This window comes from Sciurus vulgaris (genome assembly GCF_902686455.1).
Source record: "Sciurus vulgaris genome assembly, chromosome: 2".
Lineage (NCBI taxonomy): Eukaryota > Metazoa > Chordata > Mammalia > Rodentia > Sciuridae > Sciurus > Sciurus vulgaris.
Genome location: NC_136462.1, coordinates 137,747,719 through 137,891,897, shown reverse-complemented (window position 1 = coordinate 137,891,897; position 144,179 = coordinate 137,747,719).

The window sequence follows — 144,179 nt, the reverse complement described above, 5'->3', positions numbered from 1 at the left end:
TTATTTATGACCCTATCTTTGCATCTGATGAGCTTATAGTTTCAAGAATCGAGACCCAAAATATAAAATAGTCACATTAGTATGATTATCTAGTCCATTTAGAAAGATCCCATACTTTCAAAAATATTGACATTGTTTCCCAACTTTAACTTTCATTTTTCTTGCTGATAGTCCAATTTCTTTCTTCATATTTTTTTGGGTATGATTAAAGTCATTTCCTATTTTTTTAATTAGGAATCTTTGGCTGTGATATGTTGTCTTTCATTAATTTTCTCAATTGTGTCTTCTGGGGCCTTTACTAAAGATTCCCATTGCCAGATGTCCCCTGGAGATTCTCATGTGCATAATCCAAACAGGTTTTGTTTATTAAGAGATGTTCCAGATAGATCTTATGATTTGGCAAATTCAGGGTAAGCAATACTTCTAGAACATGGGTAGATATCTATAGAACCTGAAGTCTCATTGGGGTGAGGGTGTATGCTTTCCTCACTTAGCCAGAATGATGATATTATTTTGAAGTGTCATCACTGTTAAAATTCTGGATCCTTGTTAGAAAAATGCTCAAACACCTCCTGAATGTGATATTTTAATCTCTAATTTGTAGTGTTTACTATGCTTTGTGGCCCTTGTGATTACAAATCATTTTCCCTATACTTGACAAAGGAGGCATGCCACACTAAAGTGCCTCCACCTGCAGACATGGGTTGCCTTTTATACAGGGTTGAGTTCCACCATTTGGAAATAGTTTGCAAAAATGTCTCAATTCTCTGGGGGAGCTAGCCTGTATACCTTGTGTTTTCTCAGCTTCTCAAGGTTTACACTTCATCTCTGTGTCAATCAACTTGGAATCAAGAAAAAAAGTGGGAATAACAGTTCTACTAATCCATGCAATTTTTGAACATTGCAGTTTTGTTTCCACTTGAGATCACCAGCAGACTAGTCCTAGTGTAGAATTTTATGACATACTATGTAATATTGTGTCATTCCCAGAATCTGATTGCCTTGACTTCACAGCAAGCAATAATAACTAATTTTGGCTAAAGCTGATAAAGATAGTGTTAGGAATGGCATGAATCACCATCCTCAAATCCACCCTAGGTAAAATGTTTGCTTCCTACAGCTTATGCCTATCAAAATGGGAGATAGACAAGTGTCAAACAGTTTCCAGGTTTAATTTGTTTAAAACAGGAGTAGAAACGTCACATATTCTGCCCAGGTTATTTGTTTACTTGTTTATTTGTTCATTCTTTAGTTGAAGAATGGGCATCGGAAGGAAAGAGAAGGAGAAGATCTCCAAATTTCCCAGATGTGCATGCTCGTAATGGAGATGACTATCCCATGTTGTATTCAGCACATTTATTTATTTAGCATTGATTAATCATCAGAGTCATGAAATATGAGTAATTATTTGTGAACTGTGATTTGTGAGAAAACCTTCATACTTTGTGGAAGCAAAGAAAAAAAGAGGGCAGTAATAGGAGGAGATAGGGAATACTAGTTTTATAGAAAAAATAAGTTGATTTAAATTTAGTTTGAATGCAATCTTTGCCATCTCCCCCAAAGCACTACCTTTAAAACCCTTAGTTGTGTGAATTAGACCCAACAGGCAATCCTGAGGCCCTGGACATGTCCTTTAGAAGCAAATTTCTTGAATTTGTGACACAAAAACAAAAGCAGATATCTCTGATAAGTCAAAGTTTAATAATTATAGCACAAATGCATTAATAATTTGTAACACCATTCTAATGAATTAAAATTTGAATATACTATAATGACAATAAAGTATTATTGTTCATAATAATAAGTGGAATAGCTAAAGCTCAACAGAAAAATACCATTCAAGGGTAGATCATGTCATCAGGATCATCTTATGTGTTTTCTATGCACATTCTGTTAGTTAGAATCCTTTTTTTTTTTTTTTGGTAAAGATTGGAAAAGTCAACGCTAAATGATATGAACTTAGATGTCCCTCTCCCAACCACCTTAAAAATATTGAGGAAGGAGAGTGAACTTTGGTTCAGAGCACAGAAAGCATTGCCAGGACTGATTTGTCCCCAATCTGTCATCTGCTTCCTGAGGAGTGACTGTCATCACCTGCCTCCGTGAAACCAAATAGGAAAAGAACTTCCCATCTCCAGAATGGCTTCAGAGGGTCAGTATGTTCATATCTAACTAGAGCTGGAGAAGGCATTCACTGGGAGTGGGAAGGTGAAAAATGGATATGAATTTGGCTTCGTGGGTAAGACCCATCTTCTCTACCTGAACCTTCCCTATGGGTGAGAGTGCTCAAGAAGACCAAGAGCCACAAATGCTGTAGTTAATTATTTTTATTTTTTAAATTCTAGCTGTCACATCGAATTGCTCATTGGTAGAAGACATTTCCTTCTACTTTTAGCCAAAACTGGTATTCTCCTTGTTCTGGGGATAATCATAATAAACAGATAATGATGATGAGTAAGCAATTATTTCTGTAGTATTTTTCAGCCTGTTAAGGCAGGAAAGTTTTTCAAACATTGAGGGTTTAAGAACTCTGAAATAGACATCTCATGCATTCATTTTTTGAAGCCAATATGGAGATGAAATTGCCTAGCCAGATCTGTGATGGAAGTTGAAACGTGCTAACGTAGTGAATATGCAAGTACATTTGTACTGTTCAAGTGTCATAAAAATGTATGAGATCACTTTGAGTGACACTCAGAGTACATTTACTAATCATAAAGATAAAGAATTTTTTAACATAATAGGTAGCCACTTTTTAAATGTGAACCACTGAGATTCATAATTTCTACAGAATTCTATCAAAATTCTTCACAAATCACACAAAAATATTTCCACTGGGAATCTTGGCTGCTGCTTATCTTTCTGGGTTTATGATAAAGAAGTTAATCAGGCTGTACGTTGATGTTGCCTGTCTGTGGCACAGCACAATCTGGTGTGGTGGGGAGAATGCCAGGATAGGAGTCCGAAGCCAGAGCTCCCTCATGAACGGGACTGTTAGGAAACATCTCTGCAGAATGAGAAAGCGGCACCGCAGGGGTGCTTACATCATTTGCTTTTGGGGGGGGGGGTCTATTTTTGTACACAGTTTGCCAAATTTAGGCAAGACTGGAAAAAAGTTTACAAGAACAAAGAGACACATGGAATACATCCATCCTTGACTGGTAGTAGAGACCTCACTTCAGTAAAGAGAGTCTTAAGTTTGGAACATGAAAATGATATAAAAATCATAATTATTAAGTGTTTGGGAATTTACATGTTTTTTTCCCTAAATACATCAAAATAGTCTGCTCTAGAAGCAAACTTGCACTTAGATAATTACATCAAATGAAAAATCTAAGGCAAGTAAAAATCACACCATTGAATGATCAATTACATGAATTATTTTGTCAGGTATAACCTATAATAACTTTCTTAATCAAATTATTTTCAGTCAAGTTAGTGAATTTAATTCAGCATTTAGGTTTCTTGTTATGCTCTTTCTAATCAAGTATCTTTGGCCTGGAATCAATAGATGATTCTTCATAAACACCAATTAAATATTAAACTTTGAGGGAAAGTGTGATTACAACATCCCTAATCCCTATATAATTCCAAGAACAGAGTGCTAACACATTTTTAAATGCTTTCCACTCTGGTTATCACCATTGTTTTTAATATCTTTGTTCTTATTTAACATTTGTCAGCTCTCATTGTTTGCTATACACCTTTCTCAGTGCCTCATCTCAGTATGCTATTGTTCACAATAGCATCCGAGTAGTAGATGCTATTACAAGTCTCCTTCCATGGTTTAGAAAACTAAGTATTAGGTGGTTTACAGAACATTGCCCCATGGAACCACAGAACAATAAATGACTTCAAGAGGAGTGAAAGCCAGTATGGATCAACATCAGACTTGAGTTTGTATTTCTACATATTTTCAAAGTTAAAATGAAACAAAATTCCTTAAGTGCCACCATATGGCAGGAATTTCAAGTTCAATATCATTTATAGGAATATATATGATATATATATAGTCAAATGTGTGGAAAAATGTATAAATTAAGTTGTGGAAAATGCAAGTGCAAAATAATTTATATTTCACCAAATATTACAAATACTATTTTCACTTTTATAAGTGCCCTTAGTCTTCATTAATGTGCGATTATATGGTTCATACTATTTTATATATTTTGGTTTCTACTTAGTGCCACACCATGAGCAATTATTGTGGCAACATGATTATTAAAATTATCATTTTTGAAAGATGAAAATAATTTTATTTAACAATATGTGGAACCATTCATTTATTGCTGGACATTGGACAACAGCTACAGGTTCAATATAACACAAAGTTTTTTAATTAAGTTTGTTCTCACAAGTTTATGTGTTAAAAACCCTACACATTATTTTGTTCCATAATCTTAAATTATTTCAGAAAGAATGAGTAACAAAATCACTTCAAAACCTATCACAATAAACCTAAGACATCATCACCAAATTCATCATTGAAATTTTTCCTCACTGTTTCCTTCTAAATTTTTACTTTTTTGTCTTACATAAAGAATTTTGGTCCATTTTTAGTTAATTTTTCTCTGTGGTATTATTTTCTTTACAAGTGGGTAGCCATTTCCTCTATGATCTTTTGTTCAAAGTACCAAACTTTCCTCACTGAGTGGTCTTGGTACCTTTGTCAAAAATTGTTTTTTCATATATGAGATGGCTTATTTCTGGACTTTCTATTGTATTCAGTTGGTCCATATATCTGTACTTATACCAGTACCATACTGTTTTGAATTTGTAACTTTGTGGTAAATTTTGGAAATAAGATATTTGACTCCTCCAGCTTTGGTCTTCTTCAAGATGGTTCTGGGTCTCCAAAATCTCTTGGATTGCCACATGAATTTTAGAATGATTGTTTCTATTTGTGAAAAAAAAGAAAAGAAAAGAAAAAGAAAAAGAATGGTTACTGTGATTTTCATGGCATTACAATGAATCTGTACATAAATTTCAGGAGTATTGACATATTGTCATATTAAACTTTCTAATCCATTTCATGAAACGTACACCCATTTATTTAAGTTTTTTACTTCACCAAAGTTTTGTAGGTGTCAGAATACAAATCATTCACATTTTTGGTTAATTTTTAAGAAATTTATTCTTTTTGATGCTTTTGTAAGTAAAAATATTTTGTAATTTTCTTTTCATATCATTTATAGTTAATGTGTAGCAATAAATCTGATGTTTATGTATTGCCTTTGCATTCACTTTGTACTATATTGCTAAGTTAATTTATTAGTTCTGACAGAATTTTGGTGGAATCTTCATGACTATTTGCACATAAGATTATATCAGCTCTATTTATAGATGAATTAATTTTCTTTTTCAAATATGAATGGTTTTTTTTTTCTTTTTCTTGCCTAATTGCCCTAACTGAAACTCCAATACTGTGTTCAATAGAGGTGGTGAAGGTAAGCGTCTATTCCTTGTTCTCATCCTTAGAGGAAAAGCCTTTAATATTTTTCCATTGATTAAGATGACCTCTGTGAGATTTTCATATATAGTGCTGATTATGTTGAACTTGTTTCCTTCTGTTTCTAGTTGTTTTGAGTGTCTTTGTTTTGAAAGCATTTTGAATTTTGTCAAGTGATATTTTTTTCTGCATAAGTTCAGATGATCATGTGGGATTTTTTCCCCCTTTGTTCTGTTAATGTTGTATATTACATTGATCTATTTTCATATGTTGAACTACCCTTGCACTTTAAGTCAAGGCACACAATTATTTTAATATGCTGTACAATTTGGTTTGCTAGAATTTTGTTGAGGATTTTGGCATCTATTTTATAAGGGATAATAGCCTGTACATTTCCCTATAGTTTCTGTCTGGCTTTGATTTTAGGGTAATTTTGGACTTATACAATAAGTTCAAAAGTACTCCTTTCTGTTTACAACCCCCCAAATTAAGAAGAATGTGTGTCTGTTATTCTTTAAATGTTTGATAGAATTCATCAATGAAGACACAAGTCCCAGGACTTTACTTTTTCAAATTTTTGTTCCCGATTCAATCTCCTTTTTTTTTTTTTGAGATTTTTAATATATTTGTGATGTATTCTTTATGGGTATCCAGAAATTTGTGCATTTTCATATAAGGCAAATTGTTGGCCTACACTTGTTAATAGTACTCTGTTATGATCCATTTTAAATTTCATAGAATTGTCCCAAATTTTATTTCTGCTTTTATTAATTTGAGTCTTTTTTTCTTAGTCCTTCTAGATAAAGAGTGTTTTGTTCATCTCTTTCAAAGAACTACCTTTGGGTTTTGTTTATTTTCTCAATTGTTTTTCTATTTACTTTGATTATGTCTAATCTTTATTTCATTTTTTCTGCTTGGTTTGTGCTTAGTTTGTTCTTTTTCCTTAATTCTTTAAATTGTAAAATTACTGTATTAGTTTAAGGCTTTCTTGTGCTTTATTGTCAGTATTCATAAATACAATGTCCTACTAGGCTGTTTCTGATATATATGACACATTTTGGTTCATTGTGTTTTCATTTTCATTCATTTGCATATGTTTTATAATTTTCCTGTGATTTCTTCTTGGATTCATTGGTTGTTCAAGACTTTTGTCCAATTTTCACAAATACCTGAAACTTTCAATTTTATTTCTGTTATTGGTTCTTAACTTCATGTCATTGTACTTGGAGAAAACAGTTTGAGTGATATTTGTTTTTTAAATCTGTTGAGAATTAACTTGAGGCATAATATGATGTCTAACCTGGAGAATGAATTATGTGCACTTGAGAAGTATATTATCTATAGTTTTGTTGAGAAGGTTCTTTATATATTTATATCTAATTTGCTTACTGGATTATTTAAAACCACTATTTCAATACTTCTTTCTGGATATACTATTCATTATTTAAAGCAGGGTATTAAAGTTTCCAAATATTATTGCAGAGCTACCTATTTCTCCCCTCAATTTCACCAAATTTTATTCAAGGATCTTTATGATCTGTCACTACCTACATAAATATTTATAATTATTATAACTTTTTTCTGTATTGAACACATTAATATATACCTTCCTTCTTGGTCTTTTGTAATTTTTTTTTAATTAAACTCTGTTTTAACAGACATTAGTACAGTAGTTCTCCTATAACCATGTTTATTCTTTCTACAGTTTCAGTTTTCAGAGGTCAAATATGGTCCTAAAATATTAGGTGAAAATTTTCATAAATAAGCAATTTCTTTTTTAAAATTATTTTATTTGTTCTTATTAGTAGTATGTGACAGTAGAATGCATTTTGGTAGATCATACATAAATGGAACATAATTTCTCATTTTTCTGATTATACATATTGCAGGATCACATCAGTCAAGCAGTCATACATGTACCTTAGGCAATAATGTCTGTTTCACTCTACTATCCTCCCTACTCCCATACCCCTTCCCCTCCTTTCCTCTCCCCTCTACCTCATATAAGTAACACTATTCTTCCCTTTCTCCCACCTTATTGTGAATTAGCATCCACATATCAGAGAAAATATTCAGCCTTTGGTTTTTTGGGGTTTGGTTTATTTCACTTAGCATGATATTCTCCAAATCCATTCATTTACCAGCAAATGCCAGAATTTCTTTCTTATTTAAAGGTGGGTTATATTTCATATATATATTCACACACACACCACATTTTCTTTATCCATTCTTCTGTTGAAGGGCATCTAGGTTGGTTCCATAAGTTTAGTTATTGAGCTGCTATAAACATTGATGTGGCTGCATCACTGTAGTATGATGATTTTAAGTCCTTTGTGTATAAACTGAATAGTGGGATAACTGGGTCAAATGGTAGGTCCATTCCACGTTTTCTGAGGAATCTCCATACTGTTTTCCATAATAGTTTGAATCCATCCCATTTATTGATTCTTGATTTAACTTCTTGCACTTTAGGGGTCTTGTTAAGGAAGTCAGTTTCTAGGCTGACATGGTAAAGATGTGAGCCTACTTTTTCTTCTAGTAGTTGCAGAACTGAATTTTGCCTAAGACCTTAATTGCTTTCTGTGAAATAAGATATTACCTGGTCTCTGCTTAATTTCTCTTTCATTCCTTCAGAGTTAGTTAACTTTTCATCACTGTCACCAAAATACTTGACAAGAACATCTTGGTTTCAGAAGTTCAGTCCATGGTTGACCAACTCCATGCTCTGGGCTCAAGATGAGGCAGAGTATCATGGCAGAAGGGTACTGGGGAGCAAAACTTTAGGAAAAGTGGGGAGCCCACTTTAGGGAGCTAAGTATCAGAGGAAGATCAAGGAGTCAGGGGAAAAATATAATCCCCAAGCATATGCCCCCAATGACCTGCTTCTTCCAGTCACACCACACCTGCTTACAGTTACCAACCAATAGTCCAAATTATTAATCTGTCAAATGGATATTTACACTAATATGTTGTATTTAACATAATCTAATTATTTCACCTCTGAACATTTCTGCATTGGGGATTTTGTTTCCAACCTTTAACTTTTATTTGGACACTACTTATGCAATCTTTAATACCTTCTCATTAGAACAAAATAAATCAAGTATCAGGTAATTTAGAAACGGGCTATCTTATCAAACAAAAAGTTGACTCTGAATCTAGTCTACCAGTGTTCTGGAGATTAAAAAATATGATACCATACCTAAAGAGAATCAGATAGTGATTAAATAAATAAGTATAATAAGTATGATGCACAAGGTGGTATGTTGACTATGTCTGAACGGAGATTGGTGATGCCATTGTAGATGTTACAAGAAAGGAGAAAAAGAAGAAAGGATATCATGAGTGAATTTCTTTTTACTATTTCTTTTTTGCTATGCTGTTAAAAAAACTGAATCATCCCTGTTTTTTTGCTTATATCTCTTCTTTTTCTTCAGATGAAGAATAGAGGCTTAGAGAGATTCAGCAATCTTCCAGTGACACAGAATTAGTAAGTGACAAAAATGAGGTGTGGATTCTGAACACATTGGTTGAGACAGTCTTAGAGAATCTTTCAAGATCTCAGTGTGCAAGTCCCTTACTGAGCACTAAGAATTACAGCTTGATGTGTTGAGGCAATTGCCTGACCCCTGCTTATACCTTCCCTTATCTTTCCTTCTATTTTCATGACATCCTTTTCTCTTTTCTTCTTTTTTTTTTCTTCTTTTCCACTCTAGTTTCCACATATTATTGAAATCCTATGACACTTATTTTTGAGTCTGGCTTATTTCACCTAAAACAATTGTTTCAAATCCATCCATTTTCCTATAAATGTCATAATTCTGTTATTCTTTATGAATGAATAAAACACCATTGCATGTATGTGTATATATATTCTTTATTCATTCATCTGGTGATAGATCCTAGGGTGATTTTATAACTTGGTTATTGTGAATTATGATGCAATAAACTTGGGTATGTCTATATGCTAGTCAGTTTTTTGTTGCTGTGACCAAAATATCTGACATGAACAACTTAGGAGGAAAAGGAAGGCTCATGCTTTAGATTTTTCAGTCTGTGGTTGATTGTCTCCATTGCTCTGGTCTGGAGTTGAGGCCGAACATCAAAATGGAAGGGCATAGCAGAGGATAACTTACCAGCTTATGACAGCCAGGAAGAGAGAAAGAAAGAGAGAAAGAGGCCACAAGGGCATGTACCCAGTGAACCTACTTTCCCCAATAGTGCCCCATCAGTCTACTGTTTTCTCCTCCACCCAGTAGTCCATTCAAGTTATTAATCTATAAAATGAATGAATCCAGTGATGAGGTCAGAACCTCACAATACCACCACATCTTAAAAGCCTCACCTCTGGACAATGTTTCAGTGCACCAAACCTCCAACATAGGAGTTTTGGGGGCTCATTCCAGATGCAAACCATAATAGAATGTATCTCAGAGTGGAGTTTGTAGCAAGCTTCATACTAGGTAGGATACAAATGTGACCTTTTTCTCAGATTAAGGACCCATCTCCATGTTCACAAATACACATACATAAAAGTAGCAGTACCTGTATGATTACATGAATGGTATGAATCTACATGATGCACAACCATAGAAATGAAAAGAGGCACCCCATTTGCGTACAATGAATCAAAATGCAGTCTGAAAACATAAAAAAAGTAACAGTATATACTATTACATTGAATAAATAGCATTGAGCAAGTTTGTCTTTTGTTTTGCTTTGTTTTGTTTTGGCCAATATGTAGATTCAGAGAAGTGAGATTGTTAGGTCAAATGTAAATGCATGTGCAATTTTGTTAGATGCTGCCCATATCTCTTTATACAAACTGATCATTTTTACATTGGAGTTTGCAAGCAAAAATTTACCCACAGCTTCTCCATGAGAAAACGTGGTAAGTTAAGAAAATTGTTAATATTATGGGTAAAAAAAATCTAAATTTAGATTTAATATTCACTTCATCTGAGCATATTTTGATATGGTTAAGGGAAATTTGCATTGCTTATTCTGTGAACTTTTCATTATTATTATTATTACTAGCCCATTTTTAGGGGTAATTAGCCAATTATTTCTCCATTTTATAAGCTATTTTAGTGAAATAAATTCTCTCTCTGGGATGTAAATTATAAACTTTCCTTGTTTCTTATAGATCTCTTTGCTTGTGGGATTGTCTACAGTGTGCATGTGTGTAGTGATCAGATTATCAGTCCTTTTCCTCATTACTTCTAGATGTATAGTCATAACTTTGATAACTTCTGCCTCTTCCAGGTCATAAAGGAATTCACCCATGTTTTCCTTTAGTACTTTGTTCACATAGTATTTACCCTGGCATAGATTTGGAGGAATTGATCTATCCCAAAAGGATTTATAGATGTCCCAAGACATTTTGAGATGAAGGCCCTCTTTTCTGTACCTAATTTTAATGCCACATTTTATTGTGCAGTAAATTTCTATACACAATTAAGTTTCTGTCTTAATTTTCTATTCTTCTTTTTTACTTCGGTAGTTTTATTAGTGGAGCATTTCCAGTTGCCTTAATTATGACTTAATCTTATAATATGTTTTGATATAGGAGAAGGCTTGCTTCACTTCCATTTTCTTCTTTTTGTTTTTCTACTCTTTAGCATGAATTTTACAAATATATCATTAAAATAAAGCTATGATTTTTAAATCTCAAAATATTGGAAGAAATGGACATTCTTATGAATATACTATCAAAAGTAGGTGTTCAAATGTGCTTTCACCTCTTTCAATTTTTTTTTTTTTTTTTGAGATTTTCCTAATATAGGCTTTGGACATAAAAAAAATATTTTAAATGTAAGAATCAAATTTAAAACTTTTCTAATGGATAATAACTTTGTTTATGATTGTATAAAACTATAAAAACCTTGACAACTGTCAGAGACAGTCTCTTCATACACACACACACACACACACACAAAACACTATCTGCAATTTTAGGTTGTGAATGCAGTCTCATAATTTTCTTTCCTTTCCTTTGTGAATTCATGGCTCTTCAAACATTATTGCAATACAATTTAATGAACCCACTATGTGTAATCTTCTTAGATGTATAATGACTTGGTAAATTATTTGTTGAACATCCTAAAGTGTCTCCCTGTTTTGTAGCCAATTTCCAGGCTGTAAATCAATCAGCTCATACAATCAAACTTAGTTTTAAACTTGATTTAACCTAAAAGAGTCTGGGAAACACCTTAAAAACACACCATCTAATAAGTTTTAATGTAAAAAATGCATTGGTTTTTATGTTAGCATCATTAATTATCTTTCTTAACAATAGTAAATTGGTTAGAGAGTCATAGATCTTCATTTATAAGACAAAGTGGTACAACAATATGATATGAAATAGCATGATTTATTGAACTTGGGAAATTCAGTAAAAGGCTGAATGGCTTTCAAATCCAGTAAGAACTGTCTCTTTGATTATCACATTTGATCTAGTGGGAACTGTCATTGTTTCCTGCCAAGTATATATGTAATATAACTTCTGAAAAACCTCCATGACTTCCTGTCCATCACAAGTTTTGTGAATCATTTATTCCCACTCTTTTCTTGAAAATGTGTGTGAACAGAGATATTTCCCAATATTTCTCGACTGGCTGTCTTGTGAAACAAAATAGAGAAAGACTTAAACTTCACAATTGCCAATAATGAGCAATCATTACTCAAATTACTCTAAGCACTGATTAGGTTTAAAGTAATGAAGAAACAACCATAATCAATCATCATCAACCCAAAGGAAGTCAATCTGTGTGAAGAGACCCTAGGAATTAGCAGAGGGCTCCACCTACAGGGTTTCAGGGGCAGATGAATGATAGGCCAGCTTCAGGCCCTGCCCTGTGCTGAGTTAGGCTCTTCTTTAGATGAACCACCCCAAGTGACAGCCCAGAACTCTAGAAAGGGAAACTGAATTCAAAGACTGCTTTCAAAGGGGGCTGTCTCTAAACAAGCTGTTTTAACAGAAACTCCTCAAGAATTGTGTTGTCACATTTGACAACACAATCGTATAATATTGTTTTTATGTATGAGTTAAAATATATTTAATTAAAATAAAACAAGCATCAAGAGAAGCATTGCTTCACATCATAACAGATTAGATAAGAAGTTGATAAAACTACATATGACTTAGGGTGACCAATTGCCTTAGTTTGCCGCCAGATTGGGGACTTCTAAGACACAGAATTCTCTGCTATAAAATAGGTCAGTTCTAGGTGAACCAGGTTTAAGTCGTTATCCTACAATATGATCAGCTTCCAAAAAAGCTGATATTTTAAATTCTATCTATGTTAGGTTTAATAGCCAGTTATGGTGACTAGCAAACTCTTAGAAAATACCATTTGTCTACTTTTTACTACAGAAAAGATTACCTTTCCAAATGAGAACAAATTTTCTTCTTAAGTACCTGTGCAAGATTTGTTTTCACCAATTACTTAGGAAAATGGTTGAGCGAAGAAATTCTTCCTTGCCACATGTATTTTAGTTTTGCCTCATTTGTCAGCTTATTGGGATTCTGCATGATTGAAAAACAATTATGATGACACTTCCAATGTAAGAATGAGTCTCTTTATCAGGTTTCCCAAATTGCTGCTTTAAAAGGAAATTAAATTTACTAAATGCACTTAGAACTTATGTTCATACACACACACACCCATATGAGTATATAATTGGGGATAATTATATATTATATAATTATATATTATAATTTTGAATGCAATATCTGTATGTCTATTACCTATTTAACATAGGTATCTCTAGGTCTATTCAAATAAAACTAGCAGCAGTCTTTTCAACAATATTTTACTAAGCAAATATTATTTAAAAAAGAAATCAACTGATCACTCAAGTTAAACATGAGAGTATATGCATGTGACTGTGCTTATGAATATACTATCAAAATTACGTGTTCAAATGTTATGGTTTGATATATAGTGTATAAAGAAAAATAAAATGTACGATATTTTCCTAGTTTTCTGTAATACTAGGTTTGTTAGACAAGTGATAGAAAGCCTGGGAGTTTTCTATTATGATCATACATACACACACATACACACACCCATCTTTTCAAAAAGGTGAATTTCATCTTACAATATTCTTGAAAACATTTACAAAAGTTCAAGGCTAATGGTGTGGTAATTGAACTGCAGTTTCATGGATTGCTTCTTAGAATTAGGTTTTCAGAGACAATGATAGACCAAGTCTTTTTTTTTTTTTCCTGTGAAAAGTCTCTACATTATCCTTATTTTAAAAGTACATGGACCATCTTTGACAACTATAATAAATGATTTCCATGTAAACCCAGGGACAGAACTAAATAGACACTGCCTTGGGATAGCAACACAAGGGAACTGCAGAAGTTCCCTATCCAGGATGTGGTCAAGATATGGTGCTGTAAATATGGTATATCTAAATTATCATGTGTGTTACTGAAGGTTATCAGGCTACTAAAATGAATCATCAGAGAAGAGATAAATTGTCTTTTGGCAAAAATAAGAAATATCAAGAATGGGAAGGAAAATATTACATGGGATTTGTGTATATGGAATAAAAACTTACTTTATAATAAAAACTGACAAATTCATGAAATAGGTATTTTACTGAACTGTGCTGTCAAAGTGCCACTGTTAAAACTCAGTGAAAAGTTTGTATGAAAGATGTTACAAATATTTATAGGCTCAATTTTCAGTTCCAACAATCGGCTAATTTTTTTTTTTTTTTTTTTGTGCCAACAGTCTGACTAAAAGAATGCTGGAATTCTTTGTGGTAATTTTGTTAACCTTGAGTTTTATAGTATTTCATTAGTAGAACCATTCCTATCCATTTTTTTCTCTTTAATTAGGTAGATTTAGTCTTTTTAATTTTTTTAGTTGTAGATGGACACAATACTTTTATTTTATATATGTATGTATGTATGTATGTACTATGTGGTACTGAGGAGTGAACTCAGTGCCTCACGCATGCTAGCAAGCACTCTCCCACTGAGCCACAACCCCAGACCTAGATCTAGTCTTGAATTAATAATAGTCAGATTCTAGTCATTCATTTTAAGATGTTTACCACAAAAAGAATTGTTTAAAACTTCACATCTGTGCAGTGAATCAAACTCAGTCATGCTGCTAACATTGTGGGTAATAACACTTTTTCCCATATATAAACTAAATTACATTTCAAATTTAAGTTTTTAACTCAGTTTTAATAAAAGCAAATAACACTAAATTCCACAAGGATTGCATATCTGTTCTCAGGCTACCAAAAAGACAACACAGTTCAGTAAAAGACTTATTTCATGAATTTACTAATTTATTCCATATTGATTGCCTAAATTGATTGAATCTTAATCTTTGAATAACAGGGAATAACACCAGCAAGGAAAAACTGAAGCCATATTTAATGCAAAATTATAGTTAACATGATAATAACACTAAGTAATAATAACACTATGACAATGACACTGATTGAATGTTTATTAGTTACTGGTCACTTATCCTAGTGCTTTGAATGTATAATTTCATTCACTCTTCAACAAGACCATTTGAAGATTATTATTGTTCTCTGCTTCGTAAGTATCGATAAGAATATCCCAGTCGAGGTAAAAAGTCATTTCAAATGCAAACAGTAAAAAATTCTCTTAAAGGTTACCTGGATCTGAATTGTTGAGCAGTAGCATCCCAGATTGGTCCACTTCTCTCATATTTGAGTACCACTGATGAGTCAGATAGAGCTTTGAGCCCAAGGACCATCCTCTATGATATCACTTGACACTGGTAATCAGACCTATGTCTCTGTTTAAAGTGCAGACTGGAAATTTTGATGGCATAGGGATGTTTTTGTCATGGCAGCAGTCACAAAGGGTTTATTTACCCCAATACTGATAGCTAATTAAATGTTTGGAATTGAGAACATGACAGCACAGAGGCAGATCCACTGAACAGAAATAAGAAGACTGTAAGTTGAATCTAGTTTTTGTTTTTCCTCAAATGCAATCAAAACTTACTTAGTCACATATTTTGATAATATTTTAAGTTATTTCATCTAAATTTGGCTGCAGTTTCATTGTGTTTTTTAAAAAGTCTTTGAGCTGGATGAATAGTACAAAACAAATAGGAAAAAATAATAATTCCAAGAACACAGCAATACTGTTAAGGATTTCACTTCTCTAGCACAGGCCCCATAGGGCCAAACTGCATAAATTTAAATCCTTCACTCTGATTATTTTTTCTATCCTACTTTTAATGTTTTATAGGACCCAATGTGCTATATTAGTAACACGGACTTTAGTAGCACTTAGACCTGACATATAACTTTATGTCTATGTTAATTGCACCCATGTATGATACAATAAATACAATTTAACTGACAATATTGAGGGTTAACCTTTAAATCTCAATGCCTCTCCAAAAGGAGAAGAAAAATAATTCACCTTCATTAGCAATCATAAAACATAAAGTCATCTACCATAAATAGTTTAAATGTAAATTTTACATTTTAAAATGTTCTTTTCAAAAATAAACTCAAGGTTCACTTATGTGTAGAAATCTTGTACAAATGAGTTTTACTATCCCATCATAGAATAAATGGTCAACAATGTAAAAAGACTATGCACAAAAATGGTTGAGAAAAACAAAGTTTCTTATTATTAATGAAGGAAATAAATATAAACTAGAATAATAAAAAGACAATAGATACTTATTGCATGTTCATTTTTTATAACAGCACATATTTAAAGATAATATTTGATGCCAATGAGTCCAGTTATTAAAATGTCATAAATGCACATATTCTCTCATCCACTAAATCTGTTCTAAGGATTAACACTCTTGGAAAGAAATATAAATGAGAATAAAATTTGTCACAAAGATGCTCATTGTGTAATTATATTAATAATGAGAAACTGGAAGCAAGTAAACTGATAGTTGTCGATAGTATTATTGCAAGTTAATATAATAATAGCATTCATTTCTTTATTGTTAGTCATCTGGAAATGTGTCAACTAGTTTACTTACATAAATCAAAAATCCTAAAATCCCTATGAAGTAGACATAATAATTTAGCCTATTTTATAGATGAAGAAATAAAGGTTCAGATAAAATATGCAACTTTCTCAAAGCACCCAGCAAAATAAGTGGCTGGTTCAAGATTCCAACCAGACCCATGTCACTCCAGAGCCTGTGTTCTTATCAATACACTGTGCTGCCTCACATTTATTGGAGCAGTATCTTTAATTAAAGGTATACTTATAAAGGTCTTCTCATGACCCAAGGAGAACATAATGGGACAGAGATATATAAAATAGTGCAAACTATAGATCGAATACATATTAAATTCAAGGCACTTTTAAACTGCTTACAGAATAATGCACAATGAACTCAACTATTTAGAAACATCTGAAAGGAGATATGAAATTATATAAGTAATGATTGTTTTTCTGTGCATCAAAAATGATGGTAGTTTTTATATTCTTCCTTATTCTCTTTGTATATTTTCCAAGCTTATTCACAATGATAAAATAGCTATGTGGAATCCCCTAAAAGCATCATAACCATGATGCTGTTCCATGGTGGGTGGGGAAGCCAAGGATTGAGGAATGGTCCTGAAACTCAATTATGTACCAAGTTTATTTATTGTTTGGTTGTTCAATGCCAGAGTATGCTGGTTTTGGGCAACTAGTAACAAGTTCAACTCCACCAAAGTGGGTACTAATTTTCCCAAGGTGCCTGCTGATCCATAGCAATTTCACAGCAGCTCCCCAGGATTTAACACCTTTAAATAGAGAATTTGTCAGTGTGGATTCCTCTCCCATATTGTCCCCTTGGCATGTTCACTTGAGAGAGACATGAGATTGTGTTACAACCCGCCAACGCCTTTTCACAACAACCTCCCAGAAAACAAGCAATTAGAGGAATACCAAGAATTCCAAAACAGTGAAAATTAATAAATACACACACATATACCCAATTCATTGACCTTTTAATAATTAAAAAAATACACTGATTTGTATATTTTTCTATAATCAGCATAACAACCAGTCATTCTTGGATTTCTTTAATTTGTTGACTCTCTTAAAATGCAATATTATTATTTGTTGTTTCTCTATCAAGAATCCAGAGTCCTTGTGATGGTAGAAAAGGCTCTGCTTACCCCTCCCTCAGGCCGGTCACCCTACCTCTCAAAGTCCATGTCCTTGCCCCATGCTCTGCCTTACTCACCCCTCTCAAGCTACACAGCTTCCACCAAGTTGGTCCAGCACATCAAGTCTGCCCCCACGGAAAATTTACCTCTGCCTGTTCCCATTGTCCATCTTGCTCTTTTCCCAGTTTCTAATTTCTGCAACTTCTTCAAACTTCCATGAGGTCTAGCCTAACAACTAAGTTCTTTAAATTTGCCACCCTCCTCCACCTACCTGACTCCTGATACTCTTAAAATATTGTTTTTCTCTTTTTGTTTCAAGAAAGAACACATTACTACCTTGTAGCACTATATAGTTTACTGATTTATCTTCCTGTTGATCATCTCTCTCCCACAGTTAAAAGGTATACTCCTAGGGAGCACTCTTTCTTCCATCTCTATTGTTTACTGGTGTTTACACAGTATGCATCAGCATCTAAATTATCCATGCATACCAGAACAACTCCTCCGTTGTAATAGGTATTCAATATACACTGGTTGTGTAGGTAGATGTTTGCACTGGCTAATACGTAAATGTGTTACTGGAATTAATCCAGATGGCCATATCATTTCACACTCAGTACTGGCTCATTCCATTCACTTCAAATTTATAGTTCTAACATGCACTGGCGATTTTTGGAGAAAATAAATAATGTCAACATCCCTAATCCTGTGCAACAGTATGTATTAGTCATGAAATATCAGCAGCCATTGAATTTTAGTGTGTCCCTCTTATATAAATTTCACATGAGATTGGAAATTTGGGGGACTTATTATCAGCTTCAGTTTCTTACCTTAACCTAAAGCACAGTCTTTACTTAATATCTTACCCTTCTTCATGCTTCTGATTCTCTAAGCCTCTGGTCCATTTTAGTAAAATCATATTCTTAGTAAAGGAACTTCTTCATCCACCTGCCCATTGTCAATTAATGATGCCTCATTAGACAAATGGCTTGGAACGTTGATGAGGTCTTCCTGAACACAAAGGCCAGCCTGATCAATGGTCTTCCTACCTGTGGCTCTTGAGTGAACAGTCAAAGGTTAGCCCCCTTCTTGGGGGCCTTCATCGTGTCAGCAAAAATTAGCAAGAAGGTGGCCAAGTTGTCAATAGAGTACAGAGACAATTAGTTAATGATTAGGGAGCCAGCAGGTAGGGAATTGATAACAAAATGAGCCATCTTGGGTACATTTGCATGCATTTAGAAAATCTATAACACAGCAAAATGTAGACAACCACGGAGAGAAAAGTGATGTGCTCTGAAATCAAATTAAACAAGGGAACTTACTGGTGGGCACAAATTTGCCCAACTTAGTACAATATCATAGCTATGTCAAAAAACAATGCAGTAGCACTCATTAAATAGATTAATTATAAATACCAAATATGCTGCTTGCTTTGCCCTCACATAAGGCTTTTTCTCTTAGTTGGGATTCATTTATTTATTGGCTCATTCATTCAACATACAGTTATTGAGCACCCACTATGGGCTACCTACTGTTTTTAGCATCAGGGAAAACAGTGTCAAATGAGAGAGGCTTGGTACCAATCTCACTCTAAAAGATAGGAAATTCTAGGGAGGAAGTGTGGTTTCTACAAAGAAGGAAATGATTAAACTAATTACAAATTGTGACAAATGCATTGAAAATACCATGAGTATACTAGAGGTGGGGAATGGGAGAGGCCCTTCAAATAGTTAGGAGGGGAGATTAAAAAATCAAAAAGCAAAGCGAACACTTTGTTTTTCTCTTTAGAACATGCCAGTTCTTGGATGTCCCTCTCCAGGTAATGTGGCATTTCTAACACAACGGAAGTTGATGAGAATTTAATGTTGGAAGTGTCAAAAGTGGGGAAGTTTGGATTTATCCTGCTTTGTTTAAAATTCTGCTGTGGCTTTAGCCTAAGGGTGTATCTGCAGTCACTGAAAATGACGGGGGTGTCTGAGGTCATTTTTCTGACAGTTTGCAAATCACCTGAACTTGCTGTTATCATTTAAGTGGCAGCAGTGGGGAATAGTGCACACTCAAAGTCACACCTCATGAATGACAAGCAGATTCTCAAATGTGAGATAGGGTTGCTCCAAAAGGAGCTGCCATAGCCCTTAATGTCACTTTGGAGAAAATGCTTCTATCCTAGATAGAACATTGGGTAAACAGGAAATTCAAGATGCAATGTCACAAGGGCAAAGAATCCTAGGGCTAAAAGACTCCTGGAAATGACCATCTTGAGACCATCTACTCTGTCATCATCTCACAGCCAACCTCCTTGAGGAAGGACTGGGCTGAAGACCCAGAGCTTCTAACTCCAGGTCTGCTCAGGTCCAAGCCAGAGAGTTGAAGGTTGAGTATTGTATAACCGTAGATGAAATTACAAAGTTTCTAGCTAAACCTTTGGTGTGTGTATATGCAAAAACTGATTCAATTCAAAACGTTGAAGACCTGTTACACCCATAGAACCAATGTGTAATTTCATTTCAAACCAACATTGTTCCTCTAACTCACATACCCAACCCCATGAGAAAAATATATTTCCTGACAAATTTATTTTTACTTCCCAACAGGCCCATTTTTGTACAATTAAGTTGATTATCCAGCCAATTCTCTTCCATTTGAAAGCAGAAAACTGATTTAGTTGGTGATTTTCATCTGTTAATTGGATACTTAATGCAATGACAAATCTTATTTTTTTCTTTTTTTCATTTTTCTTTTTATTTTCATTTAGTAGAAATATGTGAAAATGTGATGTAATTATTTCATTAAATCTCAAGGCATTTTTCTAAAAATAACATCTTTTATGATTTTGCAAAGCTGATGTCTGTAGACATGAATTTAAAATAATTTCCTTTTGCTGTTTTCCAAATTTCTGTTAAGTGTATTAATATGGATTCAAATAAAGTCATTTATGACTTGGATTATTAAAAACTATGTACAGGTTGAGTATTTCTTTACTCAGATGCTTGGGATCATCAGTGTTTTGGATTTCATGTTCTTGGATTTTGGAATATTTGCGTAGATATAATAATGTTTCTTGGGTATGAAACCCAAGCCTAAACTCAAAATTCAGTTGTTTCATATATACCTCACACACATAGCTTGAAGTTGATCTTACACAATATTTAAATAACTGTATGCATAGAAAGAAGATTCTTGGTGTGCACTGTAGCATCATGTTGGTGCTTAAAAATTTCAGATTTTTGATCAATTCATATTTCACGTGTCCAGATTAGATATGCTAAACCTGTAATTCCATTTTGCACTTTTTCTATATAATTCCAAATCAACTGATCCAGTCAATCTTTCACTCACATTAGTCCATTGAATCAAATGTGAATTGATTTTATAGAGATACAACTAAAATCTTTGAAATAACCACTTTATATAATTCCATTGAAATGCTTAACTACACTCAGACACTGTAGGAGGAAGGTAAGAGGGAGGTATCTTATAGATTGAAAGTGTTCCATCTTATATGTTCTTCATTTTTTCTGTAATAATTAAAAAAAATTTAAAAACACAACCTATTTCTAATTGGCACATGACTAACTGGATAAAGAATGCATTTCCTGATTTTCTTTGAAGCTATATTCCTAAGATTTTCCAGAAACACAGCACCTCTAGAAAATACACAGATATATGTATGTGTGTACACACACAAATACACACACATGCACACATATAAAAGAAAAAGGGAGAGGGAAAGGGATATATAGCACGTGGGGAGAGATGCTATATGGAATTGACTCAAACAATTATGAAGATTGAGATGTTCCATGATCTGTCATCTGCAAGCAGGAGACCCAGGAAAACTGGTAAGCTGCAATCTGAGTCCAAATGCCTTAGCTCCCAGGAGAATAGAGAGTATAAGTTCTAGTACAGTAAAGAAAGCCTGAGAACTGGATAGCCTATGGTGTAAGTCCCACTCTGAGGGCAGGAGAAGGTCCACATCCAGCTCATGCAGCCACACAGAAAGACTGATTGATCTTTTCCTTCAACTTTTTTCTTTCAGGCCCTCAGTGATTGTATGCCCACTCACGTGGGAACGGGGCATCAGCCTTTCTCAGTCTGCCAATTCAAATACAACTTCTTCCTGAAACTCCAAAAATAATGTTTAACCAAGTATCTGGGCACCATATAAACTAGAAAAGTTAGTGCATAAAATTAACCTTCACATCATCTCTCTTCTAAGTGTTTTAGTCAGCTTTTTTGTCACTGTGACCAAAAGACCTGACAAGAACATTGTAGAGAAGGAAAGTCTTATTTGTCTCACATATTCAGAGATCTCAGTCCATAAATAGCTGATGCCACAGCTGTGGTCCCAAAGTGAGGAAAAACATCACAGCTGAGGACATCTGTTCACCAGGAACAAGAAATAAACTCCAAATGTATGCCTCCAATGACCTACCTCCTCCAGCCGTGTCCTAACTGCCTATAGTCACCATGGAATTAATCCTTATCAGTGGATTCAGTAATGGATTAGGTTACACCTCTCAAACCTAATCATTTCATCTCTGAATATTATTGAATTGTGTCACACATAAGCTTTAGGGGAACCTCTCAAACCATATCCAAACCATAACATTAGGTGTTATAAAATGAGATCCAAGTGGAAACACTGAATCCAGATTCTAAGGAGTGTCCTTGAAATGAAGGGATTCAGTCACTACCCCTACTTTTCCCCTGATCTAAAACTATGAGAGAGAGAACTAGAGTACTCCTTTGGGCCACAAGTGGATAACGACAGAACCACTGTGGTAACTCTGGATTGCCTACATTTTCAGAAGAGAAAAATAAATTTCTGTTTGGATTAGCTATTGTTATTTGCGGTTTTCCTTCAATTATAGTTTAATTTAATCTAAACCGTTTTATGAATGAAAAAGTATGTCAACAGATGATATGTATTATGCATTTAGTTTGCTTTTGATTATTGGAATTAATCACAGCAAATGATATGCTAGCTATTGTGAGTGTCATCTAGAAAGGTTAAATGTCTTTCCTAAATTCATGTAACAATGATACAACAAAGTTTAGTTTTAACCACCACGTTAACTGACTCCAAACTCAGCTGTATTGAATAGCACTGTCTCAGATACTGCATTAGAAGTTAGTTATTACCAAGGAGTACGAAATCATTTGCCAGTGCCCCGTATCACTTTAGAGTAGACTGTACCCTCATCAGAAGACTGGAGTAAAAGCCTTGTCCTACAAAGTACATTTATCTCTTGATGGATTTCTCTTTATCATTTCTCATTTATCTCTTGATGGAGTCAGAACAATATTACACTACAGTCAAAATACAGAGCATGTTAATTTAAAAATACTAAATTCTTTATCAAGAAATGGACATGGTTATTCTTTTGGAGGGCAAATCTTACATGATATTTAGTAGTTTTTTTCCTCTTCTGTGAGAATTTTATGCACAGATTTGCCATTATTTACTACATCAATGTGACTGACTTCTGCTTGTTCAATCATTGCCTTTACCTCATTAGCTTAGAAAAGTTCTTTAATCTCAGATCTTTGGAATATTTCACATATTTTCTTTCACAGGGAGAAGTTTGCCATAATTTATTTTAGATTCTTACATTCTTTCAGACCTTTAAAATACTTCCTTTCCATTCCAGCAGTCACTGCTGAATAGTGCAGCACTATTAGCATACTATAATAAGAAGCTTAGATTTCATTGGGATATAAGAGAACACCAGGACTTCCAAAACAAGCTTCAGAAGACAGAGCTATAAACCACACAGGATATGCAGGTTATCTTCTGATCCCCTTGCCTTTCCACTGATGTTCAGATAGTGGGTTTTATATGCTATGGTTCTTTGACACGCAAGCATCCAATTATTTTCAATTTAGATGCAGCAGTCAGCACCTTTGATTTTCAACCTTGAGCATGGATTTCTTGAGTTTCAAAAGAAATAATGTTGAAAAGAATAAGGAGAGGTTTGCAGATGTTTGACCCCTTTTCTTCATGCTCCACATATCACAGAAGCTTAAATTCTGACCAGGAAGAAAGTTTGCCACAGAAGAACTGTAAAGGTGAGACAGGCAATGATGCCACTCTTAATTCCCTTCTCTCCTCAATTTTCACACACATCCATCATCAAACACAGAGGTTTCATTTCATACATGAATTTTTAGTTTCCATTTGCTCAACAATACTGCAATCTTAGTCCAGAAAAGTTAATGATAAAAGTTTTCAACCGTGACCTGCTGTTATAGTTTGAATGTGTGGTGTTCCCCAAAAGCTCAGGTATGAGACAATGCAAGAAAGCTCAGAGGAGAAATAATTGGGTTGTGAGAGTCTTAACCTAGTCAGTGAATTAATCCCTAATGGGATTAACTGAGTGGTAACTGGAGACAGGTTGGGTCATGGCTGGAGGAAGTGATTAATTAGGGGTGTGGCTATGGGGTATATATTTTGTATCTGGAGAGGGGAGTCTCTGCTTCCTGATCATGATATGAACTGCTTCCCTCTGGAACACTCTTCCACCATGATATCCTGCCTCACCTTGAGCCCTGAGAAATGGAGCCAGCCACTTATGGATGGAGACATATGCCCCTAAATAAACTTTTCCTCCTCTAATATTGTTCTTGTTGGTCTTGTAATTGCAGCAGCAAAAATGCTGACTAAAACACCTGTCATCCAGTTAGCTGGTATTAAATAGTTGGTATTGGTTTGACTTAGTCTTTCATATCTGACCAGTCAACTTCTGTTTATCACTTGGCTGAACAAGCTGATAAGTTCAGTTTTGCAGAGTATGGTGTGAAAAAACATTCAATTCTTAGTAAGTGAACTTATTCAAGTAATAGTTCAGATTTTATGGAAACTTGTATTTTAATGGTCCAATTAGCCAAAATCATAATATTTTCACATAAGTACCTTGTGTAATGTGGAGCTATATCTTATGAGTCTTCCCCAAGGAGCACTGCAAAGTTCAAGTATGCTTAAGGGAGAGATTTAGGAGTCCTGTACAGAATTGTGTGTTACCATCTCAAAAATGCTCTTTGATTTAGAACTGGCAGTTCAAGTGTGATTATAAATTGTAGAGTAAATCATGATGGGAAAGGGGAATAAATATTACACCTGAGATTCTGCAAGACACTCTCTAGACACTAGAAAGCTTTAAATCAGCTAGTCTTGCTTATTTCCTGTTCACCATAGAATGTTGGTCAAAATCACAAGACTTTGATGAAGAATTTCTAAATATTTGATGGCAGCATCTGTATGGCTATGCATAAAAACTATTTGTTGTATTTGTATAAATTATTGGGTAAGTATATAAATCTATCACTCTTTCAATAAAAAATCAATTTTAATAAGTTCAAGCTGTTATGGTTTGGATATGAAGTAGAAGTCTGGGCATGGTTGGAGGAGGTGGATCACTGGGGGGTATTCCCTGAAAGCATGCATTTTCTCCATTTCCCCGCAACCTCATTTCTTGATCCCACCATGGATTGAGGCTTTCCTCTTCTGGGCCCTTCCTTCATAATATTCTGCCTCACCTTAGGCCCATAGAAAAGGAGTCAGTCATCTATGGACTGAGACCTCTGAAACTATGAATCCCAAATAAACCTTTCCTGTTGAGTAGTTTGGTTACAGGGATGAAAAATCTCACTAAAACAAAAGTAGTTAGGATTATTTAGATAAACCATTTTCCAAGCCTTTGAAGTATTAAAAATGTAAATTAATATTTCCATTCCTTGATAATGGAAGACTATAATGTGTAAAAGAAGATGTCTAAATTAAGTCAGGAAACAGAGGTGGCTGAATGTTCCCATATGGAATGATTCCATAAGAGTATATTTATTGTTATTTTCTGTTGGCAAGTTGGTAACTACAACTAGTTTGAAGTTGGCTAATGGAAGTTCATGTAAGCAAACTTATGCAAAATCTATATTTCTATTGCCATAATATGTACCTATTAGGCAAGGGCAACAGTGGTGAGGAGAAAACCTCACTTAAATATGCAGAATAAGCTCTTTATTTATTAAAAACTTGTCTGAAGTGGGTGATTTTTCATGAGAATTTGCAAGGAATGCAAATATCTTCACATATGATACACCTTCCCCCAAGACCTCACTTCCCTTGTTTCCTTTTTACCTGTTTCTAATCATTTCCTTTTAACTCACTGACCATACCATCAAATTCTTAGCTACTTGCAATGAATCACTATGGATCTGTGTCTCTGTTCATTTATCCTTGGAGAGAAATATGAACAAAGAGGTGTACTGCTCAGATCTGCCAACTTCAAAAATATTCCTTTAAAATTGACCGTAGGGTTTCTCCTGAATAAGGTGACAGTGATATCGTCATTAATTTTTTCAGCTGGTTTCAATATTTCATGTAAAACTACTTGTATTCAGATCTAAATATTTTTCTTCCTTAGTCACAAGTTTCCCATTATGCTATAAATGAAGTAAAGAGAGAAAATGTGTGTATCAGAAGTGGAAGCACTTGAGATAATACTTAAGTTGATTCCCACACATATATAGCACTTCTGTTTAATGATGGAGAGCTCCTGTGTGTGGCCAATTCTATGACTGTGTGGCTTAGACAACACTCAGATTAAAACACTCATATTAATTATGTTGTGATTCATATTTAAGTGTTGTTGTGTTGTGTTGTTGTTGTTGTAGTTTTCCTCTTAAAGTCCAGTAGTACCCAAGAACTGCTTCACAAAAGGAGAGTAAACATAAATCTATATGCAATATGGTAGAGATGGCAAAGTTTTGCTGCAATAGCTGAATGAACTGCATTTCACAGTGAATTGTGTACGTTCACCAACAAAAGGTTGTCAAAGCCTTTATACAACATCTTTTCTGGCAGTGATCCTTCAAAGCTACACTGGATCTGCTATGTGAGATGACCCAAGACATAGAACATCCTTTGTGGCAATCTGAATTTGTTATAGAACTATTTCTTCCTCTGAGCTCCACTCAAAACTGGTTGTCTGGGGCTGAGGAGATTGCTCAGTCAGTAGAGTGCTTGCCTTGTAAGCACAAGGCCCTGGGTTCGATCCCCAGCACCTCCCCACGCCCCCCCCCACGCCCAAAAAAACTGGTTGTCTTATGAGTTACCTGGCAAATGAGTTGGATAAGCATTAAAAAATGAGAAACTCCAAAGAAACTCACTGGGCATTTTTCTTCTTTCTTAATGGTAAGAGAACTCAAATGTAGAGATTTGAGAACATTAAACCTTTAGAAAGATGACCAAAGAAACATGAGTAAATTTTTGTGTTATTTATTATTCATCCTCAGGTATACTTATACCTTCCTAAGGTTTCTAGGTAAACTGCATTTTCCTACTCACGAGGTCCTATGAGCAAAATGTTAGTGTGGTGGGGTAGTATAAGACCCTATGCAAAAGAGAAATGATCAAGGTTCCTGTGGATAGGCTCAAAGGTCAGCAAATTATTGTTCATGAAATAAATCTGGTCTGTGGCATGTTTTCATATGACTCGTAAGCTAAAAATTGTTTTTATGTTTTTAAATATTGTTAAAGAATAAAAATTAAAATATGGAGAAGAAACTGCATGAGGTCTACAAATTTAAATATTTACTATCAGATTATTCAATTGCTGAATAATAGTAGAGAGATCTGGATAATTAAAATAGGACAATGTGCAAGTATTGTTGATCATGCCAGATAGAAGAAAACTGTTTTAGGTAGTCTCTAGTAACAGGTCTGGAGAAAAGAAAATTCTCACAAATCAGTAACCTCATATTAGTTACTAAACAATACACTGATTTTCTTCAGTAAAGGAAGAATAGCTGAAATTTTTATTACCACTAGATTAAGTTTATGATAGTCTTGATTTTCTAAAATCATTTCTTTTATATAAACAAAATAGGACAGTTGATAGGGAACATGGTAGGATTCACATTTACACTATTCAAATCCTTGATGTAACACTAAATCCCTGAGATTTCTCTATAAGTGTAATAGAACTCAGAGATCACCATTTTGGTTAATAGAAGTCATGCCAGGGACTTCTATAATAATCCTCACTCCAAAACTCATTGAAATAATATAAAATCTTTCTATCTGTCTGTCTATTCATTTTGGAAGAGGAAAAAAAATATAACCACAGACCAAGTTAAAAGACCCACTTGGCCCATTGTAAAATCAACCAGAATGAAAACTTCATTAATCAATTGCCTGGTCCCTGTAGGTCCCACCTATGATTGGTAGACGACAGTGGTGCAGGGGACCCAGTACTGTTGTCCATCCAGTAATCCCTGTACAATCTAGATAATTCCCCTTTTCCAGTGTACAGTTACCCTGTCCAATGGCTTGTGGTCCCTTGTGGGATGACAAGGAAGATGATTATCATATAAACCACAGTTCAAGGTTCACTCCTCATGGAGATTGGACAGCTAAAGGACAGTGGTTGAGGAACAATGACCCTCTAAATGTGATGATTTCATATTGTTGATTAACATAAAGCTTTGCTGACTATAGGAACATGGAAGAATTTCAAAAACTCCTCATCAGTTACATTTATACAGTCAATTATCCAAAACCAAAGATCTCAGAAGTTCATTCTGATTACTGCTCTGACTCTTGTTACACATACTTCACTCTTGTTGCTGGTCTTTCATTGCCCGCAATGTGGCCTCTGCCACTCAAGGAACACATCTTCAGGGGTCCATTTTCCTAACAACATTTCCCACCTATACTCCTGACCTTAACATAGTAGCTTCCTCAGATTCTTCAGGGATGGCAATGTTCTCAGCAATTTCTCTCTCAATATGTTAAAAAATTGATGAAGTGTAGCCTTTGGACCTTTCCAGGAGAGTGAAGAAGCCTTACATAAATATACACTAAGCATCTCTGTCAATCTAAGCCTTCAAGAACCTTTCTCTTGAATATATTAAAGGTTCTGGACTTATAGCTTCATTAGGTGAAGGCCACTGTTTAGTGCAGCCTTCAGTCCACCAATTCTGCCGCCTGGTGGTATCGCTCTCTACCTCTTGTACTACCACACTGAATCCAGACTCTCTATTTAGTACATATCTTTAATAAATTTTTCTTGACTCAATATTATATCTCTCCCAATCTGATTCAACTTCTTTGTGCACAAATATCCTAAACTATTTCCAGATTTCTGTCAATATAAACTGGCAACATTTATATTGCCAATTTATTATTTACCAGTATATTGTTGGTTTGCATGGTTTATAGTCCTAGGCTCTCTGCAATTGTATTATTGTTTTAGATATAGCAGTGAGAAATGGTAGGGACAAATTCTGAACAGAATTAGTAGAACCCTGAAGACAATTGAGCTAAGGCTGTTATAGATTATTCAGGAAGAGGACAAATTTATCTTCTTGGACAGAGAAAGAATAGCTACCTAAATTGGCAAAAGAGGCTGAGCAGAATTTAAAATTCAAGGGCTTCAACATCATTGTAATTTCTCCGTATGTTCCATCCTAATTTTACGAATTCCCCTTCTTTCAGTAAATGCATTAATTTTTAAACTGGGACCCCTAAAAGTAGTGAATTCAAGTTAAATTGTTTTTCAGCCCACTTCAGGATTAGCTTTGGCATTTGCTTTCCAGAAATATTAAACTTGTGGTTATAGGAAAATAAAGTTTATTTTAGGGTGGTCAGAAAAGCTTTTTGGTTGCTTTTCTAGATCTTAAAATAAGAATTTAAAGCATTGAACTTATTTTCTTTATTCAGGTTATTTTTTGAGATCAATAAACTTAAAAGTGCCTTAAACTCTTTATTTTCATGAAAATATTCTTAATCAAACACTTGCCCAAAGCATCGCCTTCTATGTACTCTTTACACCACATGACTAGTGATAATCTAATGGTTTGCCTCTGCACACTATGAACTTCCAGGGTCCCATTTATCAGTGATTTTGAGGTCTTTAGTGGCCTTCTATCTAGTCAGATCAGATATCTATTCCATCTTCCAGGTTCTGTTCTCATGGAACCACTTCTAGGAACTCTAACTGTACTAGTCAGGGTTCACTAAGGAAGTGAATGTTAGGGGAATGGGGATTATAAGAACTAGACCTTACACTTTTTTGACAAATAAAAACAAGAAGATCTAAAAGATAGTCAAAGATCAGGAGGTCCAATCAATATATTTGAAGTTCTGGTACAAGTGAAAAATGGAGCTTGAAGAGAAATCTGAGATGCAAAGCATGCCCAGTACCCAGCTTGAACCACAAGGGAAAAAAGGGAAACCGTTGTCTCTGTGCATCTATTGCTTCTGTAGGCCTGCAGTTCTAACATCAGCAGGCTGCTTTTAAGCAGCAAAACCAGAAGCCAAATGTGCTGAATATGAAGGGGAAAATAGAAATTGAAGCTGGTACAAGTACTCACAAACAGCAGGTCCCCTTCAGTTCTTCATCACTGTGTCTGATTATGACATTATGCAAATAGTGCTCATTGCTTCACTTCTGCTTCTGAAGCTCTGCAGGCTCCTTTTTGGGCCAATTCTAGTTCAGGACCATCGTGGCGTGAATGTGGTTCTCACCTTAACCAAACAGATGATTGGAGGTTCAATAGAAGGAGTGTAAAAGAACAGATCTCATCTGTAGTCCTACAAGTTTCTAGTCATATGATCTTAAGAAACATATTTTATTATTTTGTTGTCCTTTACTTTCCTCTTCTGTTCATTAGAACAGTGAAATTGGAGAATATCATGCTAAGTGAGATAAGCCAATCTCAAAAAGCCAAAGGACGAATGATATCGCTAATAAGTGGAGGATGACACATAATGGGGGGAGGGAAGGGTTAGTATTAGGGTTAGAGTTAGGGTTAGGGAGGGGGGCAAGTATGGAGGAAGGAAGGACTGTATAGAGGGAAAAGAGGGGTGGGGGGTGGGGGGAAGGGAAAAAATAACAGAATGAATCAAACAACATTACCCTATGTAAATTTATGATTACACAAATGGTATGCCTTTACGCCATGTACAAACAGAGAAACAACATGTATCCCATTTGTTTACAATAAAAAAAATAAATAAATAAAAATAAATAAAAATTAAAAAAAAGAACAGTGTGACACTTCTGTTTAAAATTTGTAAAGAAGAATCAAGAGTTTTTTGAAAAGAAGAGGCAAACTATGAGAACGTAATATTTTCTTCTTTATTAATCGCCTTTTATGAAGTTCTGACTATGAAAGATCCACCCATACTACCTCATTACTAAGTGCTATTTCATAATCATAGGTTGCATGATATATAGAAAATCAAAAGGAAAATAAATAAGCTTTGAAGCTAAATCTTGGTGTGAATATTGCCTCAAACATACTAGTCATATAACCTTGAGCAAGTGTATAAATCTCTCTAAGCCTTACTTTGTCCAAAATGTAAAAGCAGATAATAACACCAGTCCCTTAATATTATTTTGGGGATTTGAAATGGCATACTGGATATTTACCCATAATTGCTACTTAATAAATATTTATTATGATTTTTGTTATTATTATAATTCAGCTTGAAGAATGACAAGTGCAAGAATAAATTTCACCCCTGAGACATTTACCTGAGCACTTAGAAAATAATTGCTCTTGTTTGTGTGTCTTTGTGTCAGGCACTACCCTCAGAGGATTTTTGACTTATTTACCCACTGTTGTTCTGTTTTACATTTCTAGTGCCTAGTACAAGCTGTGGCTCCTACTACATCTTCACTAACAAGACTCCTTAGCGTCTTGGCACACATGAATGAGCTGTACTCCAGAATAAACCCATGTAAGAGCACAAATTTGAATGTTTGGAAAATCTATATTTTCCTCTTTAGAATGTAAGCTATGGAATATCTTCTCTATGAGACTTAGAAGTGAAGAAAAATGGTCAAAAATGTACAAGCCCATGTTTTTATTCTAAGTTCTGCAAAAAAATATATTGTTTTTAAAAGTCAAAGATATTAGTGTATCAGTGCCAAATACCCTGGTTCTGTAACTGAAAAATTGTCCTAAAGAAATATATTGTATAGATTAAAAAGTCTTTTATTTAAGGAATATTCAGTCAGATAGCTTCATACATAACTGACTGAGTTTCTCTTAAAAACATATGGATTATGAAATAGGAGTAAGTTAAAAAGACACTGTGGAAATGATCTTTTTTTATTAGAATGAGCTCCTGGGATGAGAATATACCAAAAATATTATAGTTAAGAAACACTTTTCAAAAATATGATACATCCCTCAAATTGCTGCCTCCCTAGTGATACCTTTTGCCCCAAATACCTCTGATTGAGAGTGCAAAATGAGGTTCTACTTATGGGCTGCACCATACCATTGATTAGATTACTGTTAGTAGTGTGTTTTACTTTTTTAAATTATTTATTTATTTTTTATTTGTACAGACTGCATTTGGATTCATTGTACACAAATGGGGCACATCATTTTGTTTCTATGGTTGTACATGATGTAGATTCATACCATTCATGTAATCATACATGTACATAAGGTAATGATGTCTGTCTCATTCCACCATTTTTCATACCCACCTCCTTCTCATTTCCTTCTACATAATCTAAAGTTTCTCCATTCTTCTCTCACTCCCCACCCACTCCCACTCCCATTATATATTGTACTTTTAAGGAAACTTTCTAACATTAAAGTACTTTATAAGGACACCCTTTTTAAGTTGCTGTTCATTTGCTGTCATGTTAATTATATTGTCCTATGTGTTCTTTAAAAGTTTAAACAAATAAAAATATTTCATCTTCAGCACAGCACCTTCTGGAATAAAGGATTTATGCTTTCTAAGAGAAGGAACCCACACTGTGAATTTTGAAGTTCCTTTTAGGAATAAAAGTACTGATATTTGAATAACAATTATATTTTATTCCCATATTCCATTAAAACACTTTCACATTTATATTCATAAGTACATTTAAATGTTCAACAATATTTTAGGGACAGTTTTCTTTCCTATATTTGGTGTCAGATAATGTCAGAATACAGAATGGATAAATAGAATTATAAGAACATTTTATTTCCTAAAATTCCTATTAGTGAGTGAAAAGGCAAAAGACCATATCTAAGAATCTTATGATTCTAAGAGTGCTTGGAACCCTTGCTAGAATTCCATTGTTAAACCATTCAAGTCTTAGCTCACAACTAAATCCATTGTCCTCCTTGACATTAAAGTCAGAAACCAAAGATTTTAGCAAATGAACAATGTGCATGTGAAGCGGAAGTTGGCCCTTCTTCATCCCACTTCATGGTCCTCCCTGCGCTCTGTTAGCATCCATTGCTATTAGTAGAGTTCTGGAAACTAATTTAAAAGTTTGTTTCTCCAACAGTCAAAGGTGTACTTCCTTTCACTTGTTAAATTAAATGTTTTGACCTGGAGACAACAAACAGGTTAAGTTGTTGACTTAAAAAAATTGGTCATGATTTTTCTTTCTATTAGGAATATTATGAGTTGTTGAAATTCCATGTAATAGATGTAAAAGTCAACAAAAAAAAGGGCCTTAACTAGCAAAGACTCTGTTTTCTGCCAAAGCAAACACTATCCCTAATGCAGCATTGAAAGGTGTTCTTATCAGACTGAGGCCAGACAGATATAAAATCCAATTACAGAAGGAATATATTCTAGAGAAAAGAAATTGCAACACCAGTGAGTCATGGCCTCATGAGCTGGAAGCAAAATGACAGTGTAACTCACAGTTCTTGGTACACCACACTCCAAACTGGTTTTAGCATGACTGACCCACATGTAGGGAATAGCCACTATACCTCACTGGAGGAAACCTTGGTCTGCTTAAATTTTAGTACATCTGAAAACAAAATTCAGCTCTACCTTGTCTTTCACCCAGGCTGTTAGTTCTCCATAATGCCCAGAAAGCTTGTTAAAAATAAAAATAAATTCTTGTCATCTGTCTGCTTATAACCCTCCAACAGTTTCCAATTATGCTCAGAACACATTTCAGACTTTGCCATGGCTTAGCATTCTTGGCTTCATATGATCTACAGCACTCGGCATGCTACACTTTTGCTCACTGGCCTTCTTTCTGGTCTGCAACAAACCAAGCTTTTTCTCACTTCATGGGCTATGCACTGAATATACCTTCTTCCAAAAATAATCTCTCAACTTCTCCCCACCTCCTTATTTCTTCTTGTAGTTTTTCTTCAGGTTAAATATCAACTCCCCAAAGTGAACTTCTATAACCAGACTATCAAAACTATCACTAACTCTATTTGAATTTATAATTTTCCTCATAGCTATTTTCACTCTTTGAAATTATTTTACTTAGGGACTTTTATATATATATTTGTTTACTGTTTTCCAATGCTACACATAAGTTCTAGGAGAAGAGAGAACATATCCGTTTGATTTATGAATTAACTCCCTTCAGAATGGTTTCGAGTCCTAGGAACTAAGTTGTGATAAACAATGAAATGACAGGATGTATTATTATTTTTAAGTTGAAAGAAAGAATTGGCAGTACCCCAAAACCCTGATGGTATTGGATAGACCCATACCTCCTTCCTCAATGTGGGAAATTCATTGTGGACACTGATTAGGAAGAATCTATTATTCCTTCTACCTATGCTTATTTCATTCATTAAAAACAGAGAACTCCCACATCACCCATCAAAACCAAAGGAATTCACTAAAAGAATGAACATTAGTGTCCATATCTCTCCAGCATCCCAGATTCTTTCCCTAAGCCTTTGGAATATGCAATCCAACATTAACAAAATTAATCTGATCTACACATAAGCGACTGTTTCTTGCACTTTACTATTCTTATCTAAACCTGCTTGCCCCCTGAGAACACTTTTTTTCTATTAGCCTTTTTACATGATGGCTGAATTCACTCGTGCACCATTCTTATATGACTATAGAAGAATGAGTACACTCAGTGCTTAGCTGGCTATCACTTTCCTAACTCCACTCCTATCAACATTGTTGGTAATGCCAATGTCAACATTCCAATCAATTTCAACAACACCTTGGCCTCTTTGTTTTGAGCAGCTCACTTCTAAAGGTCTTGTTTCACATCTTCCGTCACAGTCTCCCACTTAGGTGGTGATCCACTAGACCTCGTCATTGCCAACAATTAATACAACCTCTATCATCTCCATCCCATGACTCTGATTCTTCCATCTCATTTCCTCTAACCCAGAGAATCTTACTACAGTTATCAGTCTCACTACCTTCCACCATTCACCACACCTCATTTCTCATCTCCTTGTTCGGTCAATCTAGATTCGATCTTCTAATACAGAGATTCCCAAAATGTGATTTTCTGACTGGTAGCTTTACAGTCACCCATGACCTTATTATAAATGAAAATTCATGGGCTCCATCACCACCTGTTGATTCAGAATTGCTATAAGTGGAGCCAGAAAGCTATATTTTGATAAAATTACCAAGAACTTCTTAGGCACTTTGAAATTTGAGGATCACTGTTCTTATGTAATCACTTCCACATGTACCCTTCATTCTATTGCTCCCCTTTTCTTATCATATTCACTAGGAAAACCCCAACCACACTAAATACAACTCTGTAATCACTCCAGAGTCCACATGTGAATGGTGGCACAAGGTGAAGGAATCTCAAACCATGATGAATAGTCACACTTGGTATTTGTGATGTTTGGTGGACTCTTGGTCCCTGTTTCTGTCATCTCCCCATGACTATTACCCCTGTTCCCTTTTTTTCCAAAAACATTCAATACACTCTCCCAACTTCACTTCCAACTGATAATCTTGTATCCTGTATCAGTGAGAAAATGGAAGTGATCAAAAGAGTGCATTCATTTACCACATATTCACATACATAACTCAAATATTCTACCTTCCTTCCTTCGATGAGTGAAGCATCCCTCCATTTTCTTCTGGATCCCATCCCCTTTGAAGATTCAGTTAAATAGCATGAGTCTACTTATTTTCCTCTCTCTGCAGCAGTATCCACTATTCATATTTCCCAAATAATCCCCATTACAATAGATATACTTTGTTGTATATTTCATCATAACACTGTTTTTATTGTTCCCATATCTTTCTCTAGACATTGTCTAGAGCATGGGTGGAAAATTTCATCTCTAAAGGACAACTAGTAAAATAATGACTTTGCTATTCCATTTGGTTTCTGCAACTACTGCTCAAGTCTGTTTTAAGAGCACAAAAGAAGTATACCCAACACAGAAACCAGTGTATCTAGTTGTCTTCTGATAAAACTTTAAATGTTAAAATAGATTATAGATTTCCAATCCCTGTTTTGAGCAAAACTTTGTAAACCTGCTTCCAGTCACTACATTTCATTTCATAGGCACTCAGCTTCTCTTGATTCCACTCAGGTTTCCATCTCCAAAACTCTGGAGAAACATTAGTTCGGGGAGCAATAATCTCCATGCAACTGCTCAGTTTTAATTTCTCACTTTAATTATTCCAACAGCATTATTTATGATAGCTTTTCACCACATCTACAGATGGCTTACCATTAACTTCCAGCTATCTTCCTGTGCACTGGCTGCTCTGTTTCCTTTGCCAAATCTTTGTCATCTCCCCATTGTCTAAATGTCCAGAGACCAATCTTGATACTTTTCTTTCTCAGACTTCCCTTCTATCAAACATCATTTATTCTCTTAGTTAATTAAAGTTGACTTCTACCTTGATATTACAATATCTACACTCTCAGAATCTATACAGAATACAACTGCTCCTCATTGTCTCCACTACTACTTTGCAAACCAAGATCCTTCTGATTCCTTGTTTGGATTATTGCACTCACTTCACAAATAATCTGCCTTCTAAAACCTTTCCCTGCCTCCATGGCTCATTAGCAGTACAGCATCCTTGTGATCCTATTAAAACATCGTAATGTCATTCATTTCACTTGTCTTCTTGATACCTTCAAATGTCCCTCCCTTCAAATAGAAGAAAAGTCAAACTCTCTATAGTATCCTCCAGATTCTAGATGGCTTGACCCATCTCTGTTTTCTGAACTCATCTCTGGTCTTCAGCCCCTTCCTCTACTCACTGTCTTAAACAAGATTCTTTGCCTTTCCTTAAACATATGACGTTCACCTTTGCCTCAGGTATTTTGAACTCTCCTCCCAGTAGCTTCCCAGCTCATTTTCTCACTTTCTTCCAGTTTCTGCCCAAGGAAATATTAGTGAAGACATCCATGACCATCCTGCAAAGACACCAAAAACCACTCCATTCCCTACCTCCTCAGTTCTGCTGACCTTTCTTGCTATGTGTACTTGCTTTTTTATTTGTAAGGATCACTCTCTGATATATTTAACAATTTATTTTTTTCCAGGGGTGGGGGCGGTAACCAGGGATTGAACACAGGGACATTCAGCCACTGAGCCACATCCCCAGCCCTTTTTTTCCCCTTTTTTTATTTAGAGACAGGATCTCACTGAGTTGCTTAGCACCTCCCATTTGCTGAGGCTGGCTTTAAACTCATGATCTTCCTGCCTCAGCCTCTCCAAGTCACTGGGATTACAGGTGTGCACCACTGTACCTGGCTTAAGGATCTATTATTTTTTTATTTACTTTTCCCAACTAATATAAAAGCCGTAAGACTTAGTCTCCTCCTCCCATTGCATTGAAGTCTTCTCAGCATCCAGACTTGAATTCTTCTTCCTTCACTATAATATATAATATCATTCAAAATCTTCCCTTTGTAGTATATCTGCTCTATAATTCTGGATTGTCTGTCCTTATATGAACTTATTGCAAAGATTTATAGACATGCTACCCTTCTTTAGCCCACCCTAGCCATGTGTCTCTTTGGTTTGAGAAACTGTGATGCTCCACTGCTAACAGTGCCTCTCCAACCTTTTCTAGTGAAGAACTTGCTTTAATCCAAATTTATTCCAGATTGATAATTTTAAAGACATACTTAAAAATAAGTGAATAAAATTGTGAGTTCTTTTAAAAAAGTAAGTGAATAAACAAATACCTACCAAATCAATCTCAATTTTGTTAGATTTTACAGACATAACTCATACTTCAGTTGATAAAATTAGGATAAAATAATAGAGAAATAGAAGGGAATTTCAATAACTACTCTTCTGTCATTGACAGTGTTAAATGTAGGTAATATATACAGAAAATCTTTATTGTACTCATGAACTTACATAATTCTGTAATGAAAAATAAACAAAATGAAGGAAATAACAAATCTTCTCATTGAATGCCTATAAGTAGACTTTGAAACAAGACTGGTGAGTGTCAATATTTAAATTTTGAGGATGAGAAATGTGCTTTCTTTTTTCTTATTAACTCACATAATCTAAATTACATTGCTGTCACATTTATGCTCTTCCAACTGTAGGAGATAATACAGACAATTTAGATAAATCCAAATTATTTTTAAGTGCTATTTTAACAGTACATAAAAAAGAACACAATCTAACAGTAAATTCCTGGAACTGGAAGAAGAGATTTTAAATCTAACTCAAAAAATATTTCTTTCTTTCATTTGAAATGAAGCAAATAATGCTGTACTCTAAAAATTCCTTTTTAATTCTTTGCAGTAGTAAGTTCTAACAATTTATCCTGTAATTTCATAAATAAATTTAAATTATCTTTTAATGAGAAAGATGAATTCTGGATCCATGAATTTCCAAATTGTCATTCAACTTTTGACAGAAAGTAAAATTTTTAAAACTTTCCAACAGCTTGTAAGTTATGCTGTCATGACCTTTCATAGATGGGAAATATCAAGATCATCAACTTTTCATTAAAAATCATTGTTAAATTATGGAACATGTTAAAACAATCCATAGAAACTCTGTTCTTACAAGCTCCTAATGTTTGCTCTTGCCCTTCAATCTTACCTTTCATTTGCATGGAAATATTATGATTAATTTAAAATACCAGAGATATGAGAGAAACAAGTGGATCTGGTTGTCCAATTAGCATCTTCAAAAAAGTTAAGTTCAAACTGGTTATAATTTTTCCAGAAACCCTAAGAATTCATTTTATAGTTCGAACTTTTGCAACCAGTCTTTTCTCTTCATTCATAACTATAATACCTCAGTATACAATGCAGATTTTCATGATCAGTTTCCATTGTATCCCATAATAATTAAAATGCTTTTAAATTTGATGCACAAGCCTTTTTGTAATTCACAATTTTTACTGTATCACCAAGTCACTGTTTAGTTCAGCTAATATTTTCTTTAGAGCAAAATCTCCTTTTTTAAAATATTTTTTTAGTCGTGGATGGGCACAATACCCTTTATTTTTTTTTTACTTATTTATTTTTATGTGGTACTGAGGATCAAACCCAGTAACTCACACATGCCAAGCAAACACTCTACCACTGAACCACAACCCCAACCTGCAAAACCTTCTTTAATGAAGGAAAGAATACATTGATTTATTTTCAGATGCAAAGTCCTTAATTCAGGTGTTTTCCTTACATTGCATTTGTATCATCAAGCAAATATACTCCTACATAAAATGAGCACAAAACCCCACTTGCCAAGGCACATTACAGACCTGGATGTTGAGACAACGTGAACTTAGGATAAGTCTTCATGGACGGTTACTTGTAATAATTATACTTATTTCATCATAGACTGAGGACCAGGAGTCCAATCTGCATACACAGTTAGGGAAACACTGTCCTAAAAGCCAATTTCATATCTCTTCTTTTTCTTCCCAACACCTTTTTGTTCCTCCTTTTTCACTCTCAGAAGATCACCATGCTTGTGTTTCATTAGGAATATTTACAAGGTCAGAAGAGAATTTTAGTCTTCCGTTATTTTGTGTACAAATATCTGCCCCTCCACACTGCTCTTTCACCACCAGGCCATCCCCTTGGCCAGCTCTTGCACTTGCAGACTAGATGCCAACCCTTCGTTGTCTATTCAAGGACGTCCTTTCGGCAGTTCTACCCTCTGTCACACAACAGTGTTTTGCCCTCTGTTGGAATTTTGCCATCATATACAAGCTGCTATTTTTCTTATTCTCATACACATACAACCTGGTCTTCACTTCTTCCTCCTCTTCCTCCAGTTTCATTTCTTTGGTTCTCTTAAAAATAAGAGCCCTTGAAAGAATTGCCTATATGCATTGATTTCAATTAATTTCTATTCACTTTCTTTTAAAACTTTTCCTACCAGGTCTTCAGTCCCATTTCTCCAGAAGGACCATCCTCAACTGCAGAGACATGTTTGGGTAGCCCTAGAATGGCAGCTGGCGTTGAGCCAAGAGGTGGCGCATAATTAGTGTTAACACGGTGTGATCTACTTTTGCCTGATTAGTTGATGTCTCCTCTGCCCTAGTGGTCAACAGAAGTTCCTCATTCTTTCTGGATTGGTACTATGGTGCATGCACCAATCATGCTACTTAATCCTAAGCTGATTGGCTGCCTTAGGTATATAAGACACACACCTGTAGAAAGCACCTCAGATAAGCAGCACCTCTGATAGATCGCAGAAGGTGGAGATCGCAGAACGCGGGACTAAGCAGACAACTCTAGATTGCAGAATGAAGGTTGCAGGTCATAGGACGCACCACTAAGAAGCACCTCTGATAGAAAGCACCTCTGATAGCATGCACCTCTAGCACACACCTTTAGCATGCAGGATGCAGGACGCACCTCTAAGAAGAAGCAGCAGAACTCTAAGAAGTAGCACCTCTAAAATTAAGCAAAGTCTTTTCTTCCTCTAAGCAAAGTCTCTCTTCCTCTAAGCAAAGTCTCTTTCCCTCCCAAAGCTTCTTTTCCTCTAAAACTAAAAGTAAGCAAAGCCTCTCTTCCTCTATAAACTAGAGAACAAGTAAACAAGCAAGGAAGTAGCCCACATAAAGATAATAGAAGTAGTTCAGTTCCAGTCCACCTCGGATAAATTACCTCCAATTGTTGCTGCAGGCGGCAACACTCAACAACATCCTCAATGACTTGCTCTTTACTGGATCCCATAGTCAATTCTCATACTTCATCTTATTTCAGGCAGTTTATTATCCTTTTTCTTAAACTCTTCCTTGTTTATTTCATTGCCTTGTTTGTTTTGTTCAGTTTCAAGGATTGAAATGCTCCCTAGATAACAATGAATTGTCCTTTGGCATTGCTAGGACACAAGAAAATGTGAAGCTCCTTGGATTTTAACAATTTTTGCACAGTATGATTCAATCCAGTGCTGTATTATGCCAGTAAACATTTTTAACTTAAGTTTTAAAATTACACAATTCTTTTACTTATGGTCATTGTACCTGTTGAATATACATGGTAATCTGAGCCACTTCTTCATGCTCCCTAGAATTATGAAAGTTAACTTTCATACAGAACATATCATCACCCAATAGGGCCAGACACCTTTAATGTAATCACCTAGATGCTTGATAAACATATTCAAAAATTAATTTTCCTAATGTTTTATTTCTTAACATTTTAAGATTCTCAAACACTTTTTAATTTTTCTTCCAAAACTACACATAAATGTGTATTTGTATAATCATATTTCTTGAATTATCTCTCTGACTATAATACATATATATGTTAAAAAAATCCTCATTTTCATATACTGCCTTGCACATAGTGAGCACTTGGTAAATATTTATTGGGTGATGGAATGGTAAATAAATTGGTTGTATCAGTACATGACAGTGGACTATTTTCTGTGGCTTTTGTTGATAGAGATAGTTCATTTGCCTATTGGAGACTAACAGACAAAGGCCACTTCAGGCTTGATTTACAAAAAGCATACTTACAAATTTGAGAAAATTACATAACCAGGAAAGACCTTAGAATCATTCTGCCATCATGAAAATAATAACAGTAATGGTGATGCCATAAACTGCTCACTTCAAGAAAGTGTGTGCTCTAGGCCCAGCAAGGATTCTGAGCTTTTTCATTCAACTAATTCATTTGACTCTCACAAGCATCCTATGAAATACATAATATTACTGAATTATCCTCCTTAAGTTACAAAAGGGAAAAATGCTTGCTAACTTGTGCAAAGTCACCCAACTTGGATATCGCAGAGTTACACATTGAACCTAAACAGTCTAACCACACTGTGTGAAATCATAGGCTTTACATAAAATAATCCTGGAAAAGTTATTACTTTGCGAGGCTGGTTCATACTTCATTTTAGATACATGGACTGCCAGAAACTTCCAAATTAATAATATCTATTTAATTACTCCTTAAGAGTAACTGCTGTTTGAAACGGTTCTTTGGCACTGTTACCACCAAAGGAAGTGTGGGTCCGTGGAACTCCAGGCAACCAGGAGTCCCACTGAAATCAGCGGTATTAAGCCATACTGAGAAAGACTCCAATGCCTTAAATTCATAGGCTACAGCAATTTTATCGACACTCCCTCCAAATGTTATTTGAAAATTCTGCAAACTCATGTTCTCACAATACCACCAATCTCCATTAATAAAATATCAAAAATGTATTATGTTCATTTTTTATGTTCTTAAGTATCATCTATAAATCTACCCAAATTACTAGGCAGCATTTCAAAATTTAGTAACTTCTTGCAAAAAAAATGTAATAATAAAAATAAACAAAGAAACAAGTCACAGGAGGAAAAACAATGAATTTGAATGGCTGATGGTTTAAAAATGTTTCCACATATCCTGCATAATAAAATGTACACTGAAGCTGGGTGCAGTGGTGCATGTCTGTAATCCCAGAGGCTTGGAAGGCTGAGACAGGAGGATCAAGAGTTCAAAGCCAGTCTTAGCAAAAACCAAGTGCTAAGCAACTCAGTGAAACCCTGTCTAAATAAAATACAAAATAGGGCTGGGGATGTGACTCAGTGGCTGACTGTCCCTTCTTGGTACCCAAAAACTGAATACGATGATAAATTAAAATAAAATATACACTGAAGTATGCAAAAGGCCAATGCTATTGAACATAATCAAAGAATTAATCAACTTCATAAAAACAAAATCAGTTGACTCATGAGTGATCTACATACAAATATAGGCAGAATCATTACATTCAAATGTTAGAAATACTTTTATTACAAATTTTTATTTTCTTTTTCCCCTTATTTCTCTCTCCCCGCCACCTGCCTCCTAACGAATTCTCTCAATCACTGACCAGAGGATCACTGGTGATCCTCCTGCCTCAGCCTCTTGACTGCTGGGATTATAGGCATGCACCACTGCACCCAGCAAGAAGATACAAACTTATAAACATGTTTCTTTATTTCCTGTATTAACATTAAACTAGTGACCATCTTTTTTTTTGAGTTTGAAAATGTTAAGGTGAGATCCTTTAACCATGCTAAATGACATCATTGATGATCATGTTTCCAGAAATCAAGAGTTGGTTGGTGAATAAAACAGAATATAGACACACACACACATATGTGTATGTGCACGTATGTGTGTCCTAAATAAATGTTTACTTCACTAAAAACTGGAGGTCATGGAAGTCTTACTTGACATTTCAAACACAAGTTTAGTTTCATGCCCAGTGATTTCCTATCTATATCAAATGAAAATCAATTTCCAAAAAGTACTTGAAGCAATTTAATAGAAATAATCAAAGAATTTTTCAGAGGTGTGCAAACATTAATTTGGATTCTTTATTAGCAATGATATTGTTAGGTACGTAGATTTTAATAAATATTTCTTAAAGATTTTTTAGATACAGGTTCTTACTGCTATTCCTGAAATGCTTGAACTTATCCAGCTACGGATAGTAGAGACCTTGTGATATGCACATACAATCAAACACAGCTCGTTCCACATTTGCAATTTGAACCAATTGAATGGAAAACAAAGTTTTTCTTTACTGAACACATACGTGTTTTTATCTTCTCATTATTCTGTAAATAATATTGCATAATAACTATTTACCTAGCATTCACAATGTATTAGTTACCATGGGCCACCTAGAAATGATTTTTAAAATATATAGGGTAATATGTGAAGGTTCTATACAAATACACTACCATTTCACATAAGGAACTTGAGCATTCATAGATTCTCTATGAGGGATTCCTAGAACCAATTCCCTACTGACACCAAAGGATGAATATCTGTACTTCGGGCTGGAGAGAACGATGAGCTAGGAGTAAGGACCCTTCCTTCCAGACCACACAGCTGTCCCCTGGCTGTGGACCCAGGGACTGGCCTTTCTCTTCCTAGTGTTGATGTGTCAGTGCGCATCCTTCCCCTCCAAGGCAGGTGGGAGACCCCCAACTTGTACAGTTTAAGAAGATGATTTAGAGCTGCAGCTACTCTCTGACTTTTTTTTTTTTTGACCCCCCCGCTGAGGAGTCTTTCATGTTTAACTCATCATTGCTAGGAGGGACAACCCTGGTGGAGTTGCTTTTGTACATTGGGGGACCGGTACTCAAATTAATGAGAGGTGCGACAGGACATCTTTACCATTGAGAAACAATGCAGGTGTGGACGCCTGCATGGTTACATTTAAGGGAGCATATCAGAGCGCAAATTGGGTCATCTCAGGAAATATAAAAGCATTATTCCTCTGAGATTTGAAAGAAAAAAATGTAATTACTTCTTCCACCAAGCATGATTCTTTTCAATACCCTTCATTTTTGTCCCCTGGAAATGAAAAGAGGTTTACATTAAAAAGGCATTTCCTCTGACTCTGTGTCCTTGAGCTGCACAAATGTAAACCATTCCCTCCCTCCTTCTTTTGAAGGAAGAGGGGGCTTCAATCTTTCCTCCTGAACACGGTCCATTTAAATAAGGAGATGGAGTCCCATCTTTTCGATCAGCCCCATTGTTTGACTTGTCAGTAATAACACTTGAGCTGAAATTGTACAGGCGTCCCGCTAATTTAGTAATTATTGACATGGTGCTGAGCAGGAAATGATAGCAAACAGAAGGAACTGTTAAGGAGAAATGAAATAAAAGATGTTCATATCATTGTTGAATAATGGTTGAGATCATTTTGTGCTTTAAGTAGGCCCAAGACACCTTTTTCCATTTTCCCGACACATTTATAATTTATGCTTTGTAATAGTTCCAAATATTTTTAGGACACTGGACTTTGTTTGAGAATCTTGCCAAACTGAATGAGAAGCACGAAGCACACACAGAGATGAGTGGGCGATGTGACCCGCTGCAGCTTCCCAGTTAAGTGACAGTCCCTTTCTAGCCTGCTGCTTCTCCTCATGCCTTTTCTCCCTTTTCCTTTTTAAATTTGCATTTCTATTTATTGTCATCTGAGCTTTAACTAAGATCTCTGTTGCTAGGATAGGCCCTGAAATCCGTGCAGTTACATGTGTAGATGGTCTTTTCATTTATTTATTTATTTTTAAATCTGGAAGCTTTGCTTAGTTGTAAGAACTTCTCTGATGTTGTAAATGTAGCTTTGCATGACTCATTTAAAGAAAGTTGCATATGTGTGTACTAATATAGCTGTGTTGGGGAGGAGGGCTGGTGTGTGTGTATTAATGTGCATGTGCAATGATAGACTGGTCATAAAAATGTTGAAGCAGGAATATACAAATTTAGAAATCTTTTACTGGAAAAAATATAAGTACTGATTCTGTGAAAATGCAGTGTATCTGTTATAATTCTGATACTAGAGAATAAGAAAAAACACTTTTTGTATGGGGTCCCTATGTCATATGGCATTTACCATTTTGTAATGATTATGTATTGAAACATGATTTGTAAATGTTAGCAGACAAATAATTAACAAAACAAATGTGTTAAAACAAAACTGTTGTATTACATTTTCTTAATGTATCCTGTAATCAAATTGCCACAATTTAAAAAGGAATTGGAAATTGTCCTCATAAAACACAACAATATTAGCTTTTAAAATGCTTCACCAAGAAAGTCTATTCAAAAATATGCAAGAAAAATAGGTATAGTGTAGAAGATTGAAAAGAAATAAACCTTAATGTCTTGGAGGGCTGAGTTGGGGAAGGTTATGATGAAAATGACAATAGTAATGTTCATTATCACTAAGAGAGCAATTAGATGTGTTGATCACTCTATGTGCCAGGTGCCCTCTGTAGCACTTCGCATGGAGAAAATTATTTATCCTAAGAAAACATATTATTCATATCTTCCCAAGGTGTAAACTTGAGCTCAGATAGGAGCTACACAATATTGCTCCAGGTCATAATTATGGTCTTTCTCATTTGGGGCTCCCTACCTTGTGTGTGTGTGTGCATATGGGGCAGGTGCTGGGGACGGAACCCACAACTTTATGCATTCCAGGCAAGTACTGAACTACACCCCAGCATGCTCTTGCTTCCATCTGTCCCTACTAAGTACAGAAGTTTCTCAGCTCAATTTGTGCTCTAGTTGTGGTTAGAACACTCTTAATAGTACAGGGTACTCTATTAAGATCTCCAAAATCCAGTTGGTTAGTGCCACTCAAACTAGCCCATTTCTACTTTTCTCCAAGACGTGTATTACATAGTGTAGAAAAGCTGAATAAAAATTGTTAGATGTCATTGCATGCATATCCACCTACATATTTTTTAATGTCATCCTATAGATAAATGCAGTTTTTTATCATTTTCTTACTGTATGTGGTTGAATCTCAAGATATGTGATTTTTACCTGCAAGTATACTGAAACTGATGAACAGAGGAGCCAAAATATATGCCAATCTCAAATTATTACTGACTTATGAAATAAACAAAGTGGCTTAAGAAGTCAAAATACTGACTGTCGATAATAGCAAGTGAAATTCCTTCCAGCAGTGCCCAGGTCAACATCCTACTGGGCTTAGTAATCTGTGGGTTCCAAACTACTCATATTAGGGAAAATTTATCACAGTTCTTGTATTTTGGTACAGGTTACTCAGTGGAAGTCTGAAAATTATAAACAATTTGAGGGCAAATAAAAACTGATTTGAAATTATATCAGGAACTCAAGGATTGAAAAGAAGAAGGATATTTATTAAGTCATCCATTTGAAATACATTCTCTTATTTGGTGGTGCTCAATATCCATGCAATTTCTTGTTAAAAAAGAAAAGAGGCTTTGATATTCCTGTAATCATTGAAGATGTATCTGATCTCTGTGTCCACTTTTATGTTTTAAGAGCTCTTTCTATCCATCTGTTCTCTTAGTTGTGAGGCAAAATTTACTAAAATAACATCTTAATAGTTGATTTCAACCAGTTATAACTCTGTTTCAATGTGAATTTCATAGCATTTTGTACAGATTGCACAGAACATGTCTGTGGACATTAGTCACACACAAATAATTACAAAGAGATATCCTATTTTATGTCACACATCTTTGTTCCTCCTGCACATGTAGTGTACTTAGCTCTCAAAGAACACTCCCTCCCTGGGAACTTGAAGGATAAAAGCCACAGTGAACTAATGAGCCAATAAAATAACACGTTCTTTTGGAAGATCAAATTGAACAGTTATTAGAAACAGGAAAGTATTTGAAAATGATAGCAGTAATGGTCAATTGATGATTTTGGCACATGCAAGTTTAACTGAGAATCCAAAAAGAATAGAAGCATTTTTGTAACATTGCAATAACAGCTCTGACTTCACACCTTTAGAACTCTGAAAGACTGGTCTATGCTGGAATATTAGAACAAGAGTGGAAAGCAGTTTTCCACTATTTCTGCTGCATCTCTACCCAGGAGCCATTCCTGGGGTCCTTATCCTCTGCTATCTGAGGCCCAGAAGCTATGACTAACCCACACCAGGTATGGACAAGCAACAGTAGCTGATCTGTCAGCTGGTCAGAAGCATACCACCTGCCAAGTCCAGAATAAGACTCTAATCTTGTCAATTATATTTGTGGGAGTGAGAAATAGGTATGCTGGAACAATAATGGCAAGTGGCAGAAAGAGGAACTGTGCTATGAATTTCAGGATTATGTGCATTAGCCCATTTTGAACAGGATGCAATAACTAACTGATGAAAGCTTTTAGTGCTTCAAGCACAAGAGAAATTTACTTTCACTCACATAACAGACTATGTTAGATGATGCTAGTCAATGGGGGTGTTTTCCTTTAGCTGTGATTCAGAGCTCCAGAGCTTTGCCTTTGTAGCTCTCCTGTCCCCTGTGTACTTTGGTTTTTGTGACTAGACCATCCTCTAGAGAAAGAGCATACATGAGGGACATGTGCTTCTTAAAAGTGTGAATTTTGTTGCTTCTCTTTAGATTCTGTTATTAGACCAAACGTTGTGACCACCCTTAGCTGAAAAGGATTCTGGGAAATTGGTAAAGATGTATATGTTGAAGATGAGGGAAGGGGTTTTGGTGACCTACTACAGACATGAGCTGAAAGTCATGTGCTGGCCAAAGTTAAAAGCAGAAATAAAGGGATGGTTGGGTTGTTCAGGTGAGAAGAAAACAGAAACAAAAGTTTCAAGAGAGAGAAACTCTGAAACTGCCTTGATTTCATTCCCTCCACTGTTCATTTCCTGACATCCTAACAATAATCCTGGTATGACCTCACTATATACCACCCCTTGATTGAGTTATCTTGAATAGGTCTCCATTGCACTTTTGTAAGTCTACTAATGAAATCTGCACTATCCCTGAACATCCAAAGCAGAATTTCAAAATTCAGACTGGAATGCTATTGAAACATGAATTCTTTCCTGGTCCCCTCAGCAGAATGCAGTGAAATGGAAGGGTAGTTTCCGACTTATGTTTATTTCTCCTTAATGTCAATTATTTTTTTCCTTGAAATTAGGATTTCCCAACAACCACCTCATTTAAAATCTCTGAAAGCTACCAAAATGTTCGCAGCTTACTCTATCGACTTACTGGCCTATGCAGTAGTACTATCTCATAAGCATGAGCCTAATTTAACTAAAAAGAGCAAAGGAAAAGCTGATTGCTGAAGCACTTCCCTCTTTCCCTCATGCTGGAGGGGAACATTTCCACTCAAAGAACAGCCTTATTGCATCTCTCTCAGACAATGTGAGCAGCATAGAGGACTCAATCACACTTTCCCTTGAGGCTGGCAACAATTAAAAACTAGCTGCCATAAGACAGTATTTACAGATCTTTACAACAAATACAAATTGGCCCTTTTCATTGAGATAGGCAAGGCAGGCCACACAAACCCTGGACTCAAAGATAACTGTCCCCCTCAGTGTCTAATATCCTTTAAATGAGCTAGGCTGGTAAAGGAGTAATGCTTTCAATGCCATTTAAGTCGCTTTCACTCTCCACAGCTTTTAATTTTTCCTTCAAGGTACCTCCAATCAGATAGGCCTCTTGATCTGTTTGGTAGATGGTGGGGCATACACAGTGTTTGCAAAGAGAGATCATAATTTAAGGAAAGAGCCTCACAGGAATGAAACACCCTATAATCCCATTTGACACACTCCTTAGGCTCCCCCTCTTTGTGGAACCTCTTCCCTTCACCTTTCCCAGCATTGCATCAGATATTTAGAAATGTTTTAATGCCGATTTATTTTCTTTTTTCTACATCTATTTTCTAACCAATCTGATATTTCAAGGCAACAAATAGGAAATGACTGTTATTGAACTGGGAACAAAAGATACAGTGGAGAAGCATATTAAAATGTTCAGAAAATCCTAAACTGAAATCTGTTTACTAAACCACCAGCTGTCACTTCCTCTCCTGTCTGCCACACACTACCTATCTGGAACTGTGGCCCAGCATTTATTGTCCTGTGTGGTATGTCTGCTCTGATGTTTTCAAAAGTCCCATCTAAACATACTGTATGATTAAGTTAAATATTCTCCCATTTAAATCAATTTTAAAATGGACAGTTCCAAGGAGTGGCATGAACCCAATCTACACAATAATAAGTCCAATAATCAATTTAAATGTTCAAATTTGCAATTTAATTGACTACAAAAGGAATCTTATGTGGAACTGAAAATGCTGCCTTGAGCGCTTACTGTTCAGCCATGAATTTAAAATACTTAGAATTCAGGATTTGGGGTTACAAATTCTATTCTAAATTGTAAGGAGCTATTTCTGGCATGTAGAATTCTTCCTTAATGCTATGTTAAAGTTGAGATTTTTCAGGAGGAAAATATCTTTGTAGAAAACATGACTGAGCCCATATCTTCACAACCCCACATGCCCACTCCTGCCTCCACTTCAGTGTTAGGGACATCCGATACCCTTTCCGGCATGCCCAGGACAGGAGCCAAGGATTAAATGGATCATGGAGATCAGACTCTCTTTTCTCCCCTGACTCACTGCCTGGAAATCAATGTACTTTGTAAATTCCTGAGCCTGTCTCTGAGGGTTAGGAGTAGGAGTGAGGGCTGCTGATGACCAAGTCATACTCAGAGTGGATGTATAGGTCTCCTTCTCCAAAGTGCCAGCCTTGTTCCTTCCACTACCACTTGGCTCTGTCTATCTGCATGTGAATCCTATTAAAATCCTGTTTTCTTAACAAGCAGAGTTTCAGCATAGAGAATAAGATATCTGACCTTTGGAACCCTTGAACCCTTCCTGCTAGATAGATTCACCAAATCAATTACCAGCAAACAGGCCTATATTGGCAAAGTAGAGAAACGTGCAAACTTCATGCAGCATTAATCAAACCTGGAACGTTATTTTTAAGGTGTCACGAAATCTACATTGACTGGCTGGTCCTTTTAATCTTAATTTTGAACAGTTGCTACTCCAATTAAATTCTACCACCTAGCATTTTCAAACAGCTCCTGGTTGTTTCCACAAACTCCGTTAATGGACAGCTGTTTCTGACAGCTCCCCTGATTTGCCAGTGCTGTGTCGGCTGCCAGAGCAGGAGGCCCCGTTCTGTATTCTGCTGCTGGCACCGGGGGATATGCAAATGAACACATGAATCAGTTGTCACCACCACAGACACCGTGCAGGGAGACGATCAGAATGTGTGGAGAGCGTAGTTGGCTGCAAGTGAGGGGAGAAGAGGGGGGAACGAAGCTTCAATTTCTTGAAGTGAGTTTTCTTTTCTTTTCTCTTCCTTTTTTCAAGTGTCTCCAGTTTATTTTCACTTTGCGGCATTCATTAGATTTCAGTTCAGGAAAGTGCAATCTGTTCCCCACCAATCACCAACAGAAACCCCAAAGTTTGGGACTGACAGAAGTCTCTCAGATAAACACTGTTAGAGCTTGTGTAGCACAATCAGAATATTATATACACTTCCATTTTTCAAATATTTTCTCTTCCAAGAGTGGGAGCAGGGGATAAAACAAGATTTTTATTTTTCATAAGGATATGCTCAAGAAAATTTTGCTTAGGTTCCCAGGCCTGGTTGTTAAGTATTCTGAATTATTTACAATAAATAATCCTGAGTTGCTCCACCAGCCACTTCAAATGCTCATACACATGGTATGAAGAAGTCAAATAAGAATGGGGTGAGGGCAGCTGTCCTGTCCTTGAGACTTGCTTGATACACTGAGTATTGAAAAAGTGTTTTTGCCATTGCTTTATTGAGGATCCAGTCAAGGAAACAGTAACACGATGAGTGACATAGAGTATGCTATCATTATAGAGATTGAATCTCCTATACATTTAGTGTCTGGCGGTGAGGCTGGAGTTACTGTGGGTCAACAGGACCATTGGTTGAGAAGAAAAGAAATAGAGAGATCAAGGACAAGTTGAAATCCACAAAGAAACCACTGGAACCCATGAGGATACATGGGACCCCATAAGCATGATTCTGGCCTGTTTCTACCACTCTCTGACTGTAAACTTGATGGCATAGGTGATCTGCAGAAGGGGCTGACACCCTTGGCCACATTCCCATATGTGAATATGGCCTAAGTCTTAAAGAGATTGGAGGAAAGGAGACAGTGGGAGCTGGAAGAGTGGGGGCCCTGCTGCTTCCCACACCATGGAAGAGAGCTAGCAGGTCACTGACAATATGAGTGCAGGCCAGAGACAAGATGCCCCACTCCAAATTCCTGAGCATAATGACTGCTGACTCACTTCATCCTCCCAATCCCGCATAAATTTTTCTGCAGCAAAATCTAAGTCAAGCCGTAAGAGGAAGGTAATTCCAGGAATTGTTATTTCCAGCTCTGCTGGATTGACCCGAAATAAGCACCACAGCTTTATTTCCATTTCCACTCTGTGTTGAGAAGCCATTTTTATATATTTTTCCATGGATTCTATACATCAATGTTAGTAACAGACACATTGCTTGGAGGATGGGGAAAAAGGCAGAAGAGTCAGAGTTAGTGAAGGAGACAAGTAGTTAAATCCTGGAAGGATCTGGAGTGAATGACAGTTAGAAAATGTGCCACAGCCAGATGCACACCAGCAGTGGTACACACCTGTAATCCCAACGGCTTGGGTGGCTGAGACAGGAGAATGACTAGTTCAAAGCCAGCCTCAGCAACTCAATGAGGCCTGAAGCAACTCAGTAAGACCGTGTCTCTAAATAAAATACAGAAAAGGGCTGATGATGTGACTTAGTGATTAAGCACCCCTGGGTTCAATCCAGGTACAAAACAAAACAAAACAAAAAAAGCACCACATTCAGGAACCATGAAACAAATCAATGTTACATACTAATTTTATTCAAATAATCTTAAAAATTCTATGTCAGAATTTCTATGACTTCTATGGAGAAGTCAGTCCAGGACCAGCTTCAGCACAGGTACAAAGAATGAGAAAGATAAATGTTATGATCTCAATTACACCTGGCCCAAAGATTTTATCAAGGACTCTATTTGTCTTCAATCTAAAAATAAAATGAAGACTATCTTCACTCTCATGCTTATAGCAGCTTATTCAAAATAGCCAAAATATAGAATTCATATAAGTGTCCATCAGCACATGAATGGATAAAGGAAAGGCAGTGTATAGACACAATGAAATAGTCTTCCTTTAAAAAGAGTAAAATCTTGTCATGTGTGACAACATGGATGAATCTGGAAGACACTTTGTGAAGTGACACAAGCCAGACACAGCAAATATCACACAATCTCACATATTTGTGGAATCCAAAAGTTGACCTCATTGAAACAGTATGAGAATAGAATAGTCATTACTAAGGATTGGAGGAAGGGAAGAATGAGATGTCAGTCAAAGATAGATAATTAAAGCTAGATAGGAGGAATAAATTTCAAGATATCTCATGTGCCAAGGTGACCACACTCAATGACAATGTATTGTATTCTTGAAAAATGTAAAAAGCAGATGCTCTGGGCTCTTACCACATGAATGATAACCATGTGAGGTGATTGATGGTTAGTCATGTGTGACCATTCCATAGTGTATATACTTCCAAACATCTTATTGTATGCAATAAAAGCTTATAATGTTATCTGTCAATTTTAAATAAATAAACAGAATATAGAAATTAATTCATATGCCCTTTCTAATTTGATTTCACATTGGTATGCCTTGGTTGATTTAAAGATACAAAAGTTTAAGAATGTTTTGATGTGGACAAAAACAGACATAATTTAACAATAGAGCAATAGTTAGAATAAATTCTGCCTTTATCAGTTAACTCAAAACATTTGTAGGTCTTAAATTGTTTTTATAATCAGAAAGATGACAAAAGTCTCCCATGTAAAATAAGTTTAGAGTTAATAGCAGTTAATTTAAACTTATTATTTAGGATTAAAACACTCAAATTTTAAAATTATTTAATTGTACAATGGAATGAGGTCATTGAACCTTATGGATTTCTGGAAAAACACTTACACAGAGATCACATAAATATACACATACATGGAAACATACTGCCATAGCCTGAATCATAAATATACCCAAAGAATCATGTGTTAAAGGCTTAACCCCCAGCTCATGGTGCTATTGGGAGGAGGTGGAGCCTTCAGAAGATGGGGTTTAGTGGAAGGAAGTTAGGTTATTGGGGTTGTACCCTCAAAGGGGATACTGGGACTCTAATCCCTTCCTTTATTTTGTTTTGTTTCCTGCTGCCATGAAGTGAACAGCATCCTCTGCCATGTGCTCCTGCCAAAATTTACTGACTTGCCACAGGTTTCAAAGTAACAGGACTAAGCCAAAGTAAAGTTTTTCTCTTATTAAGTTGGTTATCTCAGGTAGTTTGTTATACTATAAGAAGGCAGACTAATGCATATATATGTACGTATGTATATCTGTGTATATATGTATATATATACACATACATATATACGTATGTATACATATATATATAGAGAGAGAGAGAGAGAAACTATAGCAAACAATTTCATTTTGCTAAAGCCAGTAATCCTCCACTTTCACTTCCAATAGTTTATGGCTTCTTAATTGTACCTACTTATTTACAGATACCTCTTCATACTTGTACACACACACACACACACACACACACACACACAAAACACATACATATATGTGCATGAATTAATTCTTTATATTGTATTAATTCTCCTGTAATTATATTTAATACCTTCCCATATCAATAATAAGAGAAATAGTTCAGTTTTTATATTGCACTCCACTTTGTCTCTTTACTATAATCCATTTGGCTATTCCTTTATTGATGAGCATGCAGGTTATTTTTCTATTCTTTTGAAAAAAATACAAAACTGGAGGTGTAATTCAGGGGTAGAACATTTGCTTTGCTTTGCACACGTAAGGTCCTGAATTTGATCCCCAACACCCCACACACATACACATACACACACATAAAAATGAAAAAAAACCAATATTATCTTCTGTCAAGTGTGGTATTACATGCCTGTAATGTCAGCAACTAAGTCTGAGGCAGGAAGATCTCAAGTTCAGGGCCAGCTGAAGCAACTTAGCAAGATCATATCCAAAATAATAATAAAAAGGACTGTGATGTAACCCAGTGATAAAACATACCTGGGTTCCATCCTCAGACCTGCAGAAAATATGTACATTATCTCCTAAAAACTGGTGCTATATCTTCTTTCTACTTTGGTCTCATAACTTATGCAATGGATCCAGAGTATGACAAAGAAACTATGACCTTTCTCTCACCTGATGACCAAGGAGAACATGAAGTTGCACACTTCTCTCATGCCACAAATGTTTGTTTGATATGTTTCTTTCTCACGTGGAGCAAGAAGATATAGCAAATGTGAGGGCTTGCCTTCTTAGTTCTGACTCATCCAAGCCCACTGCACCTACCAAAGGAAGTCAAAGATTTCCTTCTTCATCGCTATAGGTCATTGTCAAAACAGATTTCCCAGGTTCAAAAATATTTTAGAGATTTGGTTCATAATAGAGTTTTCAGAAACAGCTAATTAGGTACATGGTTTGATGTGGTTAATTAGTATAATTCTACAATGAAGAATGCTTAGCTACCCCTAGGTTTTTAAGAAATGCTATTCTATATTTCTCATGTCTAAATTCTTGGCAGGAACACTCCTTGTGCTAATGCTCCTGGCCTGACTACTCCATTCCTGAGAAACACCTAACAGGGCAAGGTGAAAGCAGACATTTTGCAGCGTCTATCAATCTGTTTCTTCTCTGAATAGATTGTGCAGGTCACTCTGTCTTTGATCAATCAGCAATCAATGCTAGTGGCGATATCATTTGTTCTTAATCAGCAAGTCTCCCTTCAGCTTTAGCAACTTATTGTGTCCTGATCAGGCCCCTCCAAAGGGGCTAGAGGAGCCAGAACTTTTGAATCCACAGGTTGTTTAGAATCATACAGCCCATCTGTTCTGCCTGGGATACTAGATAATGCATGTCAAGTGCATTCTGTTATTGAGGGCCACAACTCCTGAGAAATTTGCTTCTTATTGGAACCCATGAACTCTACAATATAAACACATGGGAGCCATGCAAATACTGCCTATGTACTCTTATAAAAACAAGCATATCAAGTCAGAAAAATGCAACTTTGATTCAAGTGATATTCTCCTTAGCCTGATATTGCTTTATCATTACCCCCTGTAATTCTGCAATGACAACCTGCATCAAGTCAATGTTGATATTTGTGTGCTGCTCTGAATTGTAAGCTACTTGTTTATCATGTATATCCTAGACAATGACGAAGGAAGGGAAGGGAGAGAAGAAAGAGAAGTGAAAAAAGGAAGGATGATTACTTTTGAGGCAGTATGCTTTGGCAAGTTAGAATTTGGATAAAATAAAAACCATGATCATATATGCATGTACATATGAATGTACCACCCCACCAACGTGCAAGCTACAAACATTATTCAGCCTGTGTCAAATGCAATGGTTTACCCAGGCATGGTATAGGCATGACTTCACATAGACTTGAGTCAGGGGACTAAATAATTTGTGGTATTTAAACATACTGGTATTTCATCAACCTGCTTGGTGTTCGTTAGAAGGGAGTTAATGAGCACCGACTGTTCTTTGGCAAGAAGCTTCAATTTCTCCAACTCAAGAGGTCATTTCCTTCACCAATCCAGTGCCTGCATCCATTAGGTTCTCAGTAAGAATCAGCGGAAATTATTAGGTCAAGAGAGTCTCAGCATTACTTTTATGTACCATATACTTTCTGCTGCTATTCTCAATAATCCATGACACTAATAATAAAAAGTAAAAGACTAGAAGCGTTAAACATGTATATCATGTTCACATTTTGAAGGAAGATATAAGTGGATGAGAAGTGACTCGATGGCAGCACAGACAATTAGGAGCGGGTAACCCTGGATGAGAAGAGACAGTCATGAGGACAAGTACTCTGTGTCATCATTGTCTGAATTTAATGACACTTCATTATTCTAGTTTATTCTTCTTAGACTTAATTGCTTTAATTAATCCTATAGCTTTTAATGTATTTCTTTTAATTTCCTTTAAATATTAACATGAGAAAAGACTCAAGAATAACTTTATCTTTCTACATCCATCTATCACAGAATATGATATATATAAGTTGCTTCATATTTTGAGATTATTTTTGAATAAACCTTATTGGTTAATTTTTATGAGTTGGCATTTGCAGAGCATTGTGAGAAAACAATCCCAATGATAATATCCAGTTATTCACATGGTTAAGCTGAAGTACATGTTGCACATTGCTTTAACATTGTAAATTTGTTTTACGTTATAAATTACTTTGATATAAGCACACCTGTATTTCCTGATGTTTTGGAAGGACATGTTAGATAATGTAGCACTTCATGATATTCAAACGATATGTACAACACATGCATGCCATTAGGGGAGTGGGGCAGACTTATGCATGCTTTATTCCACTCCAATGTAACATGTGATGTTGTTTTTACTTTCTTCAAAGAGAATATGGAAAAAAAACCTAAGAACTTGCTAAATGACAGGTGTAAAGAAAACTTTTGTATTTTCCATATCTTGAGTGGCAAAGATTCAGAGAAATGCTGTGGACAGATTCTGTTCTTCTTTGTAAGATATAGAACAAAGCACAGCAAAAGGCTGCAGTCTCATTGCTGGTCTGTGAGTACCTTTAAACTACAAATAAACACTTGAACCAGCAAACATTTTGAGGGAAACAGAGACTGAAGAGAAAGACAGACCTAATTTAAGCAGTAGTGCCATCTCTTTTTTTAAATTTTTATTTGGTTCTTAATTTTTTACAGACTGCATTTCGACTCATTGTACCCAAATGGGGTACATAATTTCATTTCTATGGTTGTACACAATGCAGATTCATACATCTCTTAATACCTCCAAAATTTAGATAGTTGATTAAATCTTCAAGAACTTATTTTTACACCATAAAAACAAGCAAGTTCATAATTTCCCGCTGGAATTTTAGGAAGACTAAATGAAACCATATTTTATAGGAACAAATTAGTGGCACAATCATCAGGGATATTCTATCATAAATGATGCCTTTTCTCTTTATTTTTTTAAATTTATTTTTATTGTAAACAAATGGGATACATGTCTTTTCTGTTTGTACATGTAACAGCATACCATTTGCGTAATCATACATTTACATAGGGTAATGATGTTTGATTCATTCTGTTATTTTTTCCTTCCCCCCACCTCTCCCACCCCTCTTTTCCCTCTATACAGTCCCTACTTCCTCCATTCTTGCCCCCCTGCCACTCCCCATTATGTGTCATCATCCGCTTATCAGTGAGATCATTCGTCTTTTGGATTTTTGAGATTGGCTTATCTCACTTAGAATGATATTCTCCACTTTCATCCATTTGCCTGCAAATGCCATAATTTTATTATTCTTTATAGCTGAGTAATATTCCATTGTATATATATACCATAGTTTCTTTATCCATTCATCAATTGAAGGACATCTAGGTTGGTACCACAGTCTGGCTACTGTGAATTGAGCAGCTATGAACATTGATGTGACTGTATCTCTGTAGTATGCTGATTTTAAGTCCTTTGGGTATAGGCCAAAGAGTAGGCTAGCTGGGTCAAATTGTGGGTCCATTCCAAGTTTTCTAAGAAATCTCCACACTGCTTTCCAGAGTGGCTGAACTAATTTGCAGCCCAATCAGCAATGTATGAGTGTACCTTTTTCCCCACATCCTCTCCAACACCTATTGTTGCTTGTCTTCTTGATAATTGACATTCTAATTGGGGTGAGATGGAATCTTAGTGTAGTTTTGATTTGCATTTCTCTTATTACTAAAGATGGTGAACATTTTTTCATATATCTGTTGATTGCTTGTAGATCTTCTTCTGTGAAGCATCTGATCATATCCTTAGCCCATTTGTTGATTGGGTTATTTGTATTCTTGGTGTAGAATTTTTTGAGTTCTTTATAGATTCTGGAAATTAGTGCTCTATGTGAAGTATGAGTGGCAAAGATATTCTCCCACTCTGTAGACTCTCTCTTCACATTGCTGATAGTTTCCCTTGCTGAGAGAAAGCTTTTTAGTTTGAGTCTATCCCAGTTATTCATTCTTGCTTTTATTTCTTGTGCTATGAGAGTCCTGTTAAGGAAGTCTGATCCTAAGCTAACAAGTTGAAGATTTGGACCTACTTTTTCTTCTATAAGATGCAGGGTCTCTGGTCTGATTTCAAGGTCCTTGATCCATTGTGAGTTGATTTTTGTGCACGGTGAGAGACAGGGGTTTAGTTTCATTCTGTTGCATATGGATTTCCAGTTTTCCCAGCACCATTTGTTGAACAGGCTGTCTTTTCTCCATTGCATATTTTTGGCCCCTTTGTCTAGTATTAGAAAATTGTATTTATTTGGGTTTGTGTCCATGTCCTCTATTCTGTAGCATTGATCTACCTGTCTATTTTGGTGCCAATACCATGCTGTTTTTGTTACTATTGCTGTGTAGTATAGTCGAAGTTCTGGTATTGCGATACCCTTTATTTTATTCTTCCTGCTAAGGATTGCTTTAGCTATTCTGGGTTTCTTATTCTTCCAGATGAAATTCACAATTGCTTGCTCTATTTCTGTAAGGTACGTCATTGATATTTTAATTGGAATTGCATTGAATCTGTATAGCACTTTTGGTAGTATGGCCATTTTGACAATATTAATTCTGCCTATCCAAGAACATGAGAGGTCTTTCCATCTTCTAAGGTCTTCCTCAATTTCTTTCTTCAATGTTTTGTAGTTTTCATTGTAGAGAATTTTTACCTCTTTGGTTAGATTGATTACCAAGTTTTTTTTTTTTTTTTTTGAGGCTATTGCAAATGGAGTTGTTTTCCTCATTTCCCTTTCAGCTGTCTCGTTGCTTGCATATAAAAATGCTTTAGATTTATGTGTGTTGACTTTATAGCCTGCTATTTTGCTGAATTCATTGATGAGGTCTAGAAGTTTTCTGGAGGAGGTTTTTGGATCCTCTAAATATAGAATCATGTCATCAGCAAATAGTGACAACTTAAGTTCTTCTTTTCCTATTCATATCCATTTAATTTCTTTGGTCTGCCTAATTGCTCTGGCTAGCATTTCGAGGACAATGTAGAATAGAAGTGGTGAAAGAGGACATCCCTGTCTTGTTCCCATTTTTAAAGGGAATGGTTTCAGTTTTTCTCCATTAAGAATGATGTTGGCCATGGGCTTAGCATAAATAGCCTTTACAATGTTCAGGTATGTTCCTACTATCCCTATTTTTTCTAGTGTTTTGAGCATGAAGGGGTGTTGTATTTTGTTGAATGCTTTTTCTGCATCAATTGAAATAACCATATGATTCTTATCCTTAAGTCTATTGACATGATGGATTACGTTTATTGATTTATGGATGTTAAACCATCCTTGCATTCCAGGGATGAACCCCACTTGATAGTGGTGCACAATTGTCTTAATATGTTTTTGGATACCGTTTGCCAATATTTTGTTAAGGATCTTTGCATCTATATTCATCAAGGATATTGGTCAAAAATTTTCTTTCCTTGATGTGTCTTTGCCTGGTTTGGGTATGAGGGTGATATTAGCTTCATAGAATGAGTTCGGTAGGGTACCTTCCTTTTCTATTTCCTGGAATACTTTGGAATGAGTTCTCCTTTGAAGGTCTTGTAGAACTCGGCTGAGAATCCATCTGGTCCTGGGGTTTTCTTGGATGGTAGATTTTTAATGGCTTCTTCTATTTCATTGCTTGATATTGATCTGTTTAAATTGTGTATCTCCTCCAGTTCAGTTTGGGAGGAGCATATGTCTCTAGAAATTTGTCAATGTCTTCCGTAGTATCTATTTTGTTGGAATACAGATTTTCAAAGTAGCTTCTCATTATGTTATGTATCTCAGTGGTGTCTGTCATGATATTTCCTTTTTCATCATGAATTTTAGTAATTTGAGTCTTCTCTCTCCTTCTCTTTGTTAGTGTGGCTAAAGTTTGTCTAATTTGTTTACTTTCTCAAAGAACCAACTTTTTGTTTTGTCAATTTTTTGAATAGTTTCTTTTGTTTCAATTTCATTGATTTCAGCTCTGATTTTAATTATTTCCTGTCTTCTACTACTTTTGCTGTTATTCTGTTCTTCTTTTTCTAGGGCTTTGAGCTGTAATGTTAGGTCATTTATTTGTTGACTTTTCATTCTTTTCTGGAATGAGCTCCATGCAATGAATTTTCCCCTTAGTACCACTTTCATAGTGTCCCAGAGATTTTGATATGTTGTATCATCATTCTCATTGACCTCTAAGAATTTTTTTTATCTCCTCCATGATGTTTTTTGTTATCCATGTTTATTCAATAGCATATTATTTAGTCTCCAGGTGTTGGAGTAATTCCTCTTTTTTATTTTGTCATTGATTTCTACTCTCAGTCCATTATGATCTGATAGAACATAAGGCAGTATCTCTATTTTTTTGCATTTCCTATGGGCTGCTTTGTGGCATAACATATGGTCTATTTTCGAGAGGTTCCATGTGCTGCTGAGAAGAAATTGAATCTGCTCGTTGATGGATGGAATATTCTATATATGTCTATTAAGTCTAGGTTATTGATTGTGTTATTGAGTTCTATGGTTTCTTTGTTCGGTTTTTGTTTGGAAGATCTATCTAGTGGTGACAGCAGTGCATTAAAGTCACCCAGAATTATTGTGTTGTGGTCTATGTGATTCCTGAAATTGAGAAGGATTTGTTTGATGTACAGGGATGCACCATTGTTTGGGGCATAAATATTTACTATCATTATGTCTTCCTGATTTGTGGTTCCCTTAAGCAGTATGAAATGTCCTTCTTTATCCCTTCTGACTAACTTTGGCTTGAAGTCCACTTTATCTGATATAAGGATGGAAACCCCCGCTTTTTTACTGAGTCCATGTGCGTGGTAGGTTTTTTCCCATCCTTTCACCTTTAGTCTGTGGATGTCTTTTTCTATGAGATGAGTCTCTTGTAGGCAGCATATTGTTGGGTCTTTCCTTTTAATACATTCTGCCAGTCTATGTCTTTTGACTGATGAGTTTAGGCCATTAACGTTCAGGGTTATTATTGAGATATGATTTGTATTCCCAGTCATTTGGCTTATTTTTGGTTTTTAAGTTGGCTTGGTTTCTCCTTTGAGTGGCTTTTCTCTAAAGTAGTTCCTCCCTTTGCTGACCTACATTGTTGTTTTCATTTCCTCCTCATGGAATATTTTGTTGAGAACATTATGTAGTGCAGGCTTTCTATTTGTAAATTCTTTTAACTTTTGTTTATCATGGAAGGATTTTATTTCATCTTCGAATCTAAAGGTTAATTTTGCTGGGTATAGGATTCTTGGTTGGCAACCATGTTCTTTCAGAGCTTGAAATACGTTGTTCCATGCCCTTCCAGCTTTTAGAGTCTAGATTGAGAAGTCGGCTGCTATCCATATTGGTCTCCCCCTATATGTAATCTGATGCTTTTCTCTCATGGCCTTCAAAATCCTATCTTTATTTTGAACGTTAGGTATTTTCATTATAATGTGCCTTGGTGTGGATCTGTTGTAATTTTGTGCAATTGGTGTTATGTAAGCCTCTTGTATTTGATTTTCCATTTCATTCTTCAGGTTTAGGAAATTTTCTGATATTATTTCATTGAATAGGTTGTTCATTCCTTTGGTTTGTATCTCTGTGCCTTCCTCAATCCCAATAATTCTTAAATTTGGTCTTTTCATGATGTCCAATAGTTCTTGGAGATTCTGTTCATGATTTCTTACCTTCCTCTCTGTTTGGACAGCTTTATTTTCAAGATTAAATATTTTGTCTTCATTGTCTGAGATTCTGTCTTCCAAGTGGTCTAGTCTGTTGGTGATGCTTTCCATTGAGTTTTTATTTGGTTTATTGTTTCCTTCATTTCAAGGATTTCCATTTGGTTTTTTTGAGAATCTCTATCTCTTTGTTGAAATGATCCTTTGCTTCCTGCAGGTGCTCTTTCAGCTTATTGGTATTATCATTCATTGCCTGCATTTGCTCTCTTATCTCATCCTTTGCTTCGTGAATCATCTTAATCATGTATAATCTGAAGCCCTTTTCTGACATTTCTTCTACCATACTGTCATTGGATTCTATTAATACAGAATCTAGGTTTGTTTGGATCATTTTCTTCCCTTGTTTTTTCATGTTGTTCATGTATCTTCCCCTCTAGCAGTGCAGATCTGGCATATTGCAGATTTCCCCCTATAGGCTTATAGTGGACCTATAAGCTTCCAAAACCTTTTATTTAAGGGGAGATCATTATTAACAGTGCCCAATTCAGACACTATGCAATCCTAGACCAAATAGCCCCTATGAGGACAATAACAATATTGTCATAATAAACAGAATGAGTTCAAATATTATCCTCAATAAAACAAACATATTTGCAATAAGGTCTGCAGTTTCTAATGGAGGACAAAGAGGATGCAGAGGGATGTAGAATGTGGCTGCTAAAGGGATAAGAAAAGAATATACAGAAGTTCTAGATAATAGAAAGTGTGAGAGTGTAATCAAAAGAAATCGGATGTTAGCATGCAAAAAAGGGAGAAAGAGACTCTGAGGGAACAGGTAAACAAAAGGAAAAGAGTTCAAGAAAAGTAAAGAAATAAAAACTTAAATTTTTTCAATACAGAGAAAAAAGAAAATCTGCAGTGTAACAGTCATACAGTAATGAAACCTCCCAGAGTTCAGTAGCCTGATGCATGAGAGGTACCTGACAATGCACTTCAAGCCTCTAGCAGATGTCTCAGGATGGGATTTGCCCACCTATAGATCGGAGCTATGGCTTCCAGGATAATCCATGATGGCCACTCTGGCTTCGAAATGTGTTGGCAAATGGGGAGCCGCAGCTCAGTGTGTGGACGTGGTCAGCAGGAGGTCCTGGAGGCAGGATGCGGTTGGCCAGGCAGGGGTCCTGGAGGTCGGGTGTGTTTGGTGTGGTTGCAGGATCCTGGTGGCCGGTTGCAATCAGTTGGCCTGGGGTCCTGGTGATAGGGCGCAGTCAGTTGGTCTGGGGGTCCTAGCGCCAGGGAGCAGTCAGTCGATGTGAGGGCCCCAGAAGAAGGGAGTGGTCAGTTGGGTAGAGGGATCCTGGAGACGAGACTCAGGCAGTCTGGCCAGGGGTCTTCCGGGGCCTGGGTGTTGTCTCAAAATGGCGGCGGCCACGTGTAATCAAACCTGCAGGTACTGAGACAATGAACTTCCAGGCAACAGCAGGCAGCTGGTGCTCCTCTGGCAGTCAGTGATCAGTTTGCTGACTGTTGTAGAAAGATCAGGAAGTGAACCTCGTGTGTTGGGTGATGGATAGGTGTAAGGCAGGCAATGGACAGGCTAGAGGCAGGCAAATGGCAGATGATAGGAGCCTGACAATGAGCAATCAAGAAACAGATATCCTCTGCTTGAAACCGGAGTTATGGAGGGACAAGGAACACAGCCTCCCTCTAGTCTGCCATCTTGGATCCTCTGCCTTTTCTCTTTATTTATAAATACATCAAATATTCAAATCAAAATAATGAATGGGTGAAGTTGGACATTTAATTAATAATATCACATTTAATGTGTGTCCCAAGAGTGAAGGTATTTAGTAACTGACAGAAACCCAAAGCAGAGGAAAAACTGCTGATCTCTGATACACAGGCAAGGCCAACATCAAGAGAAGGGAAAACTTATTAAAGCATTTCTTATTCTACCTCGCTACTCATTAAACTAAACACTGAGAAGACATAAAACCCTTCACTTCAGACATTATCATTCTCATTTTATACCTGAAACTCTGAAAGTTTCATTAAAATGCCTCAGAACACAGAGAAAGCAGCAGAGCTGATTGCTATCTCACAGTGAATGTTCTTGTCTCCTCGTCCTATAGATGAGAAGACTGAGGCCCAGAGCAGGTAACTAGGGTGGGGAGGAAGATTGTCCATGGAGTCAGAGAGCCTGCATTTCCAGTCCTGCTTCTGCCCTTCGCTGGTGGGGTAAGCTCTGATAAAAACAATTAACCTCTCCAAATCTCCATAGACTCTAAAGGATATGTTTTTAATTGACTTGTTTAGCATTTCCTAAAATATATCCCTTTGGAACACTTGTTCCATCAGATGTTTAAAAGTATTAAGTAAAAAATGTTTCAGTGGTCCAATGAGTCTCAGAAATGCTGGATTTAAAACAAAGTTAAACAAGTTCCTATATTTCAGACTCCTCAGAGCCTCTAAAATGCTAATCGCATCAAAATCCCCAAAGGAATCGAAAACAGATAGGAAGCAATGTTTCATGGAAAATAACATGAAAAGTCTTGGTTCTTTGTGTTGTATTTCATGGTGTTATATCTTAATGTTTTTAAGAAAGATCCATGTATTAAAGGGTTAGTCCCAGAATAGCATTATAGGTATGTTATGGAAAATTTAAGAGTTGGAGCCTAGTGTGAGGTGTTCTGGTCCTTGAGGGCATGACCATTGCTTTTTTTGTTTTCAATTTTCCTTATATTTTTTCCTCTGCACCTGGTGATGAGGTGATCACCTTGCTCAACTACACACTCCCTGCCAAAATGTGCTGCTGTGCCACAGGTCCAAAAGCATGGATCGTGGACTGAAAGCTTCAGAACTGTGAGCTAAAATTCATTTTTCCTCTTTATAAGTTAATGATCTCAGGTATTGGTTATAGTACCGGAAGCAGACTAACACAGTCATTTAAACATTGTCGATTTTTTTTCATTTATAACCATTACGCAGATTAAGATACAGAATATTCTACCCTGAGAAGTCTCCCTCTGCCCCTTTTCAGTCATCCTTTCCCGTGAAACCAATATTCTAACAACTATCACCTTTGATTAGTTTTGTCTACTCAAGAACTTAGGTAATGAAAATCACAGTGCCTGATTTCTTTCACTCCATGTTTGTTTAGTTGCTATTATTATTGATTTTAATAAACACTTCACTTAGAAGCATAGTTGGCATACAACAGACTACACTTATGGAAAGCATGTCATTTTATGTTTTGACAAATGTATGCACCCATGAAAAGATCGCCACACTGCCATAACCAGTGCAGCTAAACTCTAGGTTTCAACAAGGGGCAAAGGGGGATTGGAAAACAAAGATTCACAAACATATATTTTGAAGATTAAGTTGGGATCAGGTGGAACTCTGCTCTCTAATGGAGATGCATATCTAAAGTTATGCCAGCAATATTTATTTATATATGTCTCATTATCAGGTTAAAGACTATGCAAACAATATTCTTTGTATTCAGAAAAGTACAGAAACTAGGACAGCTATGTAGCTTTTCCACAGTTGCAATCCATAGTTGCAAAGTGCGATGTTAGGAGATTTGTGTAGCTCTCAAGAAAGTCCATTGTTTAAAGTTACTATAAAGCAGACAGGAACAGAAGTGGAGTTGTTGAAACATTGTGGTTGTCTAGCATAAGAATTTCTTCCTTTCCAGAAGCTGTGTGCCTGAGATCAAGGTCAGAGCTGATAGAACTCTTGCACAGAGCCTCCTCATGCAGGGCATTGCCACAACAGCTAAGTATCCTGAGCCCTTGCACAGAAACATTCCCAGGCACCAGGCATGCCACACCCATAAAGTCATCAGAGAACCCCAATCTCAATTACTGCTCTCCCATCCTCTGATATGGCTCTCCACACCATTTTCAGACAGTGAACTTTCCATAAGGCAAGCATTCTCTTTTGCACTATTGGAGTCCCTCCCACCTGCCAACCTCTCACACTGTCCCTGAGCAAACAATGGTTTGCATTCTGCTACTACAGATAGGTTTTTAATTTCTCAATTTTATATAAATTTAATGATATAATTTGTGCTCTTTTGTCTAATTTCTTGCACTCAACCAAATTATGTAAATATATATTCATGCCATTGTATGGATTCTTAGGTTATTCTTCTGTGATTTGTTTATAAATTCACCTGTTAATGGATATTTGAATTGTTTCACTTATACAAATATTCAGGTAAAAGTTCAAGAATGGTTATCAGCTTTTATTACTCTTGAGTAATAGTTAAGAGAGGAATGGATGAACCATGTGCAATCATATGGTAGGCAGGTGTTTTACTTTTATAAAAAAAAAAATGCCAATGTGCTTTTCACAGTACTCATAGGAGGTTGGGATGTAGCTCAATAATATAACACTTGCCTAATATGTGCCAAGCTGTCGGTTCAATCCCCAAATAAATAAATAGATAAATAAATAAATAAATAGTTTGTGTCAGTTTACATTTCAACCAGCAATTAATGAGAATTCCAATCCCTCCATGTCCTCTCCAAGACTTAGTATGCTCAGCGATCAGAATTTTTTGTTTCAGTCATTCTAACAGATGTGTGCTAGCATCTCATTATGGGTTTAATTGACATTCTCCTAATTACTGATGATGGGGGACATCTTTTCATGTGCCTATTGGCCAAATCTAATCTCTAAAGTGCAAATATAATCTGGTAAGGTGTCATTCAAATTTTCTTCCTATAATTGTTTTGCATTGTTTCTTATTCTTGAGTATTGAGAATTTTCCATATATTTTCTGGATATAAGTCATTTATAAGATATGCAATTTATGATCATTTTTTCCAGTTTGTAACCCTTTTTACAATCTCTTAATAGTGTATTTTGAGGAGCAGAGATTTTGAATTCTGATGAATTCCATTTTTAAAAATTTTTGTTATAAATCACGCTTTTGATGTCATTCCAAAAGAATTTTTGCCTGACTCAAAGTCATTCAAAATTTATCCTTTCTTATTTTCTTTTAGAAAGTTCATGACTTTCAGTTGTACATTTAGATGTATTACTGATTTTGAGTTATTTTTATATAGTTTAAGTTAATCATACAATTTTGGGGTTTTTTGTTTGTTTGTTTGTTTATGGATATCCAAATATCCTAGTATCATTTATTAGAAAGATCAATCTTTCTACATTATATTGTCTATTCATCTTTGTCAAAATTCACTTGTCCATGTATTTGAGTGATTATTTCTAGGCTTTATTTTTGTCATTGATTTGTTTGTTTATCCTTATATCAGTCACATTCTTTAAATTACTGTAACTTTACGTATATATTGAAGTAAGGTAGTATTAGTTCTCCAAATTTGTTTTTCAATTTGCTTTGGTTCTTCTAAGTCTTTTGCTTTGGTTCTTCTAAGTCTTTTGCTTTGGTTCTTCTAAGTCTTTTGCTTTGGTTCTTCTAAGTCTTTTGAATTTCTATGTGATTTTAGAATCATCTGACCAAGACCTACAAAAATCCTTGAGATGTTGAATAGGATTATGTTAAATTTATAGACCTCTTTAGGAAAAATCTGTATCTTGCAAACATTGAGTCTTTTGACACACATTCATGGTATATCTCTCCATTTCCTAGTGTCTTTTATCTCAGCTGTATTTTTAATTGTATTTGTTTTGAATATGTTTTGTCATATTTATAACTATTGCATATTTAGTGGTATTATATAGTTTTATTTTAATTTCCTTTTTTCTTACTGACATATAGAAAAATAATTGGTTTCCAGCTATTTTTTAGTCTTGTTAAACTCACTTGTTAATCCATTATATTCCATTGTTGTTTACACATGGTTAATTTTGTCTCCTTCAAATAAAGATAAGTTTCTTTATCATTTTTCCTGGAAAGAAATAAATCATTGTTATACACAATAGCATGAAGTAATCTCAAAATAGTTAAACTAAACAAAAAAATCCAGAACAACAATAAAAGAGTGCACTGATTTCATTTATATAGAAAACAAGAAACTGTAAATTTATCTATAGTGACAGAAAGGAGATCATTAGTTGTTTGTGACCAAAAAGTGAATGTGCAGGAAGGGACAGGAAAAGGGAATTATGAAGGACAGAAGGAAACTCTGGGTGACAATACATATGTGCACTGCAGGTCTGGCTTCCCCAGTGCATGCATAAAGCCGAGTCTACCAAATTTGCATTTCTAAGTATGTGTACTTTATTATATGCTAATTAGACCCTCTTTATAAAAAAGTGGGAGAGGAAAGTTCATTGGTCCAGAGAGGGTGTACATTCTTCCTTACAGGCATTTGGGAATGTTATCAGTATAGGTCCACTGTTCTTTAACATAAATTTCTAATTTGGTATGAATAGATCATAGAAATAAAGGGAATTCAGCTTTAAACATATAAGCTTGAAAATTACTGTGTATGAATACTCAAGAGATGTTCTTCAGTCCACCTCTCCACCCTGACACAGAGCACAAGTAGTCAGATGCCTGACTTCATGGTCTTACCTCTCAGATGCTTCCTTCCCGGCTCCCTCGGACTCCTTCCACCCTCATTTCGGAGACTCTGGCATTGCAAAGCCAAGGAATTCTTATGCGTTTGTCCTGAGAAGATGATTATTGAAAGTGCAACCCAGTGACTGTGAAAATCTTCTTTACAACACAGCATTTATTTTTGTCACTTCTTTGTTTCTTTCTCTTACATTTTATGAAAAACAATAAGCTAAGATAGCAGAAATATTGGAGCACCAACTCTCAACTTTTAAATAAAAATGAACTTTGGGGTACAGAGAACTAAAGGAAGAAGAAAAAAAAATGACACGATTTCATCAAAACAAATAACTAGACAGTAAAGAAAGTAGAAATACATGGTTCATACAAGTATTTTTGTGTTTATTTCTTAGATAGCATTTGGAAAGTTCATTACATCTTTGACGCTGGAATACTCATTACACCCCGGTCATTCACATATTAATATGTTTTAATTTCAAACAATGCTTTCTTTTCTATATATTCTTTTTAAAAAATAATAAGCTTCAGGGCTGGGGATATAGCTCAGTTGGTAGAGTGCTTGCCTTGCAAGCACAAGGCCTGGGTTCAATCCACAGCACTGCAAAAAAATAATAATAATAATAATAATAAGCTTCATAGGAAATTCAAGAGATTAAATACACTCATACAAAAGAATGATATATCAACATCTTCATAATTAGACAACTTCAATTTTAACTGAAAACCACAATGTATTTTATTTCAAGTCATAAGATTTTGTTTTGTTATCCCCCAAATATTTTAACAATGTGTAGATATTGAAATATAAGTTTGGTCATGGCCAATAGAAACTTGGCAGTATTAAGTGATCAAAACATACTTTACAAATTAAAGGATGAATAGCAACTGTATTAAAACAAACAAAGCAGAAACACCTGATGACGGAATGAACATCTATGGGAAAGAGTCAGCCTTTATAAGATTCAGTGAATATTCATTTTTTCTTTTAACTTTTATTTATTTATTTGGTTTATTTTCTTTAACTTTAAAAAAAATTCTTATCATACATATATATAGGGTAATAATGTCTGTGTTACAATCTACCATTCTTCCCCTCTCCACCCAACCCACCCCTTCTGTACAATCCGAAGTTCCTTCATTCTTCCCTACCTGCCCCTGACTATGTATCAGTATCCTCTTATCAGAGTAAACATCTGGCCTTCAATTTTTGGGGATTGGCTTATTTCACATAGGATGATACTCTCCAGTTCCATTCATTTACCTACAAATGCCATTTTTTATTCTTCTTCAATGCTGAGTAATATTCCATTGTGTATACATACTACACTTTATCCATTCAGAAGACTCATTTTTGTCTTCATTTTTCCTGTTACTGGGGATTGGGGACAAACAGAGGTGAAACAAGCTGTCCCTAACTTGCAGGATCTTGTTCCAGGCATTATTGAACTATAGCTCACATTTTCTGCTCTGACTTCTTACCCTCCTTTGCTCCCCTTTGTTCTTTTAAGCCTTATGACTTTGCTGCCTGTACATTTTAGCTCTTCAAATAGCTTCATATTTCTAATCTTGATATCATAGTGCATATTTTTTCTGATAATTGATAACCGACTCATGATTTTGTATTGACCCATCAGGAGAATTGGCAACTGAGTATTTAGACTAAGATTCACTGTTCTCTTTAAAGTAGGGCAAAACTCTCTAAATAGTCTAACAGAATAGTTCTTCAAGTGACACAGAGAGGAAACACTCTTTATGGGCTCCTTATGTTTACATTCTCTGTGTATCTGTACTAACTTATTCCACAGTCCTTCTTCTTCAGTTGGCTTTCATGGTAGAACTTTTTCCATGCAATTTTATTTTTAAATAAAATTTAAAGACATTTTAAGTAAAATTTAATTTTTTATAGATAAAATCGTGTCAATAAATTCTCTTCACTTAAAAGAAAAATTCAAATACATAGATCATAAAAGCAGAGGATATGTTCACAAGATGAGACCTTTGGAAGGAGATATAGAACAGACACAAAGCAAACTATCTCATTTACTCAAAGCATTACCATGGTAGAAGTTGAAAGGGGAACAGTCCTCTACTCAAAACTTGCTTTTTCCACATGGAAGTGCATTTGATGTGTCAACTTGACATTAAATGGATAGGAGAGAATACAAGGTGCAGGGGAAGTCAGCAGCTTTGAACTTGCCTGTGGTTTCCAAGCTGCTTATGGGCTTCTGATGATCTGCCTCAAGGTTGCAGACTCATCCAGTCCCACAATCACAATAGCTACTTTCTTGAAATTAACATCTGTCTGTCTACCTATGTAGCTACCAATCACACTTCCTTGGAGTTCAAGCAGAGGGAATGGGTCACCTACTAAATGTTGGGTACGCTACAATATTTTTTGCATGTGAGATCTTTTTCATTTTCACATGAGATCCAGTGTTTACAGATAAGCTTGATGAAATTTCCTAAGGACATCCCTTGCCAATCCTCAGGACATGTTTGTGGCAGAAATGGGAGTTGAACCTACATGGCACTGACTACAAAGTCCATAGTCTTTTAATTTTACACACCTGACACCTTCAAAATTAAGAAATTTAGGGACCAGTTTCCAAAGAGACACCTGAACCCAGTGGGAAGGATAGAATTTTATTTTGCTCATGTCTACCTTATTTATCAGTCTCTTGTGCATTATATACTTGTTCATCCTGTTAGCTGGTGTGTGTACCGTTTTCCTAGATTTTGAGGGGAATGGAGAAAAACATAGAAAAGAAAATGATTATGCTTCTTTTTTAATAACTGGTATTATTAGTATTACAGATCTATTTGAAATTTTATTGGGAAAGATGAACCTTAACCAACAGAAAAACATTGATAACCATACCAGCCTCTAGGTATCAAAAGTAAAAATTGGGAGAGTAAAATAGAGGCAATTTCTGACTAAGAAAATTAGATATATTTTTAATGTATTTACTCTGTGCCAAAACTGAATTGCTAAGCACTTTACAAGTTTTTTCTCAAGCAGTCCTTTCATGAACTCCAGGGGATATTTTCCATTATATCTTTGATTTAAAGATGAAGAAACTGAGATAGAAAAGCAGGCATAATCTCAATTTGGAGGATTTCTGCAAAGTGGTCAATAGCAGGGATCCAAAGTAGGACCAAATATATCAAGGGGAAAGAAGAAAGCAAAACATTCCAAGAAAGATTTATGGAAGCAAGGCTTTTCCAAATCCTCGACTACCATTAAAAAACTCAGTGCTTTGTCTGCTAACCTCAAAAATGTACATCTTATTCTGGAAGAGTTAGGGATCATCTTGGAATTTCTTACTTCATCTAATATTTGTGAGATTTTTATTTTATTGTGTACATCTACTTTTAGGACTACTGAAGTGAAGGACCACAAACTTGATAGTTTAAACAATGGAAGTTTGCTGTCTTATAGTTCTGGAGGCTAGATGACCAAAATCAGTGTGTCAGAATTGCTTTATTCTGAGAGATATAAAAAAAAATCTGTCTCGGTATTTCACCTAGTTTAGGTAGTTTGCTGGCAACCTTTGGCATTTTTTGAATGTAGAAATACTGACAATATTTCTGCCTTTATTCTCATGTGGGGTTCTTCCTGTATATTTGTCTGTGTCCAAATTTCCTCCTTTCATATGAACATTAGTCACATTGGACTCAAGACCCACCCTGCTCCAATATGACCTCCTCTTATCTAATTACATATGCAATGATCATATTTCTAAATGTTATAGTCTAAGGTAATGGAAGATTAGTATTTCAACATATGGACTAAGAAGAATACATAACTCAACCTGTAATAGGTATTTCAGAAAAGAAGTGTTTTATCTGTTTTTTAAATGAGCATACAGTACCTAAGCAAGAGACATTGTTCCTTTTCTATGGGTTCAAATAGTAATAATAGATGATTACAGGAGGACCAATAAAATGCCATCACATGTTAAACAAAGTCCTCATCATTATACTAATTAAAAACAACACAGACAACCCAAATTTGTTTAGGACTGCATTATTCTAATCATTATTTTTTATTGAATCATTAACAGTGAATCTGGTTTAATGTTTCTTTGCTTTCTGACAATCAGTTTTACCTCCAGGGATTTGTGCTCTATAATTCTGGAAAACCATGGCATCAAAAAATGTTGTACTTAGAGAAAGCTCTCATGGAGGTTCTTCATAAAACACAAAGTGAACCTTGGGAAAACACGTCTGTAAACAGAAAAATCTTTCTGATCTAGGGTTTTATGAAATTGTATAAATAATTGGAGAACTGGGATGAGGACTGACTATCCCTTATTTTGAGAGCAAACCTAACCTCCCATAATCCTTTTCTTCTGCTCCTGTCCCAGGGAATAGCCAATGACTCTATTTATTTATTGCCTGACTCAGCTTTTTCTGAGTCAAGGGTGGACATGTACCCAAGTTGTGAAATTCATTTTCTCTGAGCTCGGATTAAAGATTCAGTGCTACAAATAGTTTCTGGTAAGTGCCTAAATTAGAATGTTATGTCAAATGAGGACTAGGCAGTGTGGGCTTAAACACAAAGAAGGCAGAATAGGTTGGAAAACTGGGTTGCACAGGTAAAGAATGAAGCAGGTAGGAAAGGAAAGCAGAGACAAAGAAGGATCTAATCCTTTCCATTAGGGAAGAGATTGGATTTCCCAAAATTCAGTCACTGATACTTGCCTTTGTTGGAGCATAAATACATGCCTTGTGCTCCTAGACATCCCAAGTTCCACATAAGTATCTCTATTAGTCTCTGTGATTTCCAGCCCAAAGAGTCCATCAAACATTGATGTTCAGATTAAATCCCTCATCTAACTTTCCAAAAATATTTATTGAATGGCTAGTATGTGCCACTCTGTACTAGCTAACAGAGTGCTAGAAGCATCCAGGATCAACTAAACTAATAACCACAGAACCATAGTTTCTTTTGTGAAGATGTGTGTGCTTTGAATGCATTGAAAAGAGCATTTCATTGCATCAAGAGTTGAGGTAGAACATCCAAGGAAGCAGTATTTTATTTGAGATTGTGTTTTGTGCTTGGAAAGCTTTTTTTTCTTTTTTTTTTTTTTTTGCTCTCTTACTTTTGAAAATAAGTATGAAATTGATCAGTGAAAAAGAAGGGAGGGGCATTCCAGTCAAAGGGGAATTTCAAAGGAGTCAAATATCAGGATGAAGGAAAAAGCTGCAGGTAGCTTCAGTTTCTGTAGGGTCATGGGCATGTGGGGGAAGGGAATGGCTGAAGTAAGCTCCATTCTGAGATGAAGGGGGTCTTCCCCATAGTTTGAGAAGTACAATGATAAGATCAGATTTGCAGTTTAGGAAGCTTATTTTGGCAGTGTTGAAGATCATTTCAAGGGCCAGGCTGGAGGAAATGAGACAAGTTGGGAGGCTGACCCAGTCATACAGGTGGGAAATTATGCAAGTCTGAACTAAAATAAATGCCAAAAGGAATAGAAAACGTGATGGATATGAGGCAATAGGAAAAAAGGATCACTAAGACTGGGTGAACAATCACATGTGTGGGTTACAAAAAGAGGGAGGAATATTGAATGATGCCTAGAGATCTCACTTAAGTGACGGTGATGATAATTTCTAAGGTAAAGACAGCAACTGTCTGCCCTTCTTCCTCCCTGTCGGAACCCCACAGGTCCATATTTCCACTTGATGTCCTGCACATGCTGTGGGTCTTGGGATGAAGAGTAATTTGTGATTGATCTCTAAGTCAATCATGGGAAACATATTTCACCATAGGTGCCAATTTAGGAGTTCCCTGTTAATTCAGGGAATCAGGATTTAACATTGCAGTTCATGACTTTGGAACAAATGCAGGCACGAATATGCCAAAACTGTTTTTATTTATTCCTCTCCTGCAATATGTTTCAGGTATGCTTTTGAGCCCATAATGAAGAAATGCAATACTATGTTCAAAATTTAGATATCTGTAGTTTATGTGCTTAATACATGTATTGTTTTGTTTTGTGTTCTCATGTTTATTTGCAGTACTGGAGATTGAACTCAGGGTCTCAGGCATACCAGGCAAAACTACTACCACTGAACTATATCCTCAGCCCTAAGATATGTGTTGTTAAAGGGCTTAAGTTGCTTATTTTGTTGTTTTTGTTTTTGTTTTTGTTTTTGTTTTGTGTGTTAGACCGTATTTGGAAGATGTTAGTATATACCACATGGTTTTTACTACTATTCAGTATCTAAAAAAATCTCCTCCTGAATACACCAATCCATCTTCCAGGAGTGGCAACCCTTGATAAATGTCCTTAAACTAATCATGTGTTAGACTCAGAAGGAAGTGTGGAAATAATGATGAGGAGGTGGAGCAGGAATAAAAGGAAGCAGGGATCAACATCTACAAATAAAAAGCAAATAGATAAATTGATTTATATGTCTCTTTACTTTTCATATTTTTCATTGCAATAAAAACAAAAGACACATAGATAAAAAAGAATTTTTCCATCAGCCAGAAAAGATGCCATTACATCCACAGAAACATACTCTAAATGTTAAGAAAGGGTAAATGAGGGGCACTAGTCTCCCGACCTTTCTTGCATAGAAAAAGAACCAATTCTTCCTATCTCAACTTGGTTAAAAAGTAAAAATTAAAAAAAAAAATTAAAAACCAGCAAGCTTTCATTTTTAAAGAATATGAAAGATGTAATGAATAATGCCCCAATCAAAATGCATTCTTCTTCTAGTGGATCTTGTTTGGATGGTGTTTATTCATTGCAATCATCAACACACTCAGCCTGCTCGCCCTGTGTAGCCCAAAGAGTGGAGAGGCTGCTATTCCCGAAGATATCTGTGGCACCCAGAATGATGAAAAAGCAAAAGTGAAACTCAAGGTATTGAAGTCAAAACTACAAAGAGATATAAAAGAATAGGCAGGCATTAGAAAATTCACTGCCGGGGGCTGAAAGCAAGCAAGAGGGTCGGGACAAAAATCTATTACAACAAAATAATAAAGTCTTTTTTAAAGTTTAAGGGGAAAATCATCTTGTTTTGTGAAAAGATGGCGAGACATGTTCATTGATCTTTTTAAGAGACAACAAAAAATTGGCCGTCAACTGAATAAAAGAAAATGAAGTTCCATTAATACAATCTGTCGAAAGACAACTCGGATAAATTGATCAATGCAGTACAAATCATTTCTAACCTTTCCCCCTATTTGGAGAGGATGTTTTTTCAAGAGAGTAAACAACATACATCATCAAACTTCAAGTGCTTTTTAGATGGCTTTTCCTGCAATAATGGAAATGGAGAATTTCTGGAACTAAGCATGTAATGCTTTTTTTTTATTATCAGTCTGAAGAATATCAATACATTTGGAGAGATTTGGACATGATTTTTTTTAACATTCTTGTTGCAGTTTCTCCCTTGATTTGACTGTTTAGAAAATATTAATATATGCTCCATAGTGCTTCCATTATTGAGTCTCAGACCCACCCATTCAAGAGTCTCTCTACTTGCAAAGATAACACATTCTTTATAGGTCTCTGTATGACAATTTTGGAAGAATCTATTTTTATTCTCAAAATGTTTGCCTCTCAATTTGAAGGAAAAACAAAAGAAAAAGCAATAGTTTTGTTGGTGTCTCCTTCATCCCTCCATCCAAATACAAGATAACTTATATTCATTCTCCAATAAAATAATCTATAGAGCTGAGATATGGCTCAGTGGCAAAGCATGCATTTAGCATGTGGGAGACCTTGGGTTTGATTTGTAGCACCAGAAAATTAAATTAATAAAATACATTATAATGATTATGTATAGTTTATTATAAACTAGAAAATTCAGATAACACACTGACAATGTAGATATACTAAAAAAGTGAATACTTCTTTAAGGAAAGCGTTTCAGAGAATATGGACTAATATTAAAACTATATTTAGAGAATGCAAACTCATTTTTTTAATTATGTATTTATTGAAAAGTTTTCAGGCCAGCAGTTAGTTGAAGTAATTCTTCCTATATTTCCAAAACAAAATACTGATGTTGATGTTTCAAGATGTAAAACTTCATATAGACTCTAAAACCTATAAAATGCAACTTTTAGTTCTGTTTTCTTAATGTGTTGGATGTGTTTGTTAATGGACGATTCATTCAAATTCATATTAAATACAGAGAAATTTATTCCCAAAGAGGCACTGCCTCAAACTGAAGCCCCAGAGAATTATCAAAATGAACATAACCATGAACACAAACCCAGAGGTTGAGGAGAGGAGCAAAGAGGATGGTCTTGTGTGGATGACATCAACTGAAATATTGTTCTTCAGGACCTAATAAAGCCATATTTAAGGTACCACTCACAATGCCTACAGGGGAGCAGGTATGCTTCACAAATGTGATAGTGAAGTCAGCATTCTCAATCTCTTAAGCAGGAATTGCTCTGGAGATTGAATTGCCCCCTTCCAGGGAGAAAGATCTATCAGGTCTACAGTTACCTAAAAATCATTGAATGAAGGGGTTGGATCATTTGTTCTATGAGTAAATTTCTAAAGTGCCTTTTAACAAATTGCTAAATGCTTCCATAATACGTTTCTTTTTCTTTCTCTTTTTCCTCTCTCTTTTTATCTTTCTCCTTCTCTTTCTTCTGATTTTGTTGCTTTGGTAAGGTAATATGAGACAAATAGAGTTTCAAAAATGTATAAATTTATTAAAAAGTAGGAGAAAACACTGTTATGGCTTGGATATGAGATGCTCCCTAAAAGTTCAGGTGTGAGACAATACAAGAAGGTTCAAAGGTGAAATGATTAGACTGCAAGAGTGGTAACCTGATCAGTGGATATGGATTAACTGGGTGATAATCATAGGCCGTTAGGGTGTGCCTAAGGAGGTAGGCCACAGGAGGCATACATTTGGGGAGTTTTTGTACCTATTAAGAAGAGTTATTTATGCTTCCTGGCTGTCATGTCCTGCAGTGCTTTTCTCTGCCACCCTTTCTGCCATGATTTTCTCCCTGACCTAGAGTCCAAAGCAATGAAGTCAGATGTCTAAGGACTAAGACCTCTGATACTGTTACCCAAATAAACTTTTTGTCCTCTTATATTGTTTTTGTCAGATCTTTTGGTCACGGCATTAAAATACTGACTAAAACAAATATGATTTCAAAAATTTCTTAAAATTACCAGAAATACTTGGACATTTTCTCAGTCTGGTTGACCTTTTGAAGACCATTGTCCAAGGTAAGACATTTGGCCAGTGTTTCATTTTATGGCTTTTTTTTTTTTTCAATGCTGTGGCAGGAAACCTTTATGATTTAAATTCCAGATGTCCTAGCATATCAAAACCCAAGAATTACTATCTTCTTTTCCTTTGTGGAAGCGTTTTATACATAGAAAAGGATCAAGAATTCTTCCATCCCTTTTGGTTCAGGAAGGTGGAAATTACTAGTTATTTTAATTTTGTCTATATATTGAGAGAATTATGCCAAACACATATGAAGCATTTAGTAAATGAATCAGAAGAAGTAGTATGATGGGATAAATATTAAATTTAAGGTATGTCCTGCCTGATTTTTTTCTTTTTTTTTTTTCACTGTAGATTATGGAATAAAATTCTCTCCTGGCTAGCATCTGGATCCTGGTTAACAGGCCACAATTCATGCTCTGCCTGTCAAAGCCTTTCTCCCCTTCTCTGTCCACCTTGAAGCTGGACATTATGACAGCATCCTGCAGGCATTTCCGACAAGATGAAACTCAATATATCCTAAGATATGCTCATCTAGTTCTTACCTGGGAAGCACACACACTCCTGCTTGATATTATTTTTAGATTTTTGTTATAAAATCTAATAAAACATTTTGACCAAAATAGATGCAGGAGGATTTCTATAATTTATTCCATTTCCTTTTATTTATTTATTGTATTTGGAGGGACTAATTTGCCAGATTTATGTATCTGTCACATCTCAGGTAAATTTGTAGTACTCATGACAAAAATGTGTGACTAGAAACATGACTCTGGAAAATTCAAATTCAATGACTATTTGTTTTATAAAGCTAAGGAGGATTTACATGGAGAATAACCTAAGCCCAGAAGGTTCTGCAGGAGAAACGAGGAATTATCTTATATTGAATGTCTGCATTGTAAGCATTTGATCCAAGGCACTGTGGCAGGCACTGAATTTTTACTATAATATTTAATCTCACACCAGTCCTGTGAATTAGGCTTGATCCATATTTTAAAGATAAACCACTGAAATTAAATAATTTGTGCAAGCAGCAAGGAAATAGTGGGGACCAAGTTTGGATGACACTTTGGGAGTTAACTATGATAGCTTGTACACAGTTGTGTTCAAGAATGGGTGTGTGTGTGTACTCATATATGTATAAATACCCACATTCCCACATAAACACACATAGAAAATATGTGTGTGTGTATAAACAATCACACATAAACATGTATATATAATGTTCAAGAGTATAGATTATATGTCTACAAAATATGTATATATGTATATATGAAGAAATAGATGTGTATATGCATATTTTATATGTATTATAAATGCATATATGTGTTTGTGTGTGTGTATGTGTACATATTTATAGTTACCTTAGAACAACATGGGTTTGAAATGTGTTGATCCACTCATATACAGATTTTCTTTTCAGAGGTTTACACAGGTGACCCACATAGCCTAGAAAGAGAAAAAAAAAAATAACAAAAACTTAGGTATTTGATGAATGCATAAAATACACATATTATATTTTATCACTTAGTACTGTAAAATACATACAAATCTACTATAAAAATCTAAAATTTTTATAAAAATTCATCTAAACCTACACACACACTCTTCATGATACCTTTTATGGTTTAGAAACTAGGTGTCTCCCTCCAAAGCTCATGTGTTAGACAAAGCAAGAAACTTTAGAGGTGAAATCATTGGATTACGAGAGCTTTAACCTAATTGATACATTAATTCAATTGACTGTATTAACTGAGTGGTAACTGTAAGCAAGTAGGGTGTGGCTGGAAGAGGTAGGCCACTGGGGGCATGACTTTGGGGTATATATTTTGTCCCCAGCTAGTGGAGCTGTCTCTCTTTTCTTCTTGGTGGCCATGTCCTGAGATGTTCTCCTCCTCCACACCTTTCTACCCCAATAGCCTGCCTCAATTTAGACCCAGAGCAATGGAGTTGGCCTTCTATAGACTGAGACCTCTGAAACTGGGGGCCCTAAATAAACTTTCCTCCTCTAAAATTGATCTCAGGTCTTTCGATCACAGCATCAAAAAAAAAAAAAAAAAAAAGTACCATTTGCTCTGCCATAGCACATGAATCACTCCAATGAAGAAATATAAAAATATAAATATAGAATGAGAATATGACCACTCTATTTCCACATAGAGTTTTTACCAAATGTTGAAATTATTTTAAACAGGCATGCACTGCACTTTAAAAAACTGTTCTGTCAAATATCTGGGAGCTTGCCCACTGTGAGACACAAAGGCATAAACTTCTGTGTGTGTGTGTGTGTGTGTGTGTGTGTGTGTGTGTGTGTATTATCTAAATCAAATAGAAATTAAACAATCACCATGCAAAACCTCAAAAAAAAAAAAAAGACAATGGTGAAATGAAATATAATTCATTCATTCTCCAAATTTCTAACTCAGTTCAGGTCCTAATCCAAAGTATGTACATATACAAAGTATATGTGTAATACATAATACATATATAATTTATTTTATATTTATTTTATGCATATGTAAAATGTGTGTGTGTGTATATATATATATATATATATATATATATATATATATATATATAATTTCCTCAGAATTTTCACTAGGACTTTGAGAAGTTCTTTCCTATAAAACATACTATGTAGATGTCATTATGCTAAGAATGCTACCAGTTAAGTTCTCTGGGAAGCCACAGCACATTTTAAACAAGACAAAATCATTTTCTCACAGTTTTAGAGACTGGAAGTCCAAAAGGAGGATGTCAACACAGTTGAAATCTAGTGAGGCCTCTTTTCTTGCAGGTGGCTGCTCACTCACATTGTACTCATGTGGGTCTTCTTCAGTGAATTCCAGCAGAGATAAGAAGATCTCTGACTTTCTCTCCCTCTTCTTAAGAGGACATTATTCCTTTCAGATCATGACTTCACCCTCATGATCTCATTTAACCTTAATTGCCTCCTAAAAGTCCTCCATAGAGAGTTAATGGGGATTTGCTGTTTTCAACATATGAACTCTAAGGGACACAATTCAATCCATAGCACTCTACCCCCAGGTTTTTAAATCCTTCCTTTCTCTCATGCAAAATATATTCACTTCATTCTGACAGCCCCAAACCCTTGATTCATTCTAGTGCCAACTTTAAAGTTCAGTGTCTCTTCTAAATATCTAAATCAGATATGGGTGAGTCTGCAGTTACCATTCATCTTAATGTAAAATTCCTCTCCAGCTCTGAACCATGAAACCTGACAAATTTCGAGCTCCCAAAGTAGAGTGGTAGGACAAGTATAAGAGAGGTACTCCCATTCCAAAAGGGAGAAACTGGAAGCAAGAATGGGGTGATGGGTCTGAAGCAAGTCAAAAACCTAACCAAGAAAATTCCATTTTTTCTAAAAAAATCAAGAACGACACTCTATGGTTTGAAACTCTTTCCTCCAGACCTACTGATGTAGGAGCATGACCCTCACCAGTCTAGGCTTAGATCCTATCCCTAAAGTTCTAAGAAACTCCCCTCCCACAGTTCATCACTGTAGACCTGCCCCCAAAGCTTTTGGCAGAGGCTGTCTGGGCTGTTAAATCAATGTGGAGGCCCTCATGATGGCTGAGTTGCCTTTGGTAGCATTTCTTCTGCTCCTTGAATAAGATAACATGTTTGCAGCCAGACAACTCTATCTTCCAATACTGTTGAATCCAAGAGTCCAAAAGTCATCCTTCCTTTCATTACATATCCACCCCCTTTAAACTGATAGTGTTGGTGCCCTTTAACAGAGGATTAGTCATACTTTTGACATTCTCTTCAGAACATTTTCAGAATATAAATAGGTTGAGACTTTTTCAAGTTTTCAAGTTCTGGTTGTTTTATTATTATTATTATTATTATTATTATTATTATTTAACAATTTCTTTTTCACTTATCTCTCACTCCTTTCACATTTTACTACAAGCAGTCAGGAGGAAACAAACTACTCTTTCAAGATTTTTCTTAAAAATCTCCTCAGCTAAATATTTCACTTTATCACTCACAATGTCTGCTTTCCAATAAACACTACAACTTTTCTACCAAGACATATACTACTTGATAATAAAAATCTCCTGTCCTCTAGTTTCTATAACATCCCCTATAACATCAATGTTTATAATATGTGCCTCAAAACTTTTCAGGCCTCCATCATGTTCTAAAACCAGATTCACATGTCTAGGTATTTGTAGCAGCAGAAATCCTCTTTTTGCCACCAAAATCTGTTTCATCAAGGTACTTCAGAGAAGCAGAGTAGCAGAATCAATAGATAAGATAGATAGCAATCTTCATTTTACAAAATTAGCTTATGCAAATATGGAGTCTAGGAAGTTTCAAGATCTATAGTTGGCAAGTTGGAGAGCCTTTAGTGTAAGTTCCAGTCCAAAAACTTGGCAGACTCATTACCAGAAAAAAGCTGTATTCCAGTTCAACTCCAAAACCTAGAGACCAATTCCCAGTTCAAAGCTGTCAGGCAGGAACTCCCTCTCTTTGGAGAAGGAGGATTAGCCTTTTCATTCTATGAAGACTTTCAACTGACACCCAATTAAAGAGGGTGATCTGATTCATTCAATTTATTGATCCATAGGTTAATTTGCCCAAACCCAAATACCTTGGATTCACATTGCCCAATCAAGTTGACATGTAAAATTAACCATTACACTACTTCAGAGTGATAGGTGATCAGAGTAAATAATTGGTGAGAAAGTTGCTGGTTGGTCTCCTTCAGGGATAGTTCCATGTTGGGAACTATCTCTTTGCAGGGTGAAGAGCTAGATCAGACATGGCAAGTGCAGGCTCACACAGTTTGGGCAATGATTAGTATCCATGGCTATGTCCATGGCTACCCCATTCATAGGTTCATAAGTAACCACTCCAGCTGGAAGTTCATGTGTTACTTCAGAATTCTGAAATTCAATATCAATAGAACCCAGGTCCAGTTCTAGTCATTGTAAAGTAAGTTCTAAATTCTCCTGTGACATTTCCTCCATCCTATCATTATTTAAACAGTGTTGTTCATGTTTTCCATATTAATGATATATGGCTTAATTTCCATACATTTGAAAATTTCCTAAATATTCTTCTGTTACTAATTTCTGCATTCATCTTTTTATTTTTAATTGACAAACAGCATTATACATGTTTATGTGGTATCTTGTGATATTTCACTACCTGTGTACATTGTGTAATGATTAAAAAGGGTACTTAGTACATGCCTCATCTCAAATTCTATCATTTTTTTTGTGATTAGAACTTCTAAAAACCATCTTTCATGGTTATTTTTGAAATATACAATACAATACTGTTAACTGTTGTTAGTCAAGTGTACAAAAGAACAACAGAAATTATTCGTCCGATCTACAGGGAATTTTGCACAGGTTGAATAACATTTTCCCATCATCCAATCCTCTTACCTCCCCCATTTAATCATGGGCTGAATACATAATTTTCTGTTACTCCAAATGTTTTTAAAAATGCATTATATTTTCTCACATATCATATGATCCATGTATATTAGAGAAGAATGTATATAGTACTCTAGATGGGTGGATGGGGATACAATTTTTGCAAAGACTTGTTCAAGACTTTTTTTTCCTTGTAGATCTTCTGTTTAGTTGTCCATTCATTGTTGAAAGTGCAGTATTGAACTCTCCAAATAGCATATATATACCATATACATATACATATACATATATATATATATATATATATATAATCTGTTTTTCCCTTCAGTTCTATCAATATTGCTTCAGATATTTTAGAGGTCTATATTAGATGTGCGTATGTTTATAACTGTATTTCTGATGGATTGAACCTTTCATTATAAAATATCTTTTATCACTGGTAATATTTTATATATTATTGTTATTTTATGATATTAGCATAAACATTCAAGTCCTTTTGTGTTTAGAGTTTTCAGGTTGTTTCAGGTTCTACATATTTTGAAGTGATGCCTATCTCCTATTACCAAACTGTAATATTTTGGCTTTTGGACAGAGTCTTTAACCATTTACATTTAATGTTATTAACATGGTTGTATTAATTTCTAATACTTTGCTCTTTGTTTTTCATGTCTCATGATTTTTACCCTCCAAAGTATACTTTATATTCCTCTTTTTTGCCTTCTCTTATATTAAAATAATATTTTGTAATGTAACATTAAATTATTTTAATAATTTTAAACATATCTGTCATTTCTTAGTGATTGATACAGGAATTACAGTATTTATCTCAATTTATCATAATCTACTCCATATTCACATTGACTCAGTCCTAGTGAAAAATCAAAACTTTATAATTCAGTTATCTATCTCAGTTTTGGCACATGTAATATAAATTATTTCTTTATATATTATAAAACCCAAAATACATTGATAAAATCATTAAAATAGACTATCATTATTAAAGAAATTCAGAGAATAAAAGAGAAAGTTATATGTATATAGATTGTGCTATATTAATTTTCTTATTTACCCTTGATGGTTTGCTTCATTTATTATTACCTATTTGAGTCAACATCTGGTGCTGTTTTCTCGCTCTAGTATAGCTTTATTCCAACTAACTTCTCCTGTGCTCTTATTGTCAAATATATTACATATATGTTATAGGCTCAACAATATAATCATTTAAATGTTTTTACTAATTGCTTTTTTAATTAGTTAAGAAAAGAAAAGAGAAGAGATAGGCAATTATCCTGTCTTTTGTAATTGCCTACATAATTACATTTTTGAGAGCTTTGTTTTTCCCTGTGTGGATTTGAATTACTGACTGGTGTAACTTGCTTTCAATCTGAAAGACTTCCTTTTGTATTTCTAGTAAAGCAATTCAAGTAGTAACAATTATTTGGGATTTTGTTTAGTTTAGAAGGCATTTGCTTACCTGCATTTTAAAGGTAGTTTTATTGGATATATTGGTAAATAGTAATACTTTATTTTCAGCACTTTGAATATGTCACCCTACTGCCTTCTGACCTCCATTGTTTCTGATGTGAAATCAGCTGTTATTCTTAATTAATTCTGTGGTAAATCACTTATTTTTTTTTTTTTTTCTCACTGCTTTCAGAATAATATTTTTCCCTTTGGCTTTTGACATTTTGACTAAGGTATGTCTGGAAGTTAACAGATCACTTTACTTTTATCTCACTTCTAGTCATTGACTGAGCTTCTTGGATGTTAAATAATGTCTTTATTAAATTTTGAAGAGTTCAGCTATTATTTCTTTAATTATTTTATTTGCCTCTACTTCTCATTGTATATATTTTAATGCATTTACTAGTATCCCACATTTTTCTGAGATTCTGTGAATTTGTTTCCTTCTTTATTTTTCAGATTGCATGAATTTATTGAATCTAAGATTGCTTATCCTTTCTTCAGTCTCAGAATGACTATTAAGCCTTGTAAGTATATTTTTAACTTTGCTCATTATCCCTCTAATCCCAGAATTTCCATTTTATTCTTTTTCAATAATCAATTTATCTTCATTAATGTATACTTTTCTACATGACATTGTCATCATATATTAAACTATTGAGGCATTATTTCCTTGAATCCTTGACTATATTTATAAATATTCCTTTGAGTTATTGATCTGCTAATTTCACCATCTGGACTTCTTCAAAAGCAATATCCATTATCTACTTTCTTTTGTGTAACACTTTCATGTTTCTTTGTAGGTCTTGTTGTTGTTAAAAGCTGAAAATTTTCAAATGTTATGCTTTAGCAACTCCATACATGAATTCCCCTCACCCACACATTCCAAAGTTTATTATTTTTGTTTGTTTGGTAATTTATTTATATTTATTTAGTGACTTTGTTAGTCCTAGCAATTCTATTTTCCCTGTAGCATGATAGTGCTGCTCACCTTTCAATCCTTGTCATGATCTTGTCACCAACTTTGTTTTCTTTCCTCTGCATAAAGCTGTATTTAAACAAAGTTTGTCAAATAGATTTATACCCTACCATAAAATGTGAATGTGGTTTAAAAACTGAAGTCATGGCCCAGGGAGTTTGTTTCATTTTGTTGGTTCAATTTGCTTTGTTTACCTATTTTCAACAACTAACTAGTTGCTCAGAGATATTCTCTCTGATTGTACTTAGACCACAGCCTTGAGCAGACACACCATCTTCTAGATAGCCAGGGGTATTTATGATATTATTTCCACATATGGATTCCTAAAAATTGTCTTTGAATCAGAACACATTATCATTCATTCCATTTTTTGTTTAAAGTTTTATTCAAACCTTTTGTGCCAGTGAAGCCCTGTGTTAATGAATTTTTGTCCAATTTGAAAATGTTTTTATGGAACCCCTCATCTCAGCTACATTGATCTAGAGTAAAGAGCTTGTCATAGGTCTTAACTGATATGGAGATTGGGGAGGGAACTGAGTTTAAGGGAGAAAAAAACTAATACCATTGTTTGTACAGTAGACTTTGGAGTCTTTTTCTTTATGATATTTTTAAATTCTCACTCATAAAGAGAAAATAGATTTTCTTGAATGAATATTTCTCCTTTCTCTGTATGCCCTTAGGATACTTTATATATGTAACAGTTATTTTCTTATGAATTCTCATGAGTTAAATTATAGTTTTGTTGGAAAGAGTGTCCAACAAACTTCTCATTCCACTATTATGAAGTGCTAACTTCAAGTTAATACTGTTTTTCAGTATGTCAGTGATCTCCAAAGCTCTTTTCAAGGAATACTCATAAGTTCAATGAAGGCACACATACTGAATCCTTGCTTTATGAACTTTTTTGCATGTTATCTAATTTATTGAACATGCTGGAAGTAGACAGACAAAATGTTTCAGCCATGGCTTTTGCTAACTTCTAAGAAAATTCCAAACCAGTACTTCACTAAATCAGTCACTAACTTTAGGAATTCCATGCATGAAAAGAAACCAAATCTCCCACCTAGGAACTGGTGTACCCAGAGAGAATTTGGTGTGAAATTCTTGATGCTAGTGGTATTCCTTTTAGATGGTGGCAAAGCTATCAATCAAATCAGCTATTTGCAATTAAAATACAAAATAAATGAAGAGAAGGTAGATCATTCGAGATTAGTTTGTAATCTGAAAGATGCTAAGCTATTTTCCCCTTCTTGATGCCTGCAGTATCCCAAATTCTTTTAAGCAGTGAAACCTAGAGTAGCTACAAGGCACCATTTCTTACTAAATTATATCCTAGTGTATCCTGGCAATAAACACTCATTACCAAAGGCAATGTGTGCGTCTCTTTCTTGAAACCTTTTAGAGCCTCGCTATATATTTTGCATTTCTTACAGAGAATTATCCCCAAGCATCCATGTTAGCTTGTACATGTCGAAGTTTTCATTCTAACTACAAATGAGTTTGCATTGTTCAGGTTGTATAGCTAACTTATGGTTCCCTGACTCTCATTTTTGAGAGTTTTTTTGATTGTTTAACTTAATAGAAAATCCAATTATTATGTAAATATAAGCATAGTGTAATTGCCACAAACAAGCATAACCATGAACTGGTAGAGTTTCTGGAGTTAAAGGAAGCTATGATTTGTGAGTGTCTCTCAGGTGTGATTGATACAGACAGTTCAGAGAAACACTTTTAACCATTTCCCCCCAACATAATGTTAATGTTTTTACTTTTAGATCATCTAATTTATGCATGTCAGTGAAGAAAGTTGCTCTGGGAAGAAATATATAACAAATTCATTTTCCTCCCTTTTCAAACTTATTAAAGACAAGTAGCTGCAAACGCCATTATTTAAAATGCCTCCCTTTAAAATGTTCCCAGCAGATGTTTATGGAGAGAAAACGCTGGATCTCTCTTGGCAAGACACTGAAGTGACATTTCTGGAGGGTTCTAGTTGAAAAATTTCTTTGGCATCATGTCTTTAAACATCTGCATAAACAAAATCATCTTTATTATAACTTGGAGAAAAGCAAAGTATACAACCCCCTAATCTTCCACTCAGTGCAGTAATGAAGAAAAAAGGCTCAGCATTATTTTCCCTAGGTAGAAATTCTTTTTGTGATCTTTGAAATCCAGAGTCACTGTGCTGTCTTTTCTAAACATTAATAACATACTTGAGTAATGAGAAAGAAGCTAGAAAACACAAACTGAAAATTCTGCTTTCTGCCTAAACTGCTGCTTTATATAATTTTTCCCTTTCCTTATGTTATCATTGTCAAAGTTCAACACCAACTGGGGAATTTAAGAGGCATTTGGGGAAAAAAAATGGTGTTAGATTAGTTGAGGGAAACTCGCACCATAATTTCTGACTGCCAAGATGGAATTTTCTTTCCTTTTCTTTTTCAAATTTGAATTGTTTCCTCCAATTACTTTCAGTTTTAAAGACTCAGCTCAGTTTGCTGGGATGCCATTTAAAAAGAATTGAGAACATGCTTCATACTCAACATGACTAGTTCCTTCTTACAAAATAAACTTCTAAATAAAGAAGTCAGGCTAAAGTAAATAATTTTTCTTTGTTTTTTCATTCAGATGTTAAACTCGGAGTATTATGAAGGTACTACCCTACTCTGTACACCCATTCTCCTTTACTTTTTACCTCCATGATTTTCTCTAAGACAATTTTTCTGGACATTCAATTAGTGGAATAGTTCTTAGCTGTGTAGTTTGCTCCAAAAAGTTTGAGCTGCTTTTTAGAGATGGTCAAATAACATCCAAGATTTCTATATTAACATAGTGCCCTCTTGTGCTTTTAGAATAAAGGCTGCACCAATTCCTGGGACCTAGAGGTGAGAGTGAAAAGTTTACTGAAACACCACAAGAATTCAAAAACTGATAGTAAAGTTTCAGTATGCGAATTCAATTATTAGCTTATTTCATTCTACTTTTGGCATTGGAAGAAAAAGAGAAAAGATGTATGATTTATTTGTTTTATTGAAATATGTGCTGAAATAAAATTTCTAAATTTTTGATTCATTATCTCAATGGGTAATATTAATGATAAAGCTTTCAGCACTTCCATTGGGAAAATATGTATGTGGGTTTTACTTATAAAGCTAATGGAAAAATACTGAATTAAATTCAGAAAGTAGAAAAAAGAGAGAGAGTAAAATTTCTCCCATCAACCAGAGATAATTACTCTTAATCATTTAGCATACTTCCTTCTAGCTTTTTCATTGCACATATATAATACATGCAAAACTGAGATCATTTTGTTTATTTAAAATTGCATTAAGGAAATTTTCTATGTCAGAAAATGTTCCTCAAAAACATCCATTTAATTTGTTGCCTAAAATCCATTATACATTTGTGTGTAAATTGCTAACAATTTTTGTTCTCATAAGGATGACACTATAATAAACATACTGTGTAAAAAGCTGGTAAGCAGGCTGCTTGTCTCTGGAAGGCAAATTTACAAAAATAGAAATATTAAATCAAGACATGTATATTCTTGGATTTTAACCCTTTGACAATAGTTTAAGAACTATATTGAAGTTATTTTTATAAAATACATATCTACTTATCTTTACGACCAGTTTATCACAACCAAATCTCGCCAAGTAATATTGAATAGTTTTATGTATCATTGCCCAACTATGATGAAAAAAATTACACTTCTCCCCTTAGTTTTTCTTTACTTAACTGTTAAGTTGGTAATATAGTTATTCAACAATTGTTTATTGAAAATTTATGGCCCTTTATGAGTTTTCCATTAATGTCATTTTGATATTCAATCAGAACATCAAATATCATGATCATTTGGTTTTTAGTGATACTTGAAGTACAAATGCTATTGATTCTATTTTTTATTTGTCATAAATACATTTCCCATTTTGTCATGGACATCACCCTTTTCTTGGGGTTACAAAATATAAAATGTTAAATATTAATACCTATTCATGCTTTTCCTATTAGTTTCCTATCTTAGCAATTCTTTCTTTATCCTGAGATTAAATAATGTAATTGTTCATAATTTAGTGGAAGAGTTATTTTGGGTGTGGCTATGATACAAATATTTAACTTCCTTTTCAAAAAACGCTAAGGTTGTTTACTGAATATTTGTTCAGTTTTCCATGTATTTGAAATGGTTCCACTCTCATATGGTAGATTGAAACATGCACACACAGAGGACATGCACATGAAGAGATCTACATTAGGATCACAATGCTTTTCTTTTAACATTCCAAAATTATATTCCCTTGTAGTTTTCTAATTAATTATTGTAATTTTATGTTTTAAATATTGTAAAATAAATGTCTCTTTCAGTACATTTTCAAATACATCTTATGTATCCTCAACAACTATTTCTCCTATATCAACTTTAGAATGATTTTACAAGTTTTAGAGTATTTCATTGAAAATTTCATTCAATATGTAAACTAAAAGGATTCCTATATTTTCCAATTATTATTCCTCTTTTACAAGCAGATGAGGAATATGAGTCTACACATATAAGCATATAGAGTGTGCATATATGCACTCACATATATATGTATGTATTTATCAAAGTTTCTATTATCTTTCTCTGAAAGGTAACTTAATCATGTTTACTTTTATTTCTACTTAGCTTAATGTTCTAGTAGTTCTTGGAGTTTCCGTGGATGTCCATGGGATTACTGAGTATATCATCAAATTATTTTGAGAAGAGGAATCTCTTCCTACCTTGTAAATATTTCTGTTTAATATATTTAGACATTGACTAGAAGTTAGAAATACATTACACAATCACCAAACAATAGGAATTATAGTCGTGTTTCTGACTCTGATAGAAATTTTTCAAAATTTTCCCCATTTAAGTAGGTAGCATTGTCTGACATTTTTATGCTTTTGTGCTAAAAAAGCAATTTTTGTTGCTTATGTTTTCCTGTTTTGGCAGTGCTGGGGTCCAAACCCAAGCCTTCATTTACTTACGCTAAGCATGCCCTCTACCATTAAGCTACTCCTCTACCCTGGCAATGATTAGTTTTTAGGAATCTTTTAATAAAAGGGATGTTTATTTATTTCATGTTGTTTTCTGGGTTTTTATTAATATTTCATTATAAATTGGTAATGAAGTCCATGGGATTTGGGCCTCTGTGGAGGTTCTCATTGCTTTTGCTTCCTCTTTAGGTGTGTATGTGTTGGTAATATGAAGCCTTTTACATATTCCTGAGGACCTCACTGTTTGGGAGTGAAGAATGACCAACCACTTGAAGATGTTATTATTTCATGGCTTTGGCGAATCAGTGTGAACAGCCTAGCTCTGCCACTTGTTTGTTTTTAGGTCTGTATCACTGATTTAATTTTGCTGAGAACACTAATGGATCTAGCCATCAATGGTTGTAAACATAATGTGAGGCAATACATCCTAGTCCAATACCTGTTACATAACAAGAGCACATAAATAATGGATCAGTCATACTTAGTAGTAATAGTAGTAGTATTAGCATTTTCCTTGGAATTTTTTTTTTTATTGTAAACAAATGGGATACATGTTGTTTCTCTGTTTGTACATGGCGTAAAGGCATACCATTTGTGTAATCATAAATTTACATAGAGTAATGTTGTTTGATTCATTCTGTTATTTTTTCCCTTCCCCCCACCCCTCCCACCCCTCTTTACCCTCTATACAGTACTTCCTTCCTCCATACTTGCCCCCCTCCCTAACCCTAACTCTAACCCTAACACTAACCCTTCCCTCCCCCCCATTATGTGTCATCCTCCACTTATTAGTGATATCATTCGTCCTTTCGCTTTTTGAGATTGGCTTATCTCACTTAGCATGATATTCTCCAATTTCATCCATTTGCCTGCAAATGCCATAATTTTATCATTCTTTATGGCTGAGTAATATTCCATTGTATATATATACCACAGTTTCTTTATCCACTCATCAATTGAAGGGCATCTAGGTTGGTTCCACAGTCTGGCTATTGTGAATTGAGCAGCTATGAACATTGATGTGGCTGTATCTCTGTAGTATGCAGATTTTAAGTCCTTTGGGTATAGGCCAAGGAGTGGGATAGCTGGGTCAAATGGAGGGTCCATTCCAAGTTTTCTAAGGAATCTCCACACTGCTTTCCAGAGTGGCTGCACTAATTTGCAGCCCCACCAGCAGTGTATGAGTGTACCTTTCTCCCCACATCCTCGCCAACACCTGTTGTTGCTCGTATTCTTGATAATCGCCATTCTAATTGGGGTGAGATGGAATCTTAGGGTGGTTTTGATTTGCATTTCTCTTGTTACTAGAGATGTTGAACATTTTTCCATATGTTTGTTGATTGCTTGTAGATCTTCTTCTGTGAAGTGTCTATTCATTTCCTTAGCCCATTTGTCGACTGGATTATTTGAATTCTTGGAGTAGAGTTTTTTGAGTTCTTTATAGATTCTGGAGATTAGTGCTCTATCTGAAGTATGATTGGCAAAGATATTCTCCCACTCTGTAGGCTCTTTCTTCGCATTGCTGATAGTTTCCTTTGCTGAGAGAAAGCTTTTTAGTTTGAATCTATCCCAGTGGTTGATTCTAGCTTTTATTTCTTGTGCTATGGGAGTCCTGTTAAGGAAGTCTGATCCTAGACCAACAAGGTGAAGATTTGGACCTACTTTTTCTTCTATAATCTGCAGGGTCTCTGGTCTGATTCCGAGGTCCTTAATCCATTTTGAGTTTAGTTTCGTGCATGGTGAGAGATATGAGTTTAGTTTCATTCTGTTGCATATGGATTTCCAATTCTCCCAGCACCATTTGTTGAAGAGGCTATCTTTTCTCCGTTGCATATTTTTGGCCCCTTTGTCTAGTATGAAAAAATTGTATTTATTTGGGTTTGTGTCCGTGTCCTCTATTCTGTACCATTGATCTACCTTTCTATTTTGGTACCAATACCATGCCGTTTTTGTTACTATTGCTTTGTAGTAGAGTTGAAGATCTGGTATTGCAATACCCCCTGTTTCACTAAGTGATGAATCTTCAGAAAGAGAAATTAGGAAAACTACCCCATTCACAATAGCCTCGAAAAAAATAAAATACTTGGGAATCAATCTCACAAAAGAGGTGAAAGACCTCTACAATGAGAACTATACAACACTAAAGAAAGAAATTAAAGAACACCTTAGAAGATGGAAAGATCTTCCATGTTCTTGGATAGGAAGAATTAATATTGTCAAAATGGCCATACTACCTAAAGTGCTATACAAATTCAATGCAATTCCAATTAAAATCCCAATGACGTACCTTACAGAAATAGAGCAAGCAATTATGAAATTCATCTGGAAGAATAAGAAACCCAGAATAGCTAAAGCAATCCTTGGAATTTTTGTGCTTTAAACTATCAGATGCAAGAATCCATAGTTTTATTTTTGGTGTCATTTCCATCAGTTTTTGATAGTAGAATTGTGCTAGCTTCAGAAGTAGGATTTGTGGCATTTTAATTTTTTCATGTCCAGTAAAGAATTCACATAATGTGGAAATTTTATATTCTTTGACAAGTTGAAATAATTCATTGAAGAACTACACGGTCTAGGAATTGTTTTTAGGTAAAAAATTTAAGATATTTCTTTTAAAGTCTATATGCTTCTTGATATTTTCAGGTTATTCTATAGTTTTTAAAATCCCTGATTAACTTTTAGTTGCCCAAATATCTGTATTGCAGACTTTCTCAATTAATCTTGCTTATCTGTGTTTTAAGTCTGTCCCATCAATTAGCTTTATATTTTGCAAATGAAATTGGCACATTTACCAATGGCTTGTATTTCTATAATTGTTTTGATTATGTTCTTTTCTTTTTATTTTCCTCCTTATCCTAAACTATTTTCTTTAAAACTTTTGTAGTTCTGATATTCTTTTTATTGAAAAATTGAGACATTTGCTGCTATGCTTTACCCATGAGTGTTGCTTTGGTCATATCCCATAAATGTATTTTGCTAAATCCTTCTGGCTATGCAGCTGGTTTAAGACAACTTCTTGATGACAATTTTAAAGATAAATTGCTTGGGCTCATACAGAACATGACAACACAGCCACCTCTGAGAAGATTGTTCTTCATCCTGGCAACACCCAGAGGAGCCACAAATCATAGATGGTTTACCCCATAAGGAGAATATTTATAGATTCACAGATTTAAACTCACCATTAGAATTTTTAATTTCCTCTTTTGCCTATATCTCTTCTTATTCAGAACTTATTACATGTTTTGATAGGTATCAGGGCTACAGAACTGAATGATACCTTGCTTCTGACCTTAGGCAACTCACAATCTAATAGAAGATATATATAAGTAAAGACTTTGTGATGATGTATATACTCACTGAATGTATTAGTTTCCTGTTGCTGCTATAACACATCACCACAGTTTCACTGGCTTAAAACACAAATTTATTATCTTAGAGATTTGGAGTTCAGAACTCTAGAATGTATCTCATCAGCTAAAATCAAGATGTCAGGGCTGTACTCTTTTCTCAAGGCTTTAAGGGAAAATCTTTTTCCATGCCTTTTCCAGCTTTTAGTAACTGTTCCTGTCACTTAATGCGGCCTCCATTCATCTTCAAATACCCATGACTGGTCAAATCCTTATGATGATATCATTCAGAGTTCTGACTTTTCCCCCACCCTTTTCATCATTTAAAGTTCTCTGACTACCTTGGGCCCACCCAGGTATATCCAGGATAATCTCCTTTTTTAAACATCTGTTGATTAGCACCTTTAATTTCATCTGCCACCTTAATTCCTAAGGTCCAATAACAACCTATTCACAGGTCACAGAGATTAGAATTAATACTTGTTTGGAGCAGGTAGGAAAGGGCATTATTTTAACTGAAGTTAGTCAAACCTACAGTAAAAGGATGTTGAACATAAAAAAGAACACACACAATGATTTTGTGTAAATTGTCTATGAATAAGCAGGAGGTTATGAGGTTAATAAGGCACAAAAGAGTATTTCAAACAGAGAGAACAGTATGCACAAAGAAATGAAGTGAGGATGTCAAGTCTGGACTCCTTGACATACTGCTAAATGATTTTACAGCTCAGAAATGACACTTGTCTAGTAGCAAGATTCTCCAGAAGTCTGCTGCTTGTGAACTCACAGATTTATCCTTGGTACTGCTTTGGGTCTTCTGTTTCATTCCATTCCCCTGATTTCCTCCAGATGGGATATTCTCAATTAGTGTTACAGGAGAACAGGCCCTGAGATCTCACATAATGGAAAAAAGGCCAAAAAGGAAAAGACTGGTGATTGCTTTTCTGTGCCGACCTTTGGGAGTTTCTGTCAACTCAACAGTGGCTAGCGTGTGTATATTCTTGTCATAGGTACACACTTTGCAAAGGCAGTGATGACAGAAAATAGCAAGTACAGAAGCAAGTCACAGAGGTGGCAATAAGACACAATCATATACATACACAGGAGTCCATACAGATACTTAGGAATAGCTATGACAAAGCAATACATAATCCACTGAAGGATTCTCAAATCTAGGCAAGACCTGAAGGTTTCACTTACCTATGTTAAGAAACTCTCTAATTGTAAATGCCACAGTGCATGCAATCTTAACGTAACCATGACATGATTCTCATCAGCGCCCATTCTCTAAGAAGTTCTGAGAACTCTGTGCAAAGACTAATTGTAGAGACTATCTGAAAATTTGACAAAACAAGAATTTATTTATTTGTTGCATTGGGAATGACAGGGTGGAAGACAAAATTTTCTGGGTCACACTTTCACACCCAAAAAGTAAGCAAAATGAAATAGGGAAGATGATGACTGAGGCCTGAACAACCAGCCTTCTGGTTATCGCAGACGGATCCTGAGGAATTGCTTCTTACTTTCCTACAGTCATGAATTTTCTTATTAAATTGAGACTTACCTTATCTTGTCCTTGAATTTTAATGACTGTTTAACACCTCCCTTCAGCCTTTGGAACTGTTCTCCCTTCTTAACAGTGACCAAATCCAAAGTGTCTGCCATGTGGTGACTTCATTTATTCTCCATCACTATTATTTCAGCACCTCTAGTGGAGCCAGCAAAAATAGCCAGGAATAATAACCATCCTTGATCTTTCTCTGCAACCCTCAACGAAGCACCAAAGATCTCAGATAGAATGAAAATCCCTGCCATTTAACTGATCTCCTACTATATCCCCTGTGTTTTGTAATTAATCCCCACAATGTGTTTATCTCACATGATGAACTTAAAACCACTTTTGCCCTTGCTAATGTTATATTACTGCATAAAATAATTCAAAAGGCAGAAATTTGACAAGTATCAAATTTCTTTTGTAAAACATTCATACAAAGATACTTAGGGGGAAAAAAAAACTCATAAACTAAACTATCTCTACTTCTCACTCCCTCTAGTCTTCCTTTCCTTCTTTTTTTTTTCTCTTGTCCCCATTATGAAGAAGCTATTTTGCTCTGGATGGTATAGTAAGACTGAAGATGTACTCAGATTTGACAGGACACTGAACATTACAGTCAGAGTTCTGTTCTTTGAATTTTTTATGATGCAGAATGAAGATATTGAGAAAAGCAAAGAATTAAGATACAGGGGGAAATCAAGGGAATCACATAGTTCTGTAACCATAATGTAGATTTTATTTGGGGGCAGGTATGAAGAAAAATAAATCATACAGAGTAGGGGAAGGTAAAGGGTCAAAGAAAAGGATTTGTGATAACTGGAAAAAGAAGTGCTATAGTGACTCTGGGATCTGTGAGCATGAATAGAAGAGGAGAGAGGATTTTTTAAAAGTGTTTCCAAATACTTGGTATTCAGATCTCATGTAAGTAAACTGCACAGGCTGTCCTGGTATACTTTGCTTTTAGCATGTTGCACAGTTCTGTGACTAAGATCTATGAATGCTTAGAAAATATAACTAAAATGGAAGTAAATGATTAATCTGTAACATACTGTTATGTTTTATAAATTTTTATGAAAAAATAATCATTTTATTACCATTAATTTCTTGAAATATTTTCAGGAGCTAACTCCATTTATTTTCCACATAATACTTATGATACATATATATAATACATAACACTTATACTCATTTACCTATACTTATAATACATGATCCTTAGACTCATGAACATAATATGTACAACACATATATTCTGAGTTTTCATCCCCCCACAAATGTACCTGTGGAGTATGTATATGTGTAAGAGATTGTGGTCTCAGAATCAAGAAATAGGAAAATTTAATCAATCCAAAATGTAAGATGATATGGTCTCAATTTTACCTAAGATACCTTTCTGAAAAAAGTACTTTGTTTTGGCCCATGGTTGATAACGTATGTCTCAGCCCCATTCTTAGAGACCACGGTATTAAAATCCAAATCCCTCAGTATTAGTTTTTCTACTGTTTCTTGGAAAAAATAAAAGAAAAGCACTGGCTTCAACTCAACCATCCACTTTATTTCTCCTCTCTTTGACTGTCCTGAATTCTCATTTCCCTTTTCTAGTTAGAGCCAACAAGGATGGATATAAGTATTGAACTTCTTCCTGGTAAAGGCAGTGTGTACAAACCCACACACACTGGATAGTATTTCTCTAGCTCAGGTGGTAGGGATTTCTCCTACTTTTATCCTGCTTTGGAGATGGGAATCTCTTCAATCTAGAGGAGGCTTAAGACAATCTTAGAAGATGGATAAGTTTGCCTTCACTGGATCAGCTGTACACAGAAAACTGACACCCCCCCACACCACTCCTTGGGAAGAGGAGTGGAAAGCACATCACTGGGAACAAATGTGCCTTTCAAAGGTGCAAAGGTCTGGCAGAAAGAGAAAGTGGGGGGAGTTGGGTTGATATTGAAAATAATGTATTTTTCCTTCCCTACCAATCATTTGCCCTGACATTTCTTGCCCATTGCATCAATGGCATTAATTGTTTCAGGAGAAAGGCAAATGCCATGTAACACAAAGAAGTCATTGCTCAGCTTGAATTTCAAACCAATTTTTTTTTCAGGCCAATGGTCTTAAAAGCCTAGCTTTGTTGAGCTAATCAAAGATTTCTAAATTCCAAAGATGTCCTTCTATATACTCCTAGCAAATCTTGGGGGGTCTGATCACAGAGGTTTACTATAAATCACTGAACTCTAAGGAAGCCCTGATAAATAAGACAGGAAAGCTGGCTGGGTTGGGGAGGATCTTGGAGTAATGGAGAGGTACAAGTCTAGAGTTAAGATGTTTTTAGAGTTCTTTCATATCCACAATGGTAGGTCCAGAGTTTGGGGAAGCAAAGAAATAGAAAGTCCAGTTATGACAATTAGGCAGCAGAAACTGAAATGCAGGAAATCCATCTTCTGTTTGGAGCTTAGAACACTTTACAGAAGAGTATAAAATGCAATAGGGGAGTTTAGGAAGAATGAGCCTGGCAGAGTACCGCTGGTTCCCCACCACCTGTTCTTATCTAGAAAATAGTGGCTTGATGTGGCTAGAGCATAGGTGATAGATAAGGTTGGGCAAAATGAGTTTCAAAAAGTAATCATCAATCACAAAATGTTATCAACCATTCTCTCGTTCTGGGTGGTCTTTTCTCATCTCACTGCTTTAAATATCATCTATTTACAGAGGACACCCAACTTCATATATCCAAGCCAGTACCTCCCTTAAGGTCCAAAGTCCATGTATTTAAAATTGCCTATTTGACATCTCAACTGGGATATGTCATTAGCATCTCAAAGTTAACATGTCCTAAGATTAAACTTTTTTCTCTATATAAGATAATTTTCTATCTTATATCCAAAAAGGACACTAGTAACCCCAGTTACTTCTGTCAAAATCCTTAGAGGCTTTCTTGGCTCCTCCTTGCTCACATCACATCCATCAGCAATCCTTGATTTGCTCATTGCAAGCAAAGCAAACCTTGGGGAGACCCTAAACTAGAAGAGGAAGAGCAAAATGATGCAGCAAACGGGGTGTATCTTAAGTCTTGATGAGGATAGTAGAGAATGTGGGAGTAAAAGAGTCTATGGTATTAGAAGCCAGGGTGCATATAAGAATCACAGGTAAATGCAAGAGGAGAAACTGCCTTTGGTCATGTTACATGTGAAGAATTTAAATGACACCCAGACATAGATATTTGTCAGGCAGTCAGACAGCTGTGCCTGAAGCTAAGAGGGAAGTTAAGTCTAAATAATGCAGATCTTTATCACTCTTGGAGTTTGAGTCATGTAAGTAGATTTTACCTGAGTTCCAAGATCTAGTAGGACCTGGGAAACAGATTTCTGGCTCCAACAGCTAGTGATTCTTATTTGGCAGGTCAGGAGAGGTGGCCAGGAATGAGCATGCTTAGAGAGTGCCCTGAGAAACTCTAAGGAGCACACAATTTCAGAAAACAATGAATTGGACCACTTTGGAGACAGTGTGTAGAAAAGAGCAAATGGCAAAAACAGATCTTCATGGGACCCAGCATTAAGAGCAAACTTGGGGTAACAAGCTCAGGAAGGAGCCTCTAAAGGAATGATGGGCAGGTTGATGGGGGATCCACAGAGGAAGTGTCAGAGAATGGGCCTCCTCATCCCCTTTTGTACCATGATTCATGGCTACATTATCATATTCCCAGTACTATTTTCTCAAAGCCAAGAATGTTCCTTTTCTATAGACTACTTCTCTATACACTGCTTTTTTTATGGTATTCTATTGAGTGAGAAAAAAGCATTATATTAAAAGCAGCAATTTGTTACTGCTCTGAATGATCTTTTATAGTTTCTAAAACTGAGTGTCTTTTTGATAAAGCAGGTCTGAGAGTGAGTTATTAGGCTACTGGAAGTCTTTGCCAATGAACAAAGACATAAAGCATAATGTGCCTAAGTCAGCTAATGCAGAGAAGCTGGGGTCTATTTGCTAATTATTATGCAACTGTTAGCAACTTTCACCTTATTTTCCCCTCTTTTGAAAGATTTCTTCTTGGAAAAACTATTACTTGTAAAAAAAATTTTTTTTGAGACTCAAAATGAAGTAGATACCATTATGTAGACAGTTTGCACAGTAGCATGCTGAGGTAGTCATCGCCCCCTGTCCCCTTGTTTCCTGCAAGGTGATGGCCACTGAAGGAATGCTAAGCCAACAACTCTGGTAGCAGTGTAATGTTGAAGCACTTTAATCTTACTTTGTCCCACTTTCTCTGGCCCTACCTGGGCCCTTGTCTCTAATGTCATCTGAAAGAGGAAATGAAGGCCTTGGACTTAAACCCTCAGCCACCTCCACACCGGGTTTGCATATGCCTGAGTAAGGACACACTCACATACCCCTGTCCTTCCTGTTAAAGACATCTGAGAGACACCTTGAAGGACTAAAATAGCCTCCAATATGTTGTCATTGAAAAACTGTTAGGAATTTCACAGCTGACAGCGGTGCATCTAATTACTGAATTATTAAACGCAAGTCCCCGGCCGAAAAAGCAACATCCTGTCACTCAAAAACATAAATTGGAGGGAAATGCACAGGTACATACAATTAGGTCATTTTGCTCATTTCTGCACGTAAATTTTAAAAATTCAAACTCAAGAGGCAAAGAAGCTTCATTGACTCTGGTACCTGCTTTAAGCTTAACTTGAAATATGAACTCAAATGTGTTTTCAGTTCCTTCACTACTTGCTGGGAACAACAGTATCAGTTATTTTGCATTTTTATTTTAGGCCCAAAACTTCTTTGTTGAACTTAGACTCATTCTCTTTCCAGTTACCCATACAAAAATTATATATGAAAGATTTCAGTAGGGCAAATACAGATGATGGACTCAGGATAGAGGTCAAGAATGACTAGAAATACTACCTTATGAGGCAGGAAGCTTTGTGCTGGAGGTTATCCTTGGTTTTCCTCTTAGCTTTGGAACCAGATTGCAGAAATTTCTCTCTCTTGCCCTTTCCAGAGAGAAGGCCAATGGCTAGCAATTTTTGAGTCCTCAAGTGACATTTCCATTTGGTCATAATAATAATAAAGCAGTAAATCAAAATGATTGAACTTTCAATGTTTGTCCAGCACTATATTTAAAAGCTTTTACATTTTTTCTATTTTACCCCATAGTATCTCTAAGAGCTAGTTATTAATTGGTTTCCATTTTAGAGATGGAAACACTGAGTTGCAGATATGTTACATGACCTTCATGGTTAGAAAATGGATGAGACAGGACTTAAGAAACGCAGTCATCCTTTAAGTATACAGAAATGGTCCTTGATTTATGATGGCTCAAATTATAAATTTTCAATTTCACAGTGGTGTGAAAGCAATATACATTCAATTGAAATCAGCTTTGAATTTTTAATTGTGCTCTTTGCAGCATGGTCACCAAGGGAAACTGGGTACTCTATGGTGAGCTATATTGCTAAGCGGGAATGTTTGGCAGGTTAGATGTAGTGAGTGCATTTTCTGCCTGATATTTTCAACTTGCTCTGAGTTTACCAGGATGTAACCCCATCATAAGTCAAGAAGCATCTGTATATAGATATCCTTTAATTGATCAATTTACTTTTTAAATGATTTTACAAATGGTGACAAAGAGGAAGGTAACTTTGCTAGATTTTTCTTACATTTTGTAGCAATGGAATGTGCATATTTTGCTAACTGGACAGAATAACATCAACTTTTGACATCTCCCTGCCAGAACCTTACGCCTTCCTTAGGCCCTAAGCTGCCTTCCCAGAACATATCCTACCTACCTGACAACCTTCTACTAAGGAGACAGATAAAGAGGAGTCATTTTCTACTTGCCTTTATACATCCAGATTGGCATATTTTTTTTTTTGTTTGTTTCTGTTCAATAAATGTTTTGAGAACAAACTGAATCCTTCAAATTCAAAGAATGGATTCTAGTAATGATTGCCTTTTCTATATGCCAATCATTGCAGGATAGAGGTATTTACTCATGTGACTGCCAGGCTACCCATGTCTCCAGATCTGGCAGAAAAGATACATCTGAAGTATGTTTGTGCTGGGGACCTGGTTCTACAGAACCTATTCAGCCTGTGTGTGATTATCCATGCCTGTGATCTCAAAAATTGCAGGAGGCTGAGGCAGGAAGATTTGGAAGCACCAAGTTATTTCTTTATTCTGAGATCTTTGGTGTGTGAAAATTGAATTTTTCAAAATATCATTTGGCATTCTTCCCCACTTAAACAAATCAATCAGCTCAGAGCTCAGAACCAGAACGGCATAGTGCTTGGGAATGAATAGTCTCTGGAACCCAACTTTTTAGGTTTAGCTCTCAGTGTTGCAACCATACTAGTTATATGATCTTTTTGCCTCAGATTCCTGGTCTTTATAATAATATAATATCCCCAAATTAGACACTCACAATCCATAGTGCTGGGATTTACACGATGTGTCTCTACCAATCAGTTAAATGCTGATTCATCTTTTAATGAATTCATCTACTTGAGGACCTGGACTTGCTTTTTCTTTTTTTTCCGGTATAGGGAATCGAACCCAGGGGCAGGGAAACTTTACCACTGAGTCACATCCCCAGCCATTTATTTATATATATAATATATAAAACTAAACTATATATATATATATAAACTAAATATATAAATATATAAAATGGAAATATATATAACTAGAATAGTTGTATATATAGACACACACATATATAAATATATTTAACTAGAAACTAAAAAGTTACATAGTCCCCATATAGTGATTGAAAAACAAAATCCATTTGAGAAACAACTTATTTTTTCCCTGGAGCTCTAATATTCAATGGATACTGCCAAGAAGAGAGACGTTCTTGCTAAGTTGCTGAGGGTCTTGCTAGGATGCTGACACTGGCTTTGAACTGGCAATTCTCCTGCCTCAGCCTCCTGAGCCTCTGGAATCACAGGTGCACACCACCATGTCTGGCAACTTGCTCTTATTTTGATTTTCATTTTCAGTACCTAATACTGAGTCTGGCACATAGCAGATGTTCAGTAAATATATGTTGAATAAATTTCGATTATTGCCAAACATTTGGCCTACCATGAATAAAATATAAAAATTTTAAAATAATAACATTTCATGAACTAAACGCCTATCTCTCACCCTGCAAAAAATCAACTCACAATGGATCAAGGACCTTAAAATCAGACCAGAGACCCTGCATCTTATAGAAGAAAAAGTAGGTCCAAATCTTCAACTTGTTGGCTTAGGATCAGACTTCCTTAACAGGACTCCCATAGCACAAGAAATAAAAGCAAGAATCAATAAATGGGATAGATTCAAACCAAATAGCTTTCTCTCAGCAAAGGAAACTATCAGCAATGCAAAGAGAGAGCCTACAAAGCGGGAGAATATCTTTGCCACTCATACTTCAGATAGAGCACTAATTTCCAGAATATATAAAAAACTCAAAAAACTCTACACCAAGAATACGAATAACCCAATCAACAAATGGGCTAAGGATATGAACAGATGCTTCACAGAGATCTACAAGCAATCAACAAACATATGAAAAAATGTTCACCATCTTTAGTAATATGAGAAATGCAAATCAAAACTACCCTAAGATTCCATCTCACCCCAATTAGAATGGCGATTATCAAGAATGCAAGCAACAATAGGTGTTGGAGAGAATGTAGGGAAAAAGGTACACTCATACATTGCTGTTGGGGATGCAAATTAGTGCAGCCACTGTGGAAAGCAGTGTGGAGATTCCTCAGAAAACTTGGAATGGACCTGCCATTTGACCCAGCTTTCTCACTCCTTGGCCTATACCCAAAGGACTTAAAATCAGCATACTACAGAGATACAGCCACATCAATGTTCATAGCTGCTCAATTCACAATAGCCAGATTGTGGAACCAACCTAGATGTCCTTCAATTGATGAATGGATAAAGAAACTGTGGTATATATATATACATACAATGGAATATTACTCAGCTATAAAGAATAATAAAAGTATGGCATTTGCAGGCAAATGGATGAAATTGGAGAATATCATGCTAAGTGAGATAAGCCAATCTCAAAAAACCAAAGGACGAATGATCTCACTTATAAGGGGATGATGACACATAATGGGGGGTGGGAGGGGGGCAAGAATGGAGGAAGGAGGAACTGTATAGAGGGAAAAGAGGGGTGGGAGAGGTGGGGAGGAAGGAAAAAATAACAGAATGAATCGAACATCATTACCCTATGTAAATGTATGATTACACAAATGGTATGCTATTACTCCATGTACAAACAGAGAAACAACATGTATCCCATTTGTTTACAATAAAAATAAATTTAAAAATAAAATTTAAAAAAAACATTTCACGGTCCTGTAGGCAAGATATTTGTAAGCAAAAAGCAATGGCCAAAATTCAGCTATTTTAAAATTATATTTTCTTCTAATATACATAAACGAAAGGATACAATTGCATGCTGAGGATAACTTGAACACTAGAAGCCTACAAACATGTGAAAAATGTTAACATTACATTTTTAGGCTTATTAGAAACAGCCTAAATAATTACATCAGTCAAATTACTGGTGGCTTTTGGCTCTTGCCCAGGATGAAAGGTCATAACCCTACATACCAGGGCCCTGCATGGCATGAATGATTGACAGGTAGGGGAAGTAGATTGATACCTTTCACATGGGAATCACAGCTTGCTACAAGTATAAGCAAAACACAAATCTGGATTTTTTGGGGCAAGTTAATTGTGATGATTCAAGTTCTTAGTTTCCAAAATTATTTAATTATCTTTATGCATGTGCATGTGTGTAAGAGAGAGAGAGAGAGAATAGATAGATATCATAATAAAGTTACAGGCCCCTCACTCACTGCTGTTTTAAAATTGTCATTCGAAATGTCTTTGCTTTCTCTTCTTGGCAGTATCTGTTGAATATTTTAGCTCCAGGTAAAAAGTAGGTTGTTTCTCAAATGGATTTTGTTTTTCAATCCCTACATGGGGAATACATAACTTTTCAGTTTCTAGATTATTATCTATAGTCTATCCAAGAAGCATACAGAAGACATTGCTTTAGTGGACATGGTGTAAAGGGTTAACTTACCAAGGCCTCTCCTAAATCTATAGCAATGAGCACAAAGGGTCACATTGGATCTCTTATGCTGCGCTCTAGGTCTGCTAATGTTCTGTTTACTCAACATGCAGGGCATAAGAAGATGGCCTAGTTTATGTACTGGGTCTTTATTCATAGCCCAATGATATAATTCTCAGTTTCAGTTCCATGATGCTTGAAAAGATTAAAGGATTCATAAGAAATGAAGAACCCGTTTGTCAGCAAGGTTCATTTTGCTTCCAGGTGTGGTACATATGACATTTGGAAGCTATTTTGTTGTAAGGCAAAAGTTATCAACCTCCACTGCATGTTAGACTCACCTGGGGAGATTTAAAATCCCCATCACACCTCTAATCACTTGGGTGGAGTCCAGCATTCAGTATTTATACAGCTCCCAGGTGATTTCAATATGCAACCAAGAACAATATTTTTTCTAATCCTTTAGATATACAGACCAATATTCTGTGCATGATATGAAATATTGATGTTCTTTATTGTTGCCTTTAGACGTTTTTGAAAAAATAAAAATCATATCACTTCACTTGCTGATGGTAAATCTAATTCAATTTAAATCTATTTTTATTTTCAGTCTCCTTTGAATACAGAAAAAAATTTGATCATATTCCTACCCTTATTTCGAATTTTTTAAAATATATTCTCATTCTGTATGGGAGAAAACTCTTTGAAGAGACCATTAGATGATGAGATACTATAACTCTGAATTCACTTTTCTTCAATAAACATTTGAGCACTTTTTCTGAGTAATAAGAACACACAAGTAGAGACTGTACCATCAAAGAATTTGTGATCAGTAAGAATATCATTTGTGTGAACAGATAGCTATAATACTATGAGATAATTGTAGTACATTATATTTACTAAGTGCTACAAGGTCTGATCAAAGGGTGATCAGGTAGGTTTCCAGAGAAGAATTAACCTTTGTGTCTCTGTGGGCAGGAGGAAGATGGGCATTTTCGAAAAAGAGCAATAACAAGTTCCTAAATAAATGAAACTTATATTTGCCTTCGACTTAAGAAGTGGGCTGAAGGGGCTGCATCAGTGACAGTTTTTCCCTGATCTCTATTGTGAGACAGACTTGCCTTCTCAGTGACTTGAGAAAAGTAGGGGTGGCATAGTCCTCATTTATTCATTTAATTTTTTAAAATTTTCAAGTGAACATCAACCAAATTCAGATTGGCTGCTAGATACACATGCTTATATTATTCCTTTGTTTTATAAAATATAGCAAAATCTTTCTAAACATAGTTCTTCAGTGACTGCTTCTATAATATTGTGACCATACATATATATACATATATATAATACTTCTTGTACTTATATTTTCTTGAATTAATAAGTTGCATAGGACTAGAAGTCCCAGAAGACCTGTACTAATACAGTAGTCATTACTTCATAAAGACCAAGTGGAAACAATTGCTTTCATAACTTTGTTTGATCACACGCACAGGTGTTTTTGTTTCAAAGGGGAAACTTTTGGTAAAATGCATGATTAATTCTCATGCCATTCCAGAATGCCAGATGAAGAGATTTTGCCCAATTTTAGAGAGAGAAGAGCACACAGATGTTTAGGTCATGGTGCCAAATTGCCAAAGTGTTCCTGACCTGCACTAGGTTATTTTTCTCCAAATTGCCAAAATGGCTTGTCAGTGTATTCGAAGGTGGCACAACCCAGAATGTTCCTCTGCATTTATTTGCAGACTGAGGCCTTGAGATGACATCCATATTCCCCACACTATTTTGTCTCAGAAAAACTCTAACCTTGTAGGTTGTATTACATCATTCCTGTAGGAAAGATGCCTGAAAATATTCAGAAGTGTTTACTTGGAGTCCAGAAGTGGACTCAAATCCACCAAACTCAAATAATCTACAGTAAGGTTTTCAAACAATAAATTATGCATTTCATACAAAGGAAAGAAACATCTTGATGAGGAGAGCACAATGAACTAGAAACCAAGATGAAAGTATTAAGGTCCTAACGCTTAAGAACTATGTGACATCGGGAAAGTTGCTCAACAATATTGACACCACTGAACTTCATATTTATTAACTGAAAATTGAGAAAGTAATGCTTGTATTTTCATTCACAGGGCTTAGGGAGAAAAATGGAAGGATTTTATAGCATGTAATGATTCACAAAAAAGAACCACAGATATTGTGTTGTTATGGTTATTGTTCAGATTATACAGTTTGTCAAAGCAATTTCTTCTCAAGGAAGAAATATTGGGAACAGCAGAAAAACACAGATGAGCAAATTAAAATTCCTGGAGAAAAACAAGTAAATTTAGGGGTTAAGACTCCAGCATTATCCTTCACATAATTACATGATCCTTTATAAATAATTTTATCTCTGAATTTTTCAATTAGTAGTTACCAAAAAGAAACTGTCTTTAATTTTTTCCATAAGTATAATTATGAAAAAAGTAATACATTACTTACTATTCCAAATTATAGATGTCTTTTGCTTGTAATTTCTACTTTTATTCATAAAACTTTCCCTAGATTTCAAAATTTCTAATCACAAATTCCCAGTAAAGACATTATTAGTTCAAACATGTAAGTACCATCAAGCTTTTGATTCATAATTCTAAGCTGATTTCTTAAAAGTCTCACTAATTTGTAACTACACCATTAATTGATGGGCCTATCTGTTTTAGCAAACCCCAGTCAGTATTGTATATTTCAATGTTTAGAAATAGATGTTGTTTGTTTTTCATTTCTTTAGTAACTTGTAAATCTGCACTTTAGTCATTTTTATTCTTCTCCTTTAATGAATTACTTCATTTCTTTCCCTTTTCTTTCCTCCTACCTTTCTTTATAGATGTATATGCCTTTTTAAAATATTCAGATCGTTAAATTGAATATTTAGGCAAAAATATTTATCCTACTTCTCAACAAATCTTTTAATTTGCTTTATATTATTTTTTGCTGTAGAAATTTTTTCATCAAAATGGTAGCATTTTCCCCTGTGATCTCTTCCATTTGAAAATAAGGTTAGTGCTATTATTTGGAGCTGAGCCAAAACCTAAACTATTCATGTGTACAGTTCTGCCCAAACTCAAAAAGGTCAACAGATACCCATTGAAGACCTGTGTAGCCAGGCATATAAATTAGATCTTTGTTAACCTAAACACAAATAATGTATTTCTTCTTTCCTTTCCTGAAGGAATTTAGATACAAATGCTACTTTCTCCTTGAAAAGGGAGGTGGGCTTAAGGCTAGAATTGGACTTCTTCATTTATAAAGTCCTTATATCAAGCACTCTTTGAGCAGCCAAAGTTTTTTTTCATTTAAACTAAGGATTATGATTTTATGAAGTTAAGGAACTTATAGACACACTGATGCATACAAATGAGTTTTACGAATAGTTTTTTATTTTACTACTTCTGAAGCATGTAGTAGAGACAATAATCATAAAAGTAAAGCCATTTAGATTTTGTAAATCTAGAATTTTAAGAAACCAGATAAAATGGTTCCATTATGGCGAACACTCTGTTTGCCAGAAACACACATAGCATTTATTTTCTTAGAACTCCATTGTGATGCACTTCAGGACTCCATTCAGTCAGTCCCAGTGGGTGAGGCATGTTCCATCTGAACCGTGGTCATTACATCCCATTCTCTTTTGTCAGGTGATGCTCATTTGTCCGTTTCTGTCAAAGTGATAAATGTTTAAGTCAACATTTCTGGCCAGTGAAGTCTGAGAGGAGGTTTCTGGGAAGGAGAGTTCTATGTGTTCAACTCTATCCCTCCCAATATTGGATACTGTTAGGCAGATGGGAAGAATAGATGAGAGAGAGGCTAAGAGAATTCCAAAAGCACCTACAAGTTCCTCCATCAATGGAGACTAAACCATTGGTGAGGCTACCTGTCACCCAGGGTATGGGCAATTCTTTATAATTTTAGATATGTGTGCTAAGAGTTGATTCATAACATCAATAAAGAATATATAAACAAGTTCTTTACAGTTTTAAAATTCATAACATCAATAAAGAATATTTGAACAGGTTCTTTAGAGTTTTAAGATACTTGTGCTAAGAATTGATTCATAACATCAATAAAGAATATATGAACAATATCTATGAAAGTAGGTAATACTAAATAAGATAGAAAAAAATGTGCTAATAATACACAAATTTGAAAAACAATGGGCAGCCAAAGGAAACACAAAGCTACGTGCCAGCACCTAAAGAAGACAGTAGACCACATGTCATAGAAGTAAGTTGTCTGCCCCAGAAAAGGAAGTTGCTGTAGTCCAGGAAATGTGTGAAGTTGCTATCAGAGGAACTGAGCACAGGAATCAACGTTTGCCAAATATTTGAGAAAGATAATTTACACAAAAGACAAAGAACAAAGCAAAAACGGAAAAGAAAAAGCAAAGAAAAACTCATACTAAGGACAACAAAAGTAATAAGGCAATACACCAAAAGGAAAACCTTCAAATATGAGATATAATAGGTGGGAACACTGTCATTTAAAAAGAAAGTACGTAAGAAACAACTATAGGTAATAGCAAAGGAAATGGATATTTTAGACAGAAAAATTCTTTGTTATTTCACTTGCATAAATAAGCATAGTACATGTACCAAATAACAAATTAGATGTGCTGAAGGGCAAATTAAAAGAGTTGGAGGGTCAAACAGAAACACTTGTAGCTCATAGTACTAAGTCGAGAAAAAGAAACAAAAGTATAAAAAAGCAAAACAGACACAATGGAATACTATTCAGCCACATGAAGTATGAATTCCTTTCAGTCATAACAACATTGATAGAACTGGTGGACATCATAGTAAATGAAAGAAGCCAGACACAGAAAGACAAGTACCACCTGATCTCTCTTACATGTGCAAGATAAAAAAAGTTGATCCCCTAAATATTGAGAGTAAAATAGTGGTTAGTACAAGCTAGGAGGATAGAGAGGAGGGAGGCAGGGGTATGTGTTGGCTCATGGATCAATGCTACAGAAGAAATTAGATCTGGTGTTCTGTTGCACAGCAAGTGACTAAAGGTAATGATAATGTTACTGTCATTAAAAAAAAAAAAAAAAAACAGAGAAAAGGATTTTGAGTATCTTTACTACAAAGAAATGGTAAATGTTTGAGGAGATAGATATGCTTACTTTGGTTGATCATTCTACAGCATGTACACGTATCATGTGGTGTTGCATAAATACATGTAAATTTTATGTGTCAGTCTTAAGAAAATGGAATGAAAGAAGATCCAAAATATTGAATGTCCATTTAAATATCAAATAAAGAGAAAATGTAGGAGAGGAAAAGTTGAAAAAATATAGCAAGAAACATTACAAGTGTTACATACACATAGAAGTAAGCTAAGTTTCCATAAATGGCATATATCCTCAAGTTGAATGAATACACAGAATACTGAGTGGGCAAAATTTAATTTTAAAATAAATGACAAAGTCACATAACACTATATTGAAAAAAACATAATCTTGGAAGTCAAAGGAAAGAATGATTTCCACAAGGGAATAAAAATGAGATCGACAACAGCTTTCTGATCAGCCGTGGTGAATCACACATCACAGTGTTAGACATCACAACATCATCAAAGTTCCCAGAAAGAGTATTTTGAACATAGCATGTCATATGCAGCCATACTAGCAAAATTATAATTAAAATGGAAGGGCATAATAATACTTTTCCACACATAGAAACTACAATTTGTAGAACTTCTCTGAAACAACCATAAGGAAATTTACTCAGAGATAAAAATGGAAAATTCAAAAATTATTATTTAAAAAAAGTCAAATATATAAAATTACCAAGTTCTTATCAATTGCAAAATTTATTGTACAATCATCTGAGGAATAAAATGCTTATGAAAGGACTTGGGTGGGAAAAAAAGTTTGCTCAATTAAAGGAAAAAAATACTGATAAATTCTAGACTGAAAAATATATTTAAGACACTGGAGATTCCTAAATCATTAGATAATACAAGATAAAAATTGAATACTTTCTGAATCCATAAAAATAATCATTTCTGAAGGGGAAAACTGAAACATATTTTGAGAGAAGATTAGGAATATTGACCAAATTGAATGTAGCTGCAGTGCTTTAATTATTAAAAATAGGGATGGATTTATGCATTTTAATAAAAATTATTTAAAAATGAAAGCAGTACATAGGTATAAGTCATATGTACATAAGAAGAATAAAGGACTTTTCTACATCATTCATAATCCCACTATAAGGTTTATAAACAACTACTGATACTTGAGAAGCATTTTCTTAAGGGATCTTTTCCCGGTATATTTTTATCTAAGTATGATCATAATGAGAAAAACACTCAGACTTTTCTACTTATCATTATGATAAGTTACATTTTCATGGCAATTATTTGTAGCATCACAAATTTCCATCTTATGAATGGGCACCATTTTCTGACTCACCTTTTATCTCAAAACATCTTTGATGAATTGTCCATACTTGCTATTTTTACTCCAATTTTCTTCTCACCATGTTTGGAAATCCTGTTGGGCTTGTCCCCATCACTTTAGTTCAAACACATCTTTTGGTACTGATAATGCTGCATGCCCAGTTCCAAGTTCTCTACCCATCTTACTAAATGGTCTCACAGCATATGGTATAGACATGATTGACTCCAAATTTTGACCACCAGTCCCATCTCTAAACTGGACTTGTGTGTTTGCACTAGCTTTAGCTGGTTCCTCAGAATTTCATATTGTGCATATGTTATTCATATCAAACTTAGTTGAGATCGACTTCTTTATTCTTGATCCCTCCCCCACCCACCCATAAACCTAATCTTCCCTTAGTTTTCCCTGTCTCATAAGATGGTAATTGCCTAAGGAAAAAGCCTTGGGATTTTGTGGACTTCTCCCTCTTATACCCATCTCCTGAGTGAGACTATTCCAGGAAGACAAGACAGTTACCCCATCCAAGTCCCTGGTATCATAGTCCTGGAATGCTGCAGAACCTTCAAACTTATCCCTGTTTCCACCTGTTTCCTTGACATCTATTGCCCATGCAGCATAGCATTCCTTTAAGTAAGAAATTCTGCTAAAAAATACTTTAATGGCTTTTAACCCCCAAACCCCAAACATTCTTCTTGACTATCAGTCTCTATGTTACACAACTGTGATCATCCCTGCCCCTACATCAGCCTTTTACCCTCAATTGTTGGTTTGCTGCTCCTTGAGCACAACAATCAGGCTCCCCCATGGTCAAGCCACATCATCTGGAAGTGCTTTTAGTTCAGGTATTTTCATTGCTGAGTCCTTGGCTCTCCTCCACCTCTTACCCAAATGCAATATCCTCCCGGAGTCCTTCCCTCTAAATCTAACACTAACCACCCACACTCTCCACCTCTTTACTGTATTTTTACTTTTAGTGTCTGTAACTCCTAATGATATATAATAATTTACTGCTTTGCGATGAGAACACCTTCTGAGAAGTATAGCTAGGCAATTTTGTTATTGTGTGAACATCTGAAAGTGCAGTTACACAGACCTGGACGCTTTAGGTCAATCACTCCACATGGTCTCTTGCTGCAATCAAGTCATAGCACAAGACGTGTGAGGCTGCTGGGTTGTAACATGGCACTGTTTTACAGTATACTCTTTAAATAAAAATTGTATGCTCTAAAATAATAATAAAAGCATAGTATAGTAAATGTATGAACCCACAACATGATCATTTGTTATCAGGTATCAGGTGCTGTCCATATCGTTTGTGCTATATTTGATATGACTGGCAGTATGATTGGTTTATTCACACCATTGTCACAACAAACATGAGTAATGTTTTGTGCTATAATGCTATGAGGGGTGACATCACTAGAAGATAGGAACTTTCCAGCTCCATTATAACCTCATGGAATCACTGTTTTTGATTGAACTGGCATTATGTGGCACAGTACTGTGCATTATTGTCTCTATTTCTCCCCTCAAATATAAGTTCTTATTTTATTACTGGTGAAGAAACTGAGGCTCCTAATTCACAAAAGGGGAGTATGTGATGTGAAGCTGAAACCCATAGTCTTGAAATCAGTAGATGCCCTTTTCATTAGTCCATGATTCTATGATTCTGGAAGAAGGAGAACATTTTGGGGTAATTTACTTTTAATGTTTGAGAGTGGAGGACAAAGAACTCTTTTAATTATAAATCACAGTTCTGTCCAGCCAGGAATGAAAAGTTTGAATGCTGCTTAGCAGCTGGTGCCAGGAATTGACCACAGCTTTGTGTCACCATTTTAAATGACTGCAGGTGTGATTTAAAGGCACCAGAGAAGCCAGTACAGGGTGAAGGTCACCCTTTGGATTCTATAGGCTATTAAGGCAATTGGGGAGCTGAGTCAAGGAAGATGTGGTTTGCTGAACCACAAATCCAAAGGGAAAAGGTAAAGCCTTTGAAAATGGGTGAGGGTAAGTATTCCTTTGTCCTAAGTGGAGAAAGGGCAAAGGAGACCCAGCTGGACACAATTAAATCTGCAAAAGGTCCGGAGGGCCAGAAGCAAGAAAGAACAACAGGTAAAAACTGACCTCCACGCCAACTCTGACACAAACCAGTAAGGGCAAAGAATGTGTTGTCAATTTGCATATTTCTAGAAGAGGAGGAAGTGGTCAGCTGCACCAGTATTAATTGAGCCATATGTTGGAAGTATCACCTGAAATAAAATATGATCCTCATTGAAGGCACTCTGGAAAGACTAGCACCACATACTGAACAGGGAACTCAGTCGCTACCAAGTCTCCCCATGCTTATGCTGAAGTCTGAGTTGAGGACCCCTCTCTATTCTTCCCACCAGCCTGCTTATGGCTCCTCCCACCTATCATTATACTCCTTTCATCTCTGCTTATATTGCTTTCTCCTCGGCCTTATTCCCAGGATGGAAATCTGAGTCTTTTATTTCCCCAATTCCCCTGATCTTTGCCTGACTTTTGTCATATAGAACATATTCCAAAATTATTTGTCAAATAATTGTAAAAGAATGAAAAATTCAAATAAAAAAATTAATTTCCATTTTTAAAATTCAGTGTTTGCTCTGGCCATTAGAATGAGACTCTAATATGGTTTATGGAATAACAACTTGACTAAGATTATATGCAGGTGTTGTGCAAATGATTTGGGTAGCTGTAACTCACTTGTTCAAGATCAAAGAATAGATGTGTCCTTAAAAAAATGACATGCAAGAGGAAATGGGAGACTTATATTTTTGTCCTAAGGAGCTCCCTTCTGGATCTACAAGTGAAGTAGAGAATCATTGTGGATTACAGAATTAAGAACAGAGAGATTTCTTTTTAAAATGTACTATTTGAACTAATGTTGAGATAACTCATGTTTATTATGGGAAAAGTAGAAGGGAAAAAAACATTAAAAATCAATGGTTACTTTATATAAGATAGAGGGGAGTGAAGAGGAGTGGAGATAGAAAGGATAGTACAGTGAAACATACATTATTACCTCATGTACATATATGACCACATGACTGCTGTGATCCTACAATATGTATAATCAGAAAAATGAGAAATTACAGTCCATTTATGTATGATCTATCAAAATGTATAAGTGAATTCTACTGTCATGTAAGATTAATTAGAACAAATAAAAATTTTTTTAAAAACCCATGGACCCTAATCTTTTCATCCACAGATAAGAACTCTTCACACATTTTTATGTTTCCTCCTATTCAGGAAGACCGGAAGAAGATACTGTGTTGAAGAAGATACTGTGTTGAACACTCACTGTGTGTGTAAGCTCATGTCTCTATCCATCTATCTATTTTCCTAGAGTTTTCTAGAGTTTGTCTTCAAAATGTCAGACAAAACCTGGGATTGAATTCATGAATAAAGAAAGTTATTTTTACTTCATCACTCTCTATCTGATTTACCCCGACTCTGTAATGAGGATTAAAATAGTATGCATTCATTTCATCTTGTTTTTGTAATAAACATCCTAATTAATTTTAAGAATTTAGCATAATGTTTGCAAATGTAATATCCAAATATTAACTATTTTCATTAGAGAATAGGGAACATATTATAAATTTCGTTTTACCCTATATTTTTAAATAAAATCTGAAAGCCACCTAAATGCCCTTCAAAAGTTATGTGTGCCTTTCTGAATATGTAACAACAAATTCTACCATTATGTACAACCATACTACACTAATACAAAATATGGAAAAAATGGGTTACTTTTGGATAAACATTAATGTGTTTTCAACTAAAAGAATATTTTAAAGAAAATTCAGGTGATTTAGATATATACTGGGTATTAAGTTATAGCAATATTTTTGAAATTCTTATACAAAATGGCATTATGTTTACATAAATAAGTATCACCTTTTAAAAAAAAAGATGAATAGTGATGTGTGTATAAGTGAAGTAACATGATGTCTGTAATTTGCTATAAAAATTTATTATGGAAATCTACAAATTTAACAATGGTTTTATGTGAAAATTGATATGACCAGTGAGCTATCAACTTGAAGTAGCATAAGGATATGTTTTAAAGTATACAGTAGTTGAATTAGTGAAAAAAGTTATTATAGTTTGTACCTTGAATGTCCCCAAAAGGCTCATGTGTGGAAGATTTGGTCACTAACTACTGAGATGTGAAAACTTTAGAATGTAGGACCTCATTGGAAGACACAGATTGCTGGAGGCATGATTTTAAAGGGCATATTTTTGTCCCTGTAAACTTCCTCTCTCTGTCTTTCTCTGTGTGTGTGTGTCTCTCTCTTCCATAACCACCATGAGATGAGCAACTTTGCAACATTACACCCTCTGATGAAGCATGCCCTCTATGCCATGATATACTGCCTAACTATGGGCCCAGAAACAACAGAACCAAAAGACCATTGACCGAAACTCTGAAACTGTGAACTAAAACATTTCTTTCATTCTTTAAGTTGATTTTCTCAGGTATTTTATTACAGCAATGAAAACTGATAAACACAAACACTTTACAGCTATTTGAAAATATAAAACAATTAGGTACTCTACCAATATCAAATATATTGTTAAAGAACATTCTGTCATTTCAGGTTTTAAAAAATTCTAAGACATGAATCAATGTACACAACACAATGCTATCTCATGGAACTAGAATCACAGAATTTGCATGTTCCTTTCTGATGTCTGAGTCAAGCACTTATACAGATTCCATTCATACAGTTGTAGAAACAAGGAACTCACTAATTCATGAGGTGATAACTTCATCCTTGAGAAGCTGTTAGACAATATCATCAGCTCAGGATCTAAGGAAACTTTCTGTAAAGGTTTTAGGTTTGAGATGGATGTTCTGTATTGCTGGGGATATAAATACAATGCAATAAGAGAGAAATTAAGGGCTCAAAAATGGACCAAAGATTGGATGGACCAATGGACTGGTGAATCCAGTCAGGATTCCAACCTTAACTCTCACCCTTTCTCTCTGTTCAGGTTAGTCACTTTCAATTCTAATAAAATGATTAATTTCGGACATGAAATTCTGGTTCCCATACATATTTCTGGTGACATACTATTGAATACTTGGCTTGTATCCAATCGAGAACAACTGGCTGATTTCTGATTCCTTCTGTCTCTCCCTAGAGCTTTAGATGGGAGTGTTGATATGAGAGAGAGAAAAAAAAAAAAGAGAGAAACTATATTGACCTCAGGGCAGATTAGGAGCCCTCTTCAGGGGCCCTGCTCTGAGCTTCCATCTCATGCTGATGTATAAATATTTGATGAAGCAATATTGCTCTTGAATCATACATTTTCTATCATCTGTGATTGTTCATTGAAGGCTAAGAGCTTTAGTATAATCATACTCACAAGGACAGAATGAGCCATGTCATCTTATTTCTATTTTATAGATGAAAACAATGAGAAACTCCACAATAAAAAGTTGAGACACATGTCCTGGTATATCAGACTCCAGAGTATTTCATACTTAAAAGAGTTTGGAACAGAAATGAAATCCAAATTAAAATTCCAGATATGATTAAAATACCCCACAAGTCCAGGTGGCTCTCTTTGTGCCCAGATCACTTTCTCACCTTATCATGCATGAACTTAAGGTCTGCTAATTTGGAGTCCATATACTTATACCCTCTCTCCACTTGGCTGACTTTGGGGACCCAAAGTTTGGTCAATACATTGATTTAAATTAAATTCGCCTAATTTGGTTCAATCTCCTAGTTGATCATAATCTTTTAGAACCTCAGATGTATTATGAAATGTTTTCTAATTTCCTCAGCTTTGTGAACCCAGCAATTTTGATTTCTTCAAATTTTTCAAAAATTCCCTATAATGTTGAGTAACACAGAGCTGAAAAGAGATCCCTGTCACATTGCTGGAAGCCCCATTCCAGTTGGACCTCCATGCCCTTTTCACAGACTTTTGATGGAATAATCCAGTCCCTTACAACACCTGTACCTGTGCCTCTCTTCATTCCTAGTAGTTTCAAGAAAGAACTTTTGTATACTTTGCAGAAGCCCATTTGTATTGTGGCTACCACAGAAGCTCTGTGAGAAAGAAGAAAAAGAAGGGAGGAATGAATGAATGAATGGGGAAGACCTATGGGATTAGAGGATCAATTACTTCCAGAATCTTACTCTGAATCAATATCAGTTTAAATAACCTCTCCTTTGTGACAGTCTCCTCTCTCCTTTAAAGAGAGGAACACTAGGTGTCCTTCTGCCTTCCAGCTTGTTTCCTGTTCTTCCATCCCTTAAAGACCAGGGACCACCACACACAGTATCATGTTAAACTTGTCTCAACTTTTACACCATGACAACTTCTACACTTTATTTTCCAAGAGCATTCTCATTATTTTCCCACATTATGGGCATTCATCTCCTTGATCTTCACTCACTTGACTTCAGTATGCTACAAAGCATTCCAAGTAGTGTGCACATGTAAAGCAGAGGTTGAGAGTGTCTATGTTTTCTTTGCATCCACTTTTCATACCACAGAGTGGGAAAGCAGTAGTCCCACTTTCTAACTCTGAATGGAATCAATCGGGGAACTAGGAATATAGAGTTTGAGTGTTCCTTATCTTATATTTTACTTTTGAATTCATTTGGAATTTCAGGAATCCAGGTATTATTCTGATTGTTGTCACCCCAGCTGTTTTTTGTTTGTTTTTGTTTTTTTCAAAATGTGATTGAAAATCTGCATTCGTCAGAGAGTTTATTCACAGTACCTCTTCCATTAACAATGCACCCTCAGTACTTTTGTTTTGTTTGTTTAGGAGCTGGGGATATAGCTCAGTTGGTAGAGTGCTTAGGTTCAAGTCCCCAGCAATGCACCCTCATCATCCTTCCTTAATGAGATAGTAGACTTTTCAGGTTTCCTTGTTGACAACATCAAACTGGCTACCATATATTGTTCATATTTAAGTCTTTATTGATATTCTGATGTGCTACAAGAAGATAGTACATGCCACATATATCAAATATATTTAGTCATTTTTTAAACAAGCCTTCAATATGAGCTGAATGCATGGATAGCATTGGAAATGCCATAATGATCAACATGAACTCTTTCCTCTGAATAATAACCTTCTGGATCTGTTAGGGCACATGTTAAAGATGGACCAAGACTGAGTATAAATAAAAGTAAACAAATACTAGAAAAATAGGGGGTCAGAGTTAGCATATTAGAGACTTTTTCTAGTTGATTTCTATTGACCTCCAGTTTATTCCTATTATCTTGATTCTTCTATTAGAAAAAACAACATAGCCTAGTGATTCAGACCTTCAGCTTTGAAATTTATTGCTGTTCAAAAGCTTCAACTTACTACCTCTATGACCTTGGGAAAGCTAGTAGCTAAGTTCCTTGAACTATAAAAGTTCCCTAAGAGTATGATAATGATATAAGGAATGCCACATGTACAGAGTACCTGACTAACTATGGTTGACTGAGAACTTACCTGCCACACGTCCCACCCTGTTCTCATAAATTTGCATATATTTTCTCAAGTCTTCCTTGCAATAACTCTTCAAGTTAGTGTTTTCATGCTTCCTATTTTCTAATACACTGTGCAGGCACAGGTTAAATGGAGATGTCCATGTACTAACTCAAGCTGTCTGAACCTAAAAGCCCTTGGGTTAATCACCTACTCACATAAAGGGTAGCTTTAGTCAATTATAGTAAAAGCAAGAAATAATGCACCATGAACTCTCCTACACTTTCCTCATCTAGTCCTCTCACAAGCAATTTTAGCACAGCAGTTTAATGAGGAATTTCTGCCTTACCAGGTGGTGGTATCAATATATTTTTTTTAATATTGACTCAGTTCACATGACCCAGGTCTTTAATGACCTGAAACAATCTTTGATCTTGTTGATGCATGGAATGCAGAGCTGTTGGATATAACAAAACTAAGATCATTTTTGCTTCTAAGACCTAGGTGACAGTTTTATTTTTTCATTACTATAACAAAATACCTGAGGCAGGCTAAACCTTTTTAGAAAGAGGTTTATTTAGCTCAAGTTCTAGAGATTCCATGGCATAAGGTTGACATCAGCTTGGCTTTAACAAGGAACTCCTGAAATCATGATGAGAGAGGGTAGTGGAAAAAGAGATCCTACCTTGATACGATAAGTCACAGAGCAACTCAGGGGTAAGGCCGGCTCTTAAAACTTATTCTTGCAAGAGCTGAGGAGTCTCATGAGAACTCACTTAATCCCTTCTCAAATGACCTAAGGACCCTGCTGGACTCCACCTCTTGAATATCCACACCACTCTTGAACATTGCCACACTAGGGACAAGGTTTCCAACACATGAAACCTTGGGAGATAAATGCAATCCATAGTGGTGGCATAGCAACTCTTACTGAAGACTAAAGAGGACTGGCTGGTTTACATAGACACCTGTGATTTCATCAGAAAACCTTTCTCTTGTCTTTCACTTCACCTTAAAAAGTAACGTGACTCAGAAAAAAATGTCAGTTCTTCCTGACCCTGGTACATAACCAATCTGAACTCATGACAGTCACACATTTTGATGACAATACTAAAACCTTCTAATGAATGGGTGTCAGAATAATCATGATTGTTGCAATGGTTAATTTTGTGGGTCATCTTGATTAGGAGATATTGTCAGCTATTCAGTCAGACACTAACCTAGGTGGGGCTGTGGGAGGATTTTGTAGATGTGATTAAAATCTCAGTCAGTCAACTTTAAGGAAAAGAGATCATTGCTGATGATCTAGGTAGGCTTTACCTAATTAATTAAAATAACTTCAAAGGAAAACTAAGGCTGATCTGAAGAAGAAATGTGTCCCATAAATTGCAGCATCAAGTCCTGCCTGAGTGTTTACAACTTGCTGACCTGCAAGTTGCCTAGCAGATTTGCCTAACTGGTCCCCACAATCATAAGACATATGTTAATTCTTACACTAAAATTCTTCACTGTCTCTTACTGTCTCTTTCTAAACACAAACACCCTCCCACACATGTATTGATGGTTTCTCTATTAGAGCCCTGATGGATATAATCAGTATCCATAAGCACCAAACACACCCTCTTGCCCAGGGTACGTTTGTGCCAGTCTATGGCAATTTTTCTCCCACCTTGGTTTTGCATAATTAATTCATGACATAGCACAGGAGACTGATAAAAATATTTCAAAATGGAATTCTGAAGTGCCCTATCACCTTCCACTGTGTATTAGTCAGTTGCCATAGAAACCTGCTATAAGTTCCCAACAATCTGTATCTGCTGGTCCCCAAACTCTGCTCTATTGCATTAAGCAGGAAAAAGGGAGTCACATTGTTCCTGCTTCTATTCATGCAATTTTAGAGTTGAGGAAAACTATAAAATGGGGCTCACTGAAGTGAGCTAATCAGGGAGGAAGAAATGTAGGACACTACTTCCATTATCAGCCTTGCCTTGATGTTGTTTTCTGATGATTAGAGAGGACCAAGGGACAGAATGAAATAGTGACTAGGTACCCATTAGCATGGGCTACCACCAGTGAATGTGCTTCTGAAATCCTACAGAGGGTTTGCATCTCTTCAAGAGTATTCCTTGCCATGTCTGTATATACACACAGCAATGTTTTAAATGTCTAATAAAACTTAATAGCTGCTTAAAAAAATCTGACCTAAGATATTGAATTACTGATCAGAGTGAGTCCCTCGGTCCTTCCTTAATTTTTACAAGTGGTTATTCAGGTCGATTCCCACCTCACTTAGTTCTACTTGTGTCTTTGCATAATGGTATTATCACAGATATATAAAAGGATTATGAATGCACACTTGCATATATGTAGATAGGCCCTACTATATAAAAAGAACATATATTGAGATGTAGCATATTGATATATACACAAATACATTCATATTTAATTACTTGATAGTTAGGTAGCTGTTACCTTATTTTTTTCTTATTCCCTTAAAATGTTTTCCCAATTTTACCTAGACCAAAGGGGGAAAAAAAGAACCATTCAAATTCTGAGGGCTAAGTGAAATTAATATATCTTTACAAATAATAAACAGTTGGTAGAAGGGTACTAGCTTAAGAAAAGACACATCATTTATTTATTTTATTTTATGGTATTTTTACTGTGCTAAGGATTGAACCCAAGGCTTTGGATTTGATAGGCAAGCACTCTACAAACTGAGTTATATTCCCAGCCCCCATTATTTATTTCTAAGACTTGTTTTGGAGTAGACATGAATCTCAAGGTACACTGTGATTGCTGTGTAAAAAGGTGGAGCATCAAAGTTAAATTTTCTCCTATGTATTCCATCATCTGTTTGTTCAGCTACTTTTAATTTTGTACTCTAAAGGCTAACATTTTATATGTAGTAGCTTAATACTATTTGATAATTATGGTTTTTAAAACTCACTTAAATACTTTACTTTATGGAAAATAAACAGCTTTTCTACAACCAAAATATAAATCTTTATAATCTTTTGTCTCCAAAACATATTTTATTGGAATTTAAAACCATTTAAGGTATGATGAGACCCTATAATCTTATAAACTTGACTCAGTAGTTTCTAAAATTCTAAGCTATATTGAGATAAAAAGGACTATAACTGGATATATTCTGATCATGCTGTACATCATGCATATTAATTTTTGCTTGAGGAAACATAAATATACATAACTACATAACATGAATATATATATATAAACACAAGTGTATATTATCACAGTCTCACATATAGTAACCCCAGTATCTATTAAGCATCAGACACCTAACTAAGCTTTTTGTCCATTAGATTAGTAAAACCTTTTAGAAAATAAGGACAATCTTAATTATACAATTAATGTAAGAGCTTTACCAATTTGAAAGATTTGAAATCACTTTTAGGATTATATAAATGCATCCAAATGTTTCAAATCAGAGATAGAGGCTTTTGTTTTTTCCCAGAGCTCATGAATTCCTTTCCAGTAATCATTTATTAGACCACAGACAATCTGTCAATATTATTTAAATCTTACAATAATGAATACTGCAAGGTTTGTTATTTAATTAAGTTTCACCTCATTTCAAAAAGAATTCAGGATGGGTTATGGGAGGGTGACCTGATATCACAGTTCATTCAAGATATCCTGGTTTCCTTGGTTGTCCAACCAGGATTATTAGCAGATCCTCTCACATTCTCAAAAGTGTGCCTGCTAGCATGATGAATTAACTGACTTTCCTCCTTAAAGGACAACCTAGGGTAGATCAAGATAACACAAACAAGAGGGGTGATAGGAAGGTTGGCTTGAATTTCCACTGCTATTGTAGCTCACTCAACTGCTGCTTTCCCAGAAGCAATGGATACTTTAAAAACACTGCTCACAGTCCAAAAGTAAAATCCTTAAGCGTTTACAAAAGTGGAATATTCACCAGAGTTGCTCAACACAATAAAATAGTTAGAAACTAGCATCTATAGTTTAAATAAAAACCTCTTCTACTTAGATAGTAGAAGACATTCTTTAATATAAATGATTACTGGATCATAGTGGAAATTGAAATAGCAACTAGAAAATAATGGTAATAAACAGGTTTTTAAAAACAAATACAACTCCATCTATACTGAAATTTCACTTCCAAATGCTTTCATTATTAAGCAAAAAATAATAATAAGCAACATTTGATTTAAAAATGCTAATGAGAGCAACTAGATATCTAAGGAAAGCAAGAGAAAATATATAATTACATATAGATATACATAGAATGAGTTAGTAACAAATATCTCAAGTAACAAATTGAAGAGATGGTTTTTATCTTTTAAAACACCAACCTAAAGAACATATTTTGGCCAAGAAAGGGTAAGAAAAAGGTGGAAATTTACAATACAAATAGTGTAAAATGGAATCCCAGTTAATGAGAACATTTTATCATAAGAAATAATCATTCTACTCCAAATGATTATAGAAATGTGGACTTCATATAAAGTTTTGCAGGAAATGCAAATTCCAAAACTTCACTCAAAAGAAAAAAAGCATGAAAAATCTAACTATGCAAAAGACATTGAAAAAGTCATAGCTCTGTTTCTAAAGCTCAAGTTCAGATTTTTTTCTTAGCCTCTTCAAACCTTTAGGTCCTTAGACTTTGGATCATGGTCATGTCCAAAGGACTAGTCCAGAACACAAGCAAAGAAAACCTCCTGCATCTTTTACCAAAGTTAGCACAACTCTGGTATCAAAGACAGAACCAACCCTCTACATGAAAATCTTAAAATAGATTAGTCATTTTAATTAGTATACCATGATTAATTAGGGCTTATTAGATAACTGTGAGGATGGTTCAACATTAGTAATCCAAATTAAGTAACTCATATTTTCAAGAAATAAATCCCATGTGGCAATCTTGACAGATGTCCAAATTATTTTATAAAATTCTACATTTTTTCCTAACTGAAAAGAGAAAAATTATTAAATTAATTACTGGCATTAAATACTGATATTGAAAAATACCTTACTGAATTTGTCTTCATATACAGCCACAATCTTCATGCCCAATGCAAAGTTTAAAGCATGTTCTCGTTAAGATCAAAAACATGTCAAAAATACAATGCATGGAAAGAGGTCCAAATAAATGTCTGGAGTGGTCAAAGGTGTAAACCATAATATAGGTAATGAGTTTTAGCAGAAAAGGGAAAAAAACAAAGAAGGTAAAATACATAAATGTGTATAATGGAGCTTTGTGCTTTTCCCCTTGATAGGGTTGGTGGTCACCAGGTAGGCCCAAGTACCAGGCAAAAATAGTCAAATATTTCTGTACAAGGGGAAATGCATGATTTAGTCCCCCAGTGGCTTTAACCAGCAGCCAAGGTGTTGGATCCTTTTCCCAGACCACAAGACTCTGCCAATAATTTAAGATTAGTATCCAGCCTAGAAAGAAGCCAATAAAGTACTGCTCTAGCTGAAAAGTCATCAACTCTGAATGATCCACAGGCCCCTGCATTACTGGTTTTTGTGTATTTTGAACATCATGCCTGTCTATGCACAAGTCTGTTTTTGGCTGTGAATTCTGCAGCAGTCATGCAATTATGTGACATGAGAAGTTAAGACAATCCTACGAATTTTTAAATAAAAAAAGAGCCAACTGCACAACCGAAACAGTGTTTCCTATACAAAAAAGAAAAGAAATTGTCATTTTCTTGGCTACAATGAAGGATCCCCACATAGAGGGGTCTCGTAATTGACAACGTCCTCAACAACATCTCTGCTTTGTATTCACAGAAACTATCAGGAGCTGTTTCTTACAGCACCCTATGGACCATCAGTCAAAGCTCTTGATATCATTCTTTGCCCTTCATCTTGGTATGGGGCCTTGTGTCAGGAGATATTGAGATATTCTATGGAGGCAATGAGACCTTAGGCAATTCAATGCATCTTATTTCTGGTCACACGCTACTGTTTGCAGGATCTGTTGAGCATTCACTCAACAACTCCCTTACATCATCTCCTGATTCTCCAACCACCCTTTGAGACAGTTATCAGGAAATATTTTGTGCACTTTTGTGCACTAGAAGAAAGGATTAGACTCAGAGGCATTAGGTAGTTCGTCCATGATCCAAAAACTACCCAGTGTCGAAAGCAACTTTCAAAACAAATTCTAACTTTAACATTTTTAACTCTTTACTATTTTAACCACCAGTTTTTTTGTTGTTGTTGTTGTTGTTGTTGTTGTTTTTTTTTTTTTTTTTTTTTTTGCTGGGTAAAAAACTTAGGGACTTGCACATGCTAGGCAAGTGCTCTACCACTGAGAAACAATCCAGGCTGCGAATTCTCTTGATCTCTCACTCAGATATCTTCCCTCTCTATGATGTGATTCTGCTTCTAAAATGCCGGCTTTTCTCACTGCATCCTTGCTGTCTTCTCAGGGGCCATGTGAGACCCTTTAAAACTTGAGGCAGGTGTCCATACAAGTCTTCTAGCAGGATGGACATTATGGGAAGCCACTGGCTTCTACTGTTATAAAGCCGAGTTTCTGTGCTTGCCTAGTTGTTTCGCATTTTTGCCGGTTTCCTCCTTGAACAAGTTCATGCGAAGCCCCTGCAAATGCAGATGTAAAATGGAAATGATGGCAGAGCACCAGGGCAGAGGAACACACATGCCATCCTCATGAATTAATAAAGCATCTGTGCAGAGGCATCCTGTGCCCATTTAACCTCAGCCATGCCAGCCGTGCCCCAAACACTGAGAACAAAACTTCACCTTCTGTTCCCCTTTCATCGACAGTGTTTGCCTCGACTTTGACGTCAGCTCCCACATAGCTTGCTGCGATGTGCTACACCTTTCGTGTTTTCTTTCCAGTCATAATATTGCTTCAGTCATAACCTCGGCACTTTGAGGAATAATTGTCCCTGACAAGAGGGTGAATCACTGACAGAGAGTTGATAAGCATTACATACAGATGACAGAAGTCAGGACATATCGGATTACTGCTGTGAATATAATAAAAGAGAGACTAAACACTTTGGCAGCTCAAAGACAAGCCATTTCATAAGTCTCTAGTGCGGCTATTATCTTCCATTTACTGCCACTGATAACCAGGTTGTGACTGTCTCCCCAGGATCTAGTTTCAGTTCACTTAACACATTGCTGACCAGACATGGAAGAGAAGGCAGAGATGATAATCGGGACTTTTTTTGGCTTGTATTTTTAAAGTTTATCTTTTGCCATTCCCCTTCCAGCCTGATAAGACCCTAAGTGAAGAAGCTTGAAACCTTCCTGGGGAAGGCTGAGTGTAGCCACACTCTTTAATCTATGTCTCTTTGCTTCCTTTGATGTCCCCGCATCGAACCAAGGAAGTGACAGCCCATTTCTCCACTCCTCTGATACACCTGGGACTAAAAGCCTGATGCAATAAACAGCCAGGCTATTTTTGCATTCAGGGACTCTGAAAGATAAGATTATAGTTTTTTCTAAGCTTGTCTGAGCCACCTGAAGAGACACATGGAGAGTTGTGTTGTCTGTGAGTCTAGATACCTCAAACAGTGAGGTTGTGAAACGAACCTAGGGAATGGGAATGCAGATGTCATTTGTAGGAATTCTAGGAGATTTTGTTTCTAAATATGTAGGAAATAAACTTCACATATCAGAATGCTAACTATAAAGTTAGAACAAAGAATAAAAATAAGGGAAAGGAGAGAAATGCTCAATCAGGAATTTTGCTGTTCCTGGAGATAGATTGGTTAGTATCAGAAATGATAGAAGGTTCTATTTTGCACTCTTTCTTGTGTAATGTTGTCTCTCAGCTTGTGGCAGTTTTGAGCTCACCTTGTATTCTCAGATCCAAGAAATCCTCAGTCTCTTCTGAACTCACAGATATTGGAGTGATTCATTTATTGTCTTTATGTTGACATAGAATGATCTGTTTATTGGCAACCCACTTTGCTAGACTCATTAGATAAATTTGAGAGTATGAGTCTCATGATAGGATCTGGCTCAAGAATGAGACTGGTTGCCATTACAGTAAGGCAAACCTAGAAGAAGTAGGAAACTATCCAGATGAGGCAGATATGAGTCTGAGAAAACAGAGCAAGTCCATGAAAAATGTCCAGAAGATTTGAAAACTGTGGGTAGAGTTTAAGCAACCATTGGTATCAGGGCTCAGTATGTGGAGGCCCAATCCATAAATGGAGTGACATTCAAAAATTCCTCAAAATCAACCCCCGAGGGAGGTTCCACACACTGGGTCAGAGCCACCTGAAACACCATGTGCCATTGAGCACATCATGCACCACCCTACTCCAAGAAATATCATTCATAGAAGAGTCTGTGTAAAGGATGTACCTTCATGCTACACAGTGAAAATCTCTGTTCAGCCATGCTCAGTGGCTCCAGGTAGATAAAATTGCAAAAATCCATGCTTTTTCACTCCATGTTCTTTGGATTTTCTTCTGAGAAAATCCTGTTAATTCTGGGAATTTGAGTCAAAGCCCAGTTGACAAGTGACTGCAGGGTAGAAGAGGAAATAAACTGCAATATGAATGTTTCAGTTCAAACTTGGTCAGGAACTCATCAATTTTCACTGTAAGACCCACAAAATGCTGGTGATTTTACTGAGAAACTTTCTGCCCCTGTGCAGATGGCTTAGGAGATGAAAAAATCCTCCCAGGCTGATGGGTGAAGTTTTCTCAGTAGACACATCTGCAGGAGGAATAAATCAGACAGAGACTGGCAGCAATCAGATCCAAGTGATGTGTGGTGAGAGGTCTGCTGTTCTGAAACCTTACAGCGTCCTCTCTAAACTTACAAATTTCCTAGAAGCCCGAATCAATGTGAGGTGGCCACTGTTTAGTCAACAGGGGATGTTAACAAAAAAGAGTTTGGGCTTCAGTTCAGCTACAACATTTTGAAAAGAGGAGAATTATTTGTTTGTACTTTTTGAAAAGAGGTGAATTATTTGTTTGTACTTTTTTTTTTTTTTTTGGTTGAGTATTTCATTTTGATAAGCTTTGTTAGCAAGTCGGATGACATGAGATTTTATATACTATGCTTCTTCTAGATTCCAAATCCCAGAGTAGGTTAAAGTCTACCAAGGATCTCCATCCTTGCAGTGGAGAGATTCCATTCTACAACAGTGCTGTTTAGCTACCAACAGATAGGGTTAGGCCATGAGGACCAGAAAACAGAAAGAAAAAGATCATACCACCATTATGGGAAATCTGTCCGTGCCAAATATCAAACATTTCAGCCTCTCAGTATCTCTCAGAGGTAGTATTATCATCTCAGTTTTAAGGATGCAGCAACTAAGATTTTGAGTTTCCCAAAGTTGCTCAGAAGGAAAGTGGCAGGTCTAAGTTTGAGCTCATGCATCTGACCAAAACCAAGTTGCTCTGACTCTTCTCAGTTAACTCTCACTGTACAAACTGGAGTCCTTTAGCATGCTCTCTCCTGTCCCCCCACCTTCCAGCAAAAGGCTCAGATAAAGACTAAAATATCCATCAAAATCAGAAAGATAGAGGATGAGGAATATAATCAAATCCTAAATAAAAATTATTATTGTCATTGGTGTCCCTCCAGACAATGTACAAACATTCATGCAGCCCAAAGCAGCAATTGGAGACATTTGGTTACGGGCAGCAAATTCTTGTGCCTAGAACCAAGAACTGAGTCCTAGTTCTCCAAAGAACAGGGGATGGTATGAAGGTGCAGAACTCCAGTCTGGTGTAAGTGGAGTTCCAGGAAAGTTCTCTAGGCAGGAATTCAGCTCCAGGGATATGTGGGAATGACATTTCTCTCCCAGGACTGGGGTCCATGATGGCATGAGAGTGAGACCCAACCTGGTCAGAGAAAGATTGCTGGTAGGTACACTCAATGCCGATCCATCAAGTAGATGTCTCTATTTGATGAATCCCCTGAGACACAATCAACTCCACCCCTTGGACTGTACCTGAAGACAAAGGTATTTTGAAAACAAAAGGATTTTACAGGAAGACAGAGTCAGGTCATTTGACAGAAGTAGTTTCTGGAGTACTTCTCCTGGCCTTCCATGTACTTTCTAGGCATATCACCCCTTGAAACTCATCAACAAACTAATGTCCAAAAATGCTACATCTTTTATGCCAAGAATAGCATCTATGAGGGAGCTGGGTTTGTGGCTCAGTGCACTTGCCTAGCATGTGTTAGGCACTGGGTTTGATCCTCAATACCACATAAAAAATAAATAAAGGTATTGTGTTCATTTATAACTAAAAATTAAAAGAAAGAAAGAATGGCATCTATGAAATCCATTTTTGTTACTTTTGGACACAATAACTTTATGAGGAAAACCAAAGAGAAAATAAAGGAAAAAAGAAAAGGAAAGAAAAATATAACAGTTACACAACAAGCAAAGAATTTAAGGTTAGCTTTTGTAAGAGACAGCCTGGCAGTGTTTGATGGGTGGATGAGGAACATCAACTCTGTGGTTGCAAAGTCTATTCCACATACAGCTATCCTCCTACTACCAAGGGACCTGGGCACAGAAATTTCAGTTTATCTATCTCTCTGTTTCCTCTCTTACACCAGGGGGATGATGATGGCACTGTTATGGAAGGAAATTATTGATGGTCATTTAGAATTGGCTTCACAGTGAGCTCAGTAAGTATAGATGGTTTTGATAAGCATCTTTATTGCTATGATTAGTTTGAATGCTCACACATGGATTATCTGGGGCTCTTTCCATGGATTTTAGATTTGGTGAAATACTTGAAATCCATTTAAAAACTGGGATGAAACTACAGGGGCTGAATTTCAAGTTTCTTCATATTATTTATAAATGTAATTTTAAGACATGAAGAAATCTTTTGTCCTATGAACAGTTATTGGCTTTTATAGATTAGCCCTATAAAGGTGGCCTTCTTCTATACTTCTATGAAATATACCTCAGCCCATGGCATATTTAAGTTACAGTAAGTAAAGTCATCCAATAAAATGTTTAATTTTTGATCATTAGCAATACATTCATTCTAGGATAATTCAAGAAAGATAAAATGTGGGGATTCATTTTTGAACTATAAAACGTTTGAACCAGAATTTTACAAAATAAAACACTTGTATCATCACACAAATAACTGGCTCTTCAGTGTTTATAAAATATTCCTTTGTAGATTTTGAAAATTAAGCATTGGTTCAGTTTAGAACATAAAAGACCAAAGAGGAATAAAAATGACTCTCGGGATTATTTTTAGAAATGCTTACTATTAACTTTGGAATAAGTTCTATCAATCAAACATAAAAGGATCCGGGTGGAAATAGTTAATAGGATCGTCATTAGATCCATAATTGTGAAAGGTTTCTGCACTCTGAAAACCATTTTCTTAATTATTTTAGTTTAACACTTGTGCCCATGGAGGGGGGGGGGGGCAGGGGGACAAGGGGACATATGTAATCTGAAACCCCAGATATGGTGCCTGCCCTGAATTGAGATAACATTAAAGATTTTATTGCTGATACATTATAAATTATTTCTATTACTGTGGTCCTGCGGGTATTGCATTGTCAGTGCACTTTGCCTATTACCTCACTTAATGTTATTAACACACTTTGGGGTATAACATTACAGTTTGATCATGGAAACCTTAAACACTTACATCCAAAGTACTGAATCAAGTTATTATCTTTACTGACCAGACCCGTTTTATTGTCGTTTTATCACTCATAAAATCTGGGATTCAATTTGATTTAACTGTTAAGTAAAGCTCGGTCTCCATGAGTTTAAGCCCAGCTGTAATATTAATATATTAATACATAAGATGACTTCATTTTATTAAAGGTGAGGTAACTTTGAAAACCTTTTTTAATGTCTTGTTGCTGCTACGAATTTTAACCTGACCTGTTTGCACTTCTTTTTCACCAACATCGACAAAAATTTAAGATCATTTTCTTGGAGAATGGTAAGCACTAATTCTAAGATGCTTCTGGCCTATATTAAATACCTGGGACACGACACATTAATCAACTGCAAAATCGCATCGCTTATCATGGTGTCATGAGGCAATGCTCAATTTTCAAACAAAAAGCACTTAGAATCCACCATGTTAATGAAACATGACTCATGGTTAAGGAATTTGAAGTAGAAGAATATGAGCACAAAATTTTGATAACTTTTAAGTTATTCATTTTAAATGGAGATATTGGATCCCCAAATCATTCAGAAAACAGAAAACAGAAAACTACAGATAACAACATGAATTGAACAAAAGATTTTTTACAGGATCCCTATCTAGTCTTAGCTCTATGCCTAAAGATTAGAAAGGAAGATTTAATTGTGAAAAGCAATGTTTACCTTGATATGTTAAATACCATCTTGATATTGTTAAAAACATTTTTTAATCACATTTGAAACATACTACAGTAAATTGTAAGAAACATACCAGAAGACATTGTTTTATTTAAATCTAGAGCATTCTTCCTTCCAGAATGTATCACTCCCAAGTGTTACTCCCAAGTTCATGCTACCCTGCTGGGAATTATTGTTAGGTGGAACACTGTAGTTCTGTAGCTCTAAAGAGGCAGATGGAGTAGAAATTTCCATTGGCCAAGTGACTAGTATTTTGACCTTTAATGTCATCACCTGTAAAGAAGAAATAACACCTCCTGAGGCTGCTGAGGGGTTTCATTATGAAAGCGTCTGGCACGTCAATGGTGCTCAGTAAGCAATCATTCAATCTTTTCTTCTATTCCTATAGTATCATATCAGCATGAAACATGGACCTCAGAATAGACCAGCCATTACCCCCCTCACCTGAAATCATGAATAGATGAAAAGGCAGGCACAAGGGAAGAGGGTCCCTAACATAAGTTAGTGCATGTGAAGAAACTTCATTGCTCCATGACTATCTGGGTCTTGAAGACAACAACTGAAAATCATCATATCCTAGAAGTAGCATTGGTTTTATAGAAGTCTCCCTATAGAAGTCTCCCACCAGTGGAGAACTCCTTATGTTACATGGGTTAAAAACATTTTGTCAACACAAAATCTTGAAGAAAAAAGTTGACACATATCTAACAAGCGTTAGCAGGGAAGGATCTAGGTTAGCCAGTGCAGTGAAAAAGAGTAAATTCTTTGAAATGCGACTGAAGCATGAAGCAATACACATCAAGCCACTTCACATTTGTGGAAATTAAATTGGAGGAATACACGAGCTTCATAGGAGTTGGAACAATAAAAGGAATGAGCTTTAGAGATCATCAAATTCAACTTCCGCTTAGTAGAAAATAAAATGGGAACAAAGCAAGGGCTAGGAGTCTGTCCAAAGTTGCACAGCTATTAATGGGAAGGCTCAACCCAAGATCCAAACTTCCTCATCCTCAGGGACGTTTCTCCCCTCTGAACTCTAAATCCATGGCTGCTGTTTTTAGAGCTTCTGCCTTCTACATGTGGGCCTAGTTCTTACACCAAACCTTGATTTATCACCACTGAATTACAGGTCATATGATGTGGTGAAGGGCCAATGACCAAGACGTGCTTTCTACTTGTCTCATAGGAAAAGTCAGGCACAAATATAATGGATTCCTCTTCCTCTGTGCATTATCTGTTGTATAAGAGAGAATGTGTGATCTATGTACATGCACGTGATCTATATATGTTTGCATGCTCCTTTTCAGCAAATTTGTCCTGAACCTTGAAGTCTGAAATTTCATTATGATGGATCTGGCTGGGACCTTCCCTTTGAGATTTTTTTTTTTCTTTTCTATAGCCCTTCAGAGTGAGGCTGCCTGTCTTTCCTCTAAAGGGAATATTCCCTCACTGTTGTTTGAAGAACTGCCTCCGTCCATCCAACTGCCTCCTCTTGTTCATTCTGAATGAATTGTTAAAGGAAATGAAGGTTTCTAGAAATGTTATCCATGTCTCTTGGATTTCTCCTACTGTTTTGCATTTCTTTGTTCTTTCATATTATATTCCATCATTTTTAGAATGATCTTTCTTATTAAGTTGTCTTCACCTATGCCCTATTGTCATCTATTCTCTTTACTCAATGTTTTATTTTACCTGTATGCCACAATTAGAAAAAGAAAAGACATTCTAATCACCTGTGTATTTTGGGTGGATACTCTTTAACCTAACAAACTTAAAAATAGGATAAAATCATGGAAATATACAAATAGTGATATTTGAGGACAGTGAGAAATCAATATGGATTTCCTTAAGTGTTACTATAGAATTGTCTTTACATTTTTAAAAAGAATTCTTATCTTTTAAAAATGCATACTAAATTTGTACTTTTAAAATAATTCATTTTTTTCAGAAATTTGTTTTCTTTTCTTTCTTTTTTTTTGGGGGGGGGGGAATTAAATCTAGGAGTGTTCTACCCCTGGGCTACTTCCCCAGGGCAGGCTAGAAATAAACACACAGAAGACACAGAATTAAAGAATGAACTAAAGAAAGTTCCATAATTATTATGAAGTAATCACACAGCAGTGTGATGGAAAGAAAACTGAATCAATTAGGGAAAACTACAGGTCATTCTTCAGTAACAAACAATCCCCAAAGTGTACTACTGCAAAGATGGTTTCTCACTCAGAATCCATCATGTGGTCAGGAATCCTCACTTCTAGCCCCTGGTCCTCAGCAACCAGTTCAGAGAAAGTCATTTGCCCATAAAATATTCCTAGGCACAAGATTTTTTCTAAGAATTTTATTAATCATGGATTCAAAGGTTTTGAAACAGAAAGGGAACTCTGCAAAATCCACAGGAGCTACTTTAAAACAGCTAGAGTAAACATTAAGAAATCCAGAGCAATATTAGCAACTATGGTCACAGGAAAAAGGTTGGACAGATGGTATGGGAGGTGTCTGTATAGCCCCTTTCAAATCTCTCATGAGAAGTATGCTCATTTAGCACTATTGTATGTAAGATACCATGGAGCATAGGAATAAGCATCAGATATAATTCTTCTTTTGAGAAGGCAACATAGTTACATGAAGACACCAAGTATAAAATCTGTCGTATCATGTTGCTTTTCTCAATACAGTACTTTTATTTGGATCTTTACCTTAATTTTGTTCAGGACAGAACAGATCAGGTCATAGATACTGAAGCCAAAATTCTCAAAGCTCGGGGAGAGACTCACCATCCCTGAGGGATCTACAAGAGACACCTCTCTGTAGATTTCTAAGCAGATTATGGGACTGGGAAATGAAAAGCCCAGACCAAAGGAATAAGTCTACTTCACGGAAATAGCACTTTGCAATTTGGAATTTTAGACAAAATGTAAATTTTACATCTAGGTTGTCTACATAAGGGGCCAAAAACTTGGTGGGGGGGGGGGGGTGAAGAGAAAATTACTGTACTCACCATCTCAAAGCTAAAAGGCTGAATAATAATTAATTACTCAGTGAATGGGTTCACTCACTCAACAAAAAGTTTATGGCAGTTTTGGCATGCCAGTTTGGATTCTAAGAGCTGGATCTATGAGGTCTAGCTCTGGAATCTCATTTGTTCTCTGGAGTTTCATCACAGTGGGGTGATCCTGGTGTGAAGTGTCAGCTCTCATGCATTGTGTGCGGAGAGACTTACACTCAGTTTACACTAGGTAATTTTTGCATTCAGTTTTACTGGGGAAACTGAGGAAACAACTCATTCAGAAGGTCTCAAAATACCTACAGGTGCTTAACTCAGATTCTCTTTGTCTTATCTGATTCATAGAAGTCTTAAGTAGTTTCAGATAGAGACTTTGAGCTGTCAGCCACACGAGGATTTAATGGAGGAGATGGCACTGCCTTCAGAGGCCTATTAGATTAACAATATTAACTGAGAGCCTGAATAATAGCCCTAGTGATAGGACAAGTGTATTAAAGTAACCAGTCCTGTGCTGGCAAACACACAAAACCCCCATAGCAACGGAGATGACAGCTTGGTAACAGCAGCTGCTGCTTAATTGAAAACATTAGAAAAATATTACATTATATCTGTATTCCATGTTTTTATGTTTATTTTCATCACAAGTGAGAAAATAGCCCAGGAAAAAATACAAAGGAAACATGAAACAAAGGTTCAAGACTGACAATTGTAATGGGTGAACTGTTGCTTGAAATTTAATTTTCTGAAGACTCATTCTACTCTTCATGTGAATGAGCAGTCTTTTTTGTGTTCTGAGAGCTAGTCATTCCTTATTTCCTATTTTATTTAGTTCCTACATTGAATTAACCAGGAGAAGAAATGGTGTTTGCATGTGGCTCTGTGTATGCCTATGTTTGTGTGATTGGGAACTGCTATTAAGATTCTAAAGGACCTCTATGTACACAGCAATAGATTTGAGGTGCATAAATCACACTAATGTAAAACTAGGAGTGTATGCTTAACAACAAGTTGCCCTAGAAGAGGGTTCCATTCACACCAAAGCCAACACCAACATAAGGGGCACAATTAAAAGAGGGTAGGAAAAGAGGAAGATCCCTGTGATTTTGTGCAAACAGAATAAATTAAGCAATGCATGGGCAGGGGCACATTTATGCCTCAAAATATGAAGTAGGAAGGAGCTCTGGAGTATATTGGGTGTCCACAAAAGGCCAGACCTCCAGTACTTTACAGTAATGACTTAGAAAGCCACATACAGACAGGATACAAGTTTTATTATTGGTGGGGAAAAAAAAAATCCCTAAAATCATGCCAGAGGTAATAGTCCTAATGAATTTCATGGGCCCTAAATATTAATTGGCATGTGCTCAGGATTTATCTGGCCATTAGAAACAAGGCAGCCCCATATGCAAAATGAGATTGCCAAAAGGCTGCAATGCAGTGAAAGTTCTCATTGCAAAGTATGGAATGTTCCATTGACAGCAAACAAAGGTATTGCATAATCAGAGCTCAGGAGTCCAACTTGTAATCACAGAGGCTTTTTTTTTTTTTTTTTTGGCAATCAAATTTTAATTATTTTCAAGATTAGCTACCTCCCATGAAGGAGACAGAGAGTGGGGATGGGGAGAGAAAGAGAGAGGGAGAGAGAAAGCACTGTAAGTTTCTTGCAGTGGAGAATTGCTCCTTATTTGTGTTTATGTCCACCCTGACACATAGTAAAAGGCTTTTGCATAGCAGACACTTCACAAATGCAGCCATGCATAAGAAGTGAAATTGGTATGCACCTGAAAGATAAAATGGAATGGTAGCTAAGATATTTTCTAATTAATAAAGAATTCCAGTATATTCTTTAATTGATTCATTGATTTCTCCATTCAATTCATAGGCAATGAGCACCTATTCTGAGTTAAGCAAAGTGCTCAGAAGTGGACTTGGACTTCCCACCGAACTCTTAAATTGTCCTCTGAAGTGCAGGTTGGAAAAAGCGTGCTTCTTGTACCCGTGACTCCACACACTTGACAATAAACAAGTTAGAGATGATGTCAAATGTTTTAGGTAAACCTGATTAATGTTGTCAAGCAGCACTTAAAAGGAAAATTGCATCTGACTAAACTGGAGGGGTTTTTTTTTGGCAGGGGGTTTCTTTTTCCAGTTGAACACTGTCTTACTCCCTGAGTCTGTGGACAAAGGCAAAATCACCTTTTTCAATGTTTCCTAGCAACTCTTGCAAAATTATCATAGTGGTCTCATTCTTTTAAATTGTCTTAAAACTCTCAGTTTAGCAAAAGTGTCATAGAGGAAATGTATAACTTGCTAATGAGGCTATAGTCCTTTTATCAATCATTAATGTTACTATATGCATCCTTATGAGGTGCTTTCTGAATTTAAAAGATATCTCATTTTGATTTGATAGAAATGTTTTACTTCTTATTTGACTTTTCAGGTTGAATCAAAGTATCCAAGTTTTAGAAAGTGGATTAAATGATTTCCAGGAAAACTGAAAAACAGGATTACAAAGTGACTAACACAACTCCACTAATGGAGACAGTGGATTAGAATGTATTATTAGGTTGATGATAAAATCAAAGGTTTATTTTCAGTAGTACTTTGTGATTAGCTCATTGGTGGAAATTATTCACTGAGTTGACATATGCCCCTTCTATAAAACAAAAGTAATCAGTAAACAGCAGATCTCAAAATTAAGTTAAATTGAAAGACATAAAAGTAAAAACAAACAAAAGTTTTTTAATAGGTTATTACTATATTATTGCAGAAGGAAAAATTTGCTCTGCTCTTTCAGGATCTATTAGTACTTCTAAGCTAAGAAAATAGAGATTAAATAATTTAGGTATACAAGATTCTATTGAAATCCAAATCAGTAGTTTATCAAACTGAATTGAATCTTTGGAAAAATGCTTTAAGAAATGAGATGATGTAAGTTTTATTTAAAGGATTGAATAAATAGAATTATAAGAACAGTTTTTCAAAATTTATGAGCCTAGAGTTTAAAGAATTTCAGAAGTACTCCAAGTCTAAAACAGTCACATCATTATCAATGTAAGAATCCCTTTTTGGATTTCTTGATAGGTTATCATAATCATATATGTCCTCTTAATCATACATGTCCAGGAACCAATAATAACTCTCAATAGCTCAGTTGCAGTACATTGTGAACAGACTAGGTTCATGTTCCCATACAATTTAACAAGAGCTTGTATTCTAAAGTTATCAAAGGTCTCAAGCACAAATTCTGAAGAGGGAAAACTATGCAGGTTATGGGATGCTTCAAAGTTGATTCAAAGGAAAAGAATTTATGCACATAAGGTCTACAATTGCTGGAGTTCTGAATTTTTGTACCTTGCAGAATTAGTCTAGTATGATGGTCAATTGACTCAAAGAAAGTAAGAAACAAACTATATGGGTTTGTGTAAAAACAGAGGTGTGCTCATGAGAACAGGCCAGGTGCCCACTTCCCTTGATGATCAAACATGTTCATGGTAGCCTATGGAGGCAAGTTTCTTAAAGTTGCTCAAGCCAAATTCAAGCATCTGCAACACAGGAACTGCAGCCCTTACTTTTCATGCAGAATGATTGCTAAGAGATAAAATTGTAGAAATGTGTAGAACTTTTCAATGATTGGTACATGATTGAAGCTCTAGAAATGCCAAAATCTATCTGTAAGTGCAATTGAATAATTTTGGGTCTCATTTTTGCCATACCTTGTATTGATAGAATTAACAGAAAGGAAATTAACTTTTAATATAGAAATTTTAATTAAATATGATAAGACATCCCTAAAATCAATGATATATGTGAAAATTAATTAAATTGATGAAGACTTCTCCAGTAATGTTCATACTTTTTGTCTATATACCATGGTGAAATTATATATATCTAATATCAAATGACTCATGTTTCTAGCAATTACTGAGTAAATCCATCATTGTCTATCAAAAAAGTGTGATTAAAATATAGCATATCTCATTAATAATATATAACTATATAGAATGAAAATTGTTTTAAAAAGAATAAAGTTTAAAATATTATAAGACATATAAGGTCATACTGATCACCTTGCAAAAAAATACTAAAATTCTTATGTAGCACATAGGAAAATTCTGGTGGTGATCAAGTTAGCTCTGTATATGGCACATTAATATATATTTTATATATACATATTTAATGGTATAGGATAATGTAGCATAGTGTAGCTTTACATTATATTACATTGATCATGTTTTTGGTACAGCTTTGCAATGAAAATGGGAAGACTCTAGTACACTCAGTAAAGCCATGTTTTGTTTTTATAATACAAATTTGTCATTCTCCTTTCACCTAGAAAGACAATTTATTCACTTCATACTAGATTTAAAATAATTCTCAGTTGATAATAGATTGAAATGTTGCAAAATTTTGCAGCAAAAATAAAGTTGTTAGAGGTTATGCATGCTAAATTATACTATTTGTGGATATTAAGATACCCACCAAGATTTTACTGCATATTAGAATTCACCTTAATCCCATTGATTAAAATTTCTCCAATCCAAATATATAAAAAATAATCCTACATTAAGTTATTAAACCTCTTCTAGATAAAGTATGCATGGAAAATATGATCAGATACATTAGGAACTAAGAATGTTTGATTATCTTGTAATCTCTACATATTCGTTTCTAATAAGGTAATTCCATGTAATGTAGTGATCCTTTTCCAGTTGGAGATTTAAGTTTGATATCTCAGTGCTTATATTAATCCCAACATTTATGTGCAAGCATATTGATTCATTTTTGTGGTGGCAATATTGGCTGCTTCAGGTGGCTTTTACATCAATCTTAAAAGGGGAAAAAAGTTATGGAAATGATAATGAATATTGTTGCTAACTTTGTCATTAAAACATGCTGTTTCCCTTTCAGTTGGAGGTTAGAGCCAATGGGGCATTTAGAAAGACAGTAACCATTCCTATATGCATATTAAACCCTATGAGATCCCTCCTGAAGATTTTAAAGGATTGTGTTAAGAGGAGGTTAAATTCTTTTGAAGTGCTTTGAAAGACTTCTGGTTGTTTATTGTAATTTTGGCAAGTTGAATCAAAGTATCTTTGTAGTAGGGGCAGACTACCTCTGACAATTGCTGCCTTTAGCATTTTAGAGCTATGACTCAGGTCTCCCCCAAGGAGGTGGATAGAAAGGCAAGGAGAGGAAGGCTGAGGAAGGGTGAGGTAAAGGGAAAGTAGTGGGAGAGAAGAGGTGGGCACCAGGAGGAGGAAGCATCCCCTTGCTAATCACCTATCACAAGCAATGAAATTCCTCAGGCTAGGAGTCAGCCAGGTGCATTTCAAAGAGAGGTGTTGGGGGAGAAAGTGTCACTCAAGGCAGATATTTATGAAAGATGACAGTTTGCAAATATCTCAATCTTGGACAAGCCTGCGCCAGTGACACGGAGTAGTGCAGCAAAATTGGAAGAGTCAGCAGCCAACATTTATTTCATCAGGACCTGTCCAATCTCCACTGATGGTTTGATAGTCTGGGGAGAGGAGGTAACAGCAGTGCTCATTCTGCTGGTTACTTGCAGGCAGTTTGCATGGATCAGTTCAGAATGTTCTAATAAATATGTAAAGAAGGATAAAAAGAAGAATTTAGAAAAGCCCTGTTTGCAGAACTAGCACACGATTGGATTACCTTTTTAGCTATGCCAAAGAGAAGGCCTAGTAATTACAGAAATATTGATTGCTGCTCCTGCTGTTTGACAGTGAGATAGGCAGTGTCTTGCCAGTGTGGAGACCTTGATCCTGGTACAAACACCCTGTAAGTGCAGAGGACTGAAGAAGTGATAGACACTCTTCCCCATGACAGCTGTCCCACAATCCCTAATATACTGAACAGAGCAAGTTTTGTTAGACATGTAAGTCTGTATTTCTTCCCTGAGGGGTGAAATTAACTAGATACTGGCCAGAACAAATGCTAAAATAAATACCAAGAGGTAATTTTTCCCTAGTATTTCTATCAAGCTGGAAGACAGCGGGCATCAGAAAGAAACAGGATTTGGGGGCAAGTGGACTGTTTTTGACATTATGATATGTTAGACGCTGCTACCTGTTCAAACTCTGCCAACAGATTTGTTTACTTTGATATTCAAGATGCTTTTATTATACATATTTTCAATGACAAGAATTAAAAAAATCAGGAGATTTTATGTTACTGTTCTAATTTTAAGCCTCCCTGGAGGGGAAAAAAATATTAGATTGAACAATAATGGGTGCACACTTGTAAGAACAGTTACCACTTTTAAAAGAAGCATTATTTAAAAAAAAATCCATGCTGAGCTTCAGTTGTCCCTTAACAGCAAATTTGTACCTTTTGTCACTTATACAATGTTTCATTTCACTCATTTTTATTACCTAAATAATGACTCTTTTAAGTATATGAATTTTGATCATAGAAAATAAACACAGTAGCTTTGCTACTTGGGCTAAGTTGCAATTGCTCAGGTTTCTCATCTTTGAAATAAGAGTAAGTCTGATTGCTGCATGTAGTTGTGAGGATTTGAGATATTGAAATGACAAAACTCAGGACAATATTGGACATTTACCAGACATTCAGTAAATGCTAAGTTCATTCATTCTACCTTTCCCAACCCTGATTGCCTTAGGAGAACTCAGCAATGAGGAGAAAAAAAAAATAAAAGTTTGAATCTCATTTTGAAGGGTAGTTGTAGATAAGAAGATATTCTGTTTACATTGGGTGTGACATTTTGAAAGCTGTCCATACATTTTAGTGAGTGTTATATCACCATTTTTTTTTTCCACTAAGCATTGTGCTACTGCAGTGGTTCTTAGAATTTAAATATTCATCAGAATCACCTGGAGTCTGCATTGCAACACAGAGACAACTTAAAGTTGCTGATTCAGTTGATCCACAGTGGGGTCCAAGAACATGCATTTCTAATGGGTTCCCAGGTGAAGCAGGTGTTTTGAGAAGAACTGCAGGCTTCCTGACTAAGACCAAAAGTATTATGGCTGGAGAGAAGGCCTATATTGTATCCATAGCTTCCAGCAAAGAGAAACTGTTCTTCCAAAAGAAATGTTGCATTCAATTATGTACCATTTTCTTCTTTCATGTATACCTTGTGTTTCCTAGAATCCTAAAAGTTTAAGAACAAATCTGCTGCAGTGCAGATCTCATTCCCATCATATAAAGTTTGGTTTCATTTTTCATCCCTCTTAAGCAATTCCAGACCATGTCTCAATGTCTGCAATAACCAAGATAAGGTAGAAAAGTTTTGTCCCACAGGGGCTTACAGGCTGGAGCAGAGACCCACATGGATATAAAAGCTCCAACAGTCTGCTTCTCCTTAGTAATTTGGGGTAAGAAGAAATCTGGGTCACTTCATTATTATTGCTGGGGTTTTGTTTGTTTGTTTGTTCATTTGTTTGTTTTGTTTTGTTTTAATTTTGCTTTTCAGTTGGTCATCCTTCAGCACACACTTCTCTCCCTGATGGGGTAAAAGTGGCCTCTTTGGTTTCTAGGCAACACTGTGTTAGAAACAATAGTAAAATATGTAAAGATTTGTTCCTGTTATTTATATAGAAATATAATTGTGTTGAATTAATTGCTTAATGAGGGACTGAGATTGTTGGAAATCTGAAAGAGACCATGAAATCAGCATCCAGGTCACTAACTGCTTATGGAAATGATGGTAGGAGAGAAAACTGTTATTACAAATACAAAGGGTAACTGAACTTCCCTCTTCAAACCCCTCTCCACAGCCCCAGTCAAGTCAAGAGTATCACAAGGAAGAAGTTCTTTCTCCACTGATGTTTCAATCCTCATAATCAATTACTTAGTACATTTGACCTTGGGTGAATAACCTTACCTCCCTAAGATGGAGCTTTCCAACACATAAAGGGTGGTAATGCTTAATACCCATATTGTATTATGGTATGGTATGTATCAGAATAAATCACTTTAATCATGTAAAAGTTAAGTGTCTAGCCCATAACAAGTAGTCTTCAAATGTTGTGGCGGGTGAAACCCGGGGCCCAGGGTTACACCACGTGCATCTAAAGATGGCGACTGGCAGAGAGCAAACAGCGTCCTGATTATGCCTGGAGAGAGGCAGGAAGAGTTTACAATTGGCTGTATGATAATCAGTTCAGCCACCTAGCACGTGGACAGATATACTTTACACGTATGCTTGAGCGAGTGATCGCTTGACCTTTAACAGAATTGGATGGACATATCTGGTTACAATTGCTTATGCATGAGACTGCTTATATATTGAGGGTGATATCTGAATAAAGGGGAAGCTGCTTCATGAACTTCGAAAGAGTACCTGTCTTTTGTCCTGCTGGTCGGGCCGAAAGAGCGAGAAGGGATGCGAGCCGCTTGAAGCAACCCAGGCTAAGAAGCGGCGGTTTTCCATAAAATCTAACAGTTCTGTGCACCAGTAGTAGTAGTCATGGTATTCATTATAATCTTAATTGATTATAGTCTTCCCTAAACTTTTAGCTCCCCGTAGGCCTTCTTGCCTCTACTAAAATAAGTATCACTTTCCATAACAATCTGTCTTGGGACACTGCAGAGTAAACTTTTTGACATCAGGGCAGAGTCATGATTAGCTCTGAAGACCCACTTCCTAGCAAGCTTCCCAGAATATGCTAGGAGCTCACTATGTATTTGTGAATCCATTAATGAATTCAAATGAACTTATTCTTCCATATAAAGTTTCAGAAATAGCCTGTACTTGGTCTCAGTGTTTACCAACTCTTTCTTACTCTGCTGATTTCTTGTTTGTGTACCTTACAATGTGGCCATTTACATCTGGGATTAGATATTTTATTGGTTTCTGCTAATAGACTTGAATTACCAGTCGTTAATATGGGCAGTTGTCATTAATCATTAACATGGATAATTATTTTCTTATTTTTTTCATGGAATGAAATGGAATTTTGACTAAATTTCCCAACTAATGTATTGTTTCAACTTTTTTTGGATAAGAACATTATTAAAATCAAAAGCTTGACTTTACAGTTTTAGATCTGTCTTCCTATCTAGCACTAATTAATGTTATACCACTGAACAATGTCCTAAACTTATGACCAAAGGAGCGAGGAGCAAGGAAGAAAAGAAAAAAAGAACAAGAAAGAGATGCCACTCTAAGCTGTGGCTGGTTAGTGTTGGGGGCTGTGCCAGGTTGGAGGCACTGGGATGGCGCCTGATCACATCGGCAGCGAGGAGGTTAATTGACATAAGCACACTCAGGTGATTTTCTTGTCCACACACACAGTGTATGCGCATGTGTTCTCCAGCACTAATTGCCTGCTCGGAGGGTCTCGCCTAATCTTGGCATAAGAGGCGTGGCCCTGCTCTCCGCCTCCTGGAGGTGATATAAGCCTAGGCTGAGCGAGACACAAAAAAATGCAGCCAGAGGAAAAAACACACTTGGCAGCAGCCAGAGAGAAGAAGACACAAGACAGCAGCCATTAGCAGAAAAGCAGTAGAAGAAGACACACACGCGGCAGCAGCCAGAGGGAAAAACACGCTACAGCAGCCATTAGCAGAAAAGTAGTAGAAGAAGACTCAAACAGGAAAGCAGCTAGGAAATGCGCGCGACGGCAGCTAGTAGGGAAAAACGGCACAGCAGCTAGCAGGCAGCGGCGGAAGGTAGATCAGGAGAACTGAGATGCATCACTAGGGCACCTTAGGTAGACGGACCCTTAGTTCACAGGATGCAGGACTTTAAGGCATAGCAACTCTCTTCCTCTGGGCTCTAAGCAAAGTCTGTCCTTCTCTCAAAGTCTCTCTTAAGCAAAGTCTCTCTCTCTCTCCTCTCAAAGCAAGTAAACCTCATTTCCTCTATCCTCTATAAACAAACAAGCAAGAAAGCAGTGCACTAAAGAGGAAGATAGAAGTGCCTCAGTTTCCACTCTACCACACATAAGACCCGTGCAAGTTGTTGCTACAGGCGGTGACAAATATCCATGGATTTTGGAACTGCAAAGAGCCAGCGACAGGTTAGAGCTAATGTGGCCAGTGTAATTTGACATCTAAATTTGGACTCCTTTTTAGAATGGGGAAGCATCATTAAGCATTACACAGAGAAAATTGGAACCAAAAGGTCAACTTGAGACAACCTGTATGTATGTTGTCCCATTTGACAGCAAGGTAGAAAGAGGAAGAGGGTGACAAGAAAATCTGACCTGAGACACTGGTGGTTGAAAACACTCCCTCTTGACATGAAACACCATTGTCTTAAGAAGTTCCAGGAGAAAACAGAATAATCCCAAGGTCAACAAATATGGAAAATGCAGCCACAATCTCTTAGGAATTTTGAATGCATGTTAGTAAAGACTCTGTGAAATTCACAGAAAAGGAATCTGAGATTCCCCAAA